This window comes from Budorcas taxicolor, chromosome 13 (genome assembly GCF_023091745.1).
Source record: "Budorcas taxicolor isolate Tak-1 chromosome 13, Takin1.1, whole genome shotgun sequence".
Taxonomy (NCBI): Eukaryota; Metazoa; Chordata; class Mammalia; order Artiodactyla; family Bovidae; genus Budorcas; species Budorcas taxicolor.
Genome location: NC_068922.1, coordinates 73387171 through 73527069, shown reverse-complemented (window position 1 = coordinate 73527069; position 139899 = coordinate 73387171). Strand labels below are relative to the sequence as shown.

The window sequence follows — 139899 nt, the reverse complement described above, 5'->3', positions numbered from 1 at the left end:
GAGGTGAGCACCCCACGTGAATGCACCTCCATCTGGGTGTGGTGTGGATTTGGTTCCCACACTTGCTGGGTATCAAACTGGCCGACTGAGTGGGTGGTGAGGGAGAAGCTGTACGTCACAAGCTCTTCTGATTATTCAGATGCGGCCAGGTGGGCAGATTACTCAGAGCAGCCTGAGTTGTTCAAATCTCCCACCATCTGGCCCAGCCCCTCACCAGGACTTTCTCTGTCCTCACCTTCTGCCACTAGCTCTCCCCACTTCCCTCACCTCCTTCGGGTCTCTCCTCACATGTCATCTTGTCAGTGGAAGGGTCCTAGTCCATTCTTCTTTAAAAAGCTTTTTATTTTGTATTTCAGGATAGACGATTAACAATGATGTGATAGTTTCAGGTGAACAGCGAAGGGACTCAGCCGTATGGATACATACACACTCTCAGCCATACACATACATTCTCCTCCAAACTTCCTCCCATCCAGGCTGCCACGGAACACTGAGCAGAGTTCCCTGGGCTGTACAGTAGGACCTTGTTGCCTATCCATTTCAAATATAGCAGTGTCCATCCTTTCGGTTGTGTTGGGTCCTTGCTGCTGCACCGGCATTTCTCTAGCTGTGGCGAGTTTCCTACTTGCGCTGCGCAAGCTTCTCATTGCAGCGGCTTCTCTTGTGAAGCATGGGCTCTAGGGCATGCAGGCTTCGTAGTTGCGGCTCACAGGCTCTAGAACACAAGTAAAGTAGTTACGGTGCACGGGCTTAAAGACTCTGAGGCACGTGGGATCTTCCCAGGTCAGGGATCAAACCCATGTCGCCTGCAGTGGCTGGCAGATTCTTCACCACTGAGCCACCCGCGAAGCCCCATCCCTTTTAACACAGCAAACTTTCTACCTTTGTTCTCCATTTCCCGTCCACCTTGTTCACTTCTCTCCACACACTTCTTTCCATCTAACGTTAACAGGAGTGTGCTGTTAACAGAGGCATGTGACATTTTTAGGAACTCAACTGGCTGGTCATTATGCAACATGATCATTAAAACTTATATCATACCAACTTCATTGAGTTAATGATATTAAAAACAAAGATGGAAAAGTGCTCAAACTCAACACTTCCTAATTTCTTACCACCTTTTGCTACTATGATCTTGGGAATCTTTAGGACTGTAAAAATATGGTAGAAATACATAATATATAACGGAGGTGACTGCCTTTCTGTTCAAATCTGCATTCAGTGGCATCACTCTGGTAGGCTGAAGTATTTACACCACAGAAATCAGTAAGTGTGACGAATCAGGTTTGGGTTTATTGTCCTATTGATTTTCTAGGCCAGGAGTCGGTCCTGGACCAAATCCGGCCCACTATTTTTGTAAATAAATTTTACTGCAACACAGTCAGGCCCACTCATTTCCTCATCTGTGGCTGCTTTCACATTCCAAGAGCAGTTGAGCAGTTGCAACTACATGGCCTGCAAAATTTAATGTATTCACTATCTTGCCAACCTCTGGTCTAGCCTTAAGAACACCATGGAGGAAATGTTCATTGGTGGCATTCAGTCACTAAGTCATGTGACTTTGTGACATGTGAGTCACACTAAGTCATGTGACTCTTTGCGACCCCATGGACTGCAGCACGCCAGGCTTCCCTGTCCTTCACTATCTCCCTGAGTTTGCTCAAACTCATGTCCACTGAGTTGGTGATGCCATCCAACCATCTCTTCCTCTGTCACCTCCTTCTCCTCCTGCCTTCAATCTTTTCCCAGCATCAGGGTCATTTCCAATGAGTTGACTTTGTGCATCTAGTGGCTAAAGCACATGGAGGAAATGTTAATAATGTAACTGTGTCCTGTCTATAGCTGTTACACGCAGATCTCATGGTATTTCACTTTCCTGCACTTCACAGAGTGAGGTTTTTACAAACTGAAGGTTTGCAGAAACCTGTATTCAGCAAGTCCATCAGTGCCGTTTTTCCAACAGCATTTGCTCACTTCACGTCTCTGTGTCTCATTTTGCTAATTTTCGCAATATTCCAAACCTTTTCACTATTCTACTTGTTACGGTGACTTGCGAGCCTTGATGTTACTCCTACAACTCACTGAAGGCTCAATGATGATAAGGGTTTTTTATCAATTAAGTATTGTTAAATTAAGGTATGCACATTTTTCAGACATAATGCTATTATTGCACATTTAATAGACTACAGTATAGTGTAAATTTTATATACACTGGTAAACCAAAGACTCTGGTAATTCACTTTATTGCAGTGGTCTGGAATTGAACCTGCCATATCTCTGAAGTATGCCTATACACTGTAAATAGCCACACATACCCAAAAAAGGCTGAGCAAATATACTCCCAGTATTTGAAAACTGTGACAGTAAGCAAGTCGATCGGATCATTGAGAAATGAATTCCAAAATCTTCATTCCTCCACTTTTTCACTTCTTACTCTTTAGTATGAATGAAAACATCAACATTCATGTTGGAATGATACCTGTTCATCAATTACAACCATAAGTTGACTATGGATGCAAGAGTTAGGCAAAACTTGAGAAAAGTATACTGTAAGAGTAAATTGGCCCTACGGGATTCACAATAAGAGTATTTGTAGAATTTTATTATTTTAGATTTCTTTCAGTAAAATTTATGATAAACACACATTCACCCACACATACACATACTTTGTTTCAGACAGCCCATTATTGAATCTTTACAAGAACACATACTGTCTCTTCTCCACTAGAATGTAAGTTCCTTGATGGCAGAATTTTTTTTTATTCCAGCACTTAGAACACACCGGACACACAGCAGATGCCCATGAGCGAACACATATGACATGAATGAACAGATGAGCACAGGTGAGAACCAGGTTTCGCGGGCTGATTGTCAGACCTTATGTTTCCAGCTCCACCATTCTCCAGCTGTGTTGGCCTTGAGTAAATTATTTAATTTCTTTGAACCCTGATTTCTTCATTTAAAAAAGTGGGGGAGAATCTTCCTACCTTGCAGGGAAATAGTGACAGTGTATGCCTCTGCCTGGCACCCACCAGGTATCTGCACAGACAGGAGTCACCTTCTCACCCTCCACCCCTGCCACACACATACTCCTTGGAGACCTGCCACTGTCACACATTTCAGTGATGTCACAGCCCCCCTCCCTGGGAGCACCAGCATAAGCATCCTGACGCCCAGCCTGAGTGTGGGCTGAGCTGGGGGCAGACAGGCGCAGGCAGGGCCAGGTACCAGTCTTGCACCATCTGTCCAATATGTGCCACAGCTCCAGCATGCGTCCATTGACAAAGAAGAGGCCCAAGAATAAGGTGGTTTCCAAGGTTGGACTTGGGACTGGATCTAGTGGAGGTCTCAACAAAGCATCCAACCACGCCCAGGGTGGGGGTCTTTCTGCCTAGGGGGAGGGGGAGAGGTGAAGGGGGTCAAGAGAGTTATAACAGGCTCCCCATTTCCACCCCCAAACCAAGGTGACAAAAATCACAGTCTAGGGTTTATCAACCCAAGCCCAGTGGAGAGGCATTAACAGGCGTTCAGGGGGCTCATCCTATGTTAGCATTTCCCCTCACCTGCTCTTTCCCTCTCTCTGTCAGATGCAAGCTAAGGAACCACAGGACAAGATACATCAGCCTGTCAGCAAAGTAATCGCGCGGAACCGACTTAAAATGGTGAGATGCCACATTTGGGTGCCCACTAAAGAAAGCCTGAGCCCCCACACTATGCTGCTCAGGGCTGCCATGGGTGACCCGGAAGGAGTCAACCGGCCTCACCCATGAGCTGAGCTGAGCCAAACTCCAGGTGGGGGTTGGGAGGCTATCCCAAGAAAGCTGAAGCTTCCAATTCTTTTTTTTCTGTCTCTTCATCCCTAGCAGGTATTAAAACACTTGTCGCTCTTGAAGATGCTCAAAAGCTCGAACCCTCGGATCCAAGAACTGCATAACCTGGCCAGAAGGTGTTGGAATTCACTGCTCAGGGTTCCAAAGATCCTGGGGCTCTCCTCTGGGTGAGCTTGGCCCACCCATGGCCCCCATCATGGGCCCAATAGCCGTCTTTACTAGGAACAGGCACTGTGCTAAAGAGTTTAGAAACCTGCTTTTTGATAAGGCTCTGGGAGAAAGCGAGCCATTTAGTAGCCCTATTTTAGTGATGGAGAGTTGGGGCTCAAGAGATGCTGTAACTTGTTCCATTAACTGAACTGCTAAGTGGCAGAGCTAGGATTTGAAGCTGTTCCCAGCTGAAATCAGAGCTGTTGTCATAAGTATGGTCATAATCATCCAATCATGGGACTAACTACCATCTGGGGCTCTGAGCAAGCGGGCCCCCTTCCTGCCCCTCCCAATTCATCACCACCCACAGATTTACCCACAGACTAGTCATCCTGCTGAGGCCAAGCTCCCTCCCACTAAGAAAGCTGACATTTATAAGGCACCTGCTAAGGGCTTCCCTGATAGCTCAGTTGGTAAAGAATCCACCTGGGTTCAATCCCTGGGTTGGGAAGATCCCCTGGAGAAGGGAAAGGCTTCTCACTCCAGTATTCTGGCCTGGAGAATTTCGTGGATTGGGTTGGGAAAACCCCCTGGAGAAGGGAAAGGCTACTCACTCCAGTATTCTTGTCTGGAGAATTCCCTGGACTGTATAGACCACAGGGTCACAGAGTCGGACACAACTGAGCGACTTTCACTTTCACTCTTCAAGGGCCAGGTACCCTGCAGAGCATTTTCCCACCTAATCTACTCCATAAAAACCCTACTAGGTGGACAGAATTATCTGTTTTCAGATGAGGGAACTAAGGCTCTGACAGGACACCTTTCTTGCCCCAAATGACACAGGCGGTAAGAGGCAGAAGAAAGTCTGAACCGCAGTATGTCTCCAAAGCCTGTGTTCTCTAAGCCTCCTTCAGCCTTGCAGGACTGTGGTGAGGGTCCTGGGCCTGACACCTGGTGGGCCCCCAACCAGCGGTGGCCGGTGACTATCCTCAGTATTGTCTAACCCTGAGCGTGAGGCCTCTCCCTCCCAACACATGCTCACCTAGGAAGGGGTGGCCACGTTGCAGGGGACTTCAGTCTGTGACAGATACCCTTTTGGAAAGTCTAACACCTCTGGCGAACTCCACCCCTCTGATTTCCTCCCTCTAAGTTGACCTCCTCCATACAGGAGATCAGGAAACACCGAGCCCAAAGGGTCAGGACCATCTAGTCTGAGTTTTCCAACCCTTTTTAAAGCAGCCAGCCCTAATGGGCCCCAAGCCCCAACTGTGTTGTTGAGAGGAAGCTATCCTGCCCCTCCAGAAGTGAGGCGGGATGGGGTGGGGGTGGGGGGGTCATTGGAGCTACTTTCTAAGATGTCTTGGAACAAGAAAACAATTAAAAAAAAAAAAAAAAAAAACTGGACCAGTCCACTCCGTCAACTGAAATCCAGAGGCAGAGCCCTAACCTAGTGGCCGATGCAGGTAATACACGTTTCTAGTGTCCTAACTGCTAGCCGTTGCCATAGGCTTTTCTAGCCTCCCACATCCCTTCTGCCAGTGCTCGTCACCGCATCCCCTGCCCCCAGGCGCAAGGCTTCTGAGTGGTGGAGAAGCTTCTTTCCGGGCTCTCTGTGGCTTTCCTGACAGGCCCCCTGAACCAGCGGCAGCGCAGCTGTCTCGGGACTAGCGGAGGACCAGAGCCTCGGTCCTACGCTGCTGACTGCTCTTCCTCTCCCTGCCAGGTACGATAATGTCTGTGATGAAGTGGAACAAAATAACAAAGAGCTCCAGGAGGAGGCTGGGTGTTCCTACCAGAAGCTGGACTCCAAGAAATTAAAGCTCACAGGGGAGCCTGAGGAGCGTGAGGAGTCGAGGCCCAGGGCAGAGGAAGCTGTGTCACAGAAAGAGGAGCAAGTGGAGCCTGAGGCCCCAACGACATCGAGGGGTCACGGCCTGACCACGGGTCCCAGAGCCCAGGCAAGGCAGCCTCCCACTGGGGACCCCCAAGTCATCTTCCGGAAGACCCACCAGGACAGAACTCCCGTGAAGGATGTGAAGCAGCCGGAAACAGTGAACCAGCGGGTCTGGTTTGAGGGGCTGCCCACACGGGTCCACCTCCCAGGGCCTCGGGTGATGTGCAGATCCTCCGCCTTGCGCTGGGTCAAGCGCTGCTGCACCCGCTTCTGCTCGGCGTCACTGGAGATGCCGATGGTCCATCGGTACAAGGTGTGACACCTCCACCGCCAGGCCAGGGTGAAACGCTGGCCCCTAGCTGGGCCCAGAGCCAGGGGGCATAGGGTCCAGAGTCTTAGGGGCTGTGGCTGTCGGTGCTGGGAAGCCCAACCTTCCGCCCAGAGAGGGAAGCCCAGAGAGGTGGAAGCCATTGACCAAGGCCATGCGGCAGGGCAGTGGACCTCTCAGGACCCCAGTAGGGGCTCTGGGGAAGGACACTGGGAAACGTGGTCCTGAGGCGGGGCATCCATTGCCTAGAGGCCTAAGAGAGACCAAACTGCTGTGGTTCAGAATCTCATTGAGAAATGAGTCCAGGGATTTCCAAACGTTGGGGGAAGAGGGGAGAGGTCAAGCAGGGCTCTGCTGCACCCCATCCCCTCTTCGCTCTACACTCTATTTTATTTACTCATGCCTCGAATAAGACTTGGACTTCCCTGATGGCTCGACGGTAAAGAATCCCCTGCCAATGCAGGAGACCTGGGTTCAATCCCTGGGTCGAGAGGATCCCCTGGAGGAGGAAATGGCCACCCACTCCAGTTTTCTTGCCTGGGAAACATATATAGACAGAGGAGCCTGGTGGGCTTTGGTCCATGAGGTCATAAAGAGTCAGACACCACTTAGGGACTAAACCACCACCAGCACCACCACCAACCTCAAATAGGATTTACTCTGAAAAAAAGTTTCTTAGCAAAAGAAATACTTCAGCCCCTTTGCTGAGTTTCCAAGAAAAAAAGAGGGTGAGAGGCCTGGGGATCCAGCTGAAAGGAGGCTGCCCCATCAGCAAAGCTGGCATCTCCAATGGGCTGGGCGTCACAGTGCCCCTGGTCCCCGAGCCCTCTCCCTGGCCTGCAGCGCCCCCTGGGGGTGGTCTTAACGGCCGACTGATGCTGAGGTCTCTGTTCGTAGGTGTGACCTTGGATGGGAGCCTGAGGCGTGCTGCGGAGAGGGCGGGAGATGGCACAGTCATGGACCGGGAAGGGAGGGCGGGAGAATTCCTAAGTCTACAAATAAAATCTCCCAAATGCCACTGGCTCTGCCTGGTTTTCTGGGGCTGGACAGGATGGAGGAAAGAGTCTCTCCGACAAGGTAAGGACTGGGGTGGGGGTGTGAATCACTACTTCAGGGTCATTTCAGTCTGTCCCCAGGAAATGTAGTAGCTGCTACTGCTGCTAAGTCACTTCAGTCGTGTCCGACTCTGTGTGACCCCAGAGATGGCAGCCCACCAGGCTCCCCCGTCCCTGGGATTCTCCAGGCAAGAATACTGGACTGGGTTGCCATTTCCTTCTCCAATGCATGAAAGTGAAAAGTGAAAGTGAAGTCGCTCAGTAGTGTCTGACTCCTAGCGACCCCATGGACTGCAGCCCACCAGTCTCCTCCGTCCATGGGATTTTCCAGGCAAGAGTACTGGAGTGGGGTGCCATTGCCTTCTCCAACGTCAGTGTAGAACCCGAAGCAAAGAAGCCAGTGGGCTGTTCCCCTCCCCCACTCTGCAAGCTGGCCTCCTGAGCAGGGCACTCCATGACGTCACAGAAGGGGAACCTTTGTTGTGTGCTTCCTGGTGACTCACAATGGCCCTGCAAGGCTAGGAGAGGAGGAAACCACTGCGGCTCCGAGATGGGACGGTCCTGCGAAGTGGCACGGTAAGAGCTCTAAACCAGGTCTCCTGGCTGCTCCTCATTCCACCTCCTGACGGGGAAAAGGTGCAACATCGAATCCAGTCTGTCAAACACATGCATTGCGCCCTTATTATCACGGCGCCCGATGTCAGTAGACGTCAGCTGGAAATGCGAACCGTGCCCCATCTGGGTCACGGGAAGCACCAGTCAGGCCAGGAATTGTTTTTTTGTCTCACTGCTCACATGTGACAGACACAGCACATCCATCCTCCAACCCCACGTCCGGTCGGGTTACCCCCGCTGTCGGTAGGAGCCACAGGGCCCTGGATGTGCCGTTAGGGAGAGGAAAACTGAGGGGGCCCAGGCTTTCTCTGGATGAAGACTGTCATCCTCTGTCTTCCCCTGGAGGCAGGCAGGTGCCCTCGGGGAAGCAGCAGGGCCACCCCCAGGGAGTCAGGGCAGTGATGGAGACCCTCAGGTTGGGAGGGAAGGGGGAAAGACAGGAGAAGCTCCCGCTGAATCCACAGGTTCACATCCCTCCTCCCCACTGGGGCCCAGCACTGACTGAGTATCCCTGGGGTGGGCATCAGCGGAAACCAGGCCACCACAGACAGCCTGGCATGGGACCACTCTGTACCTCACTGTTCCCCACCTGTGGTCACCAGGTGCAGAGTTCCCGTCCCTGGCATCCCGCCTCTATCCCTCCACACAACTTCCATTCCTGCAACCCCCACCTCAAGCTACATGCCCACTCCAGCCTTACTCCTGGGTACTCCCCATTTCGACTCCCTTGCCTGGCATCATCAATCCCATCAACCTTCTACTCAACCTTTTCTCCCAAGTGCCTTCCATTCTGTCAAACTTCAAGTAACCTTCTGACCAACGGGCTATCAGTGAGCAATCAGGGCAACTCACTCCCAAATCAACCAACCAACCCTGGGGGCAAAGGGGGCTGCACTAATCTTCATTTGAACCTTCCCCTGGGGAGCCCCAAGTAGGGTATGAAAAGCCCTGAGCCTAGGGGAGATTGACAACTTCTGCTTTGCCCAACTGGGAGCCAGAGCTGGGCCTGAGCGGCCCATGGGGAGGCCGTCGGGTGAGCAGACAGGAGCCTGTGTGGCTAGGCTGGTTGGGACCCAGCATGGCCAGCATGCTGGCCTTGGAGCCTTATCCCTTCTACCTGCTGGTATTTAGGCTCAGGCAACCCGCCTCCCATGATCCCAGAACCAGGGTCTCTCCACTACCACTCTCCCTTTGTTTAACGACCTCAACCTGAGGCTCTTCTTCAGGGTTCAGTTAGATCCTGATTTGGTCAGGATGCTGCAAATGATCTCGGAGATACAGAAACTGACTACAGGAGAAACGGCCAACCAGCAGTTAACTAGGGAAAAAAGTTAAGTGTTTGAATTTTTAACAAGTCACATGATCTCTCAGAGCCTATTTCATCTGTTTATAAAAAGAGGGATACTAAGAGCCATTCCAGAGGGCTCTGAGCAAATCAGGCTTGATGTAGCTGAAATTAGCTTGCGGGATGTTGAACGTTTGGCCTTTTTTCCATGCCTCCTTGCCATAATAAAGCCCCAAGGCCAGTACTGGCCCTGTTTCTCACTTATGGGCAGTTGGCTAACTGCCCACCTTTAGGGAACCAGCTGCTTGTTTAAAAAGCCAACCTTATGTTCAAGTTCACAACCTTTTGCTAAAATAGCATCTGGATCCTGGAGGCTGTCCCTCTCCCAATGTGGGCCATGAACTATTTAAACATGTTTGGAATATGAAATGGGGACGAGGTTGCTGAGGCAGACAGGCCTGGCTTCTTATCAGCTGTTTGATGCTGAGGAAAGCTGTTTATTCCTAAACCTGTTTCATTGTCTGCATAATGGGGAAAACATTGGTGTTGCTGTCACTGGATTAAGTTAGAAACGTGTCACTTTACAGCACGCGGCACATAGGAGCTCAATACTTTGTTGCTGTACTTTCGTTATGGGCACAGTCCTGTCCCCCATCTAACAGCCAAGGCTCCGAAGAAAGGGGTCTCCTCTGTAAAATGGGGAGGGGGTCTGGTGCCTTAATCCTAACTGCTTAGATTCATGAATCACTTCTTACATATCACACACAGTGCTTTACATATGACATCTCACTGAACCCTCACAAAAAGCCAGGGAAGTTCAACCCAGGGAAGGTTAAGTAGCTTGTCCAAGGTCTCAGAGCTAGCAATGGGACTCCAGGACTTAACCGGGCACTCCATGGCCGCTCTCTCAAGCCTTCTAACATAGGGCCCCCTAGAATTGTCCTTGGCTTGGCCAGGTAGGCAGGACAAGGATTAAAGCTCTCAGCTCTCCCTAACCCCTTGTCTCAGTACTGTTTCATCACCCTTTGCTACTTTCCTACAGAAAACCTCAAACAAGACAGTAGCTTTTTTAAAAAAATACATACGTATTTTTAATTTGGCTGAGCCAGGTCTGTTGTAGTATGTGGAATCTAGTTCCTCCACCAGGGACCAAACCTGTGCCCCCTGCCTTGGGAGCATGGAGTCTTAGCCACTGAACCACCAGGGAAGTCCTCCAAGGCAGCAGCGTTTAATTCCCCCTCCACAAGGCCGCTCTCCTTTGGGCCCAGAATTGGCCCCTACTGCCCCAGCCCCTAAGGCTCTGTGGTCCCTGGGCTAAGTGCTGACTGCCCTCTAGGAATGCCAGGAGGAAGCTACCCTGATCTGGGGAGTCCCTGAAGAGAGTGTAAGACTCACCTTCCAGGGGAAGTTAACCTGTTTTAATTGTCCCTCCCATCAGACTCAAGGGGACCTGGAGCTCCCCTCCACCCCAACTCCCGGAGCCATTCTGGCCCCCGTCTGGCTCTGATCTGGACAGGCCTGCCTAGAACTAGGGGTTAGAGGCATCCTCTGAGTTAGACATCCCTTTCTCCCTTACCATCCTTCTTTCAGCTCATAAACTAGTCTGAGTACCAGCTATGTCCTAGTTTCTACTTCTCTCTCCAAATAGCTGAAGTTGAGTAGTGAACGGGGAGAACCAGGGTGTCTAGCCATCACACCCCTACAAAGTCAACAGCTACACCAACTCAGTGGGCGGGTGGAGGTAACTTTCTGATCTAGGTATTCTTCTTTATCCTTTGGAAATAAAAACATTGCTGACATCCTCATGTTCACTTGAAAATCTGCGGCCATGTTTAATGTACTGCCTATTAGTTTTTCTTGGAAAACAATATTTACAATGCTTTTTACACCCTTAGTATTTACAACAATACAGTAGGATGAGAAAGTATGACTACAAAGTAGATTGTTTAACCAATAAAATGTAAACATTCTTGACTATTAATGTCTTCAGAATGAGTTTACTAATTTCATTACTGAAACCCAAATCCTGGTCTGCCAGCTCCTAACGTAACCTTGGGCAAGTTCCTTACAGTTTCCTCACCTGTAAGACACAGATGGTTTTCCTACTTCTTCCCTTTTTTTTTCGGTCACACCGAGCAGCATGTGGGACCCTAGTTCCCCAACCAGGGATCAAACCCGTGCCCTCTGCACTGCGAGTGCGGAGTCTTAACCACTGGACCCCCAGGGGAAGTCCCGATACTTCCTCCTTCGGAAGGTTGTCGGGAAGATTAAGTGAGAAAGGAGACGTTCAGCACCTCGTCTCCTGTTGGACATCTCTTGTACTCAGCGGATGCCGTTACCTCCTCTCTGGAATTCGCCTCTAGACACTGCTTCGTCACTTGAGAATTCATTGACATCTCAGTATAGCAGCAGCTTAGTCATTATTCAAAAAAAAAAAACAAAACACGTTGGCTCCCCTGACTTTTGGCAGTTTCCAAAAAAGATCCAACTGACACTCTGGAGGCAGAGACCCATCATCAGAGAAGACATGCGGCGGGGTGTCACAAGCCTTTGTGGGAAAGTCCAGGTGTGCCATCACAGCCGGAGCAACCACCACAGCGGATATGAGGGCTTGGAGGCTTTCCTCAAAATAAAGGGAGTCACCTGCCTGTGGAGTCTCTGGTGTCTGGGGGAAACCCACTGACACAGGGGAAGCCATCTCAGCCCAGTCTCACCTCCTGGACTCTGCAGCCAGGATTAGCGGCCCATTAACAACCCGCTCCCTCCCCGCTTGGCCAGGGCACCGTTTCTGAGGCGCCTCACCCAAGCCTTTTCCCAGCTTCTGCCCAGCTTCTGCCTGAGCATGTTCACTCTTCAGCTTTCATCCTGTCAGCCTCCACTTCCTATCCTGCGGGGCTGGGAGCCAGGAGGCTGGAAAGGCTTCTGGGGGAGATGGCACAAGTTCCCATCTACGTAGCCCTAACTCTGAAAGAGGAACTCCATCAGCTCGCTCAGGGAGGCTACGGAGGGCCCGAGGGGAGCAGCAGCGGTTTCCAGGAGGAAGTGGGTCTAGACCGGTGCATTTCACTGGGCACAGTCAGAAATCACCGGCAAGTAGGCAAGGCGTCCTGAGTCATGGCGGTCACCCAAGGCAAAGCAGAGAAGGCTACAGGTGGGGTGCGGGTGGGACACAGGAGTTCCCTGCACTCCATATTTTAACCAACTGGAGGAACACCTGGGCTCAAGAAGGAAAAAAAAAGGTGGCCTAATAATTCTTAATAGCTCCTGGCTCTAATGAATGTCTGACTGTGCTGACCCCTCCCAGTCCCAAGCAAGGCGTTATAAAATAAAGCGCAGGCAGAACCATGGAAAATACTGTATTTCTGTACACAGGAAGGGCAGCTGCAAGCCCCCTCACAGAGGACACTCCACCTCAAAGAAATACCTTGGTAGCAAATTCCTATCTCCTTCAGTACAATCAAGTATACCTCAAGCTGGAAGGCTGGGCTCCCTGGGTCTCGGGCACTCACGGTTCCCTCCCACTGTGGGATTCCAAATAAGGCAGGAAAAGGGAACTACTACCAGAACGGAGGTCCTGTGGGAGCTGGAGGACCTGGTCATTCCTAGAGAACAGGTCGTGACTCCAGGTCAAACACGAGATGGGCAGCGATGCTGGGATTCTTCTCTGGGTCCTCTGGCCCACTATGTGGAAAGCTGGCAGTAGGGTGGGGACCCAGTAGAGAGAACCAGAGTCACGGGGTGCAGGGGTATGCGCACGCATGCTTGCAGCAGAACACAGGTTGTGCGTTTTTGGGGTTTGGTCTTTTTTTTTGCTTGATGCCTCCACCTGCCATTCTCTGCCTGACAGCAGCCTGCTACTTACTGGGCACCTAGATCTCTTTCTGTGGCTTTGGATCCAGAAACCAAGGGTTGTTCCAACTGAACAGCTGCAATCAGGGCAACATGGAAAAGGTATGTAACTGCTGTCCCAGGAGGTAAGACAGATGGCTAAAAAGAGTGGTTCGCTCCAATCAGTTATCTTTGATTTTTTTTTTTCCTTTTTAAAATAACAGGCTGGTGACAGGTATGGTGGCTCAAGAGTGACATGGTTCCGATTCTGCTATTACCCTGAAAGAGGTGCCCACGCCGACCTCCCAGACACCAAGGCTTCCGCAGACAGAGGTGGTTCTTGCAGCTCTGATCCTGCCCCGCTACCCACCTTCTTGATGGGGGCCTCACTCTCTCCCCCACACCAACCAAGACTTCACATTTCCCAGGTTCCTCTCAGGCCTGGGCTGGACCTCATCTGGCGGTCCGAGCAGCCCGAGGGGTTGGAGGGGTGGTCAAGTGCCCAGCAGGGTGTCCAAAGGACCCAACACTACACACTGGACTTCGGGGCTGAGTTGAGGGGGATCTCCTTGAGCTCCGACCGCATGCATAGGTACTCCCCGATGACAGCCATGAGCGCAATGCACACGGCCTGGACCAGCCACCAGGTCAGCGCCGAGGGGAAACGGGAGCTGTAGAGCCAGCAGCCCAGGAGGTGAAAGAAATGGACAGTGACCGTGAAATCCAGACACTGCTTCCCTCGCCGGATGAAGTACAGCAAGCCCAGGGCACTGTGGGGAGAGGACGGCAGTGAGCTGTCACTGGGTTGTCCTGGCCTTCGATTAGCTTATCTGGGGGAGTGTGGGGGGACAGGATGACAGCACAGGGGTCAGAAGCAAGCGAGAGAAGTGGGAGGCAGGGGCTACATTGTCAGATGCCCAGAGGAGCCCGGCGGGTAGTGCTGAGAGTAAGTCAGGCGGGGAAGGAGGAAAAAGTGTGAGCGTGATGATCAGGGCAGCTGCCACTCAAGGGGCTCCGAGAGACTGGGGAGGGCTGTGGCACCACGAAGCAGACATGTTCCATCTAAAGTGGGGCCTAAAGCGAGACAAACCACCAGGCTAGAAGGCTGGCCTGGAATTGGTTGATCATCCCATTTTCTTAAGAGACACCAGAAATCTAGATTTTTAATATAAAATATCCTGATTTTCAATTAAGTGGAAAAAAAAATCTTAAACACCCTGTGTGGGTTGACAACTGGGTAAGTCAAACAGAACATATCTGGGAGCCAAATCCAGGTCACAGTCACCCCACCAGTTTTCAACCTCCAGTGAAAGGTCAAGAATAGCAATGTGCAAGGCACTGTTCTAAGTACCTCCTGTGAATGAACTCGTGAAACCCTTACCATTATGAGGTGGGTAATACTATTAGTCTCATTTTACTGGTGAAGAAACTGGGGCTTAGACAGATTAACTTGTCCACAGTCACTAGACTAGTGGTAGAGCTGAGAGTCAAAGCCAAGTGAGTCAGCCTCTGGAGCCTAAGCTCTTAATCACTTCGCTTAGACCGCCTCTCAGTCCAAGTCCTCAGCATACAAGTGAGGACCTGACGCCCAGAGAGAAGGAAAGGAACTTGGCTAATGGCACATGGGCCAAGAATAGAATCCAGTTCTCCTGACTCCCAGTCCAATCCTTCCCTCACCTCACTCCACATCAGGGAAGTGATCTGAGAGGGAAGCTGTCCCCAGGCAGCATGCTCAGAGTGACATAAGAGCTTTCCAGCCAAGTCAAAACAGTGGTGGAAGAAATCCTATGATGGAGCCAGTCCCAGAACTGGTCTCTGCCACCCACGTTCATCTACCTCTACCCAGGAACAAGTGCCAGCCTGCGTCAGGTCCAAATTCAGAAAGTTAGTTCCAGCGCTAAGACCCCAAAAGCTGGACAGGAAAACTGGTGATACTCACCAGGTGAGGGCGTTGAGGACGAAGGACATCGTGGAGAGCCGGCCTGGTGGGGTGGAAAAGCCCAGGATCTGAAGGGGAAATCACAAATGGAAACATGCTGGAGGAGAAAACTGGCAGAGCCCCTAGGCTCCAGGAGCCACCCCCAAGGAACAAACATCCTGCCGGGACCAGAGAAGCCAATACGCCCCTTCGTCTGTACGGCGGCCTGTTTCTAAAAAGCTGCTTTTACAGACATCCATCACAGTAGCCAGGAAAGGATCACTATCCTCATTTTACAAAGAAGGAATAAAAACCCAAAGAGGTTAAGTAACTTGCCCAAAGTGATACAGTAAGTAAACAGCATAAAAGTTGGAACAGTGTTCAGCAAACTATGGCCCCAGGGGCCAGGGACTTATTTTTGTAAATAAAGCTTTATTGAATCACAGTCACACCTATTCACTTAGTATTGTCCACGGCTGCTTTTGTGCTATGATGGCAGAATTGAGTAGCTGGACCTAAAATCTTGCCCTTTACAAAAAGGTCTGTCAACTACTGGTCTAGAATGCCAGTAGTGTGCATGAGATAGCTCTTCAACAAAGCCTCAGATTTGCACATGTCCTTCTCAGGAGGACAGAGCCTCCTAAGAGGATACTACTAGGTACCTGGTGGGTATGCAGCTTCCATCACTATTGTTACAGTACTATCGAATACCAAACATCTACACTCTTTCAGCATGCAACAGTGACATTCATTACTCCATAGTATCCTCACAATAACCTCATAAAATTATTATTACTGTTGTCATTACCTTTTTTGGATAATAGCTTGCTTACTATTACCTCTTTTGGGATAGTAACTTGTCCAATGGCTACACAGAGGATAAGCAGGAGAAAAGATTCCATCCCAAATCTCCTGGCTCCAAGAACTGTTCTTATTACTACATACCACATCTGCCTCTGTGAAGCTAACACTTCACCTTCCGTTACACTTTGACAAAGCACTTTCTTATTCCCAGGCCCCTCTGGGTCTCATAACATTTTGCTGAGGATTATTTTACTCTGGAAGAGGAAACAGGCTCAGAAAAATGAAGCAACTTGCCCAAAGTCCCACAGCTGGTATGTTTCAGCCTGGGCTGGACACTAAGCATTCTGAATCCAAAGCCAAGCTCTGTGTACTGCAGTCCACGGCCTCCTGCTAGCGGTCTCATGATTTTGCACACAGGAAAAGCGACGGTTCAGAGAGAGGACAACACTTGCCCCAGGTTACACAGCTAGTACGTGTAACTTAAACAGAGGCTTGACTCCAAAGTCCAGGCAGTTCCCACTATACCTCCACGAATGCTCTTTTACCCATTCCCCCCGCCGCAATTTGGCACCCGAGATCCTGGGGCTTAGAGAAGTGGAAGTCACTTCCTCAGCGTCAGGTGGTCCAGCCAGGTCTAGAGCCTGGTAGTGTCAGATCACCAAGTGAGGCCGAAACGCCGCCCGCGCCAGCCCCGGATCCTACCTCAGCGTCGAACACCTGGTCCAGCGAGGGGCTGCTGTGCACCAGCCCATCCACCAGCGCCAGCCACAGGCCCAGTGAGCCGTAATAGACGGTCTGCATGAGGACGATCTGCGACAGGATCAGCAACGGGTCCCACACGTAGCTGCGGAACTGGCCCGCCATGCCGGCCCCCGGGGCCCGGCCGCCGCCCAGGCCCGGGTCAGCGCCGTCGCCGCGCCATGGGCCCCGGGCCGCCCCTGCACCTGCGAGGACACACGCCTGGCCTCAGCCAGCCCGCCGTCACCATGACAACGTCGCCCCGCCCGGGAGGAGGGACTGGGATGGAGGCGGCGAGCCCATTCCGGGAGCGGGAGGGAGGTCGGGGCGGACAGACCCATTCCCGGCGTGAGGGGAAACCCTGCCCGTTCCAGCTTGCACAGGCCCCGCTCGTCCTCGAGCTCCTGTGGGGTTCACTCACCGGTTACGGTCGCGAGGATCCGAAGCGTCCGAGCGCGGCCCAGCCGCACCGACTGGCTACCAAAACGGTGCTGACAGTCAGGACCATGGAGGAGAGGCCCTACCGGCCTAGAGAGGCAAAGGTCCACCGGCTGCAGCGGCTGTAGCGGCGGCGTAGGAAGGAAGCGTTTCCGGGGTGGAGGGGGCGGGGCTGAGATTGCGCAGGCGTGGTGCCAAACAAAGGAGGGCAGCCCGGAAATGAGGTGTGCACATGCGCGCAATAAAAAAATGAAGGGGAACGGAAGTATGGCAACAGAACGTAGAGCTTGCTTGCCCTCTAGAGGAGAATGTTGAGAGGAAAAAAAAAAAGAGGGCGGCGAGAGCAGACAGTTGAGTGGCAAAGGGCGAGGGAAAGATGTTTGGGAGTTAACGAAATGATAACGTTCATTCCGTTTTCAGCCTAAACTCCCAACATCTTCTTTCTCCTAGTTAAAGGCTGGGATAGCTTGAAATGAACCAGCCAGCAAGTCCACACATAATTTTCCCACTGTTTCTGGTTTATAGATAATTTAAACTAAGCCCCAGGGAAGGAAAGCAACATCACTGTCTCAAAGATACAGAGTTAGCGGCAGTTAGAATTCAGGTGGGGATTTCCCCGGTCATCCAGTGGTTAAAACCCAGCCTCCAATGCAGGGGGCAGGAGTTCTATCACTGGTCCAGAAGCTAAGATCCCATCTGCAACATGAAACGGCCAAAATCAAACAAACAAACAACCTGTTTTAAATTCAGGTGCTTCCAATACCGCAGCACTGATTTTATGCCCTACTGAGTGTCAGGAAGATTTGTACATGTTAAAATGAGACTGTCCTTGTCCTCAGACACAACTTAGCTATATTAGAAGACACAGTAGTGGGTGTTTTATAATGTACATAATCAGTTATAGCTGTATATCCGTTTATATTTATAACAGGTGAGGGCAGGGGGGAGGCCCAGGTTCCGGAGTCATACCTGGAAGCAGATCCTGACGCTGTCTGCCACCATAACTCTTTCCTCTCTAACCTCTTCTGAGTCCAAACAGTGTGGACATTCAGTAAATATTTGCTGAATAAGTCAAGAATAGAGAAAGGGCAACAGCAAGTTGATGAGTCATTTTACTCCTGCCTCAGCCAACAAAACCCCCTTGATTTTCTTGATCGTAGGTTCTCCTCTGGAATGGAAAGAAGGGAAGTAACTGGTTCCAGGAAAAGAATTCAGATTTTCGAGAGCTTGCCATACTAACTGGGTGACTAGCAAGTCACTTCCTTCTTTAAACCTCAGCTTCCCTGTTTATGAAATGAGGAGTTGGACAAGATTAATGTTTTCCATCATTTAATCTACCCTCTGCTAATTATTTTCACATTAAAAAAACTTTTCAAAGACCCATGTAACTTGCCAATCAGAACTTCTGAACAGCATGTGATAACCATGTTATCACTTTGAGCTGATCCAATTCCAGACAAAGGTAAAGAAACCTGAGACTCTATCAAAAGTAGACGTGTGACTTCTCTTATCATTTGGAAATATTGTAAACAGTTCCCTTGGACTCCGGTTTGGAAGTCATTAAGGCTCAAAGATTTCTGAGGTGCTTTCCAGCTCAACAGTTCTTTTAAGCACCTTGTTTCAGCTCAACAAATCTCTCTGGTCTATTAATGACTCACATGATCTAGTGCTTCTGAGAAAACATCTTCTGTTTATTAACTATCTATGTAATCTTGTTTCATCCTCATAATTAGAGAAGATATGGGAATTCCCTGGCAGTCCAATGGTTAGGGCTCTGCACTTTGGCTGCCAAGGGCCTGAGTTCAATCCCAGTTGGGGAACTCAGATCCCACAATGGCCAGAATAATAATAACAATAATAATATAATCAGAGAAGGTAGATATTATCCCCCACTTTAAAGGTGAGGAAACTGGGGTTCCAAGATGGGGCGTGACTCTACCCAGGTCAGAGCTCATAAGAGGTTGAGCTGGGATTCAAATCTAGGACATCTGACTCCAAATACCAACATACCATTCCAGACTTTTAAAAAAGAAAAAAAGAAAGGGGACTTCGTTTTTATTGGCACAGTGGATAAGAATCTGCCTGCCAATGCAGGGGACCCGGCTTTGATACCCGGTCAGGGAAGATTCCCCATGTCTCAGAGGAACTAAGCCTGTGAACCACAACTACTGGCCACAAGTAGTGAGCCTGTGTGCCGCAAGACTGAAGCCTGCTAGCACTAGAGCCTGTGCTTCACAAGAGAAGCCACCATAAAAAGAAGCTTGCGCACCTCAACGAAGAGTAACCTGCGCTCACTGCAAGTAGAGAAAGCCCATGCACAGCACCAAAGACCCAGTGCGACCAAAAATAAAATCAAACAAATAAATAGACAAAAAGAGAGGAAGGAAGGAGACAGTGAAATATGTGATGGGATGGTGGGAAGGGGGAAAAGGAGCAGTGAATCCCTAGGTTTAAGTGGTTCTGGGGGTGTGGGGTTAAGAAGAGATTGAGGCAGAGTTTCCAGAAAAATGCTTGAGAGATTCAACTTGGTTTTGGTTCCTCTATCTTCTGGGTGCTGGATGGTGTGGCTCTTCCTGAGTCAGGCCCCCTCAAGTGACAACTGGCCCTTCTCCACTCTGTCTCCTCCCTTGGAGGGAAGGCGTTCCCTCCCCTTTCTCCTGAAATGGAAAATGAAGCTGGTGTCTGAGTCATCCTTGGATCCTGGAGCTCGCCACTGGGAAACCCCCACAGACCTGCTGAACAGCCCATTGCAATTTTCTTTTCCCTGTGGAATCTCAGCTCTTGAATCCCTCCCTCTCCAAGCCCCGGAAACGGGCACCATCCCAAGTCATAATTTGGGTATGAGAAGGAAACCAAGAGCTGGGGAAAACCACAGTCATACTCTTGGCCAGGCTTCCTGGCCCATTTTGATAATTTGACTATAGGTGGCTTGGAAAAGGAGAATGAGCTTTGGGTTCAGACCGCAAAGCCTGTGCAAAGGCCCCACTCACTTGCCCCATGACGTTGGGCAAGTCCCATGGTGAGTCTTATTATCCCAAACTGTCAAATCAAAGGAGGGCGTTGGACTCCAACTTCCAAACACAGTCCATGGCCCTGTGCCATCTGAGTCACCTGAGGGACACATACAATCAGATCCCCAAGCCTTGCTGCCAACCGAAGTCTGAATCTCCAGAAGGAGTGTAGAAACCTCTAAGAGCTCCCCAGGTGATTCAGAGGTATACACACATTCGATCATTACACAACGAGACGATCTGTCATTGACCTCAAACTAATTCTCCTGCTAGCAGAAAATTACGCTGTGACTTTGCCTTATCCACGGCTCCCTTTGGGCCTCGGCGGGGAGGGGTTGTCCCCCCCTCCCTCCCCTGAGTCTGTAATATGGACTAAAATAGCTGATCTCCAAGGACCTTTCCCACACTGCCAAGTTTGTAGTTTCCAAACTTATGAATGAAATGTTAAACTTTTAGGTCAGAGGCAGAATGACAAATAGCCACGAGCTGGGAACAAACTGTCCTCTGGGCCCAGAGGAAGAGAGAGCCTCTGGTCACTTGGTCATTGACGTCACTCTCACACTGGGCTCCCACTGTGGGCACCCAAGGACAACTCCTGGGATCCACTTTCCAGCTCCACCTCTGTCAATCCTTTGGGAAATGCCCTCCTAGAGGTCTGTGGACCTTGAAGCTCTGGCAGTCTTTGAATACTAGGCCTCCTGCTGTCTAGCTGGGTGACCTTGGGGAAGTTACTTTATCTCTCTGAGTCTCAGCGTCCTCCTCTGTGAAATGGGAACACGAACAGCGCTCACGTGCTGGGCTGTCCTGAGAATCAGATGTGTGCCAGGCAGTGTCCCACTGCCGGATACGTAGTCAATGTTATGTAAACATCAGCGATATTAATTATTGTTATTATTTCTTCCCTTGGAATGTGGGAGTGGTAAAAGCTGTTCTCCCAGATTTATGGCAAAGATCTAAGTAGATAACAGAGTGAGCCCTGAGGGAGCCCCGGTGCCTGGCATACAGCAGGAGCTCAGTAAATGTGATACTTTCTCTTTCTAATCCCACCCCACCCCAGAGGTCTCCAAGCCCCTCCCTTTCTCCCTTCTTCCTCCCCAAGGTTGCCCTACAGCCCCCGAGCGCGAGCGCGTGATCTTTTTCAGGGAAGATTTGCGGGAAAACACTTCAGGGAGACAAGTGTCTCAGGTTATGCAACTCTGCGCTTGCATATTTTGGAAACTCCACGTGGGAGGCTAGTGTTTGGCTGTCTGTCCTCTGCCTCGGTGATCAACCTGGACTCTGGCCAGTGAGTCACTCGCTTAGAACAGAAACCAGAGAGGGTTCGTTCACCACCTGCTTGTTTTTTCTTCTGGGTTGAGAACCCCTTGTTACCTCCCGGGTTTTAAGGGCTGCGTGTTCCTCTGTTGCTGGGGAAGGATGTTTGCTGAGCGCCTACTGTGTGCCAGACACTTATATTATCTCATTTAATATTTATTTGATTTCCAAAACAGGCCTGTGAACTGTAGAGACAATGAATAGTCCCACTTAACAGATGAAGAGCCTGAGGCTGAGAAAAAGGACCCTGTTTACCCAAGACCACACTGCCAGTGACAGTAGAGCACGAACTCCACCGTAGCTCAGCCTGACTCCACGCACACCTGTTCCCAGTGTACAGCAGAAAGTGCACTGAACATTGTAGTTTACACAGAGCTTTCATTTTTATTTATGTATTTATGGGCGCACCACACGGCATGTGGGATCTTAGTTCCCTGACCAGGGATCAAACCTGGGCCCCCTGCATTGGAAGTGCGTAGTCTTAACCACTAAGACCATGAATCTTAACTACTAGACCAATAGACAGAGAAAGCAATGGCACCCCACTCCAGTACTCTTGCCTGGAAAATCCCATGGATGGAGGAGACTGGTAGGCTGCAGTCCATGGGGTTGCTCAGAATCAGACATGACTGAGCGACTTCACTTTCACTTTTCACTTTCATGCATTGGAGAAGGAAATGGCAACCCACTCCAGTGTTCTTGCCTGGAGAATCCCAGGGACAGGGGAGCCTGGTGGGCTGCTATCTATGGGGTCACACAGAGTCGGACATGACTGAAGTGACCTAGCGGCAGCAGCAGCAGCAGACCAATAGAACTTTCACTTACTTGATCTCATTATCCCAACAGCCATGGGGAGGTAGGTATACACATTTTCTCCATTTTACAGATGAGGAAATTGAGGCTCGAAGAAGGAAGTGACGCAACTCTGTACACAGCTGGGATATGGTTGGTCTTGTCAGTTGGAATGATCAGAGTAAAGAACCCTCTGGAGTGCTCATTTTTCCACTCCCGCCTCCCACTTCTTTACTTCAGAGGCAGTTAAGGAGCTGGTTTTCTGTGTTTTGTGCTCCGCGATCAGTGCTTTGTACAGATCACCTCTCTGTGAAGGATGGACCATGTCAAGCATGCCAGTGGGTGGCTGGGCCTCCAAGCAGAGGGTGTTGTTTCTCTTGAATCAAGAACTCTTCTCCAGGGCTTTCCCTGGTGTCTCAGTGTTAAAGAATCAGCCTGCTGATGCGGGAGACGTGGTTTCCATCCCTGGTCCAGGAAGATCCCACACGCCACAGAGCAACTAAGTCCATATGCTGCCATTACTGTGCAAGGAGATCATCCAGTCCATTCAGAAGGAGATCAGCCCTGGGATTTCTTTGGAAGGAATGATGCTGAAGCTGAAGCTCCAGTACTTTGGCCACCTCATGCGAAGAGTTGACTCAATGGAAAAGACTCTGATGCTGGGAGGGATTGGGGGCAGGAGGAGAAGGGGACGACAGAGGATGAGATGGCTGGATGGCATCACTGACTCGATGGACGTGAGTCTGAGTGAACTCTGGGAGTTGGTGATGGACAGGGAGGCCCGATGTGCTGCGATTCATGGGATCACAAAGAGTCGGACACGACTGAGCGACTGAACTGAACTGAACTGAGAGCCGTAACAAGAGAAGCTGCCACAATGAGAAGCTACTGTGCACAGAGAAACTAGAAAGTAGCTCACACTCACTACAACTAGAGAAAAACCTGAGCAACAGTGAAGACCCAGTACAGCCAAAAATCAACCCAGCAATAAAGTGTTTTTTTTTTAAAAGAACTCTTTTCCAGGGCTGGTTACCCAGGTCAAAGACACCTTGCAGAGAATTGAAATTTTCTGAATCAGTCGCCCCAGCCCTTCAGGTTTTCTGACCCCACCCTGTACTATACTTTCTGTCCCTCCCTAGAAATTGCTCCTTGCTCTGACCTTGAAGGATTCAAGCCTTTAAGGAATAAAGATGTTTTTATTCAATAAAATTTCATTCAGCATTCACTATGTGCAAAAAATACCTCTGAGTATACAGATAGAAATGATCAAAATGAGTAAGGAGAAGATCTGGGGGCTTCCTGGTGGGCCAGTGGTAAAGAATCCTCCTCTCAATCCAGGAGACATGGGTTCGATCCCTGATCCGGGAAGATCCCACGTGCTGCAGAGAAACTAAACCCGAGCACCACAGCTATTGAGTCTGTGCTCTAGAGCACGGGAGCCACAACTATTGAGCCCACATGCTGCAAATGCTGCAGCCCGCCTGCCCTAGAGCCCGTGCTCCACAAGAGGAGCCGCCGCAATGAGAAGCCCCTGCACAGCAATTGAAGAGTAGCTCCCAAGCACCACAAAAAGCCTACCCGGCAACAAAGTCCCAGCACAGGCGAAAAGAAATAAATAAGTAAAATTACTCGTTTAAAAGAAGAGAGAAGATCTGTGACCTCCCAGAGTGTATTTTCTCATGGAGGAGACAGACAATAAACAAATCAACCAGCAATATAAAATTTAACATCAAGCAGTGAGAAGCACTTTGTAAAAAAACGAGGGTCAGGGGACAGATAGTCAAGGATGGAGGGTGAGAACAATCACTTCAGAAATGGCCATCAGCAAAGCCCTCCTGGAAGAGGTGGCATTTATTTTTAAAAAATTTTTTTAATTTAATAAAACATCACAATGAGTCAAGAACGGCAGTGAGATGGGGAGGGGAGGAAGGAGACGGGGGAGGGGGAGGCAGGTCCCGGCGGGTCCTCGGGGCAGACTGGCAGTGTCTCTCTCTGGAGGGGGCCAACGGGCTTGAGGCTTCTCTCATTGGCTTTTCCTTCAAACATCATGACAGTCTTATGTTCACAAAGTCTCGGCAAGAGATGGTGTGGCCAACCTCGCCTGTCACCATAGTCTTCATTTCCAGGTGGGTCTTGGGGACCCCAAGCTTCTCCACTATCCATCCTCTTTAAAGACATCAGATGGTCAGTCTCGCCCTCATTGTTCAGGTCAGGCTCCATGTACTTCTCTTTAAAGGCTGCAAGTTTTTCTGGCAGGTTGTCTCCATCACTGTACTTCTGGTCACAGAGGAACTCCTTTGAACCTGTTGCTGAACTCAACTGGTATGATGCGCACCGGGCTCCTGCCGCCTCCAAAGAGGTGCCATTTAAGTAGAGATCAGATGGAAGCGAAGGAGGAAGCCAACTGGGGAGAATATTCCAGATAGAGGGAACTCGAGTGCAAAGCACTGAAGCAGGAATGAGACTGGCATATTCACAGGAGGGCAGAGAGACCAGTGTAGCAGGATCTGAGTGGACAAAGGAGAGACAGAGGTGACACCATCAGCCTCACCCAGGGATTGCCGGCTTACAGTTTATTTTCACTTTACAACCCCCCAGGAGGCGAGCAGGTTTGCTTGGTGGAGGTAGGTGGGAAGAATGGGGAAAAGGGGGCAGATTCACAAATATTGAGTGCTTGCTATGTTTCAGGCACTGTGCTAGCCTCTGGGTTTTTGTTTTGGTTTTTTTGGCTGTGGCATGTGGGATCTTAGTTCCCCAACCAGGGATTAAGCTCGCATCCTTCTGCCATGGAAGTGCAGATTCTTAACCACTGAACCACCAGGGAAGTCCCAATATCTAGGTATTTAAAACAGACATAGTTGTGTCTTCTCTGGTGGTCGAGTGGTTAAAATAGACAGTCCCTCTCTTCAGGGAGCTTCTAGCAGGGGAGATACACAATGAAGCAGGAAAATCAAGGAATAATTGAATAGGGCTTCCCTGGTGGTTCATTGGTAAAGAATCTGCCTGCCAGTGCTGGAGACCAGGGTTCCATCCCCGATCAAGGAAGATCCCACATGCCGTGGAGCAAACCACGCCTGTGTGCCACAACTATTGAGTCTGTGCTCTAGACCCCAGGAGCCACAGCTAGGAAGTCCAAGTGCTCTAGAGCCCATTCTCCGCAACAAGAAAAGCTACGGCAATGAGAAGCACACGCACCACAACTAGAGAGTTGGCGTCACCGACTCGATGCACATGAGTCTGAGTAAGCTCCGGGAGTTGCTGATGGACAGGGAGGCCTGGCGTGTTGCAGTCCATGGAGTCGCAAAAAGTCGGACACGACTGAGCGTCTGAACTGAACTGAACAACCAGAGAGTAGGCCCCCTGCTCTCCGAAACTAGAGAAAAGCCCACAGAGCAACCAAGACCCAGCACAGCAGTTTCAGTTCAGTTCAGATGCAGCGAATGCAATGAAGGAAGCCACTTACAGAATTTGGACAGGAACATAATTTGGCCTCGGGGGAATGTCTGTTTGAGGAAGTAGCATGAAAGGAGTAGCCCTGGAAGATGAGTGGTGCTAGCCAGGACGAGGATGCATCAGCACATTTATTACCACCCCTGTGTCATCACACGTTCATTCTCACTCACTGAAGGAGCAAGCAGACCTGAGACACGGGATGTAAAAATCGCCCATGTAACAAATCAAATGGCCAAGCCAGGTTTCAACCGGAGGTTCTTTACCTCACTGCCCTGTTACCTTCTGTGGCACCAACAGCGCTGGCTGTTTGCAAAGAGCAGATTCTGACTGCTGTGGCATCTAGGAAATAACTGTGCTATCTCGGCCTTGACCAGATGTGGCTGGAGGCTGGGGAAAAGGACCACATGGGAACCAGGAAAGCCGAACAAGCTGAGCTGAATGATTGGTGAAGGGAAGTGATGGGCTAAGGTTGGAAGCGCCCTGCTCCATTGCACTCCAGCCATCGGCACTGTGGGGTGTGAATCACATGGCACTGTGCTGCCCACACCGAAGTGCCCAGAGGATGCTCTCTACCAAGGACTCAGAAGCAATAGGGTGTGATGGAAAAGTATCTAGCCAGGGCTAGACACCAAAGGACCTGGGTTTAGATGAAGCTCTGCAACCTGGGCAACTCATCATCTCTTTGAGTTTTTGTTCTTATTTTAAATGATTGTAATAACGCCAGCCATGGGTACCCTCTAGGACTGTTTGTGGTGTATAGGAGCTCTCAGCTGTGTCCGACTCTTGGAGACTCCATGGACTGCAGCCCACCAGGCTCCTCTGTCCATGGAGTTTTTCAGGCAAGAATACTAGAGTGTGTTGCCATTTCCTTCTCCAGTAGATCTTCCCGACCCAGGGATTGAACCCATGTCTCCTGCAATGCAGGCAGATTCTCTACTGTCCAAGCCACCAGGGAAAGCCTATAGACGCATTGTGCTGTCCTGTGCTATGCTTACCTGCTCAGCTGTGTCTGACTCTTTTCAACCCCATGGACTGTAGCCCACCAGGGTCCTCTGTCCATGGAATTCTCCAGGCAAGAATACTGGAATGGGTTGCCATGCTCTCCTCTGGGGGATCTTTCCAACCCAGGGATCGAACCCAGGTCTCCAGCATTGCAGGTGGATTCTTTATCATCTGAGCCCCCAGGGAAGCCCAAGAATGCTAAGTGGGTAGCCTATCCCTTCTCCAGGAGAAATTCCCAATCAGGGTCTCCTGCATTGCAGGTGAATTCTTTACCAGCTGAGCTACCAGGGAACTCCATAGATTTCACTGAAGAACTACACAGCTTTCTGTGAATGTTGGAATTGTTAATATCTGTCCTTTTCTTCAGCTGTCAGAGTGGGAAACTGCAGAGAAAGCACAAATTTATTATGCAGGAAGTTCTCAGGGACCAATCTCTTTCCCAGCGTCTTCCGCTCTGCTCCTTTGAGGACAACATACTTCAAAGATGATTTTGTGGGGAGAACAGAAATGAGTGCTGAAAACTCAATGGGACAACACAGTGAGACAGAATCAAAGAAACCTGACTTCAATCCTGTATTAGTTAGCTGTTACTGCGTAACAAACAACCACCAAATCTCAGGGGCAATCCACGATACCATGTATTTCTCAGTGCTGGATTTGCAGGTCAGCCAGGGCAGCTTTGCTACAGCTTTATTGTCATTTCTCCTCTCTAAGCCTGTTTTCCAGAAAATAGAAGTAATATTACTTTACAGAGTCAGAGTGAGGATGATGTTCCACCCTCCCTTTTAACTAAACATACCCTTTGTTTAGGATATGATAGACGCTAGATGGTGTTCACCCTCTAGGCCAGTTAGTAATCCAAGAAGTGGTCTGACCTGCAGGAGACAATGAAAGCTACTGGCCAAGCCAATCAGACTGGCTGTCCCCCAAATGCAGCGCAGAAGACAGAGCCAGTAAGTCTGTAAAACAGACAGCGGCATACCTCCAGGAAGAAGAGATACCCTCAAATAAATACTGGGCAGGTTTCAAGAGCTGGAGATAAGTCTGCCAGCTCTTGGAGTCATCTCAGCTATTGATATCTTCCTTTCAGTTTTAGTCTTTAGCCCACCTATATCCTTCTAACAACCTCCAAGCCCTTTTTTTTTTTTTCTTAAGGAGTCCTGCATAAAGCATTGCACTTTGCACTTAGAAGCATTGTGCTAACATGGAGAAGGTGCATATAAAGTTGCCAGCCTTGAACTTGGGATACAGTAGGTTCTTAGCACCTGGTGGCTACTGTTCACTAATCAGGGAGCTGCTTAAGAGCAGGGATGGGATCTCTTGGTTTTTCAAAAGGCCTCTCACACAGAAGATGTTGATCAGATGTTTATGGGATAAATGACCAAATGAGTGAATTTCTATGCCTGAGCCCCTGTGGAGAAACAGCCAAATGGCACGCATCATTTTATCCACACAGCAAAGAGTCATCAGACACCCACTTGTGCCAGATCCTGGGCAAGGGGCTCAGAATCTCTCTATGGACAAGACAACTTCCCTGCTCTCATGAAGGTTATGTCTGGTGTTGAACTGGATGATAAACAAGAAAAAGGATCAATGTATGATGTCCGGTAAGGGAAGTGTTATGACAAAAAAATAAAGGAAGGCAAGGAGAAAGAGGGACTGAAAGAGCGGAGGGCTGTTTTGAGAAGTCTTTGAAATACCTTGTGGATGCTGACTCACTGTTTGGGCCTTGGTTCACCTGTCTCACAATGGGGACGCTGTTGGATATAATGGACTGGGAGGGTCCTTCTGAACCCAGTGTTCCCAGTTTCTGTGGTTATGCAAGGCAGTGGCTGGACATTCCATACAGCCTCTGGAAACCCCAGGCTGTCATTATCTGGAGCTAAAGAGAGATTTGCATGGAGCAAAGAGGACCAGAGAAGGCTGGTGCCATTCTGGGAGAGAGAAGACCCCAGGGCTCACTCTCTCAGATGGTCTGAAAATAATGACATGACTCCCTGTTATTTACTGGGTGTGAAGAGCTGTTGGGGAGGGAACTTTCCAACTCGAGATTCTCAGAGGGAGACCTCTGTAATTATAACAACAGGTAACATCTCTGTGCAGGGTATGTGCTAAGAACTATACTCTCAACACTCATGATATAAGAACCATAAGGACTCCCAGGTTACAAATGAGGAAACTGGGACACAGAGAGGTAAAAGGCCCTGCCCCAGGTCACACAGCCAGGATTATAGCCCAGATCTTTCTGAGCATGAAGCTTGGACTCTCAGTTTCTAACTATAACATGAGTAAGAAAAGGATGACTGCTCAAGGAGAGAAACAGATGTAGTACAAGATGTCTTAGGGGAAAGAGAGATGAGAGCTAGAAGGAAAGAGTGAGGGATTTGAGAAGGCTTCCTGGAGGAGAAGGCAATTGAGGTGGCCATTAAGGATCGGATTGGTTATAGTTTCTTGGGCTTGATGTCTCAGTCTAGAGGAGGGAATTGGGAACTTTGGTTCTACAAACCTTAAACTACTGCATTTGGTTTTATAGGAGCCAAGGAAAAAGAAAACCTGTTAGAGCTTTTTAAAGGGGCTCAGAGCAAGTTGCTTTTAACTCTTTGAGGGTCAGGACTTCTTTGTGGATCTGAAGAGAAACTCTGAAATTACATGCACCAGAAAACTTTACACGGAGACACATACTCAACAGAAGTCGGGACCATCCATGAACTTTTAGCCCCAATCCAAGAAACACGGTTAAAATCCTACAAATTCACAAATTACTACATTCACACATGTTGGATGCCTTCAGAGAGATTCTCAGAACTTCAGCAAGCGGAGATTAATTTCTTAATTTCAGAAGGTTAGGATAGATTTATAGAAGAGCTTCCATTGTCTCAACTTAGCATGCCTCAGTCTCTTCTGCTAGTTTCTTTCTAATGGAAAAGCTATGTACTTCCTGGCATATTTTTCAGTTGACAGCTAACCTTGTTCATCAAAAGTTTGCATAGTTAAAAGGTTGTAATTTCCAACATGTTGTAAATTCATACCTTAAAAAGAAATGGTTATATCATTCTTAAATGTATGTATCCAGTACCCTAGCAATTCGATAGCTACAACTATCTGTTAAAAAATATACGTATATATATGTATATGTGGGGACTTCCCAGGTGGTCCAGTGGCCAAGACTCCATGCTCCCAATGCAGGGGGTCTTGGTTTGATTCCTGGTCAAGGAACTAGATCCCACATGATGCAACTAAAAATCCTGCATACCACAACAAAGGTCTAAGATCCGGAATGCCACAACTAAGACACAGCACAGGCAAATTAAAAAAAAAAAAAAAATTGAGCAAGCTTCTCTAACAGTGCGATTTTACAGCATTCCTTTTTCTACTTGAACTCAAATTTCTATTCCATGTTCCCCCACAATATTTTACAACAGTGTATTTTTTATGTTTATATGACATATGGATAATTTCGTCATAATTTTCTGCACATATTTATTTACTTATATGCAAACTGGATCATTATTTACTTTCTGTGACTTTAACACTAATTTAACACTAGGCACTAATTTTTCTATTATTACAACTATCATATAAATGTAATTGATCAAAACAATATAAAGCCTTCCCTGGTAGTCCAGTGGTTAACACTTGGTGCTGGGGACATGGGTTTGATCTCTGGACAGGGAACTAAGGCCTTCCCAGGTGGCTCAGCGGGTAAAGAAATCCACCTGCAATGCAGGAGATGCAGCCAGATGTGGGTTTGATCCCTGGGCTGGGAAGATCTCCTGGAGGTGGGCATGGCAACCTGCTCCAGTATTCTTGCCTGGAGAATCCCATGGGCAGAGGAGCCTGGTGGGCTCCAATCCATATGGTCAGACACAAGTGAAGTGACTGAGTACACACACAGAAAGAACTAAGATCCCACATGCCGCCTGGCACAGCCAAAAAAAAGAAATTAAGAAGTACACATATTTCCATTTTTAAAAGTCAGAGGAGAAAATTTAACCCTTAATTGTGCTATAATTGACATAAAATAAATGACATATTTAAAGCATACAGTTTGACACATGTATACACTCATGAAACCACTCCTACAAACTTAGATAAATAATTATTTAACAGAAAAAATAAAAAAAGGAAGGTTCCCCCCACCCCCACCAATGAGTCACATTTTCCTGGATGAATGTTGCCTGCGCTAAAATGAGGTCGATTTTTTGCAATAATTTTATTCCCATGTTTGGTTGTTGGTTTTTTTTTTTTTTTTTGTCAAAGTGGTGTACTGAAGCCAGCTTGTACTAATTCAGTTTGGGGGAATTTGTGAGTAGTTGTTTCACAAAATGACTCCTGAAAACTAAATTATATGAACTTGCAATTAAATTATCTGTGTTAAAGACAAAGGAAATAAGTACTCAGCATACTCATCACTTACTAATTATTCCCCTACGTTTTACTGTTATCTACACTCTTGATATTATCTGCCTCTATTGTATTTGTGTGGTGGAAATACTGCTTATCTGTCACCAACTCAGTGAAATCACCTTGGTTGCTTGAAATCAGCCAGGGGTAGTAGTATTTACACCATAGAAATTGGCAAATGGTGCAAGTTAGGTCTTCCCACCTTCCCCAAGGTATTTTTACATGTTTACCAGCACAGGGCTGGCAGTAAGTGCTGAGAAACCTTCAACTTAATGAAGATGGTGGGAACAAAAGGAGTGTTGTTAGAGCGATGTGATGACAGGTAACTGAAACTGCATAGTGAAAAAATTATTTTTAATGATCTGTCTACTGACGACTAGATTAGACCTTATCCTTCCATTCTGTGGAAATCAAGGATTGCAAAACCCATCTGACTTGCAAAAGGATTTTATCCTGACATAAAAGTCATTTATTTTCCTGGTTTATTTCCAAATCCTAAGGAAGAATATTGAGAAGAGCTGAAAATAATTGCTGGCCTTTAAATCTGTAGAGAAAAACATGGTCTGCGTTGGAAGCTTACTTTACTGTCAAGACTCTCTGCTTCAAAAAGATTTTCATCCTTTGATAATAATTAAGGGACGGAAAAGAGGAAGTTATTCCCAACTCTCCACAAAGTATATCAATTCATTATACGAAGTGAAGTTGCTTAGTCATGTCCGACTCTTTGCGACCCCATGGACAGTAGCCAACCAGGCTCCTCCATCCATGGGATTTTCCAGGCAAGAATACTGGAATGGGTTGCCATTTTCTTCTCCAGGGGATCTTCCCCACCCAGGGATCCAACCCGGGTCTCCTGCATTGTAGGCAGACGCTTTACTGCCTGAGCCACCAGGGAAGTCCATTATATCCCAACAGGAGCCAAATACTCTGCTTCTGAAGCCATGCTTCAGTCTTGGAAAGAAAGATACATCTGTATTATATGTACGTATATCTTTATGGGAGATATATATATATGCCATAAAGATATAAATACATGCCATAGGTGTGCGTGCCAAGTTGCTTTGGTCGTGTCCTACTCTTTGTGACCCTGCGAGATTCTCCGGGCAAGAATAATGGAATGGGTAGCCATGCCCTCCTCCAGGGGATCTTCCCCACCCAGGGATCCAACCCATGTCTCTTATGTCTCTGCATTGGCAGGCAGGTTCTTTACCACTAGCACCACCTGGGAAGTCCCATATGCCATATATATGTGTATGCTGCTGCTAAGTCGCTTCAGGCGTGTCCGACTCTGTGCGACACCATAGATGTCAGCCTACCAGGCTCCCTCGTCCCTGGGATTCTCCAGGTAAGAACACTGGAGTGGGTTGCCATTTCCTTCTCTAATGCATGAAAGTGAAAAGTGAAAGTGAAGTTGCTCAGTCATGTCTGACTCTCAGCGACCCCATGGACTGCAGCCTACCAGACTCCTCCGTCCATGGGATTTTCCAGGCAAGAGTACTGGAGGGGGGTGCCATTGCCTTCTCCAATATATGTGTATATATGTATACAAATATGTATGTATGTATACATCACCCTTGGCACTTTGATTGTCATATGATACTTCCCCCTATTAATTCCAACAGTACTTGTACTTGGGACCTCAGAGGATTTTACCAAACCCTTCCTCACACACACACACACACACACACACACACACACACAGAAAGTAAGGAGGATATGCAGAGGGTAATGTGAACATGAAACTGTCTTATACAAAAGGTGGGATCTGAGAATTACGATAAACTTGCCAGAGACTTTACTGGTGGTCCAGTGGCTAAGACTCCTAGCTTCCAATGCAAGGATGCTGCATTTGATCCCTGGTCAGGAACTAGATCCCATATGCCTCAATGAAGTCCACAGCGTCCCAAAGAGTCGGACACAACTGAGCAGGTAACACAAAAGAGCTCACATGCCACAACTAAAGATTTTGCATGCCACAACTAAGACCTTGCACAGCCAAGCGAATAAATATTTTTTTTAAAAAATGAACTTGCCGAACAGCTCTCGAAGAGATCAAACTGTTTAGGAAGTTCAATATCAAGAAAACAAATTCCTTAAAACAGAGGTCAGCCACCCTAAGACCAACAAGCCCACCCCTAGCTTGTTTATGCTCAGCCCACTAAGAATGCTTTTACACCGACCTGCCTGGTGGTCCAGCCGCTAAGACTCTGAACTCCCAATGCAGGGGGCCTGGGTTCCATCCCTGGTCAGAGAACTAGATCTCACATGGTGCAGGCAAGAGTTTGCTTGCCACAACTAAAGATCCTGTGAGCTGCAACCAAGACCCATCATGTGCAAATAAATAAATAAAAATGAACCTTTTATTTTTTTTTAAGAATGCTTTTACATAATTTAAATGGTTGGGAAAGAAGAAAATCAAAAGAATCCTATCTCAGGACACCTGAAAATTATATGAAATTCAAATTTCAGAGTCCAGTTTAATCAGGACACAGCCACTCTCTTTCCTTTAAGTATTTAAGGTTGCCTTTGTGCTGCAAAGCTAGAGTTTTGAGTAATTGTGACAGAGATGATCCGGGCCTAAAACATTTAGCTTTTTACAGAAAAGTGCCTGCTGACGCCAGTCTGAAAACAGCCGGCGATTGTTGCCCGTTCTCGGAGGGGAGTGTACCCATCTGGAAGGGCGCTGATCTAAATTCACGGCCCTGGGCAAGTCCTTCCGGTCTATGGGCCTCAGTTTCCCTAACTGTAAAATGGGTTTATGCACAGCACTCTCGGGTCACCTGCCTAGCTGGGGATCGGGGATCGGGGCTGCTGGAGGCCAGAGACTGGATGGACTGAGAGGCCCGCGCCCACGGGGCCGGTCCCTCGGGTTTCCAACGGGGCGGGTAGGAGCAGCACCCCGGAGGCTCAGCTTTCGCGGGGGAATTCCGGGCGGGGTGCGGGCAGCGGGGGCGGGCCGGGGCGGGGCCGGGGGCGGGGCCGATCACCGCCTATAAGAAGGGACGCGCGCCAGCCCTGGCCACCCGCCTGCGCGCCCTCTGCGGACCGTGGTACGATGGCCCCCGCCCGCCTGCTCGCGCTGCTGCTGCTCCTCGTGGGCGTCCCCGCCGCCGCCGCCGAGTCGGTAGGTGCTGGGAGATCCCCGAGCGGGGCCGGAGGGCGGGGGGGCGGACCGGTATCGTCTTTGTTCTGGGATCCTACGGTGGGGTCCAGGGGCGGGCAATCGGGGGAGTGTGCCGTCCCCAGCTACACCAGGGAAACTTTGTTGGAAACTTTGCCCTGGGATCCCAGGGAGGCTCCGGGGCGGGGGAGCGGGGTGACCCCTCCGCGCACGGTGCGCCCCCAGCCTGTTGCGCTTCTCGCCTCACCCTGGCCTCAGCCCCGGCGCGGGCTCCAGGCTCGGACGTGACTAAGCTGGTGTCACCTCGCCTCCCCTCACCCTCTCGCCCCTTCCCCGGTGATCCCAGGGCAGGCTCGCGCCCTGACCCCCCTCCGCGCCCTCCAGAATCCGAGATGGCCTCGACATGAAGGGGGGTTGCGTGTACTCGGAAGGGGGAGGGGTGCAGGGTTCTGAGGGGCCTTGTTTCACGCACCGGCGTAGAGGACTGAGCCCTACCGTCAGGTTTGGCCGCAGCCCTGCCACTGGCCTGACTTTGGGCAAGGCCCTGCCCTCTTCTGAGTCCCAAAGCATCTGGGGGACTGGGATGGGAAGTGAGCAGTGCTTCTAAAGGGTCGGTACAAAGTTAGGACTCTGATCTTTCCGGGGCAGACTGGAGGGACTGTGTAGGCTGAGAACTGCGCCAGGAGTTGAGCCTCTGCTTTCTGCCAGAAGAGCGTTTATTTCCACCGATCTGACCGCTGGGGAAACCCAAAGCACTCACCTTTGGGTGGGGTGAAGGGGGACTGGGGGAAGAGAAGGTCTCTGTGAGCCCTGAATAACCTCCTTACTGGTCCTTTACTGGTCTCCCCACTTAGAGGTCCCTGTCATAGTGTCCAAAGCCCTGGGCCCACCAGAAGCTCCATTCATCCCAGCAGTCAGTTGGCAAGGAGGGAGGCCACCTCCTCTGGGAAACTGGGCCACAGAAATTTCTGAGAGGCTCTCTGACCCTGCCCCCCAGCAAGCCTGGCCTCTTTGATACCCTTAAACCTCCGTTTTGGGAAGAACAAGTGGCATTTAATCTTAATATCAGCTCTCAGTGGGGCTCCCATGTCTCTGGGATGACTTAGAATAAGTCCTTTCTGCCTGGCAGGCTTCATTTGAGACCCTGAGCTATACCCCACCTCCCCTCCCCAGGACCCCCTTCTTCGCCACTCCCCAGATAACAGTTGCAGCCCTGAGTGATGACAGCAAGACTCAGTGCTTATGGAACTGTTCTAATAGCTTTCTGATAGCTGTTGTAATGGCTCTATCAACTAGTTTAGCTCAGCCCTTGCGTTTACTGTTTTAAACTGGTCCTGAGGCTAGAGTGGTTAACCAACCTGCCCAAGGTCACACAGCTGATAAGGGGCTGAGTCAGATGCAAATTAGGCGGCCAGGCCTCCACGTCCCTTTTTAAATCTTTTGCTCCTATCTTGATGCGTAGTCTGATGCTACTCTCCGTGGCTGCAGTTGTGTGCCATCCTAAAAACTAGTTTAGAATAGATAAAGAGAAGATAAAGATTTGGGGCTGGCCAGCCACCAAGAATTCAGAGGAAGAAAGAAACCGAGGCCCCAAGTAAGGTGATGACCTCCCCAAACTAAGAGGGGCAAGCTTGTCAAAAGATGAGTGGCTGAGTCAGGACTCGAACCCAAGCCTGCTGCTCCCCCATGCAGCGCTCTAAAACTAGGCCCTGAAGGATGTATTGGTGTCACAGTGGTGGAGGTTTCTGAAGGAACAGCGTGGTGCATCCCACCAGCCTGGGCGGACTGGGGAAAAGGTAAAAGACCCTGGAGGTTGAAAGGTCACTGCATGGACAGTCACATGTCAGTCTTGGCTCAGGGGTTGCCAGGCCTGCAGGCGGTGGGGTTGGGGGGGTGTGGCGAGAGAGGCAGGCAGCTGTGCCCTGAGAGGCAGGCAGCTGTGCCCTGAGAGGCAGGCAGCTGTGCCCTGGGGGCGGTCAGAAGGATGTGGTTTGGGGGAGGGCAGGTGGTGACCCCTGAGCTGCAGGAGAAGTGAGCCCTGGGCAGCTGCTTCCTGAGGGAGGCGTCCGTCTCTCCCACCCTGACCTCAGCACTCCCCTCCTGGCTAATGTTACAAGGTCTTCCACCTCGAACTGGGTCACAGGGCTTCCCCTTTTATCTCCCCTCTCAGTCCCTTTCCTCCCAGGGCTGTAGATGGAAAAATCAGACCTAGTCACGGTTGGATTAGACCACAGAGATGATCTGGTGGTCAGCCCTTTCCTTTTTTTGCAGGGAAAACTGAGGCCCAGGGAGAAGGGTGGGGCTGATAACAGCGGTCATTTATGGAGTGCTCTCCATAGACCAAGTCCTGGTGCATTTTAGTCTCATAAAAGGCCTAGCATGTGGGGATTATATTATGCCCACTTTACAAGTGGTAAAGTGGTACCATCTTTGGGTAGCAGAGAGCTCCCAGGCCATCAGAATCTCTGTCCTGTCGTCCCCCTCCAATAGTGCCGTTGGGACCACTTTGCAAATTTGGGATCTGCTCCCTGCCACCCACCATGTCCCCCTTGGTGCCGCAGGTTTTGGGAAGGGAACCCAGCCCGAGCCACGGCCTCTTCTGTGTTTGGCGGGGCTTGCGGGCCTAAACCAGTTCTTCCTGTCCAGCTGGAAGCATTCCCCTGATCTACCTTCCTGCCACTCCCTCCTTGGCCAATTAAAGACAGCCTTGTTTTGGGAGCCGCCACGCGACCCCCACCACCCGCCCCCTCCAGCAGTGTTGCTGCCCAGGGGCATAGACATGGCACCTGGCCCAGTCAGTTCTGGAAGTGCCCCCCACCTACCCCTTGTACTTCAGCTAAGAGACCTTTCTGGTCTTCTTGAGAGGTTTCTCCTTGATTGCACAGAAGTGGGGGTAGGAACGGAAGCCCAGGGGTGTCTAGGACCCTTAAGTGGCCAGGGAGAGCCTTTTGGAATTCTTAGAAGCTCAGAGAGCTATGATAGGAAAATATTTGAGCCTTACCTTGGAGGGTGTGAGATTGGGTGTCTTATCTCTCTCTGGGTTGACATCCCCCATCTGTAAAATGGAATTTGAACTGAATAGACAGCCCTTTCCAGCTTGGATAGTCTATGAATAATTAAGTACCTATTCTTTGAAAGGGCAGTGGGAACCATAAAGAGGCATTCACTCCCTTGAAGAGGCTTATGGTTCACAAGGAGCATTAACATCTTCCATCAAATTCTGAGCCCTCATCCCCTACCCTGCTTCCACCCACGCACACAGGAACTCTGCTCTGTGGATTTTCAGTGAAATACCTGGCCCGGAAATGTCTGTATGAATGAACAAATAAATGTGTTCTTGTAACTTCATGCTAAAAGGCGCACTGAGGTTGTTTATTACTGATACGGATGCCTCCCCGTGATACTATGAGGTAGGTATCATTAGCTTCACTTTTACAGGAAAGTGATGCTTAGAGGAATGGAGGGGCCTGCCAAGGTCTGAACCAGGTCTGACAGGTCACACAGGCTGTCTGATTTGCAGGTCCTCAGAGAACATTACACATGAGGAAGTTGGCTGGCTTTGAAGGCAGATGCCTTGGATCCCTCCTTCTGAATCACTAGTTGACCTTGAGCACCCATGCCCTCTGGGTCTCAGTGTCTCCAACTCTGGAAGGAGGAGGTTGGACCAAAACCCTCTTGTAGGTTCTTTCTGGTGGGGAACAGGGAACGCTTTCTCAGCCTCCTTGGTAAAGAGCCTATGGGAGAAGCGACGTTGGGGAGGTGGGTAGTGGAGACATTCAGCTCCTGCCATCTCCAGCTCCTGGAAACAGAAGGCTTTTCCAAGGACTTGGAGTGCTGAGCCGGCCTGAATGAGGGACTGGGGGAGCCAGGCTGGGCTTCGCGCCCCAGTTCCTTCTAGGGAGGAGTTGGCTCCTAGCTCTCCTAGGCCTCCCAGACTGGTGGGTGTGATTTTCAAGTGACTACTTAAAATTGGGGGAAGGGGCTGGACAGGGCTCTGTGAGTCACTGGAGGAGAGCCGTAGCTGGCCTGCCTGAGTCACCCCCATTTCCTTTCAGCCTCCTGGGGATGTTGGAATTGGCACCCACTTTAGGGGCTGTTAAGAATAGTCAAGCCAGTGTCCAGGGCCTTGAAGAGACATACAGAAAATACAGGCTCTAGGCCACAGACCCTCACAGGGCCTTGCCCAGCTGTGGACTTTGACAGGGTAGAGTTTAGCCAGTTCTCCAAATTGTCCTGTGCAAGACTTGTGGTTGCCAAGGTGGGAAGAGGGAGAGGGGGAAGGGATGGATTGGGGATTTGGGGTTAGCAGGTGCAAACTATCACACATAGAATGGATGACCGATAAGAGCCTCCTGCATAGCACAGGGAACTATGTTCAACATCCAGTGATAAATCATAATGGAAAAGAATATTAAAAATATTGTATATACATGTTTAACTGAATCAGTTTTCTGTACAGAAGAAATTAATACATTGTAAATCAACTGTATGTCAAATTTTTTTGAATTACTTAATATATATAGAGAGAGAGACCTCTGCAGAGAGTATAGACCTCTGCAGAGAGTGTAGTGCTCTGCCCCCCAGCCTTAAAGCAAAACTGAGGTTGCCATTGGTCTGAGTTTATGGAGCAAAGTATACTCCAGACTTGACCCCAGGATTCTCTGACGCCCTCTTCTTGGGATTGGCTGTTGGCCCGAGGACTTTGGAACACTTGATTTGGAGTTAAGTAGACCTGACTCCAGAGCTGTGAAGGCCCCCTCTTACTAGCTCCATGGCTTGGGACCTCAGCTATCTGGTCTGAAGAATGGGATTGTAGAGAGCCTTATTGGAGATAACACGGCTGCAACTGAAGCTCTTAGAATCTGGCCTGGTAAACGGGAGGCGGCGTTCTTAGCGACGGTTCCCAGCTTTGCCCAGGCCACCTTGATGCCAGATGGTCCTTTCCTTTTGAAGATCCGACCCCCAGAGGCCCCTTGGAAAGCTCTCTCCCCTCCCCCCAACAGCTGCAAGGTGGGTGGGGAGGAGTCTAGGGTGGGGCTGGCTGATGGAGCCCAAATCTATTTGTTTGTCTTAGAAGTGGGCTGTTTGCTAATTACTGGATGGGTTGATATTTAAACAAGAACCCGCTCCTGACTGCCCCACCCCTCTTGCAGGGATCAGTGGGAACCCCCCTGTTAAGCAATTTTCAGCCAGGAGGGAGAAGGGACAGGGGGCTGGGAACCTCTTGGGACGTGCTCAGTCCTGGCGGAGCCTTGTCCTGTTAAGAGGGGGGCCGGAGTTGTTTCCAGTCCGGAGGCCAAGGGAATTGCAAAAAAAACCCCTAGTGTTTGGCGGCGGAGGGGGTTTGATGGTGGATAGAAAAGATACAGTGTTCTGGGAAGCCAGTTTTCAGATGTTTTCACCTCCTGATGCCTAGGGAGCTTGGGAAGGCATGTGTCAACAGTTGGAGCCTAATTTAACCCTGAGTTCAATAAACCTGACTTCTTGGGCGGGTTTGTTATTAACTCATGGGTGACCTTTGGGCGCATCCCCTCTAGGCCCTGTCCCCGGGAGGCAAGATGACTGGAAAATGGGTATGTTTCACAGAGAAACCCAGCTCTGCGGCTCAGCCCAGGACACACAAGTTAGTTAATAAGTCACTGGGCCAGTGTGAGCCCCAGCGTCCTCTAGAAAACACGTGTGTCACTCCCGGGCCATCACTGGCGTTTGGCAACCTTCTGTGTAAAGGTCTGGCTTAAGTTTAGTTTATTATTAGCGGCTAGACAAGGGTTCTTAACCTGGGTAGCTTGGGGAGGCGGTGTCTGGGTGCAGGTTGAAAAATAAGAACCAGTGGTTGTGGTTCTTAGGGTTCAGAACTTTTCCTCCCTCTCCTAGGGCTCCAGGCGTCCCCAGGAGATCACTCTGCGATCTGATCAGCTCTTTGGAGCTTCAGCCTTCTGTGGGCCCGCCCCGGGTCAGGCCCTGGGAGTCAGCGCCCCCTCCCCACTGCCTTACTTTGCACCTCCCTTCCCCCTCCTTTGGGCCCCGAGCTAGGCTGCCCCAGTTTTGTCTGGCACAGTGGCAGGGGCTGCTAGTCAGGTGACACCTGGGGTAATGGAAAGGGGAGGCAGGGACCGGCTGGTATGTGTGGAAAGAGTGACTCGGTGGGGCCCGGCCTGTGGGGACTGGCTGTACTACTCCACCTCGGGGCGTGGGGGCAGGGGTGACCAACGGCTGGGACACTCCTGGCCCTGGGGAAGCCTGGCCAGGAGATGTCTGTGGGACAGGCTGACCCGATCGGGAGCAGTGGCTTCCCTGAGAGGCGGTGGGGAGGCTGGGAAGGGGCAGGAAGCCAGCACCCAGGGCGGACCTAATTGGCCGAGAAAGGAGATATCAGCTTGGCTCTAGAGAACACGGGAGGCTTGTTTACGGGGCCGCCCTCAGATCCAGCGGGGACCTGGGATCCGCTGCTAGATTACAAGCCCGGCCTCAATGCACCTCTGTCTCTTCGGCCCCTGAGGGAGCCAGCCCCCTCCCCTTCTGTCTCCATCGGTAATCGGAACAGTGCCCAGCTTGGTTACCAGGCCTGCAGACAGAGGAAGGCTTGTCTGTTTGAGAACCGTCTTGTATAGGCGGGGAAACCGAGGCCCCGAGAAGGAATCTCCCAAGACCATCAGGCTGTTAGTGACAAGGATGCCACGGCGTCAGCCTCTAGCAGGGAGATATCCAGAGGCTCTAGAAGCTTCCCTGACCCTTACCCTTCCCACCAGCAGCTGGCGTCCCTCTGTCCTGGAGCCCTGGCTCTGGGAATGGGCTGCCCTGGGTGGGGGAGGGGGGATTGGTGAAAAAGCCACTGGCAGTGCCAGGCCTGGCTTCTCTCCTGAGTGATTGTGTTTGGAGTAACCTGACCTTGGAGTGGGCAGGGCGGACATTCGAACCCCGCCCCACCCCCACTCCTATCCCCAGACCTGGCTTAACCCTTCCTGGACTATCACACCAGATCCTGTATTGGTGGTGGGTGGTTATCTTCTGGTCTGCTAGATACTTAGGCAGGTCGGGAAATACTCTGGGGACTCGGGGGCTCAGCTGAGTTTCAAGCGTCTCTATGTCACTGCCATTTTCTCTTTTGGAAAAGTACAGTGGTTTCTCCTCTCCCTCTCTCTGCTTAGAACAGGTGCTCTAAGCTGTGGGAGCTTGCGCAGATCTCTGCTCATCTCTGGACCTTTCTCTCTTCCACATTCTCAAGGGGCCTGATTGGCTGTTGATAAGTCTCTGGTCTCAGAAGCACAAGAAATAACGTTTTATAGGGCATGTCCCTTCAGTTTGCAAAGCACCTCCCCGTCCACCCACCACCCTCTTTCTAGCAATGCAACTACTTTTCTCAAGTCTCTGACCCTTTGAGCACTAATCCCCTCAGCTGGAAGGAAGGCAGATGGGGGTTAATAATAGCTGCTACTCATTGAGCACCTGCTGTGTACCGGGCCATGTGCTGTGTCCCTTGCATACCCCTAATGCATTTCACTTCATCTCATCCTCCCGCAAGGTGGTACTTACTAGCCTTGGTGACAAAGAGAGGAAACTGAGGCTTCGTGATGTGAAATAAACGCCCAGGCTTGTATCGTGAGGGAGCAGCAAGGCTGTGGTTGCTGTTGGAGATGCTTTTACAGGTCCCCAGGCTGGTGCTAGATCTTCCCATTTCTGCCAGGATGCTGAGTCCAAATTGAGGCAGCCAGGTTTTGCTTATTCCGGGGGACATCTAACCGTTCTGAAGGAGGGTGGGGGAGGACTGCCATGCCTTATCAGTGACCCCTTCTGGGGATCTCCTGCCAGGACCCCTCTGCTGCGTTCAGCAGTTAATGCCCAGGGTCCTCAGCATTCCTACTTCTTCCAGAATTTAACTTGCCCAGTTGTCCTCATCTCACCCCCCGCCCCAGAAGAAGCATGTCCCTGTCCCCTGGGGGTCACTTCCTCCCCTGGGGAAGAGACAGGCAGGGGGAGACTTCCCTCTCTTTGCCTCCCACCAGTTCACAGTTAAGCAAGCTCTGACCCTGAACTTCTCCCCAGTGCCCCAGCCAAAGTTTCTCTGCTTTTGTTTGAGCAATATCACTTTTACCTCTGTTGACTCCCTGGCCAAGGGAAGGGGTGCCCTGGAGCCCTGGCCTGGCAGCGGGTGCTGTGGATGGTGGCGATGGGGTGGAGAGGGGGTAGCGTGGGTGCAGTGAGAAGTCTGGCTCTGGCGAAGACTCAGTCTCGAGAAAGATCTGTTTGAATCACAGGTCTGTTGCTTCCTAGCTGAGTGACTTCACACAAGTGACTCAAGGGAAAGTCACTTTCTGGCCACATGGGTAGAGCACCTCGCCAGGCTGTTGTGCCAATCAAATGAGCTCGGACGGAGGAAACCCAGCGTGGTGCCCAGCGTGTTAGGACCCCAGCCCCCATGCTTCTCCCAGGGGACTGAAGCTGTAAGACTTTGCAGTAGGGTTGGTGACTTTCCTAGCTTCATGCCCATCACCTCAGGACTGGATGGGGGTTACAGCTGGAGTGGCCGCAGCTGCCCATGGATTTGTTGAGACCTCTTCGTGCGTGATCACTCACTTCAGTTGTGTTGGACTCTTTGCGACCCCATGGACTATAGCCCACCAGGCTCTTCTGTCCGTGGGATTCTCCAGGCAAGAATACTGGAGTGGTTTGCCATGCCCTGAAACCTCTACCGGAAAGGATCCAGCCCCAAGCCCAGGTGCCCACCGGGGCCTGCTTGTTCAGATGTTGATTTTTGTTGTGTGTCTATGAGTAGGACTTCTAGAGAAGACCTAGAAGTGGGAAAGGAAGACAAGTCTAGCCTAGGAGCCCAGAGACCTAGGTTCTTCTAATGTTGTTTTTTTAAGAGACCCAGGTTCTAAGTCCAGTTCTGCTTCTGTGACCTTGGCAAGGGCGCTTATCTTTTCATCTGTTTGCTGGGTAATAAAATGAGATGGTTGGGCTAGGGCCTCAGCTACCTTCTGTTGGTAGGCGTTAGTCTCAATAGCACAAAATACACCTACCCTTTTTTTGATTGTTTATTTGTTTGCATCCGCTCTTAGTTGTGGCATGTGGGATCTTCAATCTTTGCTGTGTCCTGCAGGATCTTTAGTTGTGGCATACCAACTCTGAGTTGTGACATAAGGTTCCCTGACCAGGGGTTGAACCTGAGCCCCCTGCACTGGGAGCGCGGAGTCTTAGCCACTGGACCACCGGGGAAATCCCTACCCTTCTTCTTTTCTATGGAGGGTCTACAGAAGCATCCAGGTGCCCACCAGGGTCTGCTTATTCAGTTCTTAATTGCTGTTGTGTGTGCACGAGTAAGACAAAGATACAGAGAGCCCTGAGGGCCCAGAGAGGGTGCCTGTGCGTGCACACACGTGTGGACACCCGCTCCCCAGGTAACGATGGGGTGAGCCAAGAGCAGGGTGGGGTCCCTTTCTGGTCAGGGTGGGGCCTATCGGCTGGGTGGCCTGGTTGTTCAAAGTCACCCCAGACTGAATGGGCCCAGTCTGAAAAGAGGGTGGAGGAAGGGAGGGCTGTTGGCACATAGCCTCCACACACACACACACACACACACACACACACGTAAAGGGACGCTTGCTCACAATCCCAGGGAGCATGGTTTCACCTTGCTGGTGTAGTCTTAGGGCTCCTGCGCTCTTGGGCATTTCTCTCTTGTCAGGGGTCTTGGGCAGGGCAGGACCACTTCTGGAGTTGGAGAAGGATTGATTTTATTTATTAGCGAGCCATGAGGCATGCAGGATCTTTCTTCCTGACCAAGGATCAAACCGGTGCCCCCTGCAGTGGAAGCATTGGACCACCAGGGAGGTCCCAAGCCCTGTGCTTTTAGAACCAGGATGGGTACCCAATGGGATCTAATCCTTGTGTGACTAGATCTGACAGGATCTGAACCATTCTTGGCGTGACCTTAATTCAAGTCATTTATGCTCTCCAGGAACCTGGTATAAAAATGAAGGGTTGTAACTGGGGAGAGTAGGGAGACTCAGAGGGAGAAGATATATGTATAATTATGGCTGATTCGCATTGTTGGATGGCAGAAACCAGCACAACATTGTAAAGCAATTTTCCCACAATTAAAAAATAGATTTAAAATAATGAAGAGTTAGGGATGACCCGGTGACCCCCAAGGTGGCTGAACTGGGAATCGATCTAGGTTTCAGTCCGAGTTTTGTTCTGACTTGGTCTTCACTTCCTGATGTAAAACAGAGAGAGCCACTACCAATCACAGCGAATCAACGTGCTAATCCCAGGGGTGGTTTCGAAACACTCCTCAGTACTTTCACCCACTAAGAGAAAGGCAGGATCCATAAATAAACAGCCATGGCTCTTGGGGATGGGGAGGTAGGGGAAGGGCCCAGCCTGAAACAGCCCAGTGTCGAAACTCCAGCCCCTGTCTTGAGTACTTGGAGCTCTGACTGGTCTCCAGGCTCCATATGCAAGTGGCCAAACTGCCTTCTTTACTTCCTGGGCTGAGTTTGACCGCCATTTGACAAGGCTCCATCCTGGCCGAGGTAGGCGGACACTCTGTGTGCCCGTGTGTTTATGGGTGTGTTGATCTGTATGTGGCTAAAGGCTCGGGTGACCTATGCCTGGGTTCCGGTCCAGAGTGGCCACTTTCTGCCTGGGTGATCTTGAGCGAGTTACTTCAATTTTCTGAGCATCCCCCCAACCCCCTCCCTCCCCAGTGTTTTAGCAAATAAGAGCTATGAGGAGGACCTACTTCAAGCTAAGTGCTTAGTTTGGTAAGCTGCCTAGATCCTGATGTTTCCGATTCTGCCCCCCACCCTTACCACCTCCCCCGGGGGAATTTGCAGCAGGAGATGCGGATGGGAGCACAGGGACCCCGCCCTAGGTGCAGGCAGCTTGCGCAACCACAGTGGAGCCATCTTCTGGAGCTGCCAAACTAAAGCCACAGGCACGGGGCTGTGTGGGGGCTGGAATTCCAGCGCCAGCAGCTCCCCAGCTCCTGATTCCCGAGTCATGAAGTCATCCCTCACCAGGGCTTAACCCCTTCTCGCTCCCCACCCCCATGTGTACCAGGCGTTCAGCGGAGATTCTCCCTTCCGTGGCGGGAGGGGAGAAATCTCGCTCCCAGCCTGACCTCCCTCCTGGGAATCCAGCTGCCCCACACAGACAGACAGACAGACAGGGTGGAAGGAGACCCAAAAGTCTGCTTCCACCCACCTCTCCCCGGAAGCCTGGGCCTCTCCCACAGAGGGTAACCTTGTCTTAGGGACGGATGTGCCTTTCCAGGCCCACTCTGTGTCCCTGGCAGGTCTCTGCTGGGTGGAGGACAGTGTGGGGCAGTCAGAAACAGAGCCTGGCCTCTTTTCTGAGTGTGTAGCTGACTCACCGTGTGACCTTAGGCAAGTCACTGTAGGAGGGCTTAGATTCTTTCCCTTTCTGCGAAATGGGAGGGCAGGACCTCCCTGGCCTCCAGCTGGTGTTCCTCGGTTCTGAGCAGACCCCGCCCCTCTCCACACCTCCTGCAGTTAGGGGGTTGAGGGGGGAGAAGAATGTTTGGGGCAAGGGGTTTGTATTCGACACCCTGAGTCTCCTGGGAAATGGTAGGCACTAGAATATTTGAGTTCATTAGTGAAAGAATGAACTTTGCCCTGAGGCTGCTGTTCTTGTGGGCAGACAAAGCCTCAGCCCAGAAGCTAGCTGGGAGGGTGGTGTGAATCCCAAGTAATTCTGACTCTCTGGAAGGAGCTTTGTTTTCCCCGGTCGAATTTGCAGGTTTGGGAGCAGGGTGGCTGATGTTCTGCAGGTCCTGGGGCAGCTCTCTGCCTTCCTGGATCTTTCATGCTTTCCTTGTGAAAGCTTCTCAGTGGCGGTGGACCTGAGATTCTAGCTGGGGACGGCTGGGGCCCCCATTCGTGGCAGCGGAGGGGTACTTAGGGGAGCTGGAGTGGACAGTCCGTGAGAGCAGGGATGGGGCTCCACACTGCATGGCTGCAGAATGGCCCCGTGGGAGATGTTTGGAAGGCTGAAGACACGAGTGTGCTCACGTACACTTGACTCACCAGGTTCCGGGCAGCGCCCTGACCCGAGGCTGTCCTGGGACGTGAGTGAGCCAGCCCTGCCTGTCCCAGCCGGGTCTGACTCAGCTGGGAAAGATGTCCGGGTCAGGGCAAAACCAGAGCCAGCAGCCCTCTCCCTGCCATGGGTGAATCAGCAGTGACAGCATCAGAGCACCCCGGAGCGTGGACTGGGAACGCTGGCTCTGAAGTCAGTCTTCACTCCGTCTGCTACCACGAGTCACCCAAAGAAAATGACTTAATGTCTTCAGGGCCCAGTTTCCTCGGTTGTAAAACAGAGGTGAAGACTGGTCTGTAGAGTTATTAAGAGCAGGTCCTGGCCTATAGCAAGTGCTCAGTATAGGGTACCTAGCATATTTATATTCTGATGATGCCACCTTCATTATTTTAATTAGCCCAGAATGGGAAAGGGTTTTGTCTAAGGTCACACAGCAAGGTAGGCTCTAGCCTGATGCCCTTCCAGCACCCCAGCTCCCGTTCCTGAGCACTCGCTTCACTGCCTTGCGGGGCTCGGGGGCTGCTAAAGAGCATTGGCAGGGGGAGCTGCTGGTTAACATTTCTCCTGTTCTCACCCTAGATCCGAGAAACTGAGGTCATCGACCCTCAAGACCTCCTGGAAGGCCGATACTTTTCCGGAGACTTACCTGATGACGAGGACATCGGGGGGCCCGGGCAGGAATCCAATGACTTTGAGCTGTCTGGCTCTGGAGATCTAGGTACGGCGGGAGTAAGGGGCCGGCCTGGGGCTCAAGGCTGCAGAGAACTTGTCTTTTACAAGGGTGACCCCACTTTAGGGCTTGAATTTTCCTATTGTGCCCCTCCCCGTTAAAGAAAAGATGGGGTGAACAAAAGTAACCGGATCAGCCCATCCCTGAGACCCTTTCCAGGCGAATGGTTTCTTGCTCCGAGTCCATTTGTAGTAGAAAACCAGTCCGAACCTGTCCGCCTTTGGACGGGATTGGGTGGGAGTGGGCGTTGGGAGGAGAACTGAACTGTGGCCTGTTTTCCTTCCTTTGAAAAGCAAAGAGAGCGCTCAGGAGCCTGGGGGCAGGGTGGGGAGAGCTGTGGGTGGGAACCGAGAACCAACCCCTGCTTCTGCAAGGATGGGATTGGGAATCGGTGAAGGGGCCTCCTGGGGCAGGGCCAGGGTCCCCGTCTTTCTTGGTCATTTCCTGGCCCTGGCTGACAGGCCAGACAGAGCTACTGAAAAGCCTCCCTCCTCTGTGTGGGGTGGTGTAACAATTTGAAGTTTGAGTTCTGGAGTCACATAATCCTGAGTTCAAACTGCCGCTCTGTGACCTCTGAGCCTTGGTGTCCTAATCTGTAACATGGGAATAGAAATAGTTGAGGAGATTAGACTGAGTTAAAAGCCCTGGGCACTTACCATGTTCTGAGTAGATACATTCATATTGGAATTTCTGATATTTACTGTTGCAATCTAGAGTCTTCTCAAATGAATCCCCTGGGAATCTTGTTAAAATCCAGATTTTGATTTAGTGGCCCCTGAAATTCTGCATTTCCTACCCCTCCTGGGTGATGTTCTTGGTCCTGGGATCTATATGGAGCAAGGGTTTAGAGGTGACAGAGCGCCTGCCCAGTGACCGGCTCAACATTCACACGAAAGAACCAGGGAGGCAGGTCTCAGGAGCTCCATTTTACAGAGGAGATGACTGAGGTTGGGGTGGGAATGATCACCTGCTGGACATATGCTTATCACCTGTTGAGCATTTGGGGGCCAATTTTGAATTAGAACTCGCACCAGCCATGGCTATAGGGGTCATCGGCCTGGGGGTGACCGACTTCACATTCACACAGCCTTTCTGACCTTACAGATGACTCAGAGGGCATCCGGATCTTCCCAGAAGTGATGCACCCCTTGGTAAGTAGCTCCACACTTTGGCCTCTCCTTTTCTCAGCACCTGTTGAGAGAAGCAGAATAAGTTCGAGTCTGACCTCATTCTGCAAGAAGGCTTTTTTGTCTGTGCCCCTGAACTCTTGGGACAGGCACAGCTAAGGGTCACGGGTAGACCTTCCCCTCTGTAAACAGTTGCATGTGTTTCCAGCCTCTTTTGCTTTTTTAATTTTTATTTCATTTATTTGACTGCGCTGGATCCCAGTTGTGGCACTTGGGATCATGCGGGATCTTTAGTTGCAGTAGGTGGGATCTAGCTCCCTGACCAGGGATCACACTTGGGGCCGCCTGCATTGGGAGCTCAGAATCATAACCACTGGACCACCAAGGAAGTCCTTCCAGCCTCATTTTTGTGTGCATTTCTAGGTACTTCCCAACATGAATATCAAGTTACACATACCATTCTATGCACTGCATTTTTTACTTACAGTGATCGTGAATATTTCCCCACGTAACTCACTGTTTTTCCTATTCATTTTTATAACCTTCATAATCAGTTCACCCAGTTGCCCTTACCTGTGGAAAAGTGGTTTATGATTTTTTTTGACATCTTACAACAACAGTATAACAAGCATCTTTTACAAAAATCTCTGATTAGCTCCTTAGGACAGAGTCCCAGAGGCAAACTGCTGCGCTAAAGGGCAAACTGTTCCTACAGTTTTGCAAAACCACCCTCCAGGATATTACTCTAGAATACCTGCTTCCTTGTGCCCTTGGTCACATTATTCATTCCCCACTGGGGATAGATTTACTGGAAAAGTTGGGCTTCCCTGGTGATTCAGATTGTAAAGCATCGGCCTGCAGTGCAGGAAACCCAGGTTCAATCCCTGGGTTGGGAAGATCCCCTGGGAAAGGGAATGGCAACCCACTCCAGTGTTCTTGCCTGGAAAATCCCATGGACAGAAGAGCCTGGTGGGCTGCAGTCCATGGAGTCGCAAACAGTCAGACAGAACTGAACAACTAACACACATAAGAAAAGTTGAGGGTAAGAATTTGACAGCGTGATTGTTGAGGGGTGGTTGCTGATGTCTGCTCTGGGACCACGTGGTTTGGCCGGCAAGAGGCAGAACCATTCCCCGCCCAGCTGAATGTCCCTACCCCATGCCTTGGATCCCCCTCCCTACAAACCGCACTGAGTGTTGGTCTCTCCTCCTTTCCACCATCCAGGTCCCTATAGATAACCACATCCCTGAGAAGACAGGGAGCGGAGTACCCACCGAACCCGAGGAACTGGAGGAGAATGAAGTTATCCCCAAGAGGTCGTCCCCTTTCGATGGGGACGAGGATGTGTCCAACAAGGTGTCTATGTCTAGCACAGCCCAGGGCGGCAACATCTTTGAGAGGACAGAGGTACTGGCAGGTAAGGTCCTGGGCTTCCCGCAAGATACCTCGAAAGGGGAGAGGGCTTGGGCAGGGATAGTGCTGCAGGCAAGGATGCCTCTGGTCCAGTGGTCCCCGACCTTTTTGGCACCAGGCACCAGTTTCATGGAAGACGGTTTCTCCACCGTCGGGATGGGGTAGGGGTGACGATGGTTCAGATGCTAATGCGAGTGATAGGGGCAGATGAAACTTGGCTTGCTCACCTGCTGCTCGCCTCCTGCTGTGCAGCTGGGTTCCTAGTAGGCCACTGACCAGTACCAGCGCGGGGGTTGGGAACCCCTACTCTAGCCCGTTAGGTGATTTGATACCCCTTCGTGCAGCCACTGGCTGTCCTGGGGCCTTGAAGGATGACCCTTCCCCTTAGAGGTGGCTCTGACTATGTGTGCAGCTTGGCGGACCGAGAGCAAGAATTGCATATCAGAGGCTAAAAAAATAATAGATGTTGAGTCTTTCACTTGCTGTAAATCCTTTTCTATTTACAAAGCACTTTCCCAGCCTGGATTTGGCACCTGGGATGTTAATTATTAAAAGTTAAACTTCCCGTGAAAACTTCCCCTTTAAGCCCAGAGGCTCCTTTGAGTTGGACTGGCTTCCCCTCCCCCTGCTGTCACCTGGCAGCCTGGTGACCTTGGCTGAGAACGCTTTCCAGCCTCAGTTTTCATGTTAGCAAATGGCCATCGTGCTACTTCCTTGGGTTGGTGTAATAACTTCGTGAAAAATAGAATCTAAAATAACTTGGCGGACTGTAAAATGTTTGTTTGCACGGTTCCCAGTGGTAGATGGTGTGTGTGTTAGTCCTTCAGTCGTGTCCAACCCTTTGCAACCCCATGGACCGTAACCAGCCAGTCTCTGTTCATGGGGTTTCTCAGGCCAGAATACTGGAGTGGGTAGTCATTCCTTTCTCCAAGGGATCTTCCTCACCCAGGGATCAAATCCCGCTTTGGAAGCAGATTCTTCTGCTTTGGAAGCAGATTCTTTACGAGTTGAGCCACAAAGGAAGCCCAGGAATACTGGAGTGGGTAGCCTATCCCTTCTCTAGCGGATCTGCCCAACCCAGGAATCAAACTGGGGTCTCCTGAATTGCAGGCGGACTCTTTAACAACTGAGCTATCAGGGAAGCCCCATGGTATATAGTATAATATAGTATAGTATGTGGCATGGCAGAGCAAGTAGTAGGTAGCCCGCAGGAAACTTCCTGTGCCAGATTAAGAAACTAACACTTAGAGAGAGCACGTTTGGCCTCAAGTGGGAGCCACAGGCTTCCTGACTAATGTGCAATGTGGAGAAAGATGTGTCCCAGGATGAGGCTTCAGGGATGGCTCTGTCTAGCCTGACTATGGGGCCTTCGGCTGGGGTGGTAACTGGCTCTTTCTCTTCTTCCCCGGCAGCTTTGAGGGTCTCCAAAACTGGGTTGGGGACTTTCTCAGAGGGGACTCCCTCTCCAGCCAGGTTTTTACAGGCCAAGGGCCAGTCTGGATGAACCAGCCTAGAGAGGAGGGCACCATGGGCCGAGGCTGGCTTACTTCTGTCTCCTGGCAACCAGCTGGGCCAGCAGCTCTGAGGAGGCTGGAAGTGCAAGGAAAGAGCCCTGGGTCCTGCCTCCCTCTGGGACAGATAAAGGATCTTGCCTGCATCTTGCAGGGTATAACGCCCGGTAGGCCCAGCTCAGCCCTGACTCTGGCTTCCAGGTCGCTGAGTCAGTGTTCTTTTAACTTTCTGTGTGATGTGGGTGGGGTGGGGAAACTAGAGGGCCTTTGGAGACCTTTTAGTCTTGTAAGTTTCAAACTATTTGGAGATCTTTTCGAGGTAAAACCTGGCCCATGTTTCTTCACCCACAGAGTTTCACTTCTAGTTGGTTGATGTGGGATTCGCATAAGGTTTTGTTTTCACCAAACAATGGTTCTACTGCTTTTAAAGAAAAATGTAAAAGCCACTGATGTAGTCCAAGTAACTGTTGCTTATAACATGGGAGACTCAGGCCCAGAGAAAGCAAGCCACTTGCTTTAGGTCACATAAAAAGTGAGAACCAGGCATCTCTTAATACTTCCAATGGAGAATGACACATGGGCAAGATCTTCATGTGAAAAGTTACATTGTTGAGATAGCTGGGGTGAGATTCTCCATTCCAGTAGCTTTTAAACAGTACCTGGAGGGACAGGGGGAATTCCCTGGTGGTCCAGTGGTTAAGACTCAGCACTTCCCCTGTAGGGGACATGAGTGCTATCCTTGGAGGGAGATCTAAGATCCTATAAGCTGCACAGTGCAGCCAAAAAAAAAAAAAAACCACCCTGGAACCTGGGAGTTTATCAAGTGTTTGCCATGTGCCATATGATTCACACGCCCCCTCATTGAGTCTCCACAACACCCCAATCTGACACGTGTGGTTATCTATACTCTCACAAATAAGGAAAATGAGGCTCCAAGAAGCCTTATCTCTTATCCAAAGGCACAAGACCAGACAAATGGTGAACCTGGCATCGGAACCCGGGACCACAGTCGCTTCTGAGACCGTCCTTGGGCCTTGAGCTCCTGGGGACCTCCCAGCACGGACCAAGGGTCTAAAGGAACAGACATCAGAGGGAGAGGCGGTAGAAAGGGGAAGGGGGTTGATACCTGATGGTCCGTGTCTTTTCTCTGTTTTTTCCTGGGGGCACTGTGTTGCTGCTTTTTCGTCATTTTAGCCAAGAGAGAGAACCTTCCTTGGCTCCCCTGCCACTCCGTCCCAATTCTGTGCGTAGATTTGGAGTGTGTGCAGGGGCGGAAAATTAATCTTCTTAAGCTAAGACCGAATTAGGGGACTCAATCTGTCACAGGAAGGATTCTAGGAGACATCCCTGCCCCCTCAACAAACAGGAGTGAGCCCTCCAGGCTGCCTGGGGTCATACAGAGAACATACATTGACCCAATGTGAGAAACCCGTGTCTGCTCTTGGCCCGTGCCCCTCTCTGAGCCAAATGGAGTCATTTATTGAGCACCCACTGTTGTGCCAGAACAATTCAGGGTGGCAGGGACACAGATACAAACCACAAAAAGTCACAATTAATGAATATTGAGTATATGCTATGCATTATTCTGAGCTCTCTTAAGGAGATTGATTTATTTCAACCTAGGGACAAACCTATAAGAAAGGTACTATTGTTTCCATTTTACAATGAGAGAGATGAAGGAACTTGATTATCTAGATCCCATTGCCAGTAAGTGGCAGAGACAGGAATAGAATGTAAGCCTTAAGCACTGAGCTTTGTATGTGCGGACATAAATCACGTATATAATTTTTTTTCTTTTGCCACACCAGGTGGCATGTGGGATCTTAGTCCCCTGACCAGGGATCAAACCTGTGCCCCTTGCATTGGAGGCACGGAGTCTTAACCATAGGACCACCAGAAAGTCCCAAACCACATATGTAATTCTTTATAACATAGGCATGTGGACACACGCACATGTTGTAACTGTGTATAGTAGCATATACCCACGTGTGTACAGGGTGTGTACACCCGATCGGTATAAGTGTGGGTCTGCATAGGGATGTGTGCACACAAGGTCAACTAGAGAGCTCCCTGTGCTAAGGACTGTGGGGTAAGTAGGTCTAAGGGGGATTTCCACTGCCTGCGATTTTTCTGCTTCCTGGCTCAGGGCTGAGCTGTTGCTGGGGAGTTGGCCTCGTGTTGGGAAAGAACCTGGCTTTGGACTCCAGCAATGTGGGCTGGAAGGATGCCTCTGTCACTCTGGTTCTGTGGTTTTTTAGTGCTTTACAGTGACTCCGTTCTCATGAATGAGGTGGTGAGAATCAAATTCAGTAAGGCATCAGCAGAGTATGCCCCTGGGGGTGATGGTGAGGGTGTCCGGGGGCCAGAGAACCGACCGAGCAGAAGCGGCCCGTGTGCCCTGAGGTCCCGACGGGCAGCCAGCCCTCACCTCGCTGCCCCTTCTCTCCCCTCCAGCTCTGGTCGTGGGCGGTGTCGTGGGCATCCTGTTTGCCGTCTTCCTCGTGCTGCTGCTGGTGTACCGCATGAAGAAGAAGGATGAGGGCAGCTACGACCTGGGCAAGAAACCCATCTACAAAAAAGCCCCCACCAATGAGTTCTACGCCTGAAGCTTCCCCCGGAGCACCTACTTGGACTTTAGGGGGAAGGGACGCTGAAGGATTTTGAAGGGTGGCTGTTCGGGGAGGGGGAGGGCACCCCAGTCCTGATCTATCAGCATCTCCCGCTCCGATTACAGTTTCAGTGTCAGAAGAGACATCACCTTCTACTGTTCCTGCTTGCCTCTTGATTCTCTGGGCCTCCACTTGTCCCAGCAGATAAATGGGGTTAAACTTGGCCTTTCTCAAGGCAAGTCTGGGGTTGGATCTGTTTCTTCATCTTCCCATTTAGAATCTAGGCCCAGCTTAGAGCCTGTACTGAACAGGTCTGATCCAGAGTCTTTCTAAGCTATTGTACAAGTCCTGCTGGAGGTTGGCCCACCTGCCAGCCTTCCCCCTGGCCTGCCTTCCACAGCCTGGCCCCTCGGCCAGGAGCTGGGAGAAGGAACCAGAACCATCTGTCTGCACCTTGAGATGTGGCCATCAAAGGCACCTGCAGCCACACTGTGGGAGTCTGTGGTACACCTTGGGCCATTCTAGGCTCTTCCAAGTGACTTTTGGAAGTCAACCTTTTTTATTTGGGGAGAGGAGCTGAAAGTTCATCTTGAATCAGACTTGTAGAATATTCTTAAGTCTATTTTTAGTGGGGTATTTTTTTTAAATTGTTCATTCCTTTGTACAGAGCCTCTCTCTGTGGGCAAGAGTACACAGAAACCAAGGCTTTCTCTGCCCTCTTGCACCTTTCCACAGTACCTGCTAAGTTTGTATTTAATGGTGTTTTTGTTTTTGTTACTCGAAAATGAGAGAAGAGTTGGAGATATAATTTTTATTAATTTTTTACTACTATTTATAGCTTCAGACAGGGCCTTTCTTTCCCTCTTTTGCCTTTTTTCTTTTTTCGCCCGTGCTTTTGTTTCTTTAATTCTTCCTACTTCCCTGCTCATAACCTTGGCCCTTTCTGAAGCTGCTTCCTCTAAGAAGCTTTTGCTGAAATATAGGTGTTTTTTTTTTTTTTTTTTTTAGCAAATCCCAAACTATAACGTAGGGGATGGTGGGATATTTGTGTCTCTTTTATGTAATATATTATTATTCTTCCTTGGTTCTAGAAAAATAGATAAATATATTTTTTCAGGAAATAGTGTGATATATTCCTGTGTGAAGTTGGCTGGGTGGTCGAGTGAGTGAATGTTTGTGGGGCTGAGTGGATTTTTGCCTCTTTTTCTGGTCCTGTTTCTTGGTGCCTTCTCCTGACTGGGCTGGAAACCTTCTCTCTAGCTTTTGCTTTGAGCCCAGCTGGGGTACCTTCATTTGTGGTCTCCAAATTTAAGAGAAGATCGGAGAGCTGTGCTATCCAACATGGCAAGTGCCGGCCACACTGAAATCAGTTAAAATGACAGGAAGTTAAAGTTCGTTCTTCAATTATACTAATCCACATTTCAAGTGCTCAGTGGCCACGTGGGGCCAGTGGCTGGTGTACCAGACAGACAAGTAGAGCCCACTGGCATCTGTTGACAGCACAGCTCGAGAACTAAACTGGTTTAATAAGTCACAGGCTCAGCCTGGTTAGGATGACCTTTGTCCCTCTAGACAAAGGGGGACCGGGAGGGCTGATCAGGGCCTGGCTCTGGGGCTTATCCTGTCCAGAGAGGAGAGGCCTAGTGGCTCAGGCTGGCCAGACCACATCTCCTGACCCCATGGAGGGGCGCTACCCTTGCTTCCCTCCCCTTCTGTGACCCCAGGGTCCCAGCTGGCTGGGTCCTCTTCCTCCCCCCATGTCCCTTTTCCTCTGGCCTTGTTGGGAGTGAGCACCTCACGTTGTCTGTTACTGATTTTTTGATAAAAAGATAATAAAACCTAGTACTTTCTAGATCGCCTCCCTTCATCATTTCAAAGCTCGTCAGACGTCATCCTTTCCCTTGATCTCAGCGAATCCTGAGATAATTGCTGCCAGACACCGGAAGGCAGAGATATATAAGAAGCCAAGAAAGGGCCCGGAAAGGAGGGAAGAAAGTCAGAACGTGCACACCGTGGCCTGCGGCCATGGCCTGCCTACCTCGGAGATTTGTTTAGACGGCCCCGTGTTTAAAAAACAAACACAGAAATCCTTGGATTCCTTGCCAACTATGGAAGTGAGGATGTTTCACGGAAAAATCCAGATTCCCTGTTTTTCTTGTGGGGGGAGAGGGGAAGAAATCGAGAACTGGCAACTCAGGTAACCATAGGGAGTTGCATGTGGGCAGGTGCTCACTTAGATGCGGGCTGTCTCCTTTGCCAGTCTGTCCATCTGCCTTACACACGTCACCTTGGCCTCTGGGCATCATAGCTGGTGGTCTCTGGACAGATGGCATTGACACCTCTTTTGATCCTCATAACAACCCTCTGAGGTGGGTGAAAGTGACAGTGTTAGTCACTAAGCTGTGTCCTACTCTTTCAACCCCATGGACTGTAGCCTGCCAGGCTCCTCTGTCCATGGAATCCCAGTCAAGAATACTGGAGTGGGTTACCACCCCCTTCTCCAGGGGATCTTCCCAACCCAGGGATTGAACGCAGGTCTCCCACATTGCAGGCAGATTCTTTACCATCTGAGTCACCAGGGAAGCCCCTTCTGAGGTGGGAAAGATCCTTTTTACCGAGAGGGCAAACCAAACTTTGCTTGTCTGTGCAGAGCTAAACCTTCATGCCGGGACTTGGACTTCGAGTCCAAGTCCATGCCATGCTTGAACTTCGGTGGTCTTCCTTTGGTGCTTCGTGGCCCAGTGGTTCGTTGGGGTTGAGGAAAGGATGCAAAGAAGAATTGGTAGTGGAAGCTAACCCTCACATCACAAACGTGCATGCCAGGAACCCATTCTGTCCTTTACCGCTGTACCTGCTGAATCGTCACAATAATTCAACAAAGTAGGTACTATTAGTAGTCCCATCTTATAGACAGGGAAACTGCAGCTAAGAAGTTAAAAAACTTGCCCAAAGAGACACAGCTTACCAACAGTAGAGGCGGGATTTGAATCCTTGCAGTCAAGATCTGGAGTTTCTCATCACTGCCCATCTGAGAGTTTATGCTACCCAGGGCCCCTTCAGGCCGCACTCCCTTTGAAGTAAGGAGCCTGGTTTCAGATCCCTCCTGAGGCCCATGAAGCTTGAGTGGGTCTCTGCACTTGCAACTGGAATCTGTTATTTGTTTTTTGACTGCACTGCATGGTATGCGGACCTTCCCTGACCAGGGATCAAATCCACGCCTCCTGCAGTGGAAGCTCAGAGTCGTAACCACTGGAATCTTGCAGAAGGCCCTCCAATCTGTTCTATCTGCGTTATCCAATCCAGTGGTCATTTGTCACGTGTGACTATTTAAGTTAAAATTAGTTAAAATTCAGTTCCTCAGTGGCACCAGCCATATTTCAAGTTCTCAAGAGCCACGTGTGGCTGGTGGTTTCTCTATCAGATAGAGTAGATGTGGAACATGTCGAGTGTGGCAGGACTAGGCTGGACGGTGTGAGATTGGGTCAGAACCCCGGGATTTGGATTTCAGCTTCGTTAGCCATTGCCTTGGAGAAGGCAATGGCACCCCACTCCAGTACTCTTGCCTGGAAAATCCCAAGGACGGAGGAGCTTGGTAGGCTGCAGTCCATGGGGTCGCTAGGAGTCGGACACGACTGAGTGACTTCACTTTCACTTTTCACTTTCATGCATTGGAGAAGGAAATGGCAACCCACTCCAGTGTTCTTGCCTGGAGAATTCCAGGGACGGGGGAGCCTGGTGGGCTGCTGTCTGTGGGGTTGCACAGAGTCTGACAAGACTGAAGCGACTTAGCAGCAGCAGCAGCCATTGCCTTGGTCTCCAGCATCCTCTGGGATGGTAGGTCAGAACCTGGTCCCTAGGAAGCGCTCCATAAGTGGCACTGTATTCTCATCACAGGCACTTCTTTTGGGTTAGGTGTGGGTTCCAGAGACCCTGTATCTTTTATCGCTGTGTTAAATTACCCCAAACTTAGGAGTTTATGGCAACATAAAGATCTCACGAAGTTCCCACATTGGGCTTCCCTTGTGGCTCAGGGCCAAAGAATCCGCCTGCCGGTGTAGGAGATGTGGACCCCATCACCGGGTGGGAAAGAGCCCTTGGAGAAGGAAATGGAAGCCCACTCCAGTATGCTTGCCTGAAAAATCCCATGGACAGAGGAGCCTGGCAGGCTACAGTCCACGGGGTCACAAAGAGTTGGACACAACTGAGTGAGTAAACAACAAAAAATAGTTCCCGTGGATCAGGAGTGAGCTAGGTGGCTCTGGGGTCTCGTGGGATTGTAGTCAAATCGTTGGCCAGAGTGGCAGTCTTCTGAAAGCTTGACTGGGCTGGAGGATCCATTTCCAAGATGGTGCACGCGCTTGTCAGGCAAGTTGGTATTGGCTGTTGATAAGAGTCCCTTGCCATGATGACCCCCAGAGGGCTGATTTGAGCATCCTCATGTCAGAGCAGGTGGCTTTTCCCAGAGAGTCATCTAAGAGAGCCAGGTGGAAGCTCACTGTCCTTTCTACTAAATCTCATTGGTCACAAGAGTCAGCCCTATTCGCTGCAAGAGGGGACTGCAGGAGGGTAGGAATACTAGGAAGCAAGACTACTCAGATACCATCTTAAAGGCTGGTTCTTACAGTCCCACTGCTGGTCACCTCCACAGGGGTTAATTTACCTGGAATGCTAACCCTGAGTGGAAACTGATATATTATTTCTGAGAATTGGGCTGGGGATTCAAAGCAGTGTTGGACAACATTGGGCCAGTTTTGTTCATGATCCTGCCAATCTTCTGAGGCAGATGGTGATTTGGGGAAATACTTCTTGATGGAAATGGGGAAGTTCCTTTCTGGGGCATGGGGAGACCTTCAGGCCAAACAGATTTCTCCTTGCCAATAATCTGTTATGTGGTTTGGGAGAGTGAGATGGTCAGGATTCCAAGGTGGCCCCCAATATTTCTACCTCCCTAGTGAATATGACCTGTCTATCCCCTCCCCTTGAGTGTGGGCATGATCTCCAAAAATGATGGATAGGAAGGTCACATTGGGCAGCACAGGTGAAGGGGTTCTGCAGATGTAATAAAGGTTCGAAATTAGTTTTTGAGTTAGTAAAAAGGGAGATTACCCTGGAAAAGGAAATGGCAACCCACTCCAGTATTCTTGCCTGGGCAATCTCATGGACAGAGGAGTCTGGCAGGCTACAGTTCATGGCATCACAAAGAGCTGGACACAGCAACTGAACAACAACAAGGCAGACTGTGATTTGGGGAAATACTTCTTGATGGAAATGTGGCAAAAATGCAGAGCGAAGTGACCTACCAATATGCAATATAGAGTTTTGTAAGAAATTAAATTTGTGTATAGAATAATAGTTGCAAATATTCAGACAGTAAAGCCCGTGGCTAAAGGAAAACAGTTGAAGATATGTAAAAGAGGGTCTGGAACCTTCCTGAAGAGAGTGGTGCTCTCTTGTTGGCCCTGAACAAGCAAGCTGCCGTGAGTTCTACAGCTTCGAGGACGTGGATTTTTCCAACAACCATGTGCCTTGGAGAGACTGCTGCCCTGACTGACACCTTGATGACAGCCTTGGGGCTGAGCAGACGACCCAGCCAAGCCATGCTTGGACTCCTGACCCATGGAAACTGTGGGACAATAAACAATATGGTTACAGCCTGCGTAACGGAGAAAACAATTACAGGAAGTTCGCTTACCTCCTCTGTTATCCAGGCCAGAACACTGGAGTGGGTAGACATTCTCTTCTCCAGGGATTTTCCCAACCCAAGGATCGAACCTGGGTCTCCTGCACTGCAGGAAGATTTTTACTCTCTGAGCCACCAGGGAAGCCCCTCTCACTTATCTCCTCTGGACCATCAAATTCCTCATCTGTACATTGGAAGAAGCCTGCAGTGTTTGGATCGTCTCTAAAAGTGCTTCTGGGGAATTCCCTGGAGGTCCAGTGGCTAAGACTCCATGTTCCCAAGGCAGGGAGCCCAGTTTCAATTCCTGGTCAGGGAACTAGATCCCACATGCCGCAACAAAAGCTCCGGCATGCGCAAATAAGAGCCTATTCAGACAAAAATAAATATTAAAGAATTTTAAAATGTGCTTCTGGAATAAAAATGGCAACAAAAGTCCATATAAACTGGTTCACTTGGGGACACTGCCGAAAGTGTGTTCCATATGTTATCTTATTTCTCATGACATCTTCGGAGAAGGCAATGGCAGCCCACTCCAGTGCTCTTGCCTGGAAAATCCCATGGATGGAGGAGGCTGGTGGGCTGCAGTCCATGGGGTCGCTAACAGTCGGACACGACTGAGCGACTTCACTCTCACTTTTCACTTTCATGCATTGGAGATGGAAATGGCAACCCACTCCAGTGTTCTTGCCTGGAGAATCCCAGGGACGGGGGAGCCTGCTGGGCTGCTGTCTATGGGGTGGCACAGAGTCGGACATGACTGAAGCAACTTAGCAGCAGCAGCAGCAGCATGACGTCTTATGAAAACCAATCCTATTTCCCCCATTTACAGAAGAGGGAGCTGAGGTACAAAGAGGTTAAGTGCCTTGAACTAGACAAAGTCACACAAGTCATGCAACTAGTGTTCATACTGCTTGGCCATTGTCTGAAAAATCGCTGTCAGCTCTGCATTCCTTCATTTTAAGGTGACCCCTCTGGAAATACATACGCATTATTAGTGTGAGGAGAAGGGAAGGTATGCATATACACAAAATATATGTACATACACATCTTTCTTGACCTACAATAGGGCTATGTCCCAACAAATCCATCATAAGTTGAAAATAATTGAAGCTGAAAATTTGTTTAATTCACCTAACCTACCAAGTGAAAGTCACTCAGTCTTGTCCGGCTCTTTGCAACCCCATGGACTATATAGTCCATGGAATTCTCCAGGCAAGAATACTGGAGTAGGTAGCCTTTTCCTTCTCCAGGGGATTTTTCCAACCCAGGGATGGAATCCAGGTCTCCTGCGTTGCAGGTGGATTCTTTATCAGCTGAGCCACAAGGGAAACATACATGTCTGACTCTTTGTGATCTCACGGACTAAAGCATGCCAGGCTCCTCTGTCCTCCACTGTCCCCTGGAGTTTGCGCAAATTCATGTCCATTGAGTTGGTGATGCTATCCTGTGTGCATGCACGCTAAGTCGCTTCAGTCGTGTCAGACTCTGCGACCCTACAGACTGTAGGCCACCAGGCTCCTCTGTCCGTGGGATTCTCCAGGCAAGAACACTGGAGTGGGTTGCCATTTCCTCCTCTGGGGCTCGAACCTGCGTCTCAGCCAGCTGAGAAGCCCTGATGGTATTCTAGCCCACCTTAAATGTACTCAGAACCCTTACGTTGGCCTAGAGTTGGGCAAAATCATCTAACACAAGGCCTATTTAATAATAAACTGTTGAATCTCTCGTGTAATTTATTAATACTGTAATGAAAGTGAAAAACAGAATGGTTTTCAGTTTATCCGTTGCTTACCCTCAGTCACCTGGTGGACCGAAAACCGAGGCTCGTTGCCGTGGCCCTAGCATCAGGAGAGAAGACCAGAGTGCCTATCGCCAGCCCAGAAAAGGATCAGGGTTTAAAGTACGGTTTCTACTGAATGTGTATTGCTTTCTCACCGGGCAAAGTGAAAACAATCATAATTGGAGCCATGGTAAGTCAAGGGCCACAAAACCAGCTGAGTCCAGGATACTCCCACCCAGGATGAGCTGCTAGGGGTGTGCATTTACAGACACCAGCCAGGGTGGCGAGGGGATGCTTAGAACCTGATAGGGGCTTGGGATGAACTTGGCAGAGTGGGTCCCACTTTAAAATTCTAGCACCAGTGAGTCCATAAAGAATTTGGTCCCAAGGCTCTGCCTTAGCCCCCACCCTCACCCCTGGACTTTACCTGCTCCTCTCCCACCCCAGGGAGCGAGCAACCAGTTGTAACAGGTGTTCACCAATTTACCACTGAAACCATTGTGGCACGGCCATCCAACCTGCCTTTGTCCCTTGGGGTCTGGAACAGAGCCTTTTTGGGTGAATATGGTCAGGGCTGTTGCAGAACTCAGGAGATGTCGCCCTGCTGGTTTCATTCCCCTTAAAACCACTTCCTCTCTCCTCTGCCGTCTTCATGGTCTGTGCCCACAGCCATCAGCATCCTCCCCAGGGAGGAAGGTGTCTGAGAATATTACCCACACTGTGGTCATGATGACTTTCTATTTAAAGAAACTCAACTTCAAAGAAACAGAAGAGAGAGAGAGAGAAACTCAAAGTTCAATGTTCCCAGAAGAATTAAATCAAAAGACTTGCTCCTCCCTCCCCCCCACCCCCACAGTGGGCTCTCAGGCAGCATGAGAGCTGGTAAACTGGGAGATTTGGGGAACAGAGATTTTGACCTTATTCACAGCAAGAATACACTATGTACCCCATCCACTCCCTACCCTCAATCCCGCCCTTTGTAACACACACACATATGCTACCTACACATAGCAGGGAATTAAGAGTGTTAAAGACTATGAAGTAGAAAATTAAAAGAATCTCAGAGCCCAAGACTTTGCATCAAAAGTATAGGATTCAAATCAGATGCTGTCATCAACCTGCTCTGTTTCCTGGGGCTTCTCTCTCAGAGCCTCGGTTTCCCCATCTGTAAAATGAGGATGAAATATGGAGGACAGCAATGACTCTCAACTCTGTTCTGATCCTGAGAACATGAAAAAGTGAAGATTTTCTTTAAGCACCCGTACTGTTTAACTATAAATACTCAATGCTTGGGAGGACAACAGTGCCACCTGCTGGTTTCACACTGCACTTGCAAAATCCAAATTTAATATCTGCCAATACAATCCCACGCTCTTTGGTATGCACTGAGCACTTATTCAGTGTTCAAGCGTTGCAATGCACCTCCTAGGCCACACCAGGATAAGCTCCTTCCCACATGAAGCTCACAGTCTAGAGTGGACAGTTGATGTGTACATAAAGCCCTTTGATCCAAGGTGGGCAGTACATGGTTATAGTGGGATTCTATGGGAAAACAAGATGGAAAGCCTGGGGCCAGAGCCAGCTTCATGGGCTTGTGACCTTGACAGGCACACAAGACCCTGTGCTTGGCAGGGCCCTGCCTTGATTTCATGCTCTGCTATCGCTGTCTTGAAAGTCTTAATAATTTTTGAACAAGGGGTTATATATTTTCATTTTGCCCTGGGCCTGCAAGTTATGTAATCTTGCGTTGGGGAAATCTTTTTTTTTTTTTTACATATAACATTATATTACTTTCTGCGTACAACATAATGATGCTATATTTGAATACAGTATAAAACGATCACTGTATTAAGTCTAATTAGGGACTTTTTTTTTTTTTTGCTGTGCTAGGTCTTCATTGCTGCTGCACGCAGGCTTTCTCTAGTTGTGGTGTGCAAGCTTCTCACTGAGGTGGCTTCTCTCGTTGCGGAGCAATGACTCTAGAGCCCAGGCTCAGTAGTTGTGGCGCACAGGTTTAGTTGCCCTGTGGCACGTGGGATCTTCCTGGACCAGGGATCGAACCCCTGTTCTCTGCATTGGGAGATGGATTCTTACCCACTGGACCACCAGGGAAGTCCCGAATTAGGGAAATCTCGAAGAACGGACTGTCTGAGCTGAGTTTGGAGAACCGAGCAGTAGTGGAGTGGAGGAGGAAGCCTCTTCTAGCAAGGGAGGTGGAGAGGGAGGGGAGTTTGATGTTAGACAGATTCAGGCTTGGGCGAGAGAAGACCTCCCAGGACAGTCCAGCAACTGAAACTCAGAAGACAGGCCAGGGTTGGAGCTCTGAGGGCACAGACTTTCGTAGGTGGGACCAAGGGTCTGGGAGTATCCTGCAGATAGTGCAAAAAATAGAGCTGCATGGCTGGGCTTTCAAGCCAACCTAGGTCCTTGGCTTCTGGGACTCCTGCCTGGTGGAGTGGTGGAGGAAGTTCTTGAGGGCAGAACTGGAAAGGCCCTTGAGCCCCAACTCCCCATGTGATATGCTATGAAACCTTTTAGCGCCTTTACAAGTGGCTTCCTGCTTCAGTCTCACAGGGCAGTGAGCTCAAACTCTCCTGGGACAGGCACTCATGTGGAGGACGTTTTCCATCCAGTTGTTCCCTGGGTTCCTCAGCCAGGATCCACTCCCAGGAGCCATGGCAGGCTCTGAACAAGTTTCTCTTTCCCATCCTTGTGGGTTTCAGTCTGCTGACGGCAGAGAACGGAACTTAGCCAAGACTTTGAGGACTCTAAGAGCAAAGCCCATTTTGCCCCCTTGGGAAATATCAGCTTCTTCTTTTTCATGGGGGTTTTTATGTTCTGGGGAAAGCATCTCAGGAAATGAACTTAGAGCTTAAAGAAAGTCCCAGAGGGGTGAGAGCCCTTGACCCACATTTCAGACCAGTTCTCCCCTTTTGGCACCCCCAGGGGCTGGTACAAGTAGTTGGCACCTACGATATCTGTGTCATGGTTTCCATAGCCCGAGTCAGGACCCTCCCTGTGGGGCACACATTTGGCTGAGGGTGGAGAGTCTGGGCAGTGATAAATTGCAGTTTTATCCCTGGGCTCCATCCAAAGAAGCTACTCTTTCTTGGTTATTGCCCAGCAGATCCCATGAGTTCTGCCTAGAGCTGTCCTGGGCAAGTTTTGTTTTGGGTCTTGTGGTTGCCCCTGGGCCTGCCTAGAGGCAGCAGGTGGTCCCCAGAGCAGGGATAGGGGCTCAGGGATGCTGGCTACCTCTGAACCCCCATTGCTCCTCCAGGAAGTATCACAAGTGAGCTATCTGCTCCACCACACATGAGGTCCTCTACTCTGCGTATATGTGGGGGGAAGCACACTGGGGCACCTCCCTCTGGGAGCAGGTGGGTCATACAGATCAGACTCTGCCCTGGCTGGGAGTTGATGCCAACACAGCAGAGCAATCTCCGACCCTTAGGACTGACTGCATCTTACTGGGCCTGCGAAAGAAATGCCTGGGTAGACAATTAAGATGGCAAGACCTGACCACTGCCCCAGGGACCTGCCCAGCCACCAAAGTTGTGGACCAGAGGGCAAACATCTGCATGGGTACTGTGCCTGGCTCCAGCCAGAAAAAGACTAAGGAAAGGACCAAGCTTTGTATTGCAGGGTGGAAGCCAGCACTCCAGGACAGGTTCCCCATGCTCCAGAAGGGACTTGGTGCTTGGAGTGGGACCCAATGTTCCAGGCAGGACCTGGTGCTTCAGGGCCAGCAGGGCAAGCGTGAGACCATGCCCCATGTGTGTGTGAAATACTACCGTTTCTTCTTTCAGGGAAGACACAGCTGCCTGGAGGGTCACTGCTCTAGGCTAGGCTTTTCGCAATGTGTGAAACTGTATGCCAGATCCAGAGTGATGGAGAGAAACAAAGATGCAGGGACAGGGATCTACAGGAAACTCCCTGGTGGTCCAGGGACTAAGACTCTGCACTTCCATCGCATGGGGGACGGGTTCCATTCCTGGTCTGGGAATTAAGATCCCACAGGCCACGTGGCATGACAGAAACAGAAAACAAAAAAACTATAGTTACTGCGGGAGAGAGGGTGTGAGAGTGAAAAAGACAATGACAGAGAAAAGCACACTCCTGACCGGATACAAAGGGCGCATCACTCAGGCGGAGTCTTCCTAGACGGAAAAGGACGAGGGAGTAACCGGGGTAAGACCCGCAGGGCCAGGTTTCTAGGGCGAGAGCTTTCTGCAAGTCGGCCTAAAGCTTTCACTTCCGCGCAGCACCGAGGCGGAGGGCAGGGCCCAGGACCCAGAAAACCGGCCCCCGGCCAGGTCTCAGCGTCCACGCCGCTCCTCCTACGTCTGGATGAAGAGGTGGAAGTTGGTGCGCGTGAACTCGTGATGGATGCTCTCCAGGAGCGCGTCGGCGTCAGCGGCGGGCGCCGCCGGGGCGCCCGGGGCCCCCGGCCGCGCGCTGTACTCGGGCGTGTAGGTGAAGGAGAAGGCGCTGGGGTAGAAAAGGCCGTCGGTGCGCACGAGGCTCACGGGCACTGTGATGGGTGTGCGCAGCCAGCGCCAGTCGCTGCCGAAGACGGCTACGTCGGGCACCACACACACCAGGGACCGCGGGCTCCTGGGGGTGGGGCATCGAGGTCAGGGCAGCAGCGATGCTGATGGCGTGCACCCCACTCCCCACCAGCCCCGTTCTCTGGGAGACAGGGAAACCCCCAGCCCTATACCTGTACATGGTTTCGGCCTCCACGTCCCCGAACCACACTTTGAGCCCCGCGTGGAAGTTCTCACCGTGGAGCTCCAGGGTGGCCACGTCGCCCCCGCCACTCAGCTGGGGGAGGGTAAGACCAAGGGGTGTGGGAGAAGCGGGGGGCTCGGGGTGGGGAGCTGAGAGCTCGCAGCTCTCCCTCACCTGCACTCGCACCCCGCCCAGGGCAGTCACGCCCGCCAGCGCCCCGCAGCGCCCGGATTCACCTCGAGGGTGCTGATGAGCGGCACGGGAGTGACCGGCTCCCGGGTGCACGCCAGGCTGGTGCTGAAGGAGAATTCCACCGACTCGGTGCCGATGATGGTCCAGCAAGAGTTGTCGTTGAGCAGCGCTCTGTTGGCCTCCTTGGGGCAGGGGGAGGCCTGAGGGGAGACCCCAGGGGATGGAGAAGAAGCTGCGGCCATGGCGGCCTTCAGCGCATCCAGCCGGCGCAGTGCCGGGGCTTCCGCATTCCTAACGTTCCAGCCCTGGGCTCTGTGGTTTACCTGCTCTGCGAGCGGGAACCAAACCTAATCTCTATTTAGAGTTACCTTAGCTCGCTGGAGTAGCAGGTTTCTAAAGATCTATGTTCTTAGAATTCTAGAATTCCATTAAAAAAAAAAAAACAGAAAAGAAAAACGTTGTGCAATCCTGTGCCCTAAACATTCCAACACTTTAAAATGCTTTTGGAAGGATTATTGCTCAATAATAATGTGATTTTCTATGTATTATGATTTTATCTCAACATTCCATGATACTGTTCTTTGTATTGCTTAATAATAATAGCAATTTTTCATATTTGACAATCTTATGTCTTAACAGTCCATGATTCATCTTTGCTCAGTAATACTCAAAAGTTAGTTAGTTCAGTCGCTCAGTTGTGTCCGACTCTTTGTGACCCGGTGGACTGTAGCCCACCAGGCTCCTCTGTCCATGGGATTCTCCAGGCAAGAATACTGGAGTCGGTTGCCATTTCCTTCCCCAGGGGATCTTCCCGACCCAGGGACTGAACCCAGGTCTCCCACATTGCAGGCAGACACTTTAACCTCTGAGCCACCAGCCAAAACTACTATTTATTACTGATTTTTATCTACATTCTACAATTTTTTTTTCTTAACCCCGTGCCTCCAGGCTTGTGGGATCTTAGTTCTCAGACCAGAGATGGAACCCCGGCTCCCTGCGGTGGAAGTGCAGAGTCATAACCACTGGACCACCAGGGAATTCCCCTACAATTTTATAGCACAACATTCTATGACTTTAATAGCCTTTGGGAAGGAGCATTGCTCAATGCTACTATTACTATTCTTTTCTACATTCTCTGATTCTATCCTGATAGTCTTCATGTCTAACATTCCATAGGAGGCAGTGTTGCTCGGTGAGTAGCAACCACGATGGTCATGATAATGGTGATCTTATATCCTACTGTTCTTTGCAGTCCTGATTTTCTGGGATGCTTGGTGCCGAGAGTCTCTGCTTCTCACCTGAAACTGCACCACCTTCTCTGTAGCGAGACATAAGTAGGTGCCGCCTCCTCCTGGAGGACCACCGGGAAACTGGAATGCACACTTGTGGAGTTGGGAGATGGGCTCATCCACGTCAAGGAGGGCACACTGTTTGGCTACTTTGCGGATGATCTATGGCAGAAGTGTGGGGGAAGTGTCACAGCAGGGTGCCTGGGTGCCCACGGGCTGCCCTCCCAGCCAGCTCTCTGCTACCCCAATAGCCATGCAGAATGCTGGCATATTGCTGGCATATCCGCCCCACCCCCCACCATGACAGCTCTTGACCTCCACACAGTCTCACAAACACTGAGTGTCCCCAGTGAGGATAGGGGTCATCATGCTTTGGGTGCTCACCCTCAGCCCTTCCCTTGTGGATGGATCTGGGGTGACCCGTCCAGTCGTGCCCTCCCTTCCCATACCATCGGAGGTAGGGTGATGCCCGTGACCGTGCAGACGAGCTGCACCAGGGAGCCGTAGCGGACGTAGCCCTCTCGAGGCGGGAAGTCCCCCTGGGAACAGTGTTCATCAGCTGAGGAATAAACAGAAGGCAGGAGGGCTTCAGGGGTCCTACGCTTCTGTCCCAAATCCTCTGCCTCTGGCTCCATCTCGCATCACACATGGGTCTTATGGGCAGGGTTGGCACACAGGGAGGTGGCTCAGGCTGAAAATTCTCAGCCTGGAGAAACCCCCTGTGGCCCATCCTTAAGAATGCCTGTGCTCTGGGGGCAGGGGCTGAGCTGGGGGAAGGGGCTGGATGCTAGAGTCAGAGTAGCTGGGTTCAGTTACCGACTTATTAGGATTTTTGACAAGCCTTTTGGTGTCTGTAAGCCTTGGTTCCATGGGGCAACATTTACTTCCATGGATGAGTTGTGGTGAAGATTAAATAAGTGAATGCATGTGAAGTGCCCAGCCCCGGGCCTGCTGGTGGGATTACCCAGGTGGAGAGTGAAGGCAGCCCACTGGCGTGCACTAGCCACAAAGTCCCCGTCCTCCACAGAGAGGTAGCGCGTGGAGACCGTCTGGGAGCGCAGGCGGTTGAAGAGGGAGACCTTCGAGCCGGAGGATATGCACACTGTAAGGGGAGGTGGAGTCAGTGCCCGGAGGATATGCACACTGTAAGGGGAGGTGGAGTCAGTGCCCGGGCGGTGCTTGGCCCCTTGGAATTGCCAGTTCCCACCCTCTGTCTCCTGAGCCAATCTGGCTCAAATTCCCAGACACACTAGCCATTGTCTCACGGCTATTTATCCAGCACCTGCTATAATCCTGCTTCTATACCTCTGTCTGGTCCTTTTCGCTGCCTGGGCACGAAAAACAGAATTTTATCAAGTAGTTACTAAATGCCTGCTTGGTGGCTTGCCCTACGCTGGGTGCCGGGCACCAAAGGGTGAATTAGAGTTTTTCTCTGGAGGAGTTCACAGTCTCAGAGTGGGGACCAGGAATAAACAGAAACTTTCAGTAGGATGTAGTAAGGGCTGGATGGATTTCAGAAGGCTTCCTGGAGGAGGTTATACTGTCAGCTGGGGAGGACGACGTAGGTAGGAGTTGCTCAGGAGACTATAAGCAAAAGGCATGTGGTGTGAAATGTCTATTTCTATGGTTTCTCTTTCTATGGATCTCTTTTGGCCTTTAGCACAGATTCAGAGCCACCATTCTGCTTTCTGATTGGATTTTGAGCACCTGGGGAGAAAGCACTGGGGCATCACCCATTCTTCCCTCACAGTGCCAGGCATACTGTGGGTGCTCAATGTATACTTCACCCAAGTTCCCATCCACTATCATAATAATGATAGCTAACGTTCACTGTTTTTCAGGTACTGTTTTAAATGCTGAACATGAGTTAGCTCTTTCGCTTCTCAACAACCGTCTGCAGTAGATAATATTATCTGTACTCAAGAGAACAACTCCCTCAGGATCACATAGCTAGCCAGCAGCAGAGCCAGGATTCAAACCCAGGCCACCTCGCTCCAGAATCTGCACTTAAAACCATCACACTATACCACCTAACCATTCCCTGGCCCTGTCCTCACACCAGCGGCCAGCCAGAACACTACCTGAATCTGAGACATCCTTCAGCGTTTTTAACAGATAGTAACAAGGTGCGGGGTGGGAGTGGGCTTGAGTCACATCAACTCAAGTTCAAATGCTGGCTGGACCACTTTTCCAGCTGGGCAGACCTAAGCAAGTCATTTGGAAGGTGATGGGCCCCAATATTTCTTTTTTCTTTTCCTTTTTTCTGGTCCCACTGAGTGACATACAGGATCTTAGGATTCACCAACCAGGATCAAGCCTGAGTCCCCTACAGTGGAACCATAGTCTTAACCATTGGACTGCCAGGGAAGTCCAAGCCCCGAACATTTCTTAAACGAATGGATGGATGTTCTGCGTCTCATTTTCCTCACCTACCACTCACCTTACAAGGATGAGCATCCAACAGGGTGATGAATGTACATGCCTGCCAAGAAAGGCCCCCTTGGCCCAGCTTCTCCCTTCCATCTTCCAGGGAGGGTGATGGTGTTATTGTCATTCAGGCTTTTTTCCCCTGTATTGTCAAACCCATTAGCCCCGGGGTTTATCACTTGGCATCCAGGGCAGTACTTATCTCCAACTGTCTCTTTGATCAGCTATGTGTGTCTCTCTCCTGCTAGGCTAGGCTGTTCCTCCAGAACAGACACTTGCAATGCACATCAGGCACTGAATAAATATTTTTAACTGAATTTCCTCTGCCTTTTTATATTTTGTCTTTAGTTCAGCATCTACCAGCTATTTTGGGGACCCCCAACCTCAAATTGGATACCTAAGCCACACCCACTTATCCAGACCGGGCCCGGCTTTCGGCTCAGACTCCCAGGCCTCTCCCCCTCCCCCTTCCCAAATCAAGCCGTTTGCAGACCTGGGGCACCTCCCCAAGCCCGCCCCGCGGCCAGGCCCCGCCTCCGCTCACGGTCGGTGTTTTTCAGCGACTGTTTCTTCTGCGAGGGCTTGGAGATGACCTTGATGAGGCGGCTGTGGAAGGTCCCCAGCTCCCGGCCGCCTCGGAGCATGAGCCGCAACACCAGTCGAAAGTGCTTCCTCTTGTCTGCGTCCGAGATGTACAGAGTCTTGGCGCAACTGAATTCCTACCGGGTTCGCGGGGACGGGGTAGTCTCATCGCAGCCCTAAGTCCCGGGATGAGCCCACCACCCCCAGTTATCTGACGCCCACCCCGTTGGACGTGACATGACACGTCCAAGCTCTTGGGCTCAGCCTCAACCTGATCTATCCGCATCCCCACCTATCTTTTGGCTCCTGCAGGGGGAGTTGAAGGAGCCCCCTCCCCTCTCCGGTCCCCTCCAAGGGAGAAGTGAGAATGGGAGAAGGAATCGCAGCCCACCCACCCCACCCACCGCCCACCGCCCACCCGCCCCCCTCCTGCCATGCGCTCTCACCCTGGAGTCCGGCTGCTCTTCGAAATTCAACTTCTGCGTCTCGGCGGCGCTGCCGGACGCGCCGTCTAGTCCCATGTAACCGCAGACCAGGGGCCCAGTCTCCCCTGCCTGGTGGGCTGCAAAGGGATGCGAGCGGGCTCTGGAAGCACTCAGGTGTCAGCCAGGCAAGCTTAGTTCTCGCCGCCAGAGGGCGCGGCGAGACTGCGCCTGAGAACCGCCCCGCTCCCGGGCCCTACAGAGTGGCTGGTCCCGTTATAAACTGAGCCGCCCAGCCGCCCTGGAGTCCGCCCTCACCTTGGCCCGGCACTGGCTTCACCCTCCAGCCGGGACCTGCGAGGTAGACACAGGGCGGTGGGCAGAAGAACCTGCGGAGACATGTAAGCGCCGGACTCGTATATCCATCTCCACTTTAGTGTCCTGTCTTTGAGGCATCTCAAAGATAGCAGAAAGCCAACGGAATCCTTGATTCCTCCTCCATCTCCCCAGGTTTCTCCGCGACTGTGAACCTCATTAATACCCGAATCTTTCTTTTCTTTTTTTCACATTCCTCACTCAATCCATCAGTAAGTCCTATCCACCACCTTTAAAACATATTCAGAATCCATTGACTTCTGACCACTTCCATCTTTGTCCCAACTGCCATCAATTGGTCTGGATCACTGTATCAGCCTCCCATTGGTCTCTCTGCTCCCACTCCTACCCCTTCGACCTGTTTTTCACACGACAGCCAAATGGGGTTTTTCTTTTTTTTTTTTTCTTTTTTTTTTAAGGTATGTTGCTTATCTCAAAATCCTCCAGTGGTTTAAATTCAAAGTACTTACATGATCTGGCCCCTGCTTACTTTTCCAACTTCACTTCCTATGATGACCCCTCTTCTCTAATTCCAGCCACCCTGACTTCTTTTGGCCTCAAACAGGCCATGTTAGTACCAAATGAGTCAAGGTCTTTGCATTTTTCATTGCTTCTAATTAAAACATGCTCCCCCCAGACTTTCTTATGTCTGGCTCCATTTTCACATTTAAGTCTTAGTTCAGATGTCACCTCCTCAAAAGGCCTTCCTACCATCTTGACCTTACTAGCTAAATACACCCCTGCCCCTCAGTTTCTATCACCTTGCCCTATTCTGTTTCCCTTCTAGCTCTCATCACCATCTGGGAGCATCTTCTTCACTGATTTGTGAGGTGTTTATTGTTTGTCTCTCTCACACTAGAGCAAAGATGCCACAAAGGCAGTCATCGTATCTATCTTGTCCGACTGGGTGCTGGGTGCCCAGCAGTGCCAGAGAGCCTGACGCATGATAAACACAAAGTAGGCAGTTGTGGAATGAAAGAATGAATGAATGGGTGAATGAGTGAATGGGGACTGTAGATTCACAGGGTGGTTCTGTAACAGATCAAAGTCGGGGCTGATGGAGACTGAGGGAAAAAGGCTGCTGATTGGCTAAGAGTGGAGCCCTGAGTCCTCTCCAGGTTCTGTGTGTGGTGAGCGTACATATGCGTGCTCAGTCATGTCTCACTCTTTGCGACCCCATACACTGTAACCCGCCAGGCTCCTCTGTCCATGGAATTTTCCAGGCCCAAAAATACTGAAGTGAGCTGCCATTTCCTTCTCCAGGGGATCGTCCCGACCCAGGGGTCGAACCCATCTCTCTTGTGTCTCCCGCCTTAACAGGTGGACTCTTTACCATCTCCACCACCTGGGGGAAGCGGAAAGACTCCAAACAGGGAGCGGGACCACAGGGCTAAAGGCGGGCCCTGGGAACCTTGCAGGGCCACCGAAGGACCTACCTCTTCTCATTTCCGTACGATTTCTGGGCCACCTTGGCGTGCAGGATCCGAACCGTCTGCTCGCATTGCTGCTGCAGGCAGCGGCGCACGCCTTCCCTCAGGACCGCGCTGGGCTCCGCGGACGACCTGGGACTGGGTGGGGGCGGGCCGGGCACCCGCAGCAGGGCGCTGAGACCCAAGCGGGCAGATTGAGTAAATGAATGGGGGGAAGGGACCCTCCTAGTTCTGCCCCCTCGGGGTCAAAGAGAAGAAGCCTTAGGCAAGAGAGGCGACTTGAGTGGGCTGTGGGCTAAATATTTGGGTGGTATGGTGTTCAGTGAGGTCTTCATGGCGAACACCGGGACCACCCAGGCGCCACTCCGCAGGTCTGGCTCCACGCCCACTGCAGCCTGGAGCCCTGGGGTGAGGCCCCAGCGGCATAAAGCCCTCACTTGTGCAGGCCTTAAGGCGGAGGCTGAGTTTGTAAGGGCGCATGGCTTCCCAGCACCCTTACGGGACCCACCCCGGGGCAGTCCTGGTGCGGATGGGTGGTGGTGGGGGGAGGCGGCGCGGAGAGAGAGGAGGGGAGAGTGGTTGCTGGACCCCGGACCAGAAGAGTGCTCTCTGGCCGGTCAGCAGATGCCTGAAAAAATGGACGGGCACCCCAAACTGTGTGCCCAGCATCTTGGAATATTTTCGTATTTTTCAGGTTAAAGCAACACTCCCAACCCCCTATCTCCCAAGAGAAGGCGTCTATTGCTGTCTCAGCTTTCCTTCCCCTGAACACAGGGCCTGTGCAGGGGGCCAGTCAGGGCCTAAGGGCCCGGGGTCTTCTCCGCCAGGGTGTTTTGACGGGCTAGGATGGCTTGGCCCAGGACCTCAGTAATTGCAGAGAACGTGGAATGGCGTCCGTGAGGGCAGGATCCGAGGCACCACCAGGTGGGGCCTGGGGAGAGCCATGAAGCCTCAGGCTGCCCTTCTGAACCCTTTATCCCTCCTGCAGGACCAGAGTCCGGGGCCTCTCTCCACCCCTCGAAGGGGCGGCGGGGTCAAGAGCTCGGGCGCGCCCTCGGAAGCGGGGCCAAGCAGCCAGCGGCCGAGCCAGGCCCCGCTCCGCCCCTTGGGGCTCTCCCCGGGGAAGGGCCTCGGAGGCTTCCAATGCATTCCGGCTGCGGAGAGCGTAGCCGCCCAGCCTCCCGCGGGAGCCCAATTCCCGCCCCGCAGCTCGTGTCTGTGGCTCCAGGGGTGGCGGGAGCAGGGGGCGTCGCGCTGGCCCCGCCCCAGCCCTCGGAGGAAGGGGGGTCGCTCCCTGCCAGTGGGAGGGGTCGCAGCCGGCGTTCCCCCTTCCCACCCGTCGGCCCCCGGGTTAAATGCGGCCGCCGCCTCCGCCCGCTCCAGCTGCCCGGCCGTCCCCACCTCGGGCACACTGCCCGTGCCGGTACCTGGTCCAACTGCCGGGGAGGCTCCGCCCGTCGGCTCCGCTCTGCGGCCGCGCCTCTGAGCTGTCCGGCAGGCTCAGGTGAGTCAAAGGGCCTGGGGGTGCCGAGGGGTCTGCGGGGAGCAGGCATCCAGCCAGACCAGGCGCCCGTATTTAGCCGCGGCTGCACCGCCTACGGTGCCCCGTCTGACCTGTAGTACCCTTCCCCACCTCTGCAGGGCCCTCTCCAAATAGAGTCCCCACGAGTACGGGCGCCAAAACGGAGAAGGGGACCTTATCCCCAATCTCCTCCTTCTAGGAAACCCAGGGCACCCCCCCCCCCGCCCCCACTAACCCGTTCCCCGGAACGTCCTCGAAGTGTTTATTCTTCAGCCAACTCTTGAGGAATTATTCACAAACCTCTCCTCCCTCGAGAATCCACTTTCTCGATCCTAAGGGCATTTCTTAAAGCAAGGATTAACCCCCTCGAGGAGCTCCGGGTTCTGGGGTCAGTCCTGTCACCTTGCCACGTTGCTGTGTGACCTGGGCAAGACATGACCCTCTCTGGTCCTGGCTCCTTCCTCTCTAGAATGAGGAGTTGGAAGGGTGATGAACTTGGACGCAAGCCCTATTTTGACTTTCTAGGATTGGGTGGAGGTGGGGTGCCAAGCGAGATGTTGGATCAGGCCAAGAGCAGGAGAAGAGGAAACTTAAGATTTAGGGGCCCAGGAGCTTCTGCAGACAGGAACGGATGGGAGGGGCCAAGGCGTCTTGTGCCTGTACCCTCGTGCTCCCCAGGGGTGCTCCCCTGCTGGGCTGTGGCCCACGCTGGAGGAGGCATTCCACACCCGCCCACCTCCAGGAGCGGCTGGCACGTCTGGCCTAGTCACCCTCCCACGACAGGCTCTGCCAGAGAGGTATCTGTTCCTCTACCAACGCTGAAGCAAAGGAGGTGAGGATCCGCAACTGGGAGGGCGCCTAGACGGCGCGACAGGCACCCGGCCTTTCTCAGAACAGAACCATTCACGGAATTGGGGAGGGGGCGGGGCTGCGGTTGGATTAGGGACAGCTGGCCCCCTCTGCCAAGAAACGGAAACAGAAAAATGGCTAGCACAGCTTCAGCAAGGGGCGAGGGGATGGGGTGGAGTAGGGACCCCAGGGAGGGGATGGAAGAAAAAGAGGCGACGCCTAAGGACCAGGTTGCCAGGTCGCTCAGAGGGAAGAACGGCAGCCAGGAGTCCTAGGTTCCCTTGCAGCTCGGCGGGCCACCTTCTTGGGCCTCACTTTTCGCATCTGTACAATGGGAGTCCTTCGTGATTCTCAACGGGCGTTGCCAAGGGCCAAGAGAGAGTGAGCGCTCACCTGCCCCCACGAGGTCCATGGCCGAGTCCGGGGGCGTCCAGTGCCACTGTCCCCGGAGCCCTCCGTGCGCACCTCTGCTCCTCTGCCCTAGCGCCGGATATATTCTACCCCAGCCTTATCTCCAAGGCCCTGGGGCTCCTGGCTCCCTGTTTGCTTTGGGCAGGAGCACCTGCTGGGCAGATGTGGGCTTCCCACGGCCACCTAGCCAACGCAGCTAGACCCAAGAGGGCGCCCCCTGGAGACCCTTCCTGAGAGCAGGCGGGAAGGGGCGGCACCAAGTCACAAGTTCATCCGCGTGGTGGGTTTCGGCCAAGGCGACAGCAGGCCTGCACTGGGGCCCTGCCTGAGTCGAGGGGTGGGGTGGTGGTGGGTGGGAGCACAGCCACACAGAGCTGCCTTGTGTGCAAGGGGGAGGGGGTGAGGTGGGGAATGGCTTCCCTCTGCAAAGAGTCACGCGGCTGCTCCTTGGAACCCCATAGGCATAGGATTATATCCTGGAGGAGTCACTTTCTTGCCACACGACTTTGGGTACACGCAGTGAAGTTTCCGAGCCTCTTTCCTCATCTGTACTCTGGAGACAGCAACAGCCTTGGACTCATAGAATTGTTGGGAGGACTCAATAAATGCCACAGTGCGTGAAAAGCATTTATCATCGTGCCTGGCACTGAGGAAAGGCCTTTCCTTTTAGATTTTTGTATATTTTAAAATCTACTATTTATTTACTATTCTGCAGTTCTGAAAAGCAGAATTCCCTGTGTTTCCAGCAAACTCACTGTGATGAAATTTTTTTATAATGAAAATTTTCACCATGCACGAAACTAGAGAGATTAGTAAAATAAACCCATGACCCTCCTCCCCCTCCAAATGCCCAACACCTAGAATAAGAGCTCTGTAAACACTATTGCTTTGATATTTTCCTTCCTCTTCAGGCTCCACACCTCGGTTCTCTGTTGGCTGAGTGCCATGAGGGGGCTTCTATATTCGCTGCTGCCCCTGTTGCTGCTCCTTCTCCAGCCTTGGGAAACCCAACTGCAGTTGGCAGGTGAGCCAGGGCCCACCCTCACCAGCAGGTGGGGAAGGGAGCAAAAGCCGGTTCTCCATCTGCAGCCAACTGCACACCAGGGAGAGAAAAGGAAGAGCTTTGGAACTCTAAGGGGTTGAGTTCGAGTTCACAGCTTCGCTTCTGTGGGCCTCAGTTTCCCCAGTGTATGATGTGGCTTGGAGGCAGCTAAGTTGGGCTCATGCAGAACTGCCCAGTTGGCGTTTCATTTTTAAAAGTTAATTGAAAAAAAAAAGCAGGCGATTTTACATTTAAAAAAAAAACAATTTGAGGCTTTTCATGAAAAGACTAAAGATCTGCTAACATGGGGTCCTCACGGCTGCAAGGCAATATTTGGTTGGGGCTGCCCACTTCAGGAACCATATGGGCTCTCTGGATGTCCACCGTCCTAACCCCAGTACATTCCCTCCTTTATTTACGTTGCCTGCCTGGCTCCTAGAGCCAGCATTTGAGTTTGCTACATCCCTTTGTCCCCCCTCCGAATGGATAATACCTCCTCAGAGTAGCCCTCAGAGCTGTAGGATAGAGATTCGGTGCAGTCTCCTTCCCCAGGCCCTCAGCAAATGCTGGGCGAGTGGATGGATATAATCTGCATTTGCAAGGTTAATTCTGAGCTGGGCGCTGTTACGCCGGGAGAGCATTGTTCCGCTCTGGGTTTTCCTGGGGGTTCTCCCGGGACGCGAGGCTTTGCTAACCTAAGAGGGCCTTTCCTGATATCCTCGCAGGTCCCAGGTGCAGTACTGGGCCCCTGGATTTGGTGTTCGTGATTGACAGCTCACGCAGCGTGCGCCCCTTCGAGTTCGAGACTATGCGGCAGTTCCTGGTGGGCCTTCTCCGCAGCTTGGACGTGGGGCCCAACGCCACTCGCGTCGGCGTGATCCAGTATTCGAGTCAAGTGCAGAGCGTCTTCCCGCTCCGAGCCTTCTCGCGCCGCGAGGATATGGAGCGCGCCATCCGCGCTCTAGTGCCGCTGGCGCAGGGCACCATGACCGGGCTGGCGATCCAGTACGCCATGAATGTGGCCTTCAGCGTGGCCGAGGGCGCGCGCCCGCCGGAGGCGCGCGTGCCTCGCGTGGCCGTCATCGTGACCGACGGGCGGCCCCAGGATCGCGTGGCAGAGGTGGCCGCTCAGGCGCGCGCCCGCGGCATCGAGATCTACGCCGTGGGGGTGCAGCGCGCCGACGTGGGCTCCCTGCGCGCCATGGCGTCCCCCCCGCTGAACGAGCACGTCTTCCTCGTCGAGTCCTTCGACCTTATCCAGGAGTTCGGCCGGCAGTTCCAGGGCCGGCTGTGTCGTGAGTGAGGGGAGCGCTGGACGGAGTCTCCAACTCTCCCACCGCTCGGATTCCGGTTCCCACCGCAGTGAAATCCCGTCCCCTCCCGGTGGCTCCGCCCATCACCTTTAGCCCCGCCCACCAGCCCCCGAGTTGCCCTAGCAACTGAGTTCTGTTCAGTCGCTCAGTTGTGTTCGATTCTTTGCGACCCCATGGACTGCAGCACGACAGACCTCCCCGTCCCTCACCAGCTCAAACTCATGGACAGTTTATTCATGTCCATCCATCATGTCCATGGATGCTATCCAACCATCTCATCTTTTGTCGTCCCCTTCTCCTCCCGCCTTCAATCTTTCCCAGCATCAGGATCTTTTCCAATGAGTCAGTGGCCCACTGCGGGCTGTGTCAAATTCCAGCTCTGCCCAGTTTTGCTTAAGGCTTCCCCGCAACAAGGAGCGACGTTTATCGTGCCCACCCACCTTGAAGAACCATGGTGGCTTCCACGGGTTTAATGTCTAACTCCAAAACCTCCCCTTTAAACAAGAAGCACCACCCCTAACGGCTGAGCGCCATCGCCTTCCTAGAAGAGCCAAGCCCGGTCCGCATGGACAGGACCCACCCACTCTTGTTCTGGCTCCTCCCACAATGCTGCCAGATGCGTTCTTGTCACACCTTGTCTTTCGCTGCCCTCCTTGTAGCTCAGGTGGTAAAGACTCCGCCCGCAATGCGGGTGACCTGGGTTTGATCCCTGAGTTGGGAAGATCCCCTAGAGAAGGGAAAGGCTACCCACTCCAGTATTCTGGCCTGGAGAATTCCATGGACCCAGTCCATGGGGTCGCAAAAAGTTGGACGCGACTTTCGGTTTCACTTGGTCTCTCGACTTCCTCTACTTAATTCCGTGGAGTCCTTCCTTATCCCCCTGACCCATCTGGCTAGGTGCCCAGGTTTTCAGAGCCTGCTCACAGGGGCCACTCAGGCCATATATTTTCCCTAAGCCCTCCCCTGGGTCGGCCCCTCTCAAACGAGTCATATTTCATCTAAAGACATCCTGGAGCACGGGGCCAGCCTCTGACCCCATCCAGCTCTCTCTTGCTGGAGTGTTCTCCCGCTCTGTTCCCTGATGATTCTACTCTTGTATGTCCTCAGGAAAGGACCTGTGTGCTCAGGGGCGACACGGCTGCCAGCACCAGTGTGTCAGCGCCCTGGGCACCTTCCACTGTGCCTGCAACCCTGGCTACCAGCTAGCAGCAGATAACAAGAGCTGTATGGGTGAGAACTACCCCCATCCTACACTTTCCCTGCTCCTGAACCTTCTGCAGCTTCATATTGACCCAGCATCAGTCCAGTGAGTCTGGCAGGGCGTTTGGAAGTCAAAGTCCAGCTCCCTCACTTTTCAGGTCTAGGAAAGAAAAAGTATCGCTTGGGGTCACACAAGTCCTTGGTGGGACAAGGGCCAGAAGTCTTGACCCCATGGTTAAGTGGACTTTCTGCAATCTTCTCTCCTCCCTCTTTCAGGCACATCTCTTGGTTGGCTCCAAAACACCTCCCAAGTCTTTTCAGAGGCACATCTTTACTGTTTCTGTTATTTAGACACTGTTGGAATTTCCATACATACACCCCCTATATTCCCCATCCATGCTGCTCGTTTCTGCTTCTGCATCTCAGTTCTTTCCCAGCTGCTCACCTGGGCTGCTCTTGCCTCGCCTCTCTGCACCTGCAATCTCTCAAAGCCTGGTTCTTCATTCTTGCCTACTGAAAAGCGATGACACACAATACTTTGCTCATGCAATTGGAATACCCCACTCCATGTACGGAATACATGTGTGTCCAGTCCTGTGATCATAATGGCAACTACCATTTACTGGAATGGATTAGTGACAGACTTTATTTTCTTGGGCTCCAAAATCACTGCAGATGGTGACTACAGCCATGAAATTAAAAGATGCTTGCTCCTTGAAAGAAAACCTATGACAAACCTAGACAGCATATTAAAAAGCAGAGACATTACTTTGCCAACAAAGGTCCACTTAATCAAAGTTATGGTTATCCCAGTAGTCACGTATGGATGTGAGAGCTGAACCATAAAGCAACCTGAGTGCCGAAGAATTAACGCTTTTGAACTGGGGTGCTGGAGAAGACTCTTGAGAGTCCCTTGGATGGCAAGGAAATCCAGCCAGTCATTCCTAAAGAAAATCAGTCCTGAATATTTGTTGGAAGGACTGATGCTGAAGTTCCAATACTTTGGCCACCTGATTCGAAGAACTGACTCATTTGAAAAGACCCTGATGCTGGGAAAGATTGAAGGCAGGAGGAGAAGGGGATGACAGAGGATGAGATGGTTGGTTGGCATCACCACCTCAATGGACATGAGTTTGAGCAAGCTGTGGGAGTTGGTAATGGACAGGGAAGCTTGGTGTGCTGCTGTTCATGGGGTCGCAAAAAGTCGGACATGATTGAGCAACTGAACTGAATTGAACGATTTACTGAATGCCAAGTGAGCATCAGATACTGAACTGAGACTGTTACATATATCATCTCTCAACCTCACAACATTTTGGAAAAAAGAAGTCCTGTGTTTCCAATAATCCAGATGTCAGCTGGGATCTTCTAGTTTGGGGGGCTTAGAAAAGGCTGGCTTGAAATCCTATTTGAAGACCTGTGAACATTCAAAACCTTCCTCAAGATCTCTGGGAATTCCGAGTGCTTACATTCTGTGATCCCCTCTCGCTCTGAGCTTCTGCTGAATTCATTTGATTTACAGATCCTCTCTCAGTTTCTCAGTCCATGCATGCTATGCGTGTAGATCAACCTCTTCACTGGTTTACACACTTGTGCACACAAGGGCGTGTGTGTATGTATAAGCTGTGCGTATGTCTATTTTACTAAATAATGGGGGTGGACAGAGATGTGACTTACATCTAAGTGAAGTCAAACATACACACAGAAAATAAAACATCCTTTATTTATAAATGAATATTAGGCACCCTCAATTCTGTAAGTGCTTAGCCACCCCCCTATAGGGAATTTATATAGGGATCAACCCATGTTACTCATCTCCATACCATCTCTCTTGTTCTTTTTTTCCCTCTCTCCCTCCCCATCTCTTTTCTAGGAACCCCACATTCTCACACTTTTATACAGAGCAGCCCATCTTTCTTTAGTCCCTATTCCCCAGTTCAGCTCTAGGCCATCTATACACTGAAATCATTGAGATACTCAGCAGTGCAGCAGTTCACCCTCCTTAGAAGGCAGGTGTAAAGAGCAATTGTTCTCTTCCATTCGGGCTTCCCAGGTGGCGCTAGTGGTAAAGAATCTGCCTGCCAGTGCAGGAGATGTAAGAGATGTGGGTTCGATCCCTGGGTTGGGAAGATCCCCTGGAGGAGGGCATGACAACCCACTCCAGTATTCTGGCCTGGAGAATTCCATGAACAGAGGAGTCTGGCGGGCTAAAGTCCATGGAGTTGCAAAGAGTTGGAAACGACAGAATGACTTAGCATGCACACGCGCTCTTCCAAAGATGGTATTCCCATTTTGCAGAGGGGGAAATGGAGGCTTAGACAGGTTAAATGGCAGGGCCTGGTCCTCCCCTGTGAATTAAAGAGCATCTTGAGAGCAGAAGCCCTGTCTCTTACAACTGTGGTGTCCCATTCTTCTTCCTGGCTTAGTAGTGGGCATGCTGGGGCTTGAGCTGGGAGGGCTACTTAGCTCAGTAGGAAGGAAGCCTCTGCTTGGAGAATCACAGATGCCTGGGTACCACCCCAGACTAACTGAGTCAGAATCTTTAGGGGTTGGGGTCCAGGCATAAGTATTTTTATTTATTTGTGTTTTTTGGCCATGCCCCGCATCGTGCGGGACCTTAAATCCTCAACCGGGGATTGAACCCATGCCCCCTGCATTGAGAGTGTGGAGTCTTAACCGCTGGGCCACCAGGGACGTCCCAGGCATAGGTGTTTGTAAAAAGCTCCCAGGCAGTTGTGCTGTCAGGGCTGAGAAGTGCAGCACCGGGGCCCAGGCTGACCTCCCCATTTCCTCAGCCCTCGACCTCTGCACGGAAGGGGACCATGGCTGTGAGTATCACTGCATCAGCATCCCTGGCTCCTATTTCTGTTGGTGCCAAGCTGGCTTTGTACTCCAGCAGGACCAGAGGAGCTGCAGGGATGAGCCGGCCCCCCAGCTGGTACCCTATGCTGAGGTCTCTGATGACTCCAGTCAGAACCGCTGTGTGTCTTTGTCTCTTCCTTCCCACCAGCCATTGACCACTGCAGCTTCGGGAACCACAGCTGCCAGCATGACTGTGTTAGCACTTTTGGTGGGCCACAGTGCCGCTGCAGAGAGGGCTATGACTTGCTGCCCGACAGGAGGAGCTGTCAGGGTGAGGAAGGGTCTTCTCCATTTGTGCAGAGTGGCAAGGGATCTCAGCTGGTGGAGTCCACCCTGGCTCATCCTGACTTGTCTCTCCTTTCAGCCCGGGATCTTTGCAATGGCGTGGACCATGGCTGTGAGTTCCAGTGTGTGAGTGAGGGCTTCTCCTACCACTGCGTGTGTCCTGAGGGGCAGCAGCTCCAGACAGATGGCAAGAGCTGCAGCCGTGAGTGATGGGTGGAAGGGGGCTAATTCTGTCTGCCTCTGCCCCCCTGCCCCATTCTGAGCATCCTTAACTCTTTCCTTGCTGTGACCCATGTGTGTGGTGTAAATGTGTGTGTTGGTGGTGGTGGAGTTGGAGGCTCTGCCATGCCCTGCCTTTACCTCTTTGCCTTCTACCCTGCTGCCAAAGTTAATTTCAAAAACACTATTTGATCACATTTCTCCCTTGCTCGAAAGCCTTCTGTGGCTCACCAGTGCTTACAAAATAAAGATCAAATGCCTCACCCCTGAGTTTTTCAAATGGTGGGTGTAACCATAGTGGATAACAAAATCAAATTAGTGGGTTACAAGGCAGAATTCTTTTTAAAAAAGAGAGAGAAAATAGAGTTTACTGCATGTATGTAGAGAGAATAAGTATTGTTTCATGAAACTCAGTTTTAATTGTACGTGAGTATAAGGGCAACTGAGCGACTTCACTTTCACTTTTCACTTTCATGCATTGGAGAAGAAAATGGCAACCCACTCCAGTGTTCTTGCCTGGAGAATCCCAAGGACGGGGGAGCCTGGTGGGCTGCCATCTATGGGGTCGCAGAGTCGGACATGACTGAAGTGACTTAGCAGCATAAGGGCATCATGGGCTTATCAGGTGGCGCTACTGATAACTCGCCTGCCAGTCCAGAGGATGTAAGAAACGCAGGTTCAGTCCCTGGGTTGATCCCCTGGGGAAGGGAGTGGCAACCCACTCCAGTATTCTTGCCTGGAGAATCCCTGTGGACAGAGAAGCCTGGCGGGCTACAGTCGATAGGGTCGAAGAGAGTCAGACACAACTGAAGCAACTTAGCGTGGCATGGCAAGGCACATAATTGCATCATAATGCATTATTATTCATATTTTACTGTGACTTGTGGTCAAAATTTTGAAACCACTGCCTTAGGTCATTAAAATATTGCTTCAGCCAACCCCACCATCCTGTCTTCTGCCAAACTTAAACATTTGAGCCATACTGGCCAGCCCATTCCCAAACATGTCAAGGGCTCCTGGCTTCCATGCCTCTACACACATTGCCCCCACCATCTAGAATTGTCCCTTCCTGCCTTGGAGAACTCCTACTCATCCCTGAAGACCAAATCACTTGTCACCACCTCCACGCAGCCTTCCTCAACTCCAGGAAGAATCCTACCTTGCTCTCTGCATGCCCCTGTATTCAAACACTTCCCTTGATGGTCACTAATCGCATATGTGACCGCTCTGCTTCATCTCTGTTTCCTTATGGATCAGGATTATGTTTAATTTATTGTCAAACCTCCCTTGGGGCCTAGCAAGGTCTCTGGCTGAGCACAGGGGAGGCAAAGTGCTCAGAATTCTGTTGGTTAACATAGTAGATGATCGTAAACAGTAGCTACTGTAATGATGATGATGAAAAAGATGTCTGTGCTAAGCACTTGCTTGCTAAGTTGCTTCAGTCATGTCCCACTCTTTGTGACCCCGTGGACTGTAGCCCACCAGCCTCCTTTGTCCATGGGATTTCCAGGCAAGAATATTGGAGTGGGTTGCCATGCCCTCCTCCAGGGGATCTTCCCCACCCAAGGATCAAACCCGAGTCTTTTGCAGCTCCTGCATTGGAGGCAGATTCTTTACCACTGAGCCACTAGGGAAGCCCCATGCTAAGCACTTAGTAAATGGCAAAGATGATAAGGATGCCAATGATGATGATGTGATGATTAGTTTTTATTATTTTAGCACAGTGCCTGGCATAGGAAGGCGTTCACACATAGTATCTGTTATATAATAAATGTTTGCGAATGAATGAATGAATGAGCAAGTAGCTGCTGCCCGCCCTCACTCCCAGCTCTTCTCCTCCGGTGAGGTGTAGGGTGCCGGGAAGGCCACGTGGACCTGGTTCTGCTCGTTGATGGCTCCAAGAGCGTGCGCCCGCAGAACTTCGAGCTGGTGAAACGCTTCGTGAACCAGATCGTGGACTTCCTGGACGTGTCCCCCGAGGGCACGCGCGTGGGGCTGGTGCAGTTCTCCAGCCGGGTGCGCACTGAGTTCCCGCTGGGCCGCTACGGCACTGCGGCCGAGGTGAAGCAGGCGGTCCTGGCCGTGGAGTACATGGAGCGCGGCACCATGACCGGGCTGGCCCTGCGCCACATGGTGGAGCACAGCTTCTCCGAGGCGCAGGGCGCGCGGCCCCGGGAGCTCAACGTGCCCCGCGTGGGCTTGGTCTTCACCGACGGCCGCTCCCAGGATAACATCTCCGTGTGGGCGGCGCGAGCCAAGGAGGAAGGTGGGCTTGGCGAGGGCCGGGCTGACCTGAGGTTGAGTTGGGCGCGGGGAGGCAGCTTTCCTGAAGCCCAGGGCGCCCCCTCTGTTCCCCCGACCCCGCAGGCATCGTCATGTACGCCGTGGGCGTGGGCAAGGCCGTGGAGGAAGAACTGCGAGAAATCGCCTCGGAGCCAGCCGAGCTGCACGTGTCCTATTCGCCGGACTTCAGCACCATGACGCACCTGCTGGAGAACCTCAAAGGCAGGATCTGCCCGGGTGAGCGCAGCCGACTCGGGACCCCGCCCCTTCTCTCACCGCGCATCCTCCGAGGCCTCCGGGTCCTATTCGCTCCCGCCCCCTTCGCTGAGTGACAGCCGGGGGATGGGCTCGCTGGTCAGAGCCTCCTTACTCAAAGTGTGGTCTCTGGACCGTCGGCAGGGCTGTCACCTGGTAATTTGTTAAAACTGCAGCGTTTTCAGCGCTCTCAAAACCTGCTGAATACAATGCTGCACTTTGACAAGACCCTCAGGAAATTAGTACTAAGTTTGCTGCTGCTAAGTCACTTCAGTCGTGTGCGACTCTGTGCGACCCCATAGACGGCAGCCCACCAGGCTCCCCCGTCCCTGGGATTCTCCAGGCAAGAACACTGGAGTGGGTAGTACTAAGTTTAAGAAGCACAATTCTAAGCGATCTGTTGCCCAAATTAGCGGGAATTCAGAATAATTTGGGGGGGGGGTGGATTTTTTTCAAAGGCACGCCCAATTCAGCATTGGTAAGGGGAGCCACATCATAAGTCCGTTTATCTTGCTGGAATTCAGCTTCACAGACCTGGGAAAGGGGCAGGACTGGGCGTGTTTCAAGTACACAAAGATGTGTATTAAATACATGTGTGCCTAGTCGCTCAGTCTTGTCCGACTCTTTGTGACCCTATGGACTATAACCTGCCAGGCTCTTATGTCCATGCGATTCTCCAGGCAAGAATACTCGAGTAGGTTGCCATTTCCTCCTCCAGGGAATCATACCGGCCCAGGGATGGAACCCACATCTCTTGCATTGGCAGGGGGATTCTTTACCACTAGCACCATCTGGGAGGCATATTAAATGTATATGTCTCATAAATTCAATCCTTGCTTCATATGGTGCTCAGCTAAGGAAAAGAGGACCAACTCTATTTGTGGAGGGAGGATGGGCTTGAACTTTGTGTACAAGTACCTTTATAGGTAATAGAGGGAATTTCTCAGGGGGTGATTTTTTTTTTTTACCATAGAGTCTTTAGACTGTAACCCAGGCCTACAATGTGACTTTTCTTTCAGATAAACAGGCCCCACTCCAGAGCTAGGTTCAGTAGGGCTATGCTGGGCCTGGACAATCTATGTTTAAAATATCTCTGTATATATGTATATGCATATATATTTTTTTATATATGCATATACATATATACATACACACACACACCTTTCTTTCTCTCCCTCTCTCCAGGCTAATTCTAATAATTAGCGAGGATATTATGGAGACACTGGATTAACTTCTCCTTCAGGGCCCTTCCTGTCCTCTTTTACTCATTTATTTATTTGGCTGAGCTGGGTCTTAGTTGCGGCATGCAGGATCTTTAATTGCAGCATGGGAACTCTTAGTTGTGGCGTGTGGGATCTAATTCCCTGACCAGGGATCAAACCCAGGTCCCCTGCATTGGGAGCACGGAGCCTTAGCCACTGGACCACCAGGGAAGTCCCTAACTCTTATGTCCCCTGCAGTGTGACTTTGGACAAGTCACTTAACCCCCACCTCTCCCTTCCCTTTCCTTTTCTGTGGTAGGGCAGGGTGCTGGCTGCCCCAGGTTGCCTCTAGTTCTAGAATTCTAACCGAAATCTGGCCTCTGTGATTGAGGATCTCCACCAACCGATGAAGGATGACCTCGGGTAGATCCTCTTCTCTCTCTGGACCTTGGTTTCCCCGCCTGCAAAGTTAGCCATTCTGGGGCTGTTATCAATATCACTGATGACGTAACATACACCAGTTTGCTGAGGGATACAAGACTAAGATATAATTTTTTAATCATAATAGCAACTCTGTATTGAAAGCCAAGTGCCAGGCATTGTGTTGTAGTATTCAAAATGGCACACATTAACAGAATTTAGTGAATCTAAGATACCATCCATTGTAAGAATCACTAATATTTTCTATATTGCTAAGAAAAAAAATAAAGATGCCGGATTTAACTATAAGGCACGTATTTTGATTTCAGAGATGTTGAAATGTGTGAGGAAATAGACCTGAATCAGTGGTTCTTAAACATCAGTGTGCATCAGACGCACCTGGAGGGTTTGACAAAGACAAATTGTGGTCTCCAACCCCAGAGTTTCCGATGCAGTAGGTCTGGAGTAGAATCAGATCATTTGCATTTCTAATAACACCCTAGGTGATGCTGCTGCTGCTGCTGGTCCAGGGACCACACTTGAGAACGACTGATCCCTAAGATGTTGATGTTCACTCTTGCCATCTCCTGTTTGGCCGCTTCCAATTTACCTTGACTCATGGACCTAGGGAACCAATGAAATCCACTATAAAGTGTTTACTTGTATCAGTTCTAACGTTTCACCCTCCAATAAACTAGCCACTAGCAACATATGCCCATTTAACTTAAACTACATAATTCACTTCCTCAATCACACTAACCACATTTCAAGTGTTAAATAGCCATCTGTGTGCTACCACACTAACAGATGCTACCATCACCACATAAAGTTTCATTTGGGCCGTATTTCTGTCAACTCTTGCTACTCAAAGTGTGGTCCATGGACCAGCAGCATCAGTACCACTTGGGAGCTTACTAGAAATACAGCATCTTTCCCCATTAAGAATAAGAATCTATCTATCTATCATCTATCTATCTATATCTCTTTATCAATCTATATTTTGTGTTTTGACTGTTCTGTGTGGTTTTTTTTTTTTTTTCTTTCCTGCATCCAGTCTTTCTCTAGTTGTGGAAAGCAGGGGCTACTCTCCAGTTGCCCAGGCTTCTCATTGCAGTTGCTCCTCTTGTAGAGCACAGGCTCCAAGGCGCTCAGGCTTCAGTAGTTCTTGCAGCGCGTGGTCTCAATAGTTGCAACTTGCTGGCTCCAGAGTGCACGGGCTTCAGTAGTTGTTGCATAGAGACTCGAGTTGGTGGTGGTTCACAGGCTTAGTTGCTCCGAGGCATGTGGAATCTTCCTGGACCAGGGATTGGGGACCCGTGTCCCCTGCATCGGGCAGGCAGATTCTTATCCACTGTACCACCAGGGTAGTCCAAGAATCTATATTTTGACAAGATCTCCTAGTGAGTCCAATGAGCACCAAGGTTTGAGAAACCTTCTGAGATGGGTACCCACATAAGACTCACCTGAAAATCACAGAGTCTTCAGCACCGCCCACGGAATAGGTTTTCTCATTGTGTCCATTTTTATAGACAATGAATCCATGGCTTAGAAAGGTTGAATGGGTTTTCCAGTATCTCACAGCAGTCGAGCTGGGACTCATCCCAGGTCTGTCTGAATCTCAAACCCGTGCACTCAGCCGCAGGCGGGGTGGAGGGATATCGGGGGGCCTCGGCCAGGGCCGGCTGGTCCTCCTGCAGCTTCTCACTCCCCCGACTGTCTGTGCCCCTCTGGCAGAGGAGGGCATCGGCGCGGGGACAGAGCTTCGGAGCCCCTGCGAATGCGAAAGCCTCGTGGAGTTCCAGGGCCGCACGCTGGGGACGCTAGAGAGTCTGTCGCAGAAGCATATCCTTTGGGTCCGGGGGCGCGGGCTGGAGGGGAGACGAAGGGACCCCCGAGAGCCCCGGAGGCTTCCTTAACCTCCCACTGGCCCAGCTGACCGCACGCCTGGAGGATCTGGAGAACCAGCTGGCCACCCAGAAGTGAGGGCCGCGGGTGGCCCGGACCCGGGCGAGGAAAGCGGCCCCGCGGACGGCCCCAGCCCTCTACCCCCGCTCCAGGAGCGCCGTCTGGGCGCCGGGCCCGGACAGAACCTGGGTCCCCCCGGGCTTGGGCTGTCGCGGGGGAGGCGCTGGCGGGCTCCCAGCGTTGCGCTCGAGCTGGGCTCGCCTGGACCAGAAGTCGGACTGCGGGGAGGGATCGGGGGAGGGGATGTGGAAGACGCGTGCTGCGCTCAGTTCTTTGTAGGATTTCTTTTTTTGTTTTCTTTTTCTTAAAAAAAAAAAAGTCTGGTTTCCACGGGGTCGGTGTGTGTGTCTTGCTGTGCCGCCACGGGGAGGGGAGGCCAGACGGAGCGCTCTCCGGCGGCGCCCAGGCGGCGTCTCCTCGGAGAAAGGCGCATTGTGCGGGGGTCGGGCCGGGGGGCAGGGGACTGCGAGCTGCTTCCCCCCGCTGGTTTATTCAGCCGAGAACAGATGGCTCCTTATGCAGGCGGTGGGAAGGGGGCTCCACTGTTACCCTTGGGGTCTGGGCAAGTCTGCCCTCCATCTCTCAGCGGTCAGGCACCTGGCTCTCTGGCTGTGCCCGTCTCCTGGTGTCCCCCCGAGTCTGGCTTCAGGGCTGTTAGAACTGGGCGGAGTTTAGGGGTGAGTGATGAAGAAGCGGGAGGCAGTAATCGGACCTTGTGAAGGGACGGGTTGTGGGGCGGGGGCTGGGGCGCATTGGTGAGTTTCACTCGGATTTTATCTCCCTGCACCAGGTAGAAGGAGGTGTGTGGGTTTTTTTGGGGGAGGGGCAGCCAGGACGTCTGGCCCAAAGTGGCCTACACAGCCTCTTCTTCACCCTCTGCTCTCCAAAAAAACAAAAACAAAATAAAAACTAATCCTTTGTAGGTAAAGAGGGAAATCGGTACAGTCTCCCAAGTGCATGTGAGAAACTGCCAGGATGAAAATGCTTCCAGTCCTAGAGTGATGACAGGCAAATTACTCTGGGTTTGTTTCCTTATGTGTAAAATGGGGATTTAAATAGTCACTCCCAAGGGTGGTGGTGAGAATGGAGGAAATTATTCTAAGGCATCTGACCTTGTGCCTGGTACCTATTAGGCTCTCGCTTAATGCAAGCTATGAATAGCTAACATGCTTAGTCTCTGGTATTATTCAAAGCGACTTGCAGGTATTTTCATTTTATCATCACAACAACCTTGTGAGGTAGGAATTTTTGCCTTTATCATTACCAGGAGAAAACTGAGTCAAAGAGAGGTTAAGTCTCCCAGAGCCACATAACGAGTACGAAGCTGAGCCAGTGTATTTTCATTTCCTGTGGCTGCTGTAGCATCATCACAAATTCATTGGCTTAATCATTACAAACATTCTTGGGGTCAGAAGTCTCAAATGGCCTGGCAGGGCTGGAGACTTGGTTCCTGGCCCTTTCCAACTTCTAGAAGCTACCTGAATTCCTTCATCACCTCAGTCTCTGCTTCTGGCATCATACCTCCTCTCTAACTTTGACCTTCCTGCCTCCGCTGTATAAGGACACTTGTGATGATCCAGATAATCCATGATAACGTCCCCATCTGAAGTTCTTTATTATCTGCAAACTCTCTTCCAAAAAAGTTTTTTAAAAATTATTCATTTGGCTGCTCCCAGTTTTAGTTGCGGCATGTGGGATCTAGTTCCCTGACCAGCAATTGAACCCGAGTCCCCTGCATTGGAAGCACAGAGTCTCAGCCACTGGACCCCCAGGGAAGTCCTTGCAAACTCTCTTCACCATGTAAGGTAACATATGCTCAGGTTCCAGAGATTAGGATGTGGACATCTTTGCGGGGGGGGGGCATTATTCTGTCTACCACACAGGGCTTGAAGTCAAGATGACCAAACTCAGAGCAGGCATTGTGAATCACACCTATGCCTGGCCCCTCACTGGGCCTGGTGAGGAGGGAGAAAGATGATTGAGAAAAGCCCCTGGGTTGGGGGAGTCTCAGGCTGGAGTAGGTGAGGTCCACCTGACTATACCTGTGGCAGAAAGAAGACAATTCAGGTGAAGGGATGGAGCAAAGGGCAGGTAAGCAGGGAGAAATCCTGGAGGAGGTGACTTTCAGCTAAGCCTTGACTTACAGCTGATATTTCTACAGGCGTCCATGGGGATCTCACAGGTGAATGAAACCACAGATACGGGTGGTCAGGAGTGACTAGAGTGAGGGGAGACAAGATGATTAAGATCTTGCCTGGTCATGAGGGTCAGATGAGCAAAAGTGCTAAGTACAGTGCCTAGCCTGTGCCCTGCCCAACCTCTTTGTTTTATGGCAAGGGAAGTGGTCAAACAGGAGATGGCAAGAGTGAACAATGACATTTTAGGAATCAGTGAACTAAAATGGACTGGAATGGGTGAATTTAACTCAGATGGCCATTATATCTACTACTATGGGCAAGAATCCCTTAGAAGAAATGGAGTAGTCAACAAAAGAGTCTGAAATGCAGTACTTGGATGCAATCTCAAAAATGACAGAATGATTTCTGTTCATTTCCAAGGTGAACCATTCAATATCACAGTAATCCAAGTCTATGCCCCAACCAGTAATGCTGAAGATGCTGAAGTTGAATGGTTCTATGAAGACCTACAAGACCTTCTAGAACTAACATCCAAAAAAGATGGCTTCTTTGTTATAGGGGACTGGAATGTGAAAGTAGGAAGTCAAGAGCTACCTGGAGTAACAAGCAAATTTGGCCTTGGAGTACAAAACAAAGCAGGTCAAAGGCTAACAGAGTTTTGCCAAGAGAAAGCACTGGTCATAGCAAACACCCTCTTCCAACAACACAAAAGAAGACTCTACACATAGACATCACCAGATGGTCAATACTGAAATCAGATTGATTATATTCTTTGCAGCAAAAGATGGAGAAGCTCTATACAGTCAGCAAAAACAAGACTGGGAGCTGACTGTGGCTCAGATCATGAACTCCTTATTGCCAAATTCATACTTAAATTGAAGAAAGTAGGGAAAACCGCTAGATCATTCAAGTATGACCTAAACCAAATCCCTTAGGATTATACAGTGGAAGTGACAATAGATTCAAGGGATTAGACTGATAGAGTGCCTGAAGAACTATGGACAGAGGTTTGTGACATTGTACAGGAGGCAGTGAGCAAGACCATCCTCAAGAAAAAGAAAAGTAAAAAGGCCTGAGGAAGCCTTACAAATAGCTGAGAAAAGAAGAGAAGCTAAAGGCAAATGAGAAAAGGAAAGCTATACCCATTTGAATGCAGAGTTCCAAAGACTAGTAAGGGGAGATAAGAAAGCCTTCGTCAGCGATCAGTGCAAAGAACTAGAGGGAAACAATAGAATGGGAAAGACTAGAGATCTCTTCAAGAAAATTAGAGATACCAAGGGAACATTTCATGCAAGATGAGCACAATAAGGGACAGAAATGGCAGGGACCTAACAGAAGCAGAAGATATTAAGAAGAGGTGGCAAGAATACACAGAACTGTACAAAAAAAGATCTTCATGACCCAGATAACCACGATGGTGTGATCGATCACTCACCTAGAGCCAGACATCCTGGAATGTGAAGAAAAGTGCTTCATGACCCAGATAATCACGATGGTGTGATCACTCACCAAGCCAGACATCCTGGAATGTGAAGTCAAGTGGGCCTTAGGAAGCATCACTACGAACAAAGCTAGTGGAGGTGATGGAATTCTAGTTGAGCTATTTCAAATCCTGAAAGATGATGCTGTGAAAGTGCTGCACTCAATATGCCAGCAAATTTGGAAGACTCAGCAGTGGCTACAGGACTGGAAAAGGTCAGTTTCCATTCCAATCCCAAAGAAAGGCAATGCCAAAGAATGCTCAAACTGCCGCATAGTTGCACTCATCTCACTCACTAGCAGAATAATGCTCAAAATTCTCCAAGCCAGGCTTCAACAGTACATGAACTGTGAACTTCCTGATGTTCAAGCTGGATTTAGAAAAGGCAGAGGAACCAGAGATCAAGTTGCCAGCATCTGCTGGATCATCAAAAAACCAAGAGTTCCAGAAAAACATCTACTTCTGCTTTACTGACTATGCCAAAGCCTTTGGCTGTGTGGATCACAACAAACTATGGAAAATTCTGAGAGAGATGGGAATACCAGACCACCTGACCTGCCTCCTGAGAAATCTGTATGCAGGTCAAGAAGCAACAGTTAGAACTGGACATGGAACAACAGACTGGTTCCAAATCAGGAAAGGAGTATGTCAAGGCTGTATATTGTCACCCTGCTTATTTAAGTTACATGCAGAATACATCATGCGAAATGCCAGGCTAGATGAAGCACAAGCTGCAATCAAGAATGCCGGGAGAAATATCAATAACCTCAGATACGCAGATGACACCACCCTTATGGCAGAAAGCAAAAAGGAATTAAAGAGCCTCCTGAGGAAAGTGAAAGAGGAGAGTGAAAAAGTTGGCTTAAAACTCAACATGCAGAAAACTAAGATCATGGCATCTGGTCCCATCACTTCTTGACAAATAGATGGGGAAATAGTGGAAACAGTGAGAGACTTTAATTTTTTGGACTCCAAAATCACTGCAGATGGTGACTGCAGCCATAAAATTAAGACGCTTGCTGCTTGGGAAAAAAGCTATGACCAACCTAGAAGCATATTAAAAAGCAGAGCCGTTACTTTACCAACAAAGGTCCGTTAGTCAAAGCTATGGTTTTTCCAGTAGTCATGTATGCATGTGAGAGCTGGACTCTAAAGAAGGCTGAGCGCCAAAGAATTGATGCTTTTGAACTGTGCTGTTGGAGAGGAATCTTGAGAGTCCCTTGGACTACAAGGAGATCCAACCAGTCCATCCTAAAGGAAATGAGTCCCGAGTGTTCATTGGAAGGACTGATGCTGAAGCTGAAACTCCAATACTCTGGCCACCTGATGAGAAGAACTGACTCACTGGAAAAGACCCTAATGCTGGAAAGATTGAACGTGGGAGGAGAGGGGGACAACAGAGGATGAGATGGTTGGATGGCATCGCCGACGGGACAGACATGAGTTTGAGTAAACTCCGGGAGTTGGTGATGGACAGGGAAGCCTGGCGTGCTGCAGTCCATGGGGTCGCAAAGAGTTGGACACAACTGAGCGACTGAACTGAACTGAATCCGCGCCTAGAGGGCCGAGTTGTCTGCCCAAGATCACAGTGAGAGAGCCGCAGGGAGCCAGGGAGAAACCTGGGCGGTGGGGGTGTGTGTCCTGATTGGAACGGAGACCTCGAGGATGGAGGTGGCAATGAGGCGAAACCTCAGCCCCCTCCTTGGCGCTGACCAGGACCGCCTTCTGTGGGTTGTTTTTTCCTTCTCGCCTGTACTTCTCATGCAATCTCTGCAGTGGCCACTAGATGGTGCCTGGAGCTCTGATTCTGAGTTGGGTCCCAGAGCCCTTGGACTTCCCAGGTGGCTCAGGGGAAAAGAACCTGCCTGCCAATGCGGGAGACGAGGGTTGGCTCCCTGGGTCAGGGAGATCCCCTGGAGAAAAAAACGGCAACCCTCTCCGGTATCCTTGCCTGGAGAATTCCAGGGACAGAGGAGTCTGATTTCTGATTTTCATTTCAGTGAACTACCTGATATCCTGGCAAGGCCTCCATGTTGCACAATTTTAAAAGTCTTGGTGGGAGGGAGGCATATACAGGGAACACAGCGCAAATAGTGCCCCCACTAGCATTGTGAAAAGGTCTTCCCCAAATCCTTCCGATAAAGCCCTTCCTGCTTAGTGATCCAGACTTGGTGTGTCTGTTGCTTGCATCCAAGACCTGTGTCCATGCCCTGGTTCATTCTTTGTAAGGGCTGCATAGTATCCCACTCTATGTATGTCTCATGTTTCATTTCAGCACCCTTTAGTGGATGTTATCTAGGTAATTTACAGCTATTTTACATTCCATAGACAGACACAATGACGTGCTTCTTAGAACCTATTTTCCAGTCCTTATAACCTCATCTCCAACTCTCCCCACCCCCATAGGCACATAGTTTGGGTAGAGAGTGGCCTCATCCACAGTCCCACACTGTGGCAGGTGTGATCCTCCGCCTGCTTGATCAAGGGCATGCGTGCATGCGTGCTCAGTCACTCAGCTGTGCTTGACTCTTTGTGACCCTATGGACTGTAACCTACCACGCTCCTCTGTCCATGGGATTCTCTAGGCAAGAATAGTGGAGTGGGTTGCCATTTCCTTCTCCCGGAGTCCTTCCCAGCCCAGGGACTGAACCCCCATCTCTTAAGTGTCTTGCATTGGCTGGCGGATTCTTTACCACTGAGCCACCTTGATCCAGGGAGGACTGGCCAAACATCAAGGATAACAGAGAAAGAGCTCAGTGGGCTAGGGAGGAAATGGCAGATGATTTTGGGAAGGTGGGTGCGTTTGGGCAGCCAGCCTGGACCCCTCATGCCCAGACCCCTCCTTTCCCGATGTTGGACTGTGTCATCTCAGTTCTGTGTGGGAGGAACTACCTGCACAGCCTCTGATGCTTTGAGGGACCAGTGCCTTGTATGTCCCCCTCCCAGAGGCACCTGTACTTCAAAAGAAGCCTGGAAGGAAGGGAGCAAGGTTGACCCAAAGGGAACGCCATTCATGGTGGGTTCAGACAGCCAAGGTCACACATCTGTACAGAGACCATCATGTGTTCCAGGGATGATGATGGGCTCTTCATCCTATACAACCTCATGCAATTCCTGTGGCAACACTCTGAGGCTGGTATCACCAGTTCTATTTCACAAATAAGGCAACTGAGGCCAGAGATGGGAAAAGATGTTCCCAAAACCGTTCCAGGAGGGTGTCTATGTCCAGGGCTCTTTCCACTCTATCAGTAATGGGGAGAAAGTTTGAGGTGAAAGTGGGAGGCTATCCCTCGACTTAGTACCAGCTGCCCAAAGGCAGAGGTCTTGGAGGAAAGAGGGATTGGTGAAGGGTTGGGAAGAGCGCTGGGGAGCCCTTTCACTGGCAATTCAGCTGCCTTCCAGAAGGTTACAAGTGTACCGCATTTACCGGAAATGTTAGAAAAGACCCTGATGCTGGGAAAGGTTGAAGGCAGGAGGAGAAGAGGATGACAGAGGACGAGATGACTGGATGGCATCCCGACTCAATGGACGTGACTTTGAGCAAGCTCTGGGAGACAGTGGAGGACAGGGAAGCCTGGCGTGCTGCAGTCCATGGGGTTGCAAAGAGTCAGACACGACTGAGCAACTGAACAACAGTAACAGACCAGAAGCTAAGTTACAGGCTGTATTGACAGGGGAAATCCAATTGTGGCCAACAGCTGGATTGCTCATGCCTGAACGCAATCCTCGGGCTCAACTGCACCTCCAGGAGTAGCTGGGGAGAAGCATAATGATGAAGACGACCCATGGCCTGTGCTTCCCTGTTGTGATGAAAGCTTAGATGATTCCGGAGGCCAGTATGTGATGCTCAGACTCCCACACAATCGCAATGGTGTGCATTTCCCATATAACCCCATTGCAGATGATCAGAGGAGGCTGAACTCATGCAAAACCCACTGTGAACACACCCTCTGGCACCCTGGGCCATGGATAAGAGATCACCTGCCCATTCACCCCTTAGGGGGAACATCTACCTGGCATTTCCAACTTCAACACTTTCTTCCATCATTTTAACCATTTTGTGCAAGGAAACTGTGCTGCAACATTTCAAATTAAGCCAATATGGTACCTTGATGTATGGTAAGATAGGAGGAGACCAGGAATGTCCTACCCTCAGGGTCCCCTCTCCACTCTGCTCCCACTGATAAGGTCTTCTAGCTAAAGAAAAGTGAAAATGAAAATGTTAGTCGCTCAGTCATGTCCAGCTCTTTGCGACCCCATGGACTGTAGCCCTCCAGGGTCCTCTGTTCATGGAATTCACCAGGCAAGAATACTGGAATGGGTACCCATTTCCTTCTCCAGGGGATCTTTCTCACCCAGGGATTGAACCCACGTCTCCTGCATTGTAAGCAGACTCTTCGCCATCTGAGCCTCCAGGGAAGCCTTTGACAGTCTGGAGAAGAGGGCTATAAACTGACTTTCTGGATAAATTTTCTCCCTCAAGTCACGTTGCCTTGGCCACAGTTCTGCCATGATGTGTGCCCTGGGTTTTGCTTCTCTCCAGACTAAGTTCTGATCGGAGACTTTAGATAGTGCATCGGATTGGTGAAATGCAAACCACACCCAGAACCCCAGCTTTGGGGGTGGAGGGTTGGTCTCAGAAATGTAACTTTGGGGACTTCCCTGGTGGTCCAGTGGTTGACTTCAGCTTCCAATTCAGGGGTTGTGGATTTGATCCCTTGTTGGGGAATTAAGATCCCACATGCCAAGTGGATGTAAAACCAAAAACAGGAAAAAGCAGAAGCAACATTGTAACAGATTCAATAAAAAGTTTTAAAATGGTCCACATCAAAAAAATCTTTAAAAAAAGAAATATACCTTTTAACCTTCCGGCCTCTTGGCAACAGAGAGATACAGGAACAAGGGTGAAATGGATGTTGAGGGAGTCAATCCATAGATTCCGTTCTAGCCTCTGCTCTCCATCCCTGAAATGGTTTGCTGGGATTCTCCCAGTTTGCTGGATCTCTGGGTGGGCTGGAAATGGACGTACTGTTTCCTAAAGTCAAGTCCAAACTTGCATCACAGTCAGAGGCCCAGTGGAGATTATCTAGATAAGTGGTTTTCAACGCTATAGATTCTGGTGTCTTTTTTTTTTTTTTTTTTGGTAACAAATCTTTTGTTATAACCCCTTTACTAATCTGAAATGAAATTAATATCTAATATAACTTTGCTACACATATGAAATCAAAAACATCACATCTAACTATAATTGTAGAAATGAAGTAACAGAAAAGTAAAATTTATAGCAGAATAGTATGTACCCCAATATTTAAATGTTCCATTAAGGCTGCTACAAAAATGTAATCAAGCTATTTATAGGAAATATAAATGAAGTACTCATGTAAAAAGGAGCGTGATATGTATAACTTACTCTCAATGGTCAGAATAAACTATTATCTCTCACACACATGGAAGAAAGAGAATGATAAATGTGGCAAAAGGTTAACATTTAGTGGATCTGAGTGAAAGAAAAATGATAGCTCTTTGTACTATTCTTCCAACTTTTTTCTATACACCTGACATTATTTCAAAAGTGACAAGTATAATACATGTTAGGATATAGAATTTCTCAGTATGCTAAAATTGTAAATAATTAGGGTACATCCCAGGAGTTTAAGGTTAGTTCAAGAACAGAAAATTATCAATATGATTAAATAAATTAAAAGTTTACAGAAAAAAGCCCAAATGAATCTTTAAACTGATTCATAAAAATTATTCTATATTTTTCTATGATCATTCATAAAAAAAACACACAGTATACTAGCAACCAAAGTGAACATTCTTCACCTGATAAAGACTATTTACAAACACTTACAGCAAGTATTTTACTCAATGATGAAACTCTAAAAGCGGCACCCTTAAAGACAGTAAAGGCCAGGATTCCCTCTATCACTGTGTGTGTTAGTTGCTCAGTCGTGTCCGACTCTTTTCGACCCCACGAACTGTAGCCCACCAGGCTTCTCTGTCCATGGAATTCTCCAGGCAAGAATACTGGAGTGGATTGCCATTCCCTTCTCCAGAGGATCTTCCCAACCCAGGGACTGAATCCTGGTTCCCTCTATCTATCTGGACCTGGGTTCAGTCCCTGGGTTGGGAAGATCTCCTGGAGAAGGGAAAGGCTACCCACTCCAGTATTCTGGCCTGGAGTTGCCAGAGTGAAACACGACTAAGCCATTTTCTCTCACTTTCCCTCAACCATTACTCTGATTCAATATCAAACTACTGATTGTAGGCCAGTGCAGTAGAACTGGACATAAAAATAAAGAGGTACAGGAGTGGCCAAGGAAAAGATAGAATGATCAGTGCTTACAGATGATATGAATGTCTTCAGATGAAATCCTAGAGAGTCATGGGTAAACTATTGAAATTCATGAGAAAACATATTGAGTTTGCAATAACAAAAGTCAATATACAAAAGACTAATTGCATGCTTACACACCAAAAACTATCAAATAAATTAAAAAGAGGGAAAAATCCTATTCACAGTAGTCATGAAATTTATTACTAAAAATAAATCAAGGAAAAGTTTGCAAGAGTTTTATGAAAAACAATCTTTATTGATTTGAAGACTTGAATAGAGTGATGCTCATTTTATATATATATATATATGTATATATATATGTATATGAAGACATAACATGGTAAATATTTTGGCTCCTCTCCGTAATATATAGCTCTGATGCAATTTTTTAAAGATCTTGAGAAATTGACCCTAAAATGTATGTGGTAGAGTAAAAAGGCAACAACAGCCAAAACAATTCTGAGTAAGTAAAACAGAAAACACTTGTGCTGTAAAGCACCAAGATTTTTAAAACATAGATGTTCATTAACAGAGCACCAGGGACTTCCCTGGTGGTCCAGTGGCTAAAACTCTCACTCCCAATGCAGGGGGCCTGGGTTAGGTCTCTGGTCTGGGAACTAGATCACACTTGCTGCAACTAAAAAGAACCTACATCCCTCAAGGAAGATCAAAGATGCTACGTGCTGCAAGTAAGACCTGGCACAGCCAAAGAAATAATTTTTTTTTTTAAAGAGCATTAAGGAAGACAGATTTGATAATAGACAAATTGGGTAAAACTAGAGCCCAGAAATACATCTATATATGAAAACTTGGGACAAAATAGACATAGTTTATAAATTAATAGGGAATCAATGATATGCATTCCATATTAGGAAAAAATGGAAACAAGATCCCTACTTCAAACTTTCCATGAATAATAAATTCCAAGTGAATTAATGACTTAAACGTGGAAGACAAAATTCATAAAAACATTTAAAGAAAATGGAAGGGATTGTGTAAGGAGAATTTGACACAAACGGTACAATCCATAGAGGGAGAGATGGGTAAAACTGACTCCATCAAAATTAAAATATATATATTATTTCCTTTTTTTTTTTTTGGCTGCATTCGTGGATTGCAGGGTCTTAGCACCTTTTCTGAATTGAACCTGGGCCACAGCTGTAAAAAGCACTGAGTACTAACCACTGGACTACCAGGGATTTCCCCATTCTTTTTAAAAGATAACATCAAACAAAGCTCGTGATAATTGATATTTCTCTCTGGGGCTCATTCACCATCTGTACATTGGGCACACGAATTGCACAAGCTATAGAGGTGATCCTCACAGGGGTTCTCTCTTCTACCCTAGCTTTGGACTCAGGGTACCACTTGAGTGCTTTCAGATTTGGGCAAGTAGCATCATGTTAGGCATTCCCCGATCAATTGCACCTGGAGTACTCCCTCTTTCTGTACCTTGTATGCAAGGTGGACTCTGAGCCTATTTAGAAAATTGGATGATTGTTACACCTACTTAACATTGTCGTGGTGTTTAAAAGTGATAAATCATGCAATGGGCTCAGCACTAAGCCTGGAACATAGCAAATGCTCAGTCCTGATTAACTATAATTATGCAAAGGGACATTTATTAAGTGGGAGAGTCAGGATTTGAAACCAGGTCCATGTAATTCCAAAGTCTGTGATCTTTTAATGACACGTTTTTCTCTCTCAAAGAAACCAGTGTTAATCGCTCAGTTATGTCCAACTCTTTGCGACCCCTAGGACTATAGCCTGCCAGGCTCTATCCATGGAATTCTCCATGCAAGAATACTGGAGTGAGTAGCTATTCCCTTCTCCAGGGGATCTTCCCAACCCAGGGAGTGAACCCAGGTCTCCTGAATTGCAGGCAGATTCTTTACCAGCTGAGCCACCAGGGAAGACATAGTGTAGTGTGGAGACAAATAAACCAATTGGCAAAGAGGTAGGTAAACTGAGGCACAGAGAAGAGCATCTAACATAAAGGATGTCAGAGACCCGCCGCTCTCCTCTCCCCCAGCAACAGTGAATGGCAGGGCAGATGGTATTTGAGAGAGAAGGAGGGAGAGACAGTCAGACAGGCATGGCCATGAGTCTCACAGTCTTAAGAAGGAACAGCCACTGGCCCCCTGGCCCCTCTTCCTACCCTAGGTCTTAAGAGGCCAGCTTGTGAGCATAGCCAAGAGTGCCTCCGAGAACAGGAGAGCCCACCAGCTGTGTCCCCAGTCTGTGCCGGGATGTAGAGTCATGGCAACATCAGTTCTAGACAAGCCCTTCACCTCCTAGTTCAACCTTCTCATTATACAGATGGGGAGACTGAGGCTCACAGAGCTGCAGTGTCCTGACCAAGGGCACGCAGTGTTAGAGGGCTCCGGGCAAAGTGGAAGTGTGCGGGCCTCTCTTCAAAACCAGGAAAAAAGTAAGACTTCCCTGGTGGTTCAGGAGTTAAGACTCTGAGCTTCCAATACTGGGGGTTGATGTTCGATCCCTGGTCAAGGAACTAAGATCCCACGTGCCATGTGGCAAAAAAAAAAAAAAAGAAAAGAAAAGAAAAGAAAGAAAAATCAGGGAAAAAGTGCTGTTAAAGATACTAAAAAACAAAAACCCAAGTAAACTTTTTCCCTTCTTTTGCAACCTGTCAAGTTTTGGGGGGTTTTCTTTTTTGGCCACACTATGCACCGTACAAGATAGTAGTTCTCCGATCAGGGTTTGAACCCTGGGTCCCAGCAGGGAAATCCTAACCTAACCACTGGACCACCAGGGAACTCCCTTGATATTTTTAACTTGTCATTTGACTTTGCTTCCCATAGGCATGAGGATACTCACAGGGAGAGTACAGAGTCCCATGGGTGCTCTGGGTCCCATCCCACTACTCAGCATGGACAGTAGCCACCAGCTGCCAGACCACCTTCCTGCTAGCTGCATTTGTGATCAAAAAGGAACAACCTTTGAGACAGTCACTGGACACTCGTATTGAGGGCTGGCATAGTGGATGATACAGCCTCGTGGGCAATAAGTAAATAAATAGTATTGGGGATTGCAGAGGATGGAAAGGTATATTGATTAAGGTGCTCGAGAGAAAGAGAACCTTTCTATATGATACCTATATATCTATATATCTGTATCTATGCCTATGTGCTGAGATGTGCTTAGTCGCTCACTCATGCCCGACTCTTTGGGACCCCTTGGACTGTAGCCTGCCATGGGGATTCTCCAGGCAAGAATACTGGGGTGGGTTGTCATGCCCTCCTGCAGGCAATCTTCCAAACTCAGGGATCGAACCCAGGTCTCCCACATAGCAGGTAGATTCTTTACCATCTGAGCCACCGGGTATCTATATTTATATATGGGCTTCCCTGGTGGCTCAGGCAGTAAAGAGTTCGCCTGCAATACAGGAGACCTGAGTTCTATCCCTGGATCAGGAAGATCCCCTGGAAAAGGAAATGGCTACCCACTCCAGTATTCTTGCCTGGAGAATTTCATAGACAGAGGAGCCTGGGGGGCTACAGTCCATGGGGTCGCAGGGTCTGACACGACTGAGCGACTAACACTTTCACTTTCATACACATATATACACGTGATACCTGGATGATAGATAGATGAATAAACAGTGAGAGGATTAAAGAGTGAGAGAGAACAAAAGACAGTATCTTTTTTAAATATTGGCTCTTGCATTCCCGGCTTTTGGTAAGTATGAAATTCACAGGCAGGCTGAAAATTTGGGTAAGAATGTTGCATTCTTGTGTCCGAATTCTGCAGGACAGCAGGTTGGAAAGTCAGGCATAGTTTCTAAATTTCAGGCTTACGTTTCTAAATTTCATCCTTCTCCTTCAAGAAACCTCTGTTTTGTTTTGTTAAGTATTTTTATTTATTTATTTAGGCCATACTATATGGCTTGTGGGATCTTAGTTCCCTGACCAGGGATTGAACCTGCGCCCCTTGCGTTGGAAGCATGGAGTCTTAACCACTGGGCCACCAGGGAATTCCCTCTCTACAATTATTTCAAACCTTTGTGGATAAACCATGATACCTCACATTGGCCTGTGAATTTTGTAATATATTTAAAAATCAAAGTTTTACATAGATGGAGGGTACCCCCCACCTGCACACACGCCCTATGAACAACTCTGTTTCAAAGGCTCAGTCAGGCATTTAGTGGGGCTGAGCAAGAAGGACCCAGACCCAAGGACCCAAGGACCTCACATCCAGTGTACCTGATTGCCATAAGAAAAATGTCCACCACGGAGTGGACCGGACTCTGTGCTGAGTGCTTGTCAAATATTCCTTACCACAATCACATGACAGGAGAAACCAACACTCCCATCTTAGAGCTGAGGAAACAGCCTCAGAGAAGGTCAATGATTTTCTTCTAAACTAGATATCTCAGAACTTAAGCTTAGGTTCTTTTTTTTTAACTTAATTTTTTTTGATCTGTGGCATGTCAGATCTTAGTTCCCCAACCAGGGATTGAACCTGTGCCCCCTGCAGTGGAAGAGTGGCGTCTTTACCACTAGACCACCAAGGAAGTCCCAAGGTTCTTTTTTAAAAAATTTATATTTTATAGAAGTATAGTTTATCTATCATTTTTAATTTATTTATTGTATTGAAGTATGGTTGATTTATACTTTTAAATATTTATTTTATTGAAGTATAATTGATTTATAATGTCGTGAAGTTTAAGTTCTTAGCAACCACATGGTATTGATTGTGTGTATCTTCTTGATTGCAGCCTGAGAGCCCGGCACGCAGTAAGAATTCATTAAATGATTTTTGTGTGAATGAACTGAATGAATGAATGAGTCTATAGTATTTATAAAAGACTTAGCAGCAGCAGCATAGAGTGTGTGAGAGGTAGGCTCAGTGAATTAATCTTGGGTTGAGATCGGGCTTGGAGGGACGAGTGTCCACCCATTATCATTACCAAATAGGTTCTGGGGATCAGCATGGGAGTAACTGTAAGAAACGCCGCGGGAAGAAAGAGCCACCCCTATGGACCATTGATCAGGGCCTTTATTGGGCGGTCGCTCTCAGGCAGAACTCCCGGGGGCAGGTGAGCAAGGAAGCGAAGGGAGTCTGCGAGGTATGAGGGGTGGGGAAGGGTTTTATAGCCAGGGCCGGGCTCCCATATAAGGAAGAAAGCGCGGGCTCAGCGGTGATTGGTGTCCAAGGGCTCCGTGTCGGCACCTGATTGGACGGCTTGGTTGTTGGCCCGCCTCCGGGACTTGTCTGCGGCACTTTTCCGGGGCATGCCTCAACACGCCCGGGCAAGCCTCAACATGTCCGGGCATGCCTCAACATGCCCGACCTTGCCCAACCTTTCATCCTGGCCTTTTTGATATAGGACAAGGGGCGCCGGTTCTCTCTGGCTACTTCCTGCTGAATGGGGGCGACGAGGGGTAGGGTGTGGCTGGGATGACAGGGGGCGTCCTCCGTTAATTTTGTCACGGAGTGCTTGTTGGAAGCCCTTGGTACTGTTGTCGCAGCACCATCAGCTGGACCGTGTTGAGCCGTTGTTTGATAAAGGCCAAAAGCTTATTTAGGATACAGGGCCCGAAAGTCTGGAGCAGCAGGAGAATGATGATTGGTCCCATTAGGGAGGATAGCAAAGTTGTCAGCCAAGGGGAACTCTGGAACCAGGACTCAAACCAGCCCTGCTGGGCCTCCCTCTCTCTCTTCCTGCGTTCTAATCCCTCTCTTACTTTAGCCATGGACTCTCGAACCACCCCAGTATGATCAGCGTAGAAACAGCATTCTTCTTTGAGGGCTGCACAGAGGCCCCCCTGCTGCAAAAAGACCAGGTCTAGTCCTCTGTGGTTTTGTAATACCACTTCGGAAAGGGAAGTCAGGGACTTTTCTAGGGCCATCATGGACTTCTCTATGCGGGCGATGTCTTCGTCAATTGCGGCCCTCAGGGTGATCAGGCCCTGATGTTGTGTGGTCAGGGAAGCAATGCCCGTGCCCGTCCCAGCTGCCCCCAGGGCGAACAGCATTGCCAGAGTAATAGCTGTAACGGGCTCCCTCTTATGTCTAGGAGCTGGGGTGTCTCGGTCCCAAAAGTTGTAGAGGACCTCTTCTGGATGGTATGTAATCTTGGGCACTACCGCTACCATGACACAGAATTCCCTGCTCTGGTTGAAGACAGCCAAGTGGAGACAGGGCGTTAGCGCAGTCTGTGAGCATACCCACCACCCCCCGGTTTCGGGTATGACGTAGGTCTTATTGGTGAAATTGGTATCATCGCCAGTCTGGGCGCACAAGGTTTGTTTATCTGTAGGGACCATGCCTAAGCAGGTCCCCGAACCCCATACTTGTTTCATGGTAAGGCCCACCTTGCGGTCTCCCCAAGGGCACTGCGGTGGGTTGGAGAGAATGGTTAAGTTGTAGGTAGCATTTAAGCCCACAGCCTCGTAGTAAGGTGGATGTAGGGTGTAGCAAAGCCAGCAGGATTGGGTCGCGTTAGGATTGGAGTGGTTGAGGGCCTTGTAAGTTTCTTTGACCAAGGCCCACAGGGGTTCCTGGGTCTCTGGTGAGTCAGTCCGGGTCAGCTGAAGGGAGGGGGTGAGGGTAGGCGAGGCCACAACATTTGTGGCGTTTGTCCCCCGTGGTGAGGGGCTGGGAGGTGCAATAACCTGGTTGGGCCCCACAGCATGGGCCTGAACACGTTCTATTGTCTGACTAACAACCAGAATTCCCCCTAGCTTTGCTTCAAACCACTCAGCGTAGAGTTGGAGGCCCCATGATAGCCCGGATACCCAAGACCTCTCCAGTTTAGCCGCTTTCTGGTTGAACATTACTTTCACCTGAGCAATTGGGCTCCAATGCTGCTTCCAACGAGGCCCGACATAATCTCCGAACAGATTTTGGTGATCTTGGTCCCAGGGCCCGCGATAAGGCTGGACAAATGAGAAATTGACTAGGTCCCGGTTCCCGACCTCCCATTTCCATCTCCCATCATTGGAGGTCACACAGCTCCAGGACCAACAGAAATAATGTTGCAGCCCCCACAAGTCTCCCAATTATGTGTCTTTAGGTGTCCGGGACATGCCCAGAATCCAGAGTTTCTGGTCTGGGCCGCTGTCCAAGTAGTCTTTATAAGGTCTTTGAGGTTGAAATACAGATCTGGCCACCACGTATTAGGGGGGTGAATTCCGGTGGTTAAATTGAGTACCTCGCGAGTCAGTCCGTTCTGGAGCGTCCAAGTGATCTGAAAGGACTGGTGGGGGTTTTGGTTGGTGTGTCCCCCTTTTTCCAAGACCCCCAGTACCCCCAGAGTAACCCCAGAGTAGAGAGCCCCGCATTGTTCCGAGGTTGGGGTGAAAGGGGTGCGGCGGGCAACCAGCCTCGGGGGTCCCGTAAGGATGGAGCTGGTAACCAGGTCAGGGTGTCCCAAGGGAATAGCACCCCAGGAGTAGGAAGCAGGTGACTAGGTATGTGAGGGCCAGGGACAGCCTAAGAGTGAGGGACCAATCGCGGGGGGCCGCGGCTGCTAATCCAATGGCAAAAAGTATGGCCAGAGCTGCAATTGTCAGCAGCCACAGCGGATGATGCCAGGCCAGCATCGGATCGAACTGGACTGTGGTCTCTCAGTCATTCAGGAATCGACGACAGAGGGGTTCGGGTGATGGTCAGTTCAGTCGGCCCTGTGAGGGTGGAGCGGTAGGAGTGATCGGGAGAAGTGGTCGGGGCCGGGGCCGCCCCTGTTTCTGGGAGACCTGGGGGAGCTCGTTTGAGTCGGGTCAGGTGGTACCAGGGCTCGTGTCCCAGGAGTTTGGCTGCTGTAGGAGTGGTGAGGATTACAGTATGGGGTCCCGTCCAGCGAGGCTGTAGTGGGCGGGGACTCAGGGTTTTTAGCAGTACCTGATCTCCTGGGGCCAGAGGCCGGGTGGGCCCCTCGTCATCTGTCGGTTGTGGCAGGACCCGGTCTGCGTATTCCCTCAGCAAGGATCGTAGGAGGGAGAAGAGGGGGAGGTACCCCGCGAGTGGGGGAGCCTCTCCCTCTGGGAGGTGAGTCAGGAGATAGGGCCTGCCGTAGAGCAGTTCAAAAGGGGTCAAACCTGTTTGGGAGTGTGGTGTGGTGCGAATGCGAGTGAGCGCCAGAGGAAGGAGGTCGACCCAAGACAGCCGCAGTTCTGAGGCTAGCTTGGTCAGATGCGTCTTGATGATGCCGTTCACCCGCTCTACCTTGCCTGACGATTGGGGCCGATAGGGGATGTGGAGATGCCAGTCGATACCCAGGGCCGCAGCCACCTGCTGAGAGATCTGCGAGATAAATGCAGGCCCATTGTCAGACTGGAGAGAGTTTGGCAACCCAAATCTGAGAATGAGATGGGCCATCAAGACCTCCGCCACCGCCGCTGCCGTCTCCCGGGCTGTGGGGAAGGCCTCAACCCATCCTGAAAAGGTGTCCACCAAGACCAGCAGACAGCAGTAGGTTCGATGTCTGGGCATGTGGGTGAAGTCTACGTATTGGAGGAGGGTGCTAGGGCGAAGCGAGCATCTGGCCAGGTCCCGGGACAGAGCCTGCCCGAAGTAGTGGGGACTGTCTCTGAACCCCTGAGGGAGTACGGTCCATGTGAGTTGTGTGGTCAGCTGGGTGTCAGGGTCAATCCAGGTGAAAGCAAAGAGGAATTGGCAGTCGGGGTGGAGTGGGATGGTAAAAAAGGCATCCTTGAGGTCAATAACGGTGAAATGAGAGGTCTGAGGAGGTATGGAAGAAAGGAGGGTGTAGGGGTTAGGGACAAGTGGATGGGCAGGGATCACCGCTGCGTTGATCAGGCGGAGATCCTGCACTAGCCGGTAATCTCCTGAAGCCTTCCGAACAGGGAGGATAGGCGTGTTACAGGGGAGGTCGTGGGGATCAGGAGACCCTGTCCCATGAGACGGTCAATAATGGGCTTTAGCCCCCTGAGGTTGCGAGTAGACAAAGGAAGCTGGGACCGGGCTGGGAAACAGGTGGGGTCCCTTAGCCAGATGAGGACTGGAGGGTGGTGCCAAGCCACCACCGGGACTCAGGTGTCCCAGACCTCAGGATTAACAGAAGAGGTTGGAGGGTCAACAAGTAGCATTAGGAAGGCCCCTGACGTGGGAGCCGATCCTGGAGCTAGCTGAAGAGTAGCCTTCAGCTTAGCAAGTATATCTCTTCCCAAGAGAGGAGTAGGGCAGGAGGGGATGACCAAAAAGGAGTGGGTAAATAGATAGGAATCTAATTGACAGGATAATGGTTGGGTTTGGAGCGGACACGAGGGTTGGCCGTCAATGCCCATAACCGAAACCTGGGAAGGACGTAGAGTGCCTCCAAAAGAGGGAAGGACCGAATAGGTAGCCCCCGTATCAACCAAAAAATTGATGGACTTACCCGCTACCTGGAGTGTTACCCTGGGCTCGGCTTGGGTTATTGGGGTCCCTGAGTCTGGGCGGCGTCAGTCACCGTCGAAGCTCAGCAGCTCCAAAGCCGGAGGAGGGCAGGAGGTCTCCCTGGGGCGCTCTGGTCCCCGGCCCCTAGAGATCGAGGCCCGAGAGGCCTGGAGACAGTCACTAGCCCAGTGTCCTCGTCGTTTGCACAATGGGCACGGCTTGGAAGGAGGCCACGGATTGGGGCACATCTTGGCCCAGTGCCCTTCTTGGCCGCACTTGAAGCAGGCCCCCGGAGGGGGGTTTTGGGGCCCCGAGCCCACCGCCGGCCGCAGGGCCGCTACCAAGGCCTGGCTTTGCTGGTTTAGGAGGCTTGCCTGAAATTCGGCCTTTTGCTTGAGCCTTGCCTTTCGGCTGGCCTCAGCAGTTTCCTCACAGGCATTGTAGACCTTAAAAGCCATTTTCACCAGGTCTCAGATAGGGGTCTGAGGGCCGTCCTCAGCCTTGGCCAACTTTTTTCGGATATCGGGGGCAGACTGGGAGATAAAATGATTGGCCAGGGTGGGCCGCCCCGATGGGGGACTCAGGGGACAGCCTGGTGTATTGGACGAGGGCCTCGGTCAGCCGATTAAGGAACATGGCTGGGTTTTCGTCAGGCCCCTGGGTCACCTCATCTAGTTTGAGGAGGTTTACAACCTTATGAGAGGACGTTTCCATCCCATCAAGGATACACTCTATCATATAGCGTACTCGCAGCTGGCCGCCACCCCTTTCCTGGTAGTTCCAATCAGGGTCAGTGTCAGGAACCGCCTGGGCCCCCGGGGGGCACTCGGGGGAGGGGTTGGCATAGTGCCGCTGGTCGGCCTGAGCCTTGGCTGCCATCCAGATGGCCTGCCTCTCTTCGGGGGTGGTGGTAGACCCCAGGATGACATATATGTCCTGCCATGTCAAGGCGTAGGCGAGGGTCAGACCAGTAAACTGCTTAATGTACTGAGTGGGGTTGGAGGAGAAGGAACCCACTTTGGCCTCAATCTGTGCTAAGTCTTGGAGGGAGAAGGGGACATGGACTTGGGCTAGACCCTCAGCTCCGGCTACTTGTCGGAGAGGGAGTAGCAGGGCTGGGGGAGGAGGAGGGGAGGCTCCCGGAGGGTTGCTGTGGGAGCGAGTGTGGGAGCTAACCGGAGAAGGGGAGGGAGTGACGGGGGGAAGAGGAGGATACAAGATAGGGTTAAGGGCCGGAGGATCCGGGGCCGGCGGTGGAGTCTCGGGGGCTGGAGCAGAGGTAGGAGGGGCCGGAGTGGAGGGGGAGGGGGCAGGAACCAGAGTGGAAGGGGTAGGGGCCATGGGAGAGGTATAGGGAAGAGGGGCCACCAGATCTTCCGGGGGAACAGAGAAAGCAGAGGACTCAGAGACGGGAGGAGCTGGTTTGGCCCGGGAGGGTGGAATAGGGGGAGCCATGATAAGCAGGATTTGGTGGGGAGTGCACGTGGTGCACAGGGTGGGGCGAGAGCGCAACGCCCAAAAGGCCTGAACATAGGGGACCTCAGACCATTTTCCCGTTCTCCGGCAGTAATTATCTAAATCACGGAGGACGTCAAAGTCAAATGTCCCTGTGGTTGGCCACTGTGAGCCATTCTCTAGGGGATACTGAGGCCAGGCTTGTGAACACAGAAAAGTGAGCTGCTTGGGGCGGATATATCCCTTTAGTCTTAGGGTCCACAGGTTAGCCAGCACTCTAAGGGGGTGGAGTATTGGGATCGGGTTTGGAGGCCGTCGATCCCATGGCGACCACAGAGCGTGGAGGCAACCCCCGCTGCCCGAATGTCTTCGGACGTGCTAAGGGAAGCCAGAGGTCCGTGCAGCCGTTCGGAACATCTTCCTCACGAGCTGGGGACCGGGAAGGCCCGAAGCCGGAGGTCTACTCAGCTGCTGGGGACGTCTCCCTCACGAGCTGGTGACTGGGAGGGCCCAGTAAGTGCGCACCTGTTACCGGGCCCTAGGAGGTGGTCGCCAGGGAGGGCGGGCCCCAAAGCCGAAGGGACTTACCCCGTATCCTGCCGTCCAGGGGGTTGGTCAGCCGCCTGGGTCCGGGGCTACCTCGGCGGTGGAGCTCGAGGAGGCCTCTACAGCGAGTGCCGGAGGCCCTCACCTCGAGCCCCACGTTGGGCGCCAGATGTAAGAAACGCCGCAGGAAGAAAGAGCCACCCCTATGGACCGTTGATCAGGGCCTTTATTGGGCGGTCGCTCTCGGGCAGAACTCCAGGGGGCGGGTGAGCAAGGAAGCGAAGGGAGTCTGCGAGGTATGGGGGTGGGGAAGGGTTTTATAGCCAGGGCCGGGCTCCCATATAAGGAAGAAAGCGCGGGCTCAGTGGTGATTGGTGTCCAAGGGCTCCGTGTCGGCACCTGATTGGACGGCTTGGTTGTTGGCCCGCCTCCGGGACTTGTCTGTGGCACTTTTCCGGGGCATGCCTCAACACGCCCGGGCATGCCTCAACATGCCCAACCTTGCCTGACCTTTCAGTAACCAGTTTTAGAAATGCTCAGTCTGGTGTCGTGTAATTCATTCATTCTGCAGCTTCAAGCTTGTACCTTCTCTCGAAGGCCTCAGTCTCCCGCTCCCAGTGGGAGGTTGGTCCTGGATCAGGAGGCAGCAAACATATTCTGTGAAGGACTGGCAGTAAATATAGGCTTTGTCTAAAGACTAATTTGAGTCTCTGCCACAACTATACAACCCTCCTACTGTAGTGAGGAAGTATCCTCAGACAACATGTAGATGAATGTGTGTCTGTGTTCCAATAAAAAGTCATTTAGAAAAATAAACAGTTGTCTGGATTTAGTCTCTAGGCTACAGCTTGCTGACCTGACCTTTGAATCCCTTTTAATCTTAACAGTCCATTATATAGATATATGCCATTCTGTATGGTTTCCAGAATCTTATTTCCCCAAACCGTAATCAAACCCTCAGTCCCTGCAGCGAGAGCACGGAGTCCTAACCACCAAACCACCAGGGAATTCCCAACAGTCTATGATTTTAAAACTTAGAACCACATGTACAAAGGACAGAAATGATCAGACAATGTCATAATCCTCATATAGTGTCTATGCAGACATTGCTAATTGATCACAGAACTCTTCTGATGAGAATGGAGTTGGCTTTTTATAATCAATCACAGATAGAGAACTTTAGCTGGAGCATTCTCTCTTTCATTCTTTCCTTTTGGCCATGCTGTGCAGCTTATGAGTCTTAATTCCCTGACCAGGAGTTGAACCCTTGCCCACTGCAGTAGCAGCTCAGTTTCTTAACCCCTGGACCACCAGGGAAGTTCCTCTCTTTCAAACTTTATGAGGCAAATATTTAGAAAATGGCAGATAGTCTCTCGAGTGTGACATTGAGGAAAATAGGAAGAAACAGAGAGTGGGAAGTCTGGCCAATTCTGTCATTCTTATCCCGGAGTAAGAAGAATCAAATCATCCCCAGGGTGGTGTAAGTGAGAACCAGAGTGCTGAACTTAAGCCAGGCTGTTTGACCCAACTGTGGTATTTCCCACTGATGGAAGTCAGACTTTCTGTCTCTCACTTGCCCTACTGAGTGTGCCTGCTAGGAGTGAAAGCCCCCACATAGTAGCTCTCTGGGGTATTTTTATTTTCTTTTTTCTTTTCCCACCATTTTTCTTTAAACTGCACTGGGTCTTTATCCCCTGCTTTGGAAGATGGATTCTTAACCACTGGACTACCAGGGAAGTCCCCCCAAATTTAAATCACTGAGTGACTTCTGCATACAGGTATCAACTGCCTGTCTAGTTGGAGGATATTTTACAAATTAGTTCATGAGGAGCTTGGCAATGCAAGACTCTTGTGTCTATTTGAATTTCCACAAACCTCTACTTTGAAGAGTGAATGGGGAACTTCCAAGCATCAAGAAGTTACATGATAATGGGGCAAGAGTTTGGATTTTGCAGTGAGACCAATTTGGCTTGGGTTCTAGAGAGAATGATCACTCCCTTGATAATTAGAAATCATCTACTCAGGGCTTCCCTGGTGGCTCAGTGCTAAAGAATCCACCTACCAATGCAGTTGACACGGGTTCCATGATGTCCGATGTCTGGTGGGTTCAGTGATGTCAATGATCAGGGATTTCCCCTGATCTGGGAAAATCCCACATGCAATGGAGCAACCAAGCCCATGCACCACAGCTACGGAGCCTGTGCTCTAGAGCCCGGGAGCCGAAACGACTGAGCCCACGTTCCTCGGCTACTGAAGGCCGTGCACCCCAGAGCTGGTGCTCCACAGCAAGAGAACTCACTGCAGTGAGAGGCCCGTGCACCACAGACAGTAGCACGCGCTTGCTGCAACTAGAGAAAAGCCCACTTTTTGTCATGGCATGAAATTTGTAGGGGTAGGAAGGGGATAGGAAGCATTCCTCTAACATCTCAAATTACACACTATAACTAAATGTTGATTATAGTGACTGGTGAGCTGCTTTGCCCCTTTAGCTCAGATTCAGTTCTGTTCAGTCATAAGGGAAACAATTCATTTATTCTTTTTAGAATCCTTCCACACCCATAACCTCACAACTCTCTGAGAAGCCTGATTTGTTAGAATCGTCCCATTTCAGTCAGGAAACCTGAGCTCCAAAGAGATTTGTTGAAGGCAGAGCTCTTTCTTCTGTATCTTTTATGTGACAACCGTTTATGAGCATCTTCCATGTCCAGACATGGAATAGGCACTGGAGACATAAGAGTATAAATATCGCGGGGGGGGGAGGGGCGCAGAGATCAATATCTGTTAGCTGAAGGATTTGCTGTGACCCACCTGGGTTCTCGGAATCTTTTAATCAATGGAAATCGAGAAGAGGTCAGATAAGATTTCTTAATTCAGGCAAGTCTTTATTGGGACACCAGGGAGCAAAAACAAGTAACAGTTTTTCTTGCTCACTTGCTTGGGGGGCGGGTGAGCTGGTCCTCTGTGTGGAGTGTGGGTGCAGAGGAGTCCAGGGGCTGGAGGGGTGGCTTATGTGGTCTGGCCCCCTCCTTGGCCGTGCTGTGTGCAGAGTGCCTGTGTAGTACCCTGTTTTTGCTCCACTTCACATCTCAGAAGTGGCAGTTGGGTTTTTGGGCTTTTTGTATCTCATTGTTCATAATTTGCCCCAACTGCGCATGTGGGCAGTTATTTTTAGTCCCTTATAGATTCTTTGTATTCTGTTGCTCTAGGAGCCGTTAGTCCAGGTGCAAGCACTGAGAAAGGGGTGCCAGTTCCCAGATCCCAGCTTGTCTCAATGTTATCTGAAATTTGAGAAAGAAACTGCATTGAGCAATCAGTATAGAGAGTTTCACAATTCCCTGAGAGTCCAGGCGTGGGAGAACTAGAAGTGCATTTCCCAACATCTTACCTAAAAATCCAGGGCTAAATAGCATCCTTGCAGTTAACCTTTTAACCCCATCTCCACTAACAAGGCTAAGGGACGTGGGGCCCCCACAATGTTCAGGGTTCAGATGGACACCTGAGATAGTTTCCTCATAAGCCTGCTGATCTCCCAGGCCAGCCTCTCCTCTATTTCTTCCCTGGTAGTTATTTCAGTGGCCTTGCAGTCTTGCCTGGGACAGGAATGAACCACTGTCTCTCTGATATCAAGCTTCGTGGTCTCTGGCTTCCTGTTTATGCCATGGAAGCTGGGAGGGGCCAAGGAAATGCTGGGGAGGCCACACCCACTAGTGAAGGTATAAACTGGGAGGTCTGGCCATCAGCTTCACCCCTGCCCTCACCATGAAGTTCAGTGGCCTCTTCCCCTTCGTGCTTCTTGCCCTGGGAACCCTGGCACTTTTGGCTGTGGAAGGTGCTGAAAATGGTGAGTTGGAGATACCCTGGTACCATCTTGGCTGCAACGTCAGAGGTGGTGTAGGAATGTACCCTTCTCTAGACTGTGAACTCTGAGCTTAGCTTCGGGAGATATCCCTGGGAGTGTGTTCATGTCCACCTGGGCTCCAGGGTCTCTGTGAGGGCTTCTGAGCATCTGAAAATTCTTCTTTTACTCTGCCATCTGTCAGCCCAGGTCTCACTCCATTCCTGTTCTTATTCCTCTCTCTCTCCCCCCCTCATTTACTCGTCTCTGTTTCTCCAGTCATCAGTCTGACTCTTGCTGATTCTTTCCATTAATCTGTTTTCCTGCCTCAGGCTCTAGCTCTCCTCCTGCCCTGTCACTCCCATTTATCTGTTTAGTTCCCTCCATTTCCATTATCCTCAGCCTTGCTTACTCCCTGTGTGTAGCCTTTGCTTTTGTCTGAGGCCAGAAACCTTGGCTGGGAGCCCTATGCCTTTCTCCTGACAATGTGTGTGATTTCATCAAGCTTGTCCAGACGGGGACTTCCCTTCGGACTTTGTGCACAGTCACCTGGGCGAGGGTCACTGCTGGAGAGCGGTGCTTTGTCCAGAAGCTGTGATGGCCTGCTTATCACCCAGCCCCCTCCAAACTCTTGAACTTCTCTTCAAAAGCTTTGAAAGCTGGGGCCTGCCCTCCTAGAAAATCTGCCCAGTGCTTTGGAAATGAGAAACCCAAGTGCAGTAGTGACTGGCAGTGTCCGCACAAGAAGAAATGTTGCCTCGACACTTGCGGAACCAAATGTCTGGACCCTGTCAACATCACAAACCCAGGTGAGAAGGTGGAAGAGCTGGTGGGGAGGAGTGGAACGAAGGACACAGCCTTGGGGAGAGGGGGCAGGTCCTGCCAGGCCTCCTCCTTGCCAAGAATTGTTGAGCAGAGTTTGTCAGGAAGTCATCCAGCCCCAGACAGGAAGTTACCCACTTGGCTGGTAAAGCAGCCAGTCTGCCAAGAGGTCAGTTTTGCAGGTAATAGTCATCTGGTCATTCAGATAGCCAGGCAATGGGCAGCCACCCAACCACTCAGCACTGGAAAACTGGCCTCCTGTGTTGACTGAGGGTTTGATGTCAGAGGAGAAACAGATCCTATGTTCAGCCGGTACTTCTTGGCCTCAGGAAAGACGTGGAGGTCATGGACACGGGAGGATTCTCTCTGCTCAGGCTAGGGCAGGGGCTGGGGCCCAGAAGTGGGTGGGTGGGGGGGGTGGTGCGTGATGTGGAAGGCCTAAGCCTTCTAACCCATGACTCTACTATCTCCAGTTAAGAAGAAGCCTGGGACGTGTCCAGTGGTCCATGGCCAATGTCTGATGCTTAAACCCCTCAATCACTGTGAGACAGACGACCAGTGCATAGGTGCATTAAAGTGCTGCAAGGCCATGTGTGGGAAAGTCTGCCTTTCCCCTGTGAAAGGTAAGGAGGGGCTGGGGCAGGCTGACCTCCTTCCCTCTGACTCTCTCTGTCTCAACCCTCTGAAGTTCCCAGCATATGAACAGGGCACTCCTGATCCCAACCCCAAGCAGAGCTTCTGCCAGACTCCGTGGTCTTCAAGAGTCTTCTCTCCCAGGCTTCAGGGCAAGAATTTCCATAGGATGGCTGATGGCTTTGATTCTATCCCAGCCCTTCTGAGTAAGGGTCCCGGGCAAGTAACTCTCAGTCTAAGCTTCCTTATATGTAAAATGGATATAATGAACTTGAAAGTGCATTGTCAAAAGTACTGTTCAGTATGTGTTATTAAGGTTATTTCCAGGATGTTGTTTAGGGTCTAAGCCCAAGGGACCAGTGGATTTTGAGGATAATCCACCTGAAGGCTCTGATTTATAGACTTTTCTAGTAAAATAGAGGCTTGTACTCAGCCTCCTGATACCAAGACTCATTCAACTCTATCAGCACCTTGCTATTTTCTCTATCTCAAGGGATTTCTTGGGGGGAAGAATGTGAAGATGACTCGGCTGGTTCCAATATTGAAGCCTTGATCTCATTTTCTCTCCCAGCCTGATTCCTGCTGTTTGGGAGAGTCTCTGGATTCTTATGCTGTGTGGTGTGGGAATTCCATTTCTACACCCAGGCTTGAATCACTCCGTGGCAAAGACTTGGTTCTAACCCCAATATCTTTCTTTGGAGAAGAAGCCAACAAATGCCTGTTGACTTATAAATAAATAAATGAGCATGTTTCTCTCTATACATCCTGCTTCTGTGATACACTGGGGAGGATAAGGTGGGTGGGTGGTGATGAGGAAAATATTTGGATAAGATGCTTCCCTCCTACAGATATGGAGTGGAAGAAAGAGGCTTAGGAGCTAGTCATGAGTTCACATCATAGTTGTGAAAAGACTCAGCTCTGTGATTTGGGACAAACAACTTTATCTCTAACATCTTAATCTCTTAACTTGCAAAGTGGTGATAAAAATCAGTTTCTCGAAGTGTATGGAGCATTGGTATGTGCAATGCAAAATGAATAGCAATGTTACGGGGCCAGTGCAGGCTCTCAAAAAATGGTGGATACTTGCCTTCTGTGGTGATCTTGAGCCTTTTTCATTTCTTCTCTCTCCCAAGACACAGCTTCTTCTGTCTTAAAATAAGTGTTGAGCAGAACGACATGAACTGATTATCAGTCATGTGGGAGGACTCCAAACGCTTCTGTCCATTGTATTGGGTTGACCAAACCATTTTGTTCGCATCTTTCCGTAACATCCTGCAAAACAAAACCCCAATTTTTGCCAACCCAATAAATATATTGTTATCAGAGTCTCCAAGGAAAGCAAAAACGTAATCACGCTTTGGGCTTTGATCTCCCATGACCAGGGAGTCTCTCCTGGCAGCTGACACTGGGCAATTTACCTACATGCGCTCCTCTCATGTACTGGTAAAGGGACTCCACCCCGTTCTTTCCTTGCTGAGGACAGATACAGCTTGGGGTTGACCAGATGCCCAAGGGCACACACACTGACACAAAATGAAGGAGCATGTGTTGAGGTTGAAACAGGGGAAGATATTTCTACACATGCAGTATGTCTGGCACGGGCTGTGTGGACTCTTTATCTCTGGGTAAGCAAGTATCATATTTCAGGTCAAAGGCCCCTTCTTCTGCAGTGGGGGATGCTTGAGACTGCCTTTCCCAATAATAGGAATATTGTCATGGTAGGTCACATGGAACATATGTTCTTGGCCAGAAACACAGGAGGGTGATATCGTTCTCAACTCAGTGGAGTGGAAAGTAATAAGAGCTGGAATTCCTAGAGCTAGGGCCAAGTAGGGGAATTTGCTCCACATTTTTCTGTGCTCTACGGATTCCAAAGTAAACAGAGAACTTAATGATTTTTTTAAAAAGACAAAATTGTAATTCAGTCTTCTCCTGAAAAATGTCATAGGTCGAAGAAAATAATCCATACTATTTGAACCAATATACTAAGAGCAACAACTGCAAGTATTAAATTCACCATTTCAGAGATGAGGGAAAAGGAGAAGAGCCACTGAATTCATTTTATGAGCCATTCATTTCATGTTAATTTCATATATTTTATTTTATTCATTTTAGCCACCCTCCAAGTTGACTTCCAATGATCCTCACCTCTTGGTATTCACACCCTAATATGGCCCCCTTCCACATTTTCGCACAGCTGGTCTGTGTGACCGATAAAGCTTTGCAGAATGATAGATCATTATGTTCTTATGAGATTAGATCATTAAAAGAGATTGGTTTCCATTTTGGGAGGCTGTGCTCTCCTCAATCACCTACTCAGGCAGGACTCAGCTGGCATGCCATGAGGACATTCAGCCCTCTGAGGAGTGCCCCAGAGGAACCAATGTCTCTGCTCAACAGCCTCTGTGGAGCCAAGGCCCACCAGCATGTGAGCAACTTGAAGGTAGATTTTTCAGTCTCCATCTAGTCTTGTCCCAGCAAACAGCTTGATTATAACCTGTGAGAGACACCAGATCAGAGCCATCCGGCCAAGCTGTTCCTTGAAACAGGGGATGTTTCTTTCTGTTACCAAATGTTTTATTGTTATCATTGGTTATCTACAAGATTAAACAAGGTGGGAGATGACAATGCTGGTTTATGTTAATGTTGGTGGTGGGATAACACTTCATCACTTACACATAACCACTCAGTTTTATTAATAAGTTCACACAAAGTCTAAATAAAGCCTTCCAAAAATCCACTGTATAATCCTTGATCAAAATACGAATTACAGTAATTCAGATTTTCTTGTTCTTTTGATAATCTGAGAAATGTGATTTTTATAGTTTACAAAACAGACAGTAACTATTTATGGTTTACAAAATGGATGGATGTACCTTAATTGTATGACCTTTTAGGGAAGGGTCACACATACTTTCCTTGGCTATCTATGAAGATTTCTTTATTTCAACCATGTCAGCATATATTCATGACTTCTATCTATTGCTTTCAAGAAGACACATGAGGACTTCAATAAACCTTAATTCTCAGACTGTGAGATGATGTTAATGGTTTGAAGATGCTATTTTGGGGCAATTTGTTATGTAGTTATAAATGACAAGTTTTCTGAGGTTAGTAAAAATTTGATACTACAATCAAATACTCTGACCTGTAGAAGAAAAAATAATTATGTGCCAATTTTGTCTGCTCTGAACAAAGATGGAAACATCTTAAACAAAATACTCAACAGAATTCAGTAAGTTTTAAACAGCTCTCCTAAAACTGAAATGTGAATTCTTTAATAAAATTAGGAATGGAAATGGGGATTCCCCTTGGTGGTCCAGTGGTTAAGACTCTGAGCTTCCAGTGCAAGGGGCATAGGCTCAATCCCTGGTCGAGTAACTAAGATCCCACATGCTGCATGGCACAGTCAAAATATTTTTTTTTTAAAAAAGGAAAGGATAGAAATTAATCCAAAAAAAGGAGAAAAAAAAAACTTTGTAGCAAAACCTACATTAAGTTGAATTTTCAGAGGTATTGTCATTAAAGTCGTAAATAGAATGAGTCATCACTATTTTTCAACAGTGTATGAGATATACAAAAGTATGCAATGAGATAAAGGAATAAAATGTGTAAGGATGAGAGAAGCTTATTGTTATTATTGGCAGACAGTGTCATTTCCTACATAATAATTTAAGACTTTCAATATAATGGATGAAGTTTCATTTCATTGGAATTGTGGGATATAAAGTCTATACAAAATTCTATGGCATTTCTCCATGTTACCCAAAAGCAGTCAGAAATAATAAAAGTAGACATAAATAATCCCAAGAAGCAAACCCTACAATATTCCTAGGAACAAATCTACAAATTATGTCAGAACATCATGGGTTAAAAAGAAAAAAAAAGAATTTTATTTGAAGGTCTAAAATAAGAACTGCATAAATGGAAAATTGATGTTTGTGTTTGGAAAGACTCAATCAGGTAAAGATTGCAACTCTTTAAAAATGGATTTATAAATTCAATAAAACTGCAATAAAAACTCCAATATGATCTTTAAAAACAACTTGGCAAAGTTATCCTACAGTTCATATATTAGTATAAAGGCTTCAGAAGAGCCAAGAATATTTTTAAAAAGTACAAGAATGGAAGCTAGCCATACCACATATCAAAATATTATTACCCCTCCCTCGTGAACCTCCTTCCCACCTCCCACCACATTCCACCCCTCTAGGTTGTCACAGACCACCATGTTTGAGTTCCCTGCCTCATACAGAAAATTCCCACTGGCTATCTAATTTACACACAGTAATGTATAGGTTAGTTATGTATAGGCATAGCTAGTAATATGTACATATTAGTTATATATAGGCATAGTTAGTAACGTATAGGCATTCGGTCCCATTACTTTATGGCAAATAGATGGAAAACAGTGGAATCAGTGACTGACTTTATTTTGGGAGGCTCCAAAATCACTGCAGATGGTGAAATTAAAAGACACTGCAGCCATGAAATTAAAAAATGCTTACTCCTTGGAAGGAAAGTTATGACCAACCTAGATAGCATATTAAAAAGCAGAGATATCACTTTGTCAACAAAGGTCCATCTAGTCAAGGCTATGGTTTTTCCAGTGGTCATGTATGGATGTGAGAGTTGAACTATAAAGAAAGCTGAGCACCAAAGAATTGATGCTTTTGAACTGTGGTGTTGGAGAAGACTCTTGAGAGTCCCTTGGACTGCAAAGAGATCCAACTAGTCCATTGTTAAGGAGATCAGGCCTGGGTGTTCATTGGAAGGACTGATGTTGAAGCTGAAACTCCAATATTTTGGCCACCTGATGCGAAGAGCTGACTCATTTGAAAAGACCCTGATGCTGGGAGGGATTGAGGGTAGGAGGAGAAGGGGACGATGGAGGATGAGATGGCTGGATGGCATCACCGACTCAATGCACATGGGTTTGGGTAAACTCCAGGAGTTGGTGATAGACAGGGAGGCCTGGTGTGCTGCGGTTCATGGGGTTACAAAGAGTCAGACACGACTGAGCGACTGAACTGAACTGAATGTACAGGTTTCAGTGTTACTCTCTCAGTTCCTCCCTCTCTCTCGTTCCCTCACTGTGTCCACTACTCTGTTGTTTATGCCTGTGTCTCCATTGCTGTCTTGCAAGTAGACTCATCAGTACCAATTTTTGTTTTTAAGTTCGCACTAACAACTTTCACTGAGTTTAATAGTAATTTTTAATGTAGAGTATTAGGCTTCTAGCTTCCCAGGTGGCTCAGTGGTAAAGAATCCACTGGAGAGAAGAGCCTGGAGGGTTACAGTCCACGGGATCACAAAAGAGTTGGACATGACTGCGCAACTAAACGACATTAGGGTTCTATCCTAAGAGAAGTAGAACAGGTAGGACCAATAGGAGATATAAATATATATATATTTTCATAGCAATATGTGTGTGTATTTATTTGCTGTTATGACAAATTAGCTCATGCAGTTATGGAGGCCAAGTCCCATAATCTGCCATCTGTAAAATGAAGACCCAAGAAAATCAGTGGTATAATGCAGTTTGGGTCTGAAGACCTAAGAGCTGATGGTATAAATTTTACTCCAAGGGCAGGAGACAAAGAGGTGAGATGTCCCATCTCATGCAGCTGCTGCTGCTGCTGCTAAGCCACTTCAGTTGTGTCCAACTCTGTGTGACCCCATAGACGGCAGCCCACCAGGCTCCCCTGTCCCTGGGATTCTCCAAGCAAGAACACTGGAGTGAGTTGCCATTTCCTTCTCCAATGCATGAAAGTGAAAGTGAAGTCACTCAGTCGTGTCCGACTCTTAGTGACCGCATGGACTGCAGCCCACCAGGCTCCTCCATCCATGGGATTTCCCAGGCAAGAGTACTGGAGTGGGGTGCCATTGCCTTCTCCCATCTCATGCAGAGAGGCAGAAAAAAGGTATAAATTCCTCCTCCCTTCACCTTTTGTCCTAGTGGGCCCTCAACAGTTTGGATGAGGCCCACACACACTGAGGAGAGCAATTCACTTTACTGCGTGCCAGATGCAAATGCTAATCTCATCTGGATACAACCCCGCAGACACACCTAGAAATAATACTTAACCTGTGCATTTCGGGGCCAGTCAAGTTGACACATAAAATTAACCATTACAAGTTGACTGAGCATCCATACAGATCTCCTTAAACCATACTTAATCTTCAAGTAAAGATAATGACAGGGTCATAATCCTGCCAGTCAAGATACAATTATCCTGTATAGAACCCAAAACATATTCACTCCATTCCCAGAAGAGAAAGTAAAGCCCTTGAGTGATATTTACTTTCCTCCTTCATATCCAGTAACTTGAACACTCTGATGTTGAAATTAACAATACATAAATACTACCATCAAGTCATCTTATGTTACATGATAAGGTAACAAGAGAGGAAAGAAAGAAAATAAAGAAAATACGCACACATGGGTTCATAGCAAAATAAGGAGGAAATGTCAAGACTATTACAGGCCTCACATGTGTAACTGGTCACATCTTTGGAGCCGTTATTTATAGTTACTTTCTTCCACTGTCCTTCTATAGTCCTTTGTCTTCATCAATCAATGACTTAATTGCAGAGTAAAATATATAATATTACCAAGTCTCTATGAGATCTCCTGTATTCCAGACATATGCTTCTACACCTTCAATGTGGAGCTGTAGTCCAATTTTCCCCGGTAGTTACTCCAGCCAACACCATAACTCTTTTCTTTACCTGTTGTTTTAGAGACATGAGGAACCCAAAGTAGTCAGATGGTAGTTTTATTTTATTTATTATTCTTTTTTTAATTGTTGGTTGCACTGGGTCTTCATTGCTGTCAGGCCTTTCCCTAGTTGCAGCGAGCTGGAGATACTCTTCACTGTGGTACACGGGCTTCTCATTGCACTGGCTTCTCTTGTTGCAGAGCACAGGCTCTGGGCCCAGGGGCTTCAGTAGCTGCATCTCACACGCTCTGGAGCGTGGACTCAGTAGTTGCGGTACCTGGGCTTAGTTGCTCTGCAGCATATGGAATCCTTCCAGACCAGGAATCGAACCCATATCCTCTACACCAGCAGGAGGATTCTTAACCACTGCACCACCAGGGAAGTCCTATTTTATCTATTTATTTATTTTGGCTGCACCTGGATGGTAGTTTTATTTTATTTTATTTTTCCAGTATAAAATAAAACTTTATTTTTTAAATATAAATGTATTTATTTTAATTGGAGGCTAATTATTTTACAATATTGTATTGGTTTTGCCATACATCAACATGAATCGGCCATGGCTGTACACGTGTTCCCCATCCTGAACCCCCTTCCCACCTCCCTCCCCGTACTATCCCTCTGTGTCATCCCAGTGCACCAGCCCCAAGCATCCTGTATCCTGCATCAAACCTAGACTGGCGATTCATTTCATATATGATATTATATGTGTTTCAAAGCCATTCTCCCAAATCATCCACCCTCGCCCTCTCCCACAGGGTCCAAAAGACTTCTATACTTCTGTGTCTCTTTTGCGGTCTCACATACAGGGTTATCATTACCATCTTTCTAAATTCCATATATATGTGTTAGTATACTGTATTGGTGTTTTTCTTTCTGGCTTACTTCACTCTGTATAATCGGCTCCAGTTTCTTCCACCTCAATAGAACTGATTCAAATGTGTTCTTTTTAATGGCTGGGTAATACGCCATTGTGTATATGTACCACAGCTTTCTTATCCATTCATCTGCTGATGGGCATCTAGGTTGCTTCCATGTCCTGGCTATTATAAACAGTGCTGCGATGAACATTGGGGTACACGTGTCTCTTTCAATTCTGGTTTCCTTGGTGTGTATGCCCAGCAGTGGGATTGCTGGGTCATAAGGCAGTTCTATTTCCAGTTTTTTAAGGACTCTCCACACTGTTCTCCATAGTGGTTGTACTAGTTTGCATTCCCACCAACAGTGTAAGAGGGTTCCCTTTTCTCCACACACTCTCCAGCATTCATTGCTTGTAGACTTTTGGATCGCAGCCATTCTGACTAGTATGAAATGGTACCTCATTGTGGTTTTGATTTGCATTTCTCTGATAATGAGTGATGTTGAGCATCTTTTCATGTGTTTGTTAGCCATCTGTTAGTCTTCTTTGGAGAAATGTCTGTTTAGTTCCTTGGCCCATTTTTTGATTGGGTAGTTTATTTTTCTGGAATTGAGCTGCAGGAGTTGCTTGTATATTTTTGAGATTAGTTGTTTTTCAGTTGCTTCATTTGCTATTATTTTCTCCCATTCTGAAGGCTGTCTTTTCACCTTGCTTATAGTTTCCTTTTTTGTGCAGAAGCTTTTAATTTTAATTAGGTCCTATTTGTTTATTTTTGCTTTTTTCAGTTCAATGGGATCGCTGCTGAGCCACCTAGTGGAAACGTTCCTCCCTCCAGAACCAGCACCTCCAGGCCAACAGTGCACTAAGTCAAGGGGTCGAGAAGGTAAGATTTGCTAGTGGCTCCCTAGGGGTCATAATGGGAGGTGCCCCTCCATCTCTACCTCTTGATTTCTGAACCCATGGATCCTGATTATGGGAGAAACAGCAAGATATATCGGACACTGACTGAGAGCAGGGATAGCCTTTGAGAGAACCTTGCCCCAGCCCTGCAAGGTATTGTCATCTGGCTGGCACTCCAGCTGAGTCTTCAAAAGGCTGTTTCACTGTTCTATGAAGTTAGTTGTTTGAGAATGATAGTGAATTCCATGAGCATGGGCCCACTGCCACACTTCTTTTGCTGTGAAGTGAGTTCTTTGATCAGAGCATTATTGTAAGGCAAGGTGGATAAGGCATTCTGTAACTGCATGTCTGGTAGTTTTGCATATAAGGAAACATTGCATACAGGGCAGGCAAATTCATATCCAGAGTGTCTATTCCCTGATGTCCCTTCCATGATGCAAGTGGCCTGATGTAATCAACCTGTCACCAGATAGCTGGCCCATCACCCCAGGGAATGGTTCTGTACTGTGCATGGATGTTGGTCTCTGATTCTGGCAGATCAGCACTCAACAGTAAACAACTAATTATATTTCTATATCCCAGAAACAATTAAAGATGAACTTTTTACAGTCACGTAAAAAATCAACTAAGATTAAGAAAAGATATGCAAAATCTTTATGGAGAAAATGATGACATTTTTCAAGAGAAATTAAAGAATACCTAAAGAGAAAGAAAGAGATACCATATTCATAAATTGCAAACCTTAAGGATTATGCCAAAGCCTTTGAGTGTGTAGATCAAAATAAACTGTGGAAAATTCTGAAAGAGATGGGAATATCAGACCACCTGACCTGCCTCTTGAGAAACCTATATGCAGGTCAGGAAGCAACAGTTAGAAGTGGACATGGAACAACAGACTGGTTTCAAATAGGAAAAGGAGTACGTCAAGGCTGTATATTGTCACCCTGCTTATTTAACTTCTATGCAGAGTACATCATGAGAAACGCTGGGCTGGAGGAAGCACAAGCTGGAATCAAGATTGCTGGGTAAGATATCAATAACCTCAGATATGCAGATGACACCACCCTTATGGCAGAAAGTGCAGAGGAACTAAAGAGCCTCTTGATGAAAGTGAAAGTGGAGAGTGAAAAAGTTGGCCTAAAGCTCAACATTCAGAAAACTAAGATCATGGCATCTGTTCCAATCACTTCATGGGAAACAGATGGGGAAACAGTGGAAACAGTGTTAGACTTTATTTTTTTGGGCTCCAAAATCACTACAGATGGTGACTGCAGCCATGAAATTAAAAGATGGTTACTCCTTGGAAGGAAAGTTATGACCAACCTAGATAGCATGTTGAAAAGCAGAGACATTACTTTGCCAACAAAGGTCTTTCTAGTCAAGGCTATGGTTTTTCCAGTAGTCATGTATGGATGTGAGAGTTGGACTGTGAAGAAAGCTGAGCACTGAAGAATTGATGCTTTTGAACTGTGGTGTTGGAGAAGACTCTTGAGAGTCCCTTGGACTGCAAGGAGATCCAACCAGTCCATCCTAAAGGAGATCAGTCCTGGGTGTTCATTGGAAGGAATGGTGCTAAAGCTGAAACTCCAATACTTTGGCCACCTCATGCAAAGAGTTGACTCATTGGAAAAGACCCTGATGCTGGGAGGGATTGGGGGCAGGAAGAGAAGGGGACAACAGAGGATGAGATGCCTGGATGGCATCACCGACTCGATGAACAAGAGTTTGAGTGAACTCCAGGAGTTGGTGATGAACAAGGAGGCCTGGCATGCTGCGATTCATGGGGTCACAAAGAGTCGGACACGACTGAGCGACTGAACTGAAATGAACTGAATATCATCAAGATGTACTTTCCTCTGATATATTTATCGATTCAGTACCATCATGAATAAAAATTCCCATAGGTTATTGTTGCTTTGTTTGCATGTGTGTGTATCTTGAAGAAGCTATTGAAGAAATGTATTTGGAAAAGCAAAGAGACAAGAATAGCACAAACCTAAAGGAAGACTATAAGAACAAGACAGGGACATCCCTGGTGGTTCAGTGGTTAAGAATTTGCCTTTCAAAGCAGGGGACTCCAGTTTGATCCCTGTTCGGGGAACAAAGATCCCACATGCCGTGCAGTGTGACCATAAAAAAAGGAAGAAAGCAGTAAAATTTATTCTACAAATTATTACAATTTAGCATAAATTGAAGTAAATAAAATATTGTGATATTGGCAAAGGATAGACTCACAGACCAATAGTATACAACAGAAAAAAAAAAAAACAAAAACCAGCAATGTGAGCCAGGCAGCTTTAATATGAAACTTATAACTAAAAAGAGAAAAAAGAAAGCTCTAGGACTGAGGGAGAGTAAGTAGTCAAGGAAAGAACAAACTTGCCGGAGAGTGAATCCTCTCCAAGTTTAAGATTCAGGCTTATCAGAGAGGATGTGGTGGCAGTCGGTTGGTTGGCAGTTCCCAAACCAGAGCTGGTTCACAGTCCGAGGGCAGAGGCCAGCTGGGGGAGCTGGAGGGATGCTCTGGGCAGCGGCCTGCTGGGGGTGCTATTGAACTAACTGGGAAACCGCGACCAGGAAGCAGCAGCCGCTGGGTTGTCCTGGGATCTCTTCTGGCAGCTGGCTAGGCGGGTTTCCACTGAACATCCCTGCTGCGTGAGCGCCACTGGTGGGCATCACACACCAGGGTAGTGGTGTCAGAGCAAGAAAAAGGAAGGCACATCAGAATCAGGAAAAGGAGTCCCTTTCCCCTCCCTCCTGTGTCCGTCCTGCGCCCACTACTGATAAAGATTAACATCATGTCAGCTGTGCTGTGCTTAGTTGCTCAGTCGTGTCCAACTCTCTGCGACCCCATGGACTGTAGCCCGCCATGCTCCTCTGTCCATGGGGATTTTCCAGGCCAGAATACTGGAGTGGGTTGCCATGCCCTCCTCCAGGGGATCGTCCCAACCCAGGGATTGAACCCAAGTCCCCCTAATTGCAGGCAGTTTCTTTACTGTCTGAGCCACCAGGGAAGCCCAAGAATACTGGAGTGGGTGGCCTATCCCTTCTCCAGGGGATCTTCCTGGCCCAGGAATCAAACCGGGGTCTCCTGCATTGCAGGCAGATTCTTTTTACCAGCTGAGCTACCAGGGAAGCCCTCATGTTGGTTAACAAGGGAGAATGTTCCCATATTACAAGCCAGCATTCAAGGATGGATTTGGAGCTGAGAAGCAATAAATTCGAAGCTCACACAAACCAATTAGAATAAAGAGCCTCCAAACAGTCCCCTTCACATGCAGGAATTTGATTTATGTCATAGGTGACTGGCAAACCAGTAGGGAAAAGAGAGTGTTTTCAATAAATGGCACTGGGGCAAATGGTCACCTCCCCGTGCACATTTTCAGAAAAGAAGGAGAAAGAAGAGAAACTTGATCACAACCTTTCATAGCATGCAAACAGTTCCAAGTAGACAATATAACAGGCAAAGCTGTAAAACGTTTAGAATGTGATACAGGATAATATTTTCATGACCTCAGTATAGAGAAAGATTCTTTAAAGAGGACACAAAAATACTAATCATAAAGAGATTGGTAAGTTTGACTATAATAACATTTAAAATTCTGTTTAACAAAATATCCTGTTAGGAAAAGGAAAAGGTGAAACACAGGTTCACCGATTGCTCCCTGCTTTTCTGACCCTGGGGCCTCTAGGAAGCTAGGGGCAGATGAGGGAGGTTGCTGCTATTTAGAGGCATGGTCCTGGGGAAGTGAAGGCTTCCAGGTACCCGAAAGGTCTAGATTGGACAGTTGAGGACTCCAAGCCCCATTTCATGGGAGCAGCACTTATTTCATAGAGAGAATGTCCAGGCTGTCCTGTCCTGCCCTTTTCTATTCCACCCCATCCTAGCACTACTCTCACACTCCCAGATCATAACTTTTCTTAGGTTCTGGGCAGGTGCTAACAGATCAAATTTTCTCATGAAGCATAGGTCCATGCCCCTAGAGATCCATCTCCTATTGCCTAGTGATTTTTGAGAAATCACAAATTCATGTGCCTATGAAATTCATAAAGGTTTTCAGTTATGCCTGCATGTGTGTTTCTACAAGCCTGTTGTGTCTTTGTGACATGCCTGCTTGTGACTCAGAGTGTGATCCATAGACCAGCAGTGTACTTATTTGGGAGCTGGAGAAGTATAGCATCTCTGGCCCCATCCTAGATTTATTAAATCAAAATATGTGTTTTATCATTCTTATACACATTCAAGTTTGATAAGCCTGGCATACCTGTTTGCAGCTGCCCAGGAGAGCTTATATTTTATTTAAGAGAAAAGGTCAGTACTCAGAGGCTGGATGCATTGGATTACATCTGCATGTTTATGGGCACACTTGTGTGTCTGTCTATGTGTGTTGTGTATCTTTTTCAAAACAGAAGAGCGCTTCCTAAGGGCTGATTATAGCCCAGGGACTCTGTAAATTCTTTATTTTTTTTTTTAACTGTAGAGTAACCATCACAGGTTTTTAATTTATTATTTATTTTGGCCACACTGTGAGGCATGTGGAATCTTAGTTCCCTGTCCAGGAATCGAACCAGCACTCCCTGCAGTGCAAACATGGAGTTTTAACCATTGGACCACCAGGGAAGTGTCCACACTGTAAAATTCTTAACACCATCATTTATATCCTCTGCCTTGTTTGAGTTTCTTGAAGGCCTTGGGGAAAACAGAGAGTAGGGATGATTGGTGTTGAAAGCCTTAAAAAATATCCAAACGCTTTGACTTGGTACATTCCACCTCTAGGTATCTGACCTCAGAGAAATCGGAATTAAAGAAAACATGACTCATGCAGAAGGATTTATACATACCCATAATCGTTAATAGAAACCAAGAACTGGACACAACTGGTCTGTCCAGTGGAGTTACAGAAATGACCACAAAGCCCTGAAGAGGACAACAATGTGATCATGAACTGAGGTCAGCTAAATAATTGTTTCCTGAGTGGACTTTCCAAGCCAAATGCGCGTTGTGCCCGAGAGTTGACAGACGTGGCTCCGCTCTGATGAAGGTCAAGATATTGATGAAGTTGTATGACATCGGGAAATTGTTTTGTAACATAGACCAGAAAAGAGGCCATGAAATATACAGCTGAAAAAATGCGCTGGAAACAAAACAAGTCACACCTTCCTTCCAGATGAAGGGTGGGGAGGAGGCAAGAGACCTGCCTGAGACCTCGGACAAGAAGCCTGGGCACGTGGTCCTGTGAAAGCCTTGGCTTGTCTTCTCTATAAACTGTTTCTTATTCCCCATAGATTGCGAGAGTCACCATTCCAAAGGAACAAAAGGGCTGCTTTGTGAAATAAGGTCAATGCTTGGTGGGGGAGGATGGCTTTGCAAATTACAGGCAGGTTTAGGAAAATGTTTCTCTTTGTGTAGATTTAGCCTACACAATCTGACAAATGTTTATCCTTCCGCCTGTCATCTCACCCACCCAGTATTCACTGGACATGCGCACAAATCAAGATTATCTGAATTGAGCAGGTAAACTGTGTTGGGTCAGTGCCCACTCTGGATAATTGTGGGAAACATGGAATGCTAAAGACCTCACCAGATCATCCCGCTGTATCCTTTCCTTATCTCCAGCAAGGGTTATTCCAGACTGAGGACCTCAGGCTCAGGGAAATACAGTCCAGCCCATGTATGATCTTGCAGCAGAGAGAAGAGGCTAAGCCCTGAAGGGAAATAAACTTCTGGGTTACACATATGCTGAAGAAGCAGTGGTACTTCCCCAGTTTTTTTTGACAATGATCACTTTCTAAAAAGGAAACTCTTATCAATGAATTTAAAAATAGTTATATCTAGAAATTCCTTCTGCTTCCCTAATTCTTTTTCTTTTTTTTAAAAGATTTAACATTTTTAGAGTACTTTCAGATTCATAGCAAAATTAAGAAGGTACCAGGTTTCCCTGGTGATCGGTGGTTAGAAGTCAGCCTTGTAATGCAGGGGACACTGGTTTGATCCCTGGTCTGGGAAGATCTCATATGCTGTGTGGCAACTAAGGCCCGGCACCACAGCTACTGAAGCCCGGGTGCCTAGAGCCCTGATGCACAAGAGAAGCCACAGTTGGAGAGCAGCACCCGCTCGCTGCAACTAGAGAAAGCCCACGGGCAGCAACAAAGACCCAGTGCAGTCAAAAATAAACCAGTAGGTATTAAAAAGAAGATGCAGAGATTTCCCATATACCCCATGCCCCTATACACATGTATGCTGCTGCTGCTGCTAAGTCACTTCAGTCGTGTCCGACTCTGTGCGACTCCATAGACGGCAGCCCACCAGGCTCCCCCGTCCCTGGGATTCTCCAGGCAAGAACACTGAAATGGGTTGCCATTTCCTTCTCCAGTACATGAAAGTGAAAAGTGAGAGGGAAGTCGCTCAGTCGTGTCCGACTCTTAGCGACCCCATGGACTGCAGCCTACCAGGCTCCTCTGTCCATGGGATTTTCCAGGCAAGAGTACTGGAGTGGGGTGCCATTGCCTTCTCTGATATACATGTATAGCCTCCCTTATTATCAACATCCCTCATCAGAGCGGGGCATTTGTTACCATCAGTGAACCTACATCGAGACGTCACAATCACCCAAAGTCCATCATTTACAGTAAGGCTCTCTCTTGGTGTACACATTCTATGGGTTTGCACAAATGTATAATGACATATATCAGTCATTATAATATCATACAGAGTATTCTCCAAGCCCTAAAAATCCTCTGTGGTCTGCCTATTTATCTCCCCTTTCCCAATCTCTGGCAACCACTGATCTGTTTACTGTCTCCATAGTTTTGCCTTTTCCAGAATGTCACAATGATCATTTTGCCTAATCTTCCTTAGGTTTCCTGGAAAATGGTCTCAGGGCAGATGCTTATGTGCAGGAGGTTTGCTAGGAGTATACCGAGAAGCAGCATCTGTGAGAAGTAAGAGAAGCAGGGCCGGGGAGAAGTGGGATTGTGATACATGGCAACCAAGGCTCAGCCAATTCCCTGGAGAGCTCTGAGTGGGTTGGGGGGGAGGGTCCTTCAGAGGTGCCCTGAATCAAACTGTGGAGCTAGGCCTTTGTACCCCAACATCAACCAGTGAGTGGATACAGATTATCCCTGGGAATGGGGTGTAACTTTGGATGAAACAGCTCACTATGGCCCAGGGAAATTCCCAGGAGGGACTCATCTGTGAGTGTCAGCAACACCCCAGCCACAGAGAGAATGAGTATCTTCATCCCAAGGGTATCTGACAGCCCACTACAGTATCCACTATATAATTTGAAAAACAAAAAAAATTAACTCGAAATAAAGAAAAAGAATAGGAGGCTTGGAGATAAAGATACTGAGCTCCACCAGTGACTTACTCTATGATCTTAGGCATATCTTTTCTTTGGGTCTAGGTTTTCCCATCTCTACATCAAGGCAGGGTTATTGGACTCACTGGGACACTCCTAACTCACAAGCACCATGTGAAGCCCCTGCCCTGGATGCTGACCACAGGAGCTGGAGAAGATGGGCCTGAGAAGAGGCTGAGAGGTGAAGAAGGGAACCTGTCATCACAGGGAGGTCATCAGACTTGATGAGGGGGCCCACCCCACTGGGACTTTCCCTCCAAGCTGCATCTATGAATCATTAGTTCGTAAAATAGCAGAACAAAGTGGAGCCTTAAAGTTCAAGGGGCTCACCCATTTTTATACAAGGAGTCAAGGAACATGGCCAGTGTTACAGGCTGAGTCAGCAGCAAGCTGGGAATCAACCTCTGTTCCCGAAACCTAGTACATTTATTGGTACACTTATTTATTCACTGGTTTCTCAACATCCACATTGCCTTTTCCTTGAGAGACTGAGTCAAAGCTTGTTTTGGTTCAAAGAAAGAGATGCCCCTCAAGCTAACTTCCCTGAAAGGAGAGCTATGTGAAAAGAGTTGGAATGAAAGAAAATCTGCCCACCCTCCAGCATTCTTAAAAAAGGAAGAAACCAAGGGACTAGTGATTTGAGCACAAAATTCTGTCAGTCAGTGAAAGGTAGATTCAAAACTGACCAAGAGGATTGGAAGGGCAGACATTCTTTTAAAACAGTAAGGCAGAAACAATTAGCCCTATGGTCCAAATATTTCATTTTAGATAAGCTGGTTGACAGTAAGTTCTAGCCAGAGTGGAAGACCGCTGGGAGACCTCACTATTCACAAAAGTTTTTTGATTCCTCCCTTTTTCAGAGCCATGTCTCACTTCCTTCCCCATGCCAGGAATGGCTGAGCCCAGAGTTCCTACCTTTCAATTTCTGCAGAAACCAAAACCTCTAACTTCTTTAGGAGATACCTGAGTTACAGGCATACATAGACCTAGCCCTGGGAATCTAATTGTTCTTCTCACAGATATTTTTTTTCATGTAAGTTTTTTTAAATTATTAAGTTATAAGAATTATTATCAGATACATAATTTGTAAACATTTTCTCCCATTCTGTGTGGAGTATCTTTCACTATATTGATGCTATCTTTTGAAGCACCAAAGTTTTAAATTTCAATGAAGTTAAATTTATCTCTTCTTTCTTTCAGTGTTTATGTTTTCAGTTCAGTCACTCAGCTGTGTCCGACTCTTTGTGACCCCATGAATCGCAGCACGCCAGGCCTCCCTGTCCATCACCAACTCCCGGAGTTCACTCAGACTCGAGTCCATCGAGTCAGTGATGCCATCCAGCCATCTCATCCTCTGTCATTCCCTTCTCCTCCTGCCCCCAATCCCTCCCAGCATCAGAGTCTTTCACAATGAGTCAACTCCTCGCATGAGGTGGCCAAAGTACTGGAGTTTCAGCTTCAGTATCATTTCTTCCAAAGAAATCCTAGGGCTGATCTCCTTCAGAATGGACTGGTTGGACCTCCCTGCAGTCCAAGAGACTCTCAAGAGTCTTCTCCAACACCACAGTTCAAAAGCATCAATTCTTCAGTGCTCAGCTTTCTTCACAGTCCAACTCTCACATCCATACATGACCACAGGAAAAACCATAGCCTTGACTAGACGGACCTTAGTCGGCAAAGTAATGTCTCTGCTTCTGAATATGCTATCTAGGTTGGTCATAACTTTTCTTCCAAGGAGTAAGCGTCTTTTAATTTCATGGCTGCAGTCACCATCTGCAGTGATTTTGGAGTCCCCAAAAATAAAGCCTGCCACTGTTTCCACTGTTTCCCCATCTATTTCCCGTGAGGTGATGGGACCAGATGCCTTGATCTTCGTTTTCTGAATGTTGAGCTTCAAGCCAACTTTTTCACTCTCCTCTTTCACTTTCATCAAGAGGCTTTTTAGTTCCTCTTCACTTTCTGCCATAAGCGTGGTGTCATCTGCATATCTGAGGTTATTGATATTTCTCCTGGTAATCTTGATTCCAGCTTGTGCTTCTTCCAGCCTAGCATTTCTCATGACGTACTCTGCATATAAGTTAAATAAAGTTTATGCTTTGGATGTCTTATTTAAGAATTATTTGCCAAAATTTGCCTCTATGTTTTATCCTAAGAATTTTACAATTTCCTTTTAAAATTTATTTAACTCAAGGATAATTATTTACAATTTGTACAGGTATTAAACTAGCACCCTCTCCACTATCGAAAAAATCTCCCTCTCTTTCCTACTCTTAATTTTAGAGCCTTTGAAGCATTCTACAGGGGTTCTCATACGTATCTCCTGCTGCAAACCCTTAGCTTTCACCTTTCTCCAATTTGAAAATTTAACTTCCAGTTCCATATTGTAGCCACTGGATACAAACAATTTCTAGTTTCACACAAGATGGTTTTTGAGTTTCTATTTCATACTCTCCATGTTAGGTGTTAGGTGTGACTTTTGGAAGGAAAAAAAAAAAAAGCTTTTTTTTTTGAGAAAGATTTGTTTTGTCCTAACATTGGATACTTGAAGTACCTAGAGTGGTGGCAATATATATTCGTTTTATTTTCCAGTAGTAAATCTTTTAATTTTTAAATTGGAGAATGGGTGATCTACAATGTTGTGTTAGTTTCTGCTGTACAGCAAAGTGAGTCGGTTATGCATACACATATATCCACTCTTTTTAGCTTCTATTTCCATATAGGTGATTGGAGTATTGAACAGAGTCCTTTGTGCTATGCAGTAGTTTCTTATTAGCTATCTGTTTTATATATAGTAGTGTGTACATGTCAATCTCAGTCTCCCAATTTATCCCTCCCTGCTTTCTCCCTTGGTAACCATAAGTTTGTTTTCCACATCTGTGATCCAATTTCTGTTTTGTACATGGGTTCATTTGCACTATTACTTTTTAGATTCCAAATATGTGATATCATATGATATTTGTATTTCTCTGTCTGACTTACTTCACTCAGTATGACAGTCTCTGCTGCTGCTGCTGCTAAGTCGCTTCAGTCGTGTCCGACTCTGTGCGACCCCATAGATGGCAGCCCACCAGGCTCCCCCATCCCTGGGATTTTCCAGGCAAGAACACTGGAGTGGGTTGCCATTTCCTTCTCCAATGCAGGAAAGTGAAAGATGAAAGTGAAGTCGCTCAGTCGTGTCCGACTCTTAGCGACCCCATGGACTGCAGCCTACCAGGCTCCTCCATCCATGGGATTTTCCAGGCAAGTCTCTAGGTCCATCCAATTCAGTTCAGTTCTGTTGCTCAGTCGTGTCCGACTCTCTGCAACCCCATGAATCGCAGCATACCAGGCCTCCCTGTCCAACACTAACTCCCAGAGCCTACCCAAACTCATGTCCATTGAGTTGGTGATACCAATCAACCATCTCATCCTCTGTTGTCCCCTTCTCCTTCTGCCCTCAGTCTTTCCTAGCATCAGGGTCTTTTGCAGTGAGTCAGTTTTTCTCATCAGGTGGTCAAAGTATTGGAGTTTCAGCTTCAACATTAGTCCTTCCAATGAACACCCAGGACTGATCTCCTTTAGGATGGACTGGTTGGATCTCCTTGCAGTCCAAGGGACTCTCAAGAGTCTTTTCCAACACCACAGTTCAAAAGCATCTATTCTTTGGTGCTCAGCTTTCTTTATAGTCCAACTCTCACATCCATACATGACCACTGGAAAAACCATAGCCTTGACTAGACGGACCTTTGGTTGGCAAAGGTCCATCCATGTTGCTAAAAATGGCATTATTTTGTTGAAGTATTAAATCTTGAAGATAAATAACCAATTTCCATAATCAGCACTACCTGTCTCATTTTAAATTCCTCTTCTATGAAAGAAGGTATCATCCTGCATTTGGTGTATATTCTTTGGTGTATACTCCTAACCAGCTTGATATTTTATGTGCAACTTAAAAAAATATTTATTTGTTTATTTGGTTATGCCAGGCCTTAGTTGCAGTCCTGAGATCTTTAATTGAGACATGCAAGCTCTTAGCTGTGGTGTGTGGGATCTAGTTCCCTGACCAGGGATCAAACCCAGCCCCATGCACTGGGAGCATAGAGGCAACCACTGGACCACCAGGGAAGTCCCTTTATGTGTAATTTTTAAATATAAATGAATATTTCATTTTATACATTGTATCACCAATCTTATTTTCCTAATAAGTTTTCTGTGATACGTCTCCATATTGATTCCTATGAATTTATTTTTATTTTTCTATAGCATAGCAAGCATATCAAAGTATGAAATTTAACTATTTCACAAATGCAGGCCATCTTGACTAGTATCGGTTTCTGACTCTTTGGAACAATCTTATACTAAACATCCTAATACATGTATTCGATTCCCATTGGCAAATATTTTGTCTTTCCTCTGTTTCTGAAAAGAAAATTGCTAAATGATATATGTAACTTTTTAATTTTCTTAGGTATAACCAGATCACTCTTCCAAGTGGTTGTACCAATTTACATTTCCATCAGCAAACTATTTAGAGTCTCTGAGTGTTTATATTGTTGCCTTTATTTTAAGACTATTTATTTGTTTATTTTACTTTTTTTGGCTGTGCTGTTGCTGTGTGTGGACTTTCTCTAGTTGCAGCGAGTGCAGTCTACTCTCCGCGGTGCGCGAGTTCTCATTGCAGTGGCTTCTCTTGTTGCAGAGCACAAGGTCTAAGTGCACAGGCTTCAGCGGTTGCTCCACAGCACGTGGGATATCCCTGCACCAAAGATCAAACCCTGAATTGGCAGGTGGATGCGTACCCAGTGGGTCACCAAGGAAGACCTATAATGTAGACTTTTCATTCTTGCCATTCTGATAAATAAAAAATGGTGTCTGGTTGTTTTAATTGGTTTTTCTTGTAACTAGTGACATTGAAGCTCCTATATATCTATACACAATCTGCTATAATGATCTCTTATTTGATTGTCCGTCCTATTCCTAGTTCATTTTTTTCTGAGAGGTTGGCTGTTTTTCTTACTGATCTGTAGAAATTCTTCACTTATTTTTCTGTTTCTTTGTTTGTGATAATCATTCCAAGTATTTACTTCTAAGCTCTCATTTCTCTTTCAACTTTTTGTGTTTGTCAATTTTGCTCCTGATGTCATCAAACGTAATCATTTTTTAAAGTCTTTGCACCTTGCTTACCCTGAGGTAAGTCTAACATTTGTTGAGCAACTACTATGTAATGCTCAGTGAGCTATTCCTTTCATATGTTATCACCTCTAATCCTGATAACTTTATGAAATTGTCATTGCTGTTATCGTTTCCATGTTACAGATGACAAGACTAAGGGTCAATGGAACAAACGCATTGCCCAAATCTACAGAACCTGTAATCTATGAATGTAAGATTTAAACCTGTATCTGCTTGGAACCAAAACACTCTCTTCTTCCGATCGCTATTTTATGGGTTTTTGGAGAAACCCCGCACATTCAGACATTTTATTCTTCATCTCACTCCTTATACCCTAGTCCACATTCAAAAGAGTCAAGAAAGATGGAAATGCAGAGAAAACCTAGTACATTTATTTATTCACTGATCAATAGGCATTTCCTGTCGTGTGCCAAGCTTCACATTGGATGCTGGGGATACATAGATAAAACAGGCCAGATCTTGTCCCCAAAGGAGTATTGGTCACAAAACCACATCTTGACCAAGGTGCTTTCATTGTTTTCCAGGCTTGCAGGGTGGGGAGTAGGGGGAATCCCCAGAGCACACAGACCAGGAAGTCCTAATGTTTTTGACCTGGAAAGGATGAATCTGTAGAAAGAAAATAAAGTGGAGCTTCAGCACAGGAATTATTTAAGTGACCCTTATATCTGTTCCACCAAGATGGTCCTTCCACCACCAAGTCCTAGGTCCCTTGGGATAGGTAGAGAGCATTGTGCTGGAATCGTTGAAACAGTGCTGGCCTTTGATGTAGGAATCAAGACAAAATCCAGGCTTTTCACAGGCTCTTTTCTGATAAAATCAGGGTATTGGGCTAGATTGACATCTATGCATCTTACTAGAGTTCCCTGTGGTTCAAGATAACTCAGCCAATCGAGGCCATAACCATAGCAACATTCTCTGAATGCAAACAGTACTTCAAGTCTTAAAAATCACTTTTACATTTAGTATCGCCATGGATATAATTGCGTCCATTTTACAGATGGGGAAACTGAGGTCGAGGATGAAATAGTCAGTTGCTCATAGTCACATAGTCAGTCAGAGGCAGAGATGATATTCAAAGATAGAACTTTTGCCTCTTGTATCACTCTCCTTCCTCCTGCCTTATTCCAAGAAGCTTTCCTTCCTAGGACCCAGCACGGCCTGTCATAGGTGCCTCCTGGGACTTGTCTAGAGAACTCTAAGGGGTGAAGGTCACTGAAGCGCAGAGGATCTGCTTGGGGAATGGGGAAGTACTGGAAGATGTCAAGCAACCTCTTTCACATACAAAGGTACCATTAGGTTGAGAGCATATTAAGGTCTAGGGGGATGCGGAGCTTGCTAGATCTTCTCACCTTTCACCGGCAGGACACATGAATTCCCACACGGACCCCTGCAGCACTTGAAACCATTCAGGCAGTGGCTGTCATCCTGGCAGATGTTTACAGGGTTGGGCCTCTCACAGTGGCCAGTGACCACCGGACACTTCCCAGGAGTGACTTTAAGTGATGAAAACAAAGTCACAATTCAGAGGCTTTGCCCCTTGGCACATCACCCAAATTCCCAACTCCATCTTCACCCCATGCATGGAAACTGGTTCTTCCCTACCTTCAGGATCCAATCTGAGGCTGGTGTGTGTCCTAAAGAAGACTCCCTCCCACCAACGGGACCCCAACTAGTGTCTGACATACGTGTGTCTGATAGACAGACTATTCATGAACTGACTGACCTGCTGGCTGACAGGATCACCAACTGGCCTACTGTCTACCTGAGAAAACAGAGCGGGTAGAGGGGGTAGAGAAGCCCTGACTCTATCCCATCCTGCACCCCAGTTCAGACGAGCCCCCTCCACTTGCCCAAGAAGCATGTCCTCAAGCTCAGACCTCCCTGATCCCCCTTTCCAGGACTGGACTTCCTCACCTGGCTTTGACGTGTCTACAGGATCCGTGCATTTGATGCCACAAAGACCCTGGCAGCATTTCTGCCTCTTCGGACACTGCCAGTCACTCTGGCACTCAGGGGGTTCATATACAAAGCACGGCACAGGGCGGACGAAAGGACAGGCTCCAGGTTTGCCTTTTTCTGAAGGGTAAGAACAAAGGAGGAAGAAGCTGGCACTGAGTCAAGATCACAATCCTCCAGAAGGAACCAGGTGAGGAGAGAAAGCCTAACCCAAGTAGCTGACCTCAAAGGGAATGAAGGGAGCCATTAGGATTCCAGTTTCAAGGCCGATGTGGGACGGTGGCAAGCTCAGCCAAACCCTCAACAAAGAGGGAGTCAACGGAAGAGAAGGTATAGATGGTGGTGTGCCACTAAATCTTTCAAGAGGGAGACTTTGTGGAGTTTGCCAGTTTCCCTGGTGTAAATATTCCCACTGTTCCTTATTTCAAGCTACCAATGTGACATCTACTACCTCACAGAAGTCTTGAAGATTTCACAGTCAGCTACGGCATGTCTGTATAAGTCAGCTCCAGGGAGGGCTGAACAGAGTTCATGGCCAGGTATCCCTGGCCCAGGGCTGGGAGGGAGGCAGAGACAGTGACAGCAGGAGAGGCCACTCATTTGAGATTAAACAAAAGAGAACAGATCAACTGAGAAGCAAATAGAAAAAAATAGAGAGTGACCATTAATAACAAGAACAACAAAATTAAGAGAAACAGAGAACAATTTGGAAAATTAAAACAGATAGTGACCAAAATAATGTGACAGAGAAAAAAGAAAAAACAGTAAAGAAGGAGATATAGAGAAAGAAAAATAAGAAATACAGGGGCTTATCTCTGGATGCACAGAAACTCTCTTAGTTGAAGTCCTCAGAGACATGCTTGAAATTAAAGACCATAGGCCATTGGAAAGAGGGCTTTAAGACAAGCCCCCAGGGCTAAAAAGAAGAGGTTATTCCCACGCTGAGCCATCACTGACTTTGGTACCTGGGTATGGCCTGAGAAAGTCCAACTCACGTTTGGGAGCACCTTCCACAGTCCAGGGCATCAGGAATCCAAAGGCAAATATCACCAGGAAGACAATAAGGCTGCTGGACTTCATCTTGAGGGCAGGCAGGGCGGTGGTGACCAGTGTCAGCCTCACCCTTTATACCCGCTCTGATGGGTGTGCTCCCACCGAAACAGCCCTGAGTTCTCTCAGCTGCTATTTCTTCAGCAGGAAATTCAGGTGAGGACAGTGACCACGCCATCCAGTGTTGCTGGCTCTTTCCTGCCCTTAGGCAAGAGCGTGAGGACTAGGAAGGGGAATGAAGGAGTTGGAGGGGGTGGTGTCAGAAAGCCTCTTGGGAACACGTTAGGGGACCCTGAATCACCCTCCTTGGGGAAGAGTCAGGGAGGGGCAAAGAGGGCCAAACAGGACGTTACAAAGGAGCTGGTTAGAAATCCGGAACCATGGCCTCTGAAAGTGCCATGACTTTCCCACACTCCGGGGCTCTGGAGGATTGCCACATTTGTTACCACATTACCCAGAGTCACTCCCTTCCCTAAAGGGCAGGTGACATCTTTTCTCATTCTCTCCTGACTTATTACCATGTATAATTGCAGTGCCAGTCACACAGAGAATCTGCTGAATGACAGGTGGAGAGGGGACAGCAAGGAAAACCTCTTGGGGCTTCAGCTTTCTCAGCTGTGAAGTCGGGATAATAGTAACGGACTAGATCACAGAGGGGGAACTTGAGTTGAAAAGAGTGGAAGGAAGTTGAAGAAGAATGAACACACTACCTGTTAGCTGAATGGAAGTGAGACTGATGCAAAGTCAATCACGTTGGAGCCCTGTTTCCTGAGACAAACCGATGGGGCTCTTCTTAGCAGTCAGTTGAAGAGCCAGTTGAAACAGGTATGTCATTTCATATGCTCAAAAAAATCCTCTCACACCCCAGAGTCATCCTCACTGGTCTTGCATGATCATAATGGACATTTATTGTACACTGGCTACATGATGAGAAGTTTAAACAATTCTAAATAGCAAAAGAAATCCTCTTAAGGTGAAACCAAGAAAAAAAATGCATGAAATACACAAAGTAGAATGTAGGAAAGGAAAATAAGAGAGTCCTCATGATGATGGTGACAGAAAATCCCAGAGTGAGACCTGAGTGCCAGAACAAACTAG

At 49.2% G+C, this 139899-nt stretch overlaps 7 protein-coding genes and 1 long non-coding RNA gene across 9 annotated transcripts in view; 4 read left to right on the top strand and 4 right to left on the bottom strand.

The window, feature by feature from the left end:
- The window catches only part of SYS1 (SYS1 golgi trafficking protein), an 18122-nt gene extending 1119 nt beyond the window's left edge, over nucleotides 1–17003 (bottom strand). Inside the window, exons 1-5 of one of the 2 annotated variants that reach the window (XR_008200520.1) lie at nucleotides 16867–17003; nucleotides 16410–16651; nucleotides 14925–14992; nucleotides 883–959; nucleotides 268–715 (exon numbers count right to left, since the gene is read on the bottom strand). Coding sequence is in view for 1 of the 2 variants with exons in the window: in XM_052651407.1 (XP_052507367.1) it covers nucleotides 13515–13755; nucleotides 14925–14992; nucleotides 16410–16571 (471 nt within the window). In the remaining variant the exon portion in view is untranslated. Of the gene's footprint in view, nucleotides 1–267; nucleotides 716–882; nucleotides 960–12498; nucleotides 13756–14924; nucleotides 14993–16409; nucleotides 16652–16866 lie in introns of those variants that run through there. The other variant, XM_052651407.1, reaches the window with a different exon arrangement.
- On the top strand, nucleotides 3270–6193 carry TP53TG5 (TP53 target 5). The gene is made up of 4 exons (XM_052651406.1): nucleotides 3270–3317; nucleotides 3588–3662; nucleotides 3867–3997; nucleotides 5704–6193. Exons 1-4 carry the CDS (start codon nucleotides 3270–3272, stop codon nucleotides 6191–6193), a joined length of 744 nt encoding a protein of 247 aa, XP_052507366.1.
- A 6907-nt stretch (nucleotides 17004–23910) lies between the features above and the next one.
- Nucleotides 23911–42183, bottom strand: LOC128058529 (uncharacterized). The gene is made up of 3 exons (XR_008200497.1): nucleotides 41514–42183; nucleotides 36982–37035; nucleotides 23911–24507 (listed from the first exon to the last, which is right to left on the bottom strand). It is a non-coding gene; the product is annotated as an uncharacterized LOC128058529 (long non-coding RNA).
- On the top strand, nucleotides 33895–53590 carry SDC4 (syndecan 4). Its single transcript, XM_052651008.1, has 5 exons — nucleotides 33895–33983; nucleotides 46620–46758; nucleotides 47875–47921; nucleotides 49122–49314; nucleotides 53276–53590. Exons 1-5 carry the CDS (start codon nucleotides 33915–33917, stop codon nucleotides 53425–53427), a joined length of 600 nt encoding a protein of 199 aa, XP_052506968.1. The 5' UTR covers nucleotides 33895–33914; the 3' UTR covers nucleotides 53428–53590.
- An 11637-nt stretch (nucleotides 53591–65227) lies between these two features.
- RBPJL (recombination signal binding protein for immunoglobulin kappa J region like) lies at nucleotides 65228–73487 on the bottom strand. Its single transcript, XM_052650454.1, has 11 exons — nucleotides 73343–73487; nucleotides 72618–72741; nucleotides 72345–72512; nucleotides 70852–70922; nucleotides 70558–70673; nucleotides 70074–70248; nucleotides 68067–68204; nucleotides 67552–67661; nucleotides 67112–67264; nucleotides 65611–65714; nucleotides 65228–65504 (listed from the first exon to the last, which is right to left on the bottom strand). Exons 1-11 carry the CDS (start codon nucleotides 73485–73487, stop codon nucleotides 65228–65230), a joined length of 1581 nt encoding a protein of 526 aa, XP_052506414.1.
- Nucleotides 73488–73693: 206 nt separating this feature from the next.
- MATN4 (matrilin 4) lies at nucleotides 73694–88184 on the top strand. The gene is made up of 10 exons (XM_052650978.1): nucleotides 73694–73842; nucleotides 76032–76144; nucleotides 76888–77457; nucleotides 78583–78705; nucleotides 81686–81808; nucleotides 81902–82024; nucleotides 83894–84307; nucleotides 84409–84561; nucleotides 87936–88043; nucleotides 88126–88184. The coding sequence occupies exons 1-10, from the start codon at nucleotides 73694–73696 to the stop codon at nucleotides 88182–88184; spliced, it is 1935 nt and encodes a 644-aa protein (XP_052506938.1).
- Nucleotides 88185–113250: 25066 nt separating this feature from the next.
- LOC128058761 (antileukoproteinase) lies at nucleotides 113251–115490 on the top strand. Its single transcript, XM_052651241.1, has 4 exons — nucleotides 113251–113332; nucleotides 113977–114135; nucleotides 114622–114771; nucleotides 115353–115490. The coding sequence occupies exons 1-4, from the start codon at nucleotides 113251–113253 to the stop codon at nucleotides 115355–115357; spliced, it is 396 nt and encodes a 131-aa protein (XP_052507201.1). The 3' UTR covers nucleotides 115358–115490.
- Nucleotides 115491–136372: 20882 nt separating this feature from the next.
- Nucleotides 136373–138831, bottom strand: LOC128058017 (antileukoproteinase-like). Its single transcript, XM_052650396.1, has 4 exons — nucleotides 138717–138831; nucleotides 137710–137871; nucleotides 137145–137288; nucleotides 136373–136401 (listed from the first exon to the last, which is right to left on the bottom strand). The coding sequence occupies exons 1-4, from the start codon at nucleotides 138829–138831 to the stop codon at nucleotides 136373–136375; spliced, it is 450 nt and encodes a 149-aa protein (XP_052506356.1).
- Nucleotides 138832–139899: the final 1068 nt, after the last annotated feature.

Coding starts and splice junctions, on each gene's coding strand:
- MATN4 (XM_052650978.1), top strand. CDS start 73,694: ATGCGGCCGCCGCCTCCGCCCGCTCCAGCTGCCCGGCCGTCCCCACCT. Junction 84,308..84,408: donor GGCGCGAGCCAAGGAGGAAG/GTGGGCTTGGCG, acceptor CCGACCCCGCAG/GCATCGTCATGTACGCCGTG. Junction 88,044..88,125: donor AGAGAGTCTGTCGCAGAAGC/ATATCCTTTGGG, acceptor TTAACCTCCCAC/TGGCCCAGCTGACCGCACGC.
- TP53TG5 (XM_052651406.1), top strand. CDS start 3,270: ATGCGTCCATTGACAAAGAAGAGGCCCAAGAATAAGGTGGTTTCCAAG. Junction 3,663..3,866: donor CGCGGAACCGACTTAAAATG/GTGAGATGCCAC, acceptor CATCCCTAGCAG/GTATTAAAACACTTGTCGCT. Junction 3,998..5,703: donor ATCCTGGGGCTCTCCTCTGG/GTGAGCTTGGCC, acceptor TCTCCCTGCCAG/GTACGATAATGTCTGTGATG.
- SDC4 (XM_052651008.1), top strand. CDS start 33,915: ATGGCCCCCGCCCGCCTGCTCGCGCTGCTGCTGCTCCTCGTGGGCGTC. Junction 33,984..46,619: donor CCGCCGCCGCCGCCGAGTCG/GTAGGTGCTGGG, acceptor TTCTCACCCTAG/ATCCGAGAAACTGAGGTCAT. Junction 46,759..47,874: donor GTCTGGCTCTGGAGATCTAG/GTACGGCGGGAG, acceptor CTGACCTTACAG/ATGACTCAGAGGGCATCCGG.
- LOC128058017 (XM_052650396.1), bottom strand. CDS start 138,831: ATGAAGTCCAGCAGCCTTATTGTCTTCCTGGTGATATTTGCCTTTGGA. Junction 137,289..137,709: donor TGTAGACACGTCAAAGCCAG/GTGAGGAAGTCC, acceptor CATCACTTAAAG/TCACTCCTGGGAAGTGTCCG. Junction 136,402..137,144: donor ATGTGTCCTGCCGGTGAAAG/GTGAGAAGATCT, acceptor TTCTTTCTACAG/ATTCATCCTTTCCAGGTCAA.
- RBPJL (XM_052650454.1), bottom strand. CDS start 73,487: ATGCATTGGAAGCCTCCGAGGCCCTTCCCCGGGGAGAGCCCCAAGGGG. Junction 70,674..70,851: donor GAAGCCAGTGCCGGGCCAAG/GTGAGGGCGGAC, acceptor ATCCCTTTGCAG/CCCACCAGGCAGGGGAGACT. Junction 70,249..70,557: donor AAGAGCAGCCGGACTCCAGG/GTGAGAGCGCAT, acceptor CGAACCCGGTAG/GAATTCAGTTGCGCCAAGAC.
- LOC128058761 (XM_052651241.1), top strand. CDS start 113,251: ATGAAGTTCAGTGGCCTCTTCCCCTTCGTGCTTCTTGCCCTGGGAACC. Junction 113,333..113,976: donor TGTGGAAGGTGCTGAAAATG/GTGAGTTGGAGA, acceptor TCTCTTCAAAAG/CTTTGAAAGCTGGGGCCTGC. Junction 114,136..114,621: donor TGTCAACATCACAAACCCAG/GTGAGAAGGTGG, acceptor TACTATCTCCAG/TTAAGAAGAAGCCTGGGACG.